Source organism: Ranitomeya imitator, chromosome 5 (assembly GCF_032444005.1).
Source record: "Ranitomeya imitator isolate aRanImi1 chromosome 5, aRanImi1.pri, whole genome shotgun sequence".
In the NCBI taxonomy this organism is placed as follows: domain Eukaryota; kingdom Metazoa; phylum Chordata; class Amphibia; order Anura; family Dendrobatidae; genus Ranitomeya; species Ranitomeya imitator.
In genome coordinates, this window is record NC_091286.1 from 21,630,485 (window position 1) to 21,774,663 (window position 144,179).

The 144,179-nt window shown below is 44.9% G+C and overlaps 2 protein-coding genes across 2 annotated transcripts; both read left to right on the top strand.

Annotated features, from left to right (window-relative positions):
- Positions 1-21,632: 21,632 nt before the first annotated feature.
- EHD3 (EH domain containing 3) lies at positions 21,633-70,081 on the top strand. The gene is made up of 6 exons (XM_069768382.1): positions 21,633-22,247; positions 28,981-29,157; positions 34,933-35,030; positions 63,545-63,957; positions 66,518-66,682; positions 67,579-70,081. The coding sequence occupies exons 1-6, from the start codon at positions 22,021-22,023 to the stop codon at positions 68,104-68,106; spliced, it is 1,608 nt and encodes a 535-aa protein (XP_069624483.1). The 5' UTR covers positions 21,633-22,020; the 3' UTR covers positions 68,107-70,081.
- Positions 70,082-121,548: 51,467 nt separating this feature from the next.
- Positions 121,549-131,962, top strand: LOC138680512 (carbohydrate sulfotransferase 8-like). Its single transcript, XM_069767888.1, has 2 exons — positions 121,549-121,660; positions 131,163-131,962. The coding sequence occupies exons 1-2, from the start codon at positions 121,549-121,551 to the stop codon at positions 131,960-131,962; spliced, it is 912 nt and encodes a 303-aa protein (XP_069623989.1).
- Positions 131,963-144,179: the final 12,217 nt, after the last annotated feature.

A 144,179-nucleotide genomic window follows, 5' to 3' on the forward strand; every position in this document is an offset into this window, starting at 1 on the left:
AACACTCACTAGGAGTATCAGTCTAAGCGTCACACTTATGATGTCACTCTGCTCCTCATTATCCCCTGGCCATAGACTTCAATAGGCAGCAGTAATATGATCCCTCAGTGGTTTGTCAGTCCATTGTCTTTTAAGCAGATAGAGTTAAGCTGTTTTTCAGACTGAATCTGAGATCAGGAGGCAGGCGGGAAGGAGAAATGGCTCATAAGTGGAGAAAGAAGCCGATTTCTCTGATAAGATCTTATACTCACTTGTACTATGGCTTTATGCAGTTTGTTAAAATACATTGGCCATTTAAAGCGTCATTCCAGAAATAAGCAAATTGGTCTGCTGATCGATTTTTATCCCTCCCTAGAAAATAAATGTGCATGCTCAATGTGTACCATTAGCAAAAAAAAAAACAGTGCGCACCAAACTTGATATCTCACGGGTCTTCAATCTGGTCTTCTGGCCTAATTCTGAGCCTATACGAGCTTTCCCATACAGAGGGCGAGATGGATAAACCCAAACTGTCCTTCACAAACAGTGTGACCAGAAACATAAAATGATCTCCACTAAGGTACTTGATATAAAATAGCAATTTTATTAAGGTCAGATAAAAAAAAACATGTAAAAATACATTTAACTACGTGTGAACGCCTCCAGAAGAAGCGAACGCGAAACGCGTGTCGGGGCAGAGGGATGCCGGGGCACAGTCCCTTTTTTGTGGATTTTTGCACCTTTCTTGGCATATTTTTACATGTTTTTTATCTGACCTTAATAAAATTGCTATTTTATATCAAGTACCTTAGTGGAGATCATTTTATGTTTCTGGTCACACTGTTTGTGAAGGATATATTGTCAGTTGGTGCTTCACCCTCTGTTTGGGAGGGATGTGTATAGTATTTTGTGAGCAACCATTTGTGAATATAAACCCAAACTGTGCAGTGATGAGCCGCAGAGACAACCTTAGAGGGGCGGTAACGTCACTGAGGAGGAAGGTCCTGGCAGGGCACTACATAGTAACATAGTAACATAGTTAGTAAGGCCGAAAAAAGACATTTGTCCATCCAGTTCAGCCTATATTCCATCATAATAAATCCCCAGATCTACGTCCTTCTACAGAACCTAATTGTATGATACAATATTGTTCTGCTCCAGGAAGACATCCAGGCCTCTCTTGAACCCCTCGACTGAGTTCGCCATCACCACCTCCTCAGGCAATCAATTCCAGATTCTCACTGCCCTAACAGTAAAGAATCCTCTTCTATGTTGGTGGAAAAACCTTCTCTCCTCCAGACGCAAAGAATGCACCCTTGTGCCCGTCACCTTCCTTGGTATAAACAGATCCTCAGCGAGATATTTGTATTGTCCCCTTATATACTTATACATGGTTATTAGATCGCCCCTCAGTCGTCTTTTTTCTAGACTAAATAATCCTAATTTCGCTAATCTATCTGGGTATTGTAGTTCTCCCATCCCCTTTATTAATTTTGTTGCCCTCCTTTGTACTCTCTCTAGTTCCATTATATCCTTCCTGAGCACCGGTGACCAAAACTGGACACAGTACTCCATGAGCGGTCTAACTAGGGATTTGTACAGAGGCAGTATAATGCTCTCATCATGTGTATCCAGACCTCTTTTAATGCACCCCATGATCCTGTTTGCCTTGGCAGCTGCTGCCTGGCACTGGCTGCTCCAGGTAAGTTTATCATTAACTAGGATCCCCAAGTCCTTCTCCCTGTCAGATTTACCCAGTGGTTTCCCATTCAGTGTGTAATGGTGATATTGATTCCTTCTTCCCATGTGTATAACCTTACATTTATCATTGTTAAACCTCATCTGCCACCTTTCAGCCCAAGTTTCCAACTTATCCAGATCCATCCAGAATACTATCTTCTCTTGTATTAACTGCTTTACATAGTTTTGTATCATCTGCAAATATCGATATTTTACTGTGTAAACCTTCTACCAGATCATTAATGAATATGTTGAAGAGAACAGGTCCCAATACCGACCCCTGCGGTCCCCACTGGTCACAGCGACCCAGTTAGAGACTATACCATTTATAACCACCCTCTGCTTTCTATCACTTAGCCAGTTACTAACCCATTTACACACATTTTCCCCCAGACCAAGCATTCTCATTTTGTGTACCAACCTCTTGTGCGGCACGGTATCAAACGCTTTGGAAAAATCGAGATATACCACGTCCAATGACTCACCGTGGTCCAGCCTATAGCTTACCTCTTCATAAAAACTGATTAGATTGGTTTGACAGGAGCGATTTCTCATAAACCCATGCTGATATGGAGTTAAACAGTTATTCTCATTGAGATAATCCAGAATAACATCCCTCAGAAACCCTTCAAATATTTTACCAACAATAGAGGTTAGACTTACTGGCCTATAATTTCCAGGTTCACTTTTAGAGCCCTTTTTGAATATTGGCACCACATTTGCTATGCGCCAATCCTGCGCAATAGGTACTTATTACTATAACAACGTCCATAGAAATTAATGCAACGTAAAACCCTATGTATGGAAAACAATACCAGTATATAAAAATATGTAGATGAAGAAAAATAAAAATATAAAATGTATATATATATATATGTATATGTATATATGTATATAAATATAAGATAGTAAAAAATATATGAAGACCAAAGTATAATATAGTAAAATGCCTTTATTAAAATAATGTAATTTTTATTTTTTTTTTTATTTATATACTTATTTACATCTATTTTATATTATACTTTAGGCAATTATTTTACATTATTTTAATAAAGGCATTTTACTATATTATACTTTGGTCTTCATATATTTTTTACTATCTTATATTTATATACATATATATATATATATATATACACATTTTATATTTTTATTTTTCTTCATCTACATATTTTTATATACTGGTATTGTTTTCCATACATAGGGTTTTACGTTGCATTAATTTACCGAATGGTCTGCCATTCACCCGTTAAGTAGTGGCCCCCTTTTTTTCACGGATCTTAATTGGACACATATATGAGTTATTGGGCTTATTCCACTTATTTGATTTATTTATTGTCCGCTACTTCTTCCTGTCCATAGAAATTAGTAGATGACAATATGGAAGAAAAGGACTTAAAAAGTTTTTTGAAATCTCAAACAATGCAGCAAGCATGAGGCTGCCGATCACGATTATGTTCTTGAGGGTTTTTGAAGGACCTGCTAACTATACAGTAATATAAAAGCACACAACTAAGGATAACAATAAGGTCAGTCCTATGTGAGTATGCCAGTTGACTACTTCATTCATGGTCCATGCTTTATTAGTATGTGTGGGAACAGTCAATACATCTGCAGAGATTAGAATACATTTTTGGAAAATCAAAATCATTCAGACTCCTAAGTTTTCCCTGCGCCGACACATTGTGACGAGCCCGGCATCCCGGCTGCCACAGGATCCAAGCCCTTATTCATCATATTCATGTGTGCTTTGTTTTTGTTTTTTGTCACTTTTCTTTTCTATCTTGTAATATTCATTGCTAAATATTTCAAAATAACACACGTGGTTCATGAGTTTTGTGCAAATTCAAAAATTATTTTTGTCTTTCACCTTTTTTTTTTTTTCAACTTTTAACTGCAAGTCACATTATGCAAAATGTCCCAAAAAATTACACAACAAAAACTCACTCCAGGAGGGAAGATGGGAGCACATTTAATTTTCGAAAAGTCACAAATGATGGCTCAGCCATAAATATCTGGAAAACCCTAAACTCAGCTTACAAAAGCAAACATAAAAAAAAAACCAAGTGAACACATAGAAAATAGACTTTAAAAAGACTCAAATAAAAAAGAAATAAAAGAAAAACGCAAAAAATAGACAAATAAAAGCACAAATGCAGTAATGTATTGGGATCTCCGGCTCTGGATTGTGAAGAATGATGTTTCTATTCATTGGGGAGATCCTGGGAGGGTGAGGAACTGAGGCGTGACGCTGTAGAAAGTGACCATTGAGCAATAATGTTATAATCCGGCGTTCTGACAGATCGGACTTTTACAGATGCAGCAATACTAAATAAGATTTTTTTTTGTATTGAGAATAATGAAAAACATAAAAGTATAAAGATAGTAGAGATCTGATACTGAAGCATAGGAGATCAATGTAAAAAGTTACATAGAGAGCAGTGAAAGTCAATGGAGTTTAAGGCCGGCCTCACACTAGTGAGGACATATGAGAGGTGCAGAAAATACGGATTACATACGGAGGATGACATGCGCAAAATACGCTGACACACCCTGCCTACGGAGGAGATACGTACCACTATTTTGGGGACTTTTCTGCGTACATACAATGGATCCATGGGCTCAAATATATATATCAACATATATACAGTATATATATATATATATATATATATATATATATATGTGTGTGTCAGTGAGACACATATATATATTTATATTTAATACAGCGCTAAATAGCTTAAAAGCCGGTAATTAAATTGCCGGCTTTTGCTATCTCCTTCCCAAACCCGACAAGATATGAGACATCGTTTACATACAGTAAACCATCTCATATCCCTTATTTGTTAACATATTCCTCACTAATAATGTTCCAAGTGTCTGTGTGCAAAATTTGGGGGCATAATCTCAGATGAACTCGAGCGTGGGAATTTTTCTGAATATTTTCTCACGCTCGAATTCATCTGAGGTTATACCAGCAGGGGGCGCAGCACCGCAAGTCTAGGTAGCTACGTTCCCCTGCTTTCCATTCATTCCCCAGTTTTTACAGGCAGGGGCGGCTGCATTAGCAGGCTCCTGCTTGTAAAATTATATAAACCCCTTCAGATGGATTTACAGCGTGGGACAAGACTGAACAACGGAAGGCATGGGATATTGTTGATTTTTATTTTAACTTTGTTTCAGGTGACAAGGGTCTTCAATTGGATTGAGAGTATAATAAACTATTACAACACCCTGTGTCTTTATTTCAATAAAATACTTTGTTCCTAATGTGTGTGTGTTTTATTAACCATTTACTACTATTGGATTAATAACGGATAGGTGTCTTATTAACGCCTCTCCATTATTAACCTGGCTTAATGTCATTGCTCGATATTCCACCGCTACTCGGGAGTGGGAAGAGAGTGGCCAAGTGCCAGAATAGGCGCATCTTCCAGATGTGCCTTTTCTGGGGTGGCTGGGGGCAGGTGTTTTTAGCCAGGCGGGGGCCAATAACCATGGACCCTCTCCAGGCTATTAATATCTGCCCTCAGTCACTGGCTTTCCCACTCTGGCGGAGAAAATTGCGCGGGAGCCCACGCCAATTTTTTCCGTGATTTAACCCTTTATTTTAACAGCTAGAGCCCCCAAATTTTGCACACAGACACTTGGAACATTATTAGTGAGGAATATGTTAAAAAATAAGGGATATGAAAAGGTTTACTGTATATAAACCAGGTCTCATATCCTGTCGGGTTTGGGAAGGAGATAGCAAAAGCCGGCAATTGAATCACCGGCTTTTCTGCTATCTAGCGCTATATGAAATATAAATACATATATATATATATATATATATATATATATATATATATATACCTATTCTATGTGTAGACATTTATTTTAGCTATTCTATTCTAACCTGTCAGTGTGATTTTACTGTACACCGCACTGAATTGCCGGCTTTTCTATAGAACACCGCTGCGTATTTCTCGCAAGTCACACTGTTGGTCCGTGTGTAATCCGTATTTTTCTCGCCCCCATTGACGTTCATTGGTGGATTTCTTGTGCAATACGCTGACAAACGCAGCATGCTGCAATTTTCTACGCCTGTAAAATACGGCAGAGAAATATACGGCAGATAGGAGCTGCCCCATAGAGAATCATTGGTCCGTGTGCAATACGTGGTTTCTGCGCCTCTCATACGTCCGTAAAACTCTCTAGTGTGACCCTGGCCTAAAACTCAGGGAGCAATGGGAATAAACATAAGGGCAAAAACTGGACACTTCTGACAGGTCCCCTTTATGGCTTGTTCACAGGTTGCATTTTTGCCACTTTTTTTACGTTACTTTTTAAGGATAAAAAACGTTGCAGTTGGGGGGCGTGGTTTGCACGGGAGCAGGAGCAGACCTACTTTACAGGAGCTCCTGTAATTTCCCAGATCCAAGCTACTAAAAAGCTACAAAAAGTGGATTATTTGGGTCCTAAAGCTCTATCAACATGCCTGGAACTGACTCCAAGAAGAATGGACCCAGTCCTGTGAAGAGAAAACCTTCTCCAGGACAGAAATATAGCCGTGGCTCTGGAGGAGTGCTGTCCCTGCAAGGAGGAAAGCATGGAGGATCTGCACAGCTGAAGCCGACACCCTGTCAGACCCCAGCTAAACCAAGGACTCCTGCAGTAAAGCTGATCTCTGGGGTGCAGACCAGCAAGAAAGCTCCCCTTCCAGCTGTGCTGTCACTGGTGAGTGGCAGCAGAAAGAAGCAAGGAGCTGTGGTGGAACTGGGCGCCGGGATGAAGCAAGCAGCAGCTGAGAACAAAGAGATGACTCATCCTTTGAGCCCAGCAAGCTGCAGCTGCCCAGCCAAGCACGGAGGAGCAGCCTAAACCACAGGGCACAGGAGTTTGTGCCGAAGACACTGACAGCTGCCGGGACCCGGAGTGAGACCGCGACTCTGACCGCTGAACAGGGGTCACAGAAAGGAATGCCGCTCTATGCAGAGAAATCAGTAACGGGATCGCCCCAGGGAAGTTTCACACTGGAATTACAAGAGGGAGCGCTGCTGCATATGGAAAGGAGCGACTGGTTGCTGAACCAAGGGAACCTGGATAAAGAAGAATGCGCTACTACTACAGGAGTGGATTATAAAACAAACGGATTTGAGAATGGAGAGGATCAAGGGACTTCTGCGTGGGTAAGCAATGTGCTGCACTACCCCATTTTAAATGAACAGTCATCTCCTTACAATAGCACCGCAGGGGGCTTAGCTGGGTTTACCAGCATTAAGAGGAAACATGACACTACTGAAGTACAATTACAGCACAGCCCTACTGTTGTAAGCCCCCCCTGCCATAACATCTTAGAGCTGCAGAGAGAGAATCCCAGTGAAACACCACTAGGGGAAATATCTAGGAGTCAAAAAATGATAATGGATGATCTTGGGTTTAATTCTGAGTTTTATGAGTCCCTAATTACTTACTTTAATAGAAACAGAGCTACAGGAAGAAAGCAGGAGGGGGAAGGGGAAGAAGTAGAAGATGTAATGACTAATATATCTAACAGCTGTAATGGATCCTTAGAGGGATCAGAGCGTTCAATATCAAACGAGTCATCTGTGAATAGTGAGGGCTTTAATTTCTCTGACTATGAAACGGATAATTATTCCAGATATTCTACATCAAGTGAGGCTCCCTGTGAGTCATCTAAATTGCCTAAAAAGCGCAGCTTTAAAAACTCTTCCCCTGCTTTATTAACATTGGAAGGGATCCCAGCATCTGATGACTATCCAACTGAGGGTTTTATGGTGTATCTCCTCAAATCATTTTTGACCACTATGAATATTTGTGGTAAAGATGTCATCCCTGATCCTAAACAATCATTTAATTCAAAGGCTTCCCAAGCTTTTATAAAAAAGCTTTTCCAAGAGATAATAAAATCTGTAAACTCTGTCACTGAGTCAATCCCCCCTAGCATAGCTACTGGAACTTCACTTGCTCAAGAATCATTTGCATATAAAAACAAACTTGAAAAAAACAAACAAAACTTATCTCAAGCAATCTCTAAGCCTTCAGAATTATTGGAGGGGATTCAGAAAAAAATGGATCTTCTAAAGGCAAATTTAAACAACTTTGAGGATTTTAGAAGGAAGAATAACGTTAAGATCAGGGGTATACCAGACTCAATTCAGGCCTCCCAGTTGGAGAGTTATGTATCATCAATGATCTCTAACTTATTTCCTAACTCTACCGAAGGCCCTCTGATAGAAAAGGTTGTCAGAATACGCAGACCACCCAGGGATTTATCATGTGACGTCATTGTTACTTTTTACCCAAATTGGGTCAGGAACGCGATCTTAGGTATCTCAAAAAATCCGAGATTTCTCTCTTCCCCTTACAAGCAACTGGTTTTTTTATAAGGATTTGTCTAAAGTCACTCTCCAAAACAGGAGAGTTTTTTTCGCATACCACAAGAGAACTACTGCTTGCAGGCCTCTCTTACTCCTGGACAAGATCATCAACCCTCCGGGTGAGACTTCCGTCAGGTTTATTTCATGTTGCCTCTCCGGATGGGGGTATTGAATTTTTAAAACGCATTGGAATCAACTCCTCTGAAGCCACATCCAGTTCCCTACCAACAACTTGAAGGGTAACTGTTCTGGTTGAACAATCTACAAAGATCTGTTATTTGACTAGCTGTAACAACTTAATTCCACTTTAAAAGTTTTTTTTAAATTTTTTTTCGTTACTTGATTGTTTCTTGGATCAAAACCGAACTTTCCTCCACTAGGTCTTAGGGGTGCCATGTGCACTCTGGGACTTGGGCAGGCATTATTTCACACATTATGCAACCTTTAATCTACTTTTATCTCACAGGCTATAAAAAACGTGTATACTAATATTACTGAGCATCATATAATATTGACTTTTCAGCGATGTTATTTGATATTCCACTTATTGTGTTTATAAGTAGGCATCATATTCATACAGTATATCTCTATACTTAGGCTACTTTGAATCCGACATGTATATGGTTGTTTTCTCTTTTAGGCCCAGCTATTAAGCAACATTTTTCCTTACTGTAAATGCTTATTATTATTCTACTTCATCGCACAGGCTACTTTAATTCTGACTTGTATACTTTTGTCTATTCTATTGGGCCTAGTTATTAAGCAACATTTTTCTTTACTGCTAATGCTTATTTTTACTATACTGCATCGCAAGACTAATTTAATTTTCGTCCCTTTGTTAGTGACATATATATGTAGTATATTTAAGCTACCAATTTATGGTCTGTTTTCTAATGCCTGATATTTCATTCCCCATTTCACTTGAGGATTCCTTTCGTTTTCCCTACCCTATGTTTATTTCCTTCCCCTTTCTCTCATTTCTACCTGTTTAAAATTGAGAATACCAATAAAAACGTTTGAAAAACAAAAAAAAAAAACGTTGCAGTTTACAGAACCAGTAAGGTATCTGAGATTACTAAATTCTCATGCTGCTTGTTTTTTCTTGCGCATTTTAGCCATCAAAGCGTTTTTTCGAATCTGCAACACGTCAATTATTTGTGAAAATGCACACAAAAAACATTAAAAAAACCACGCTCATTGTGCGTCAGTTGTTTTTCTGACAACACCCTGGTTTTTGGTGCAGAAAATCCACTGCAAATACTCAAAGTGTGCACATAGCCTTAGGCTATGTTCACACTTTGCAGATTCCACTGCGGATTTTTCCGCAGCGGAATTGCAAAATCCGCAGTGAAAACCCATCGCGGTTTTTACTGCGGATTTATCGCGGTTTTTACTGCGTTTTCTTCTGCGGATTTTCAACTGCAGTTTTCTATTGGAGCAGCTGAAAATCCGCAGAAAAGAAGTGACATGCTGCGGAATGTAATCCGCAGCGTTTCCGCGCGGATTTTTCTGCAGCATGTGCACAGCGTTTTTTGTTTCCCATAGGTTTACATTGAAATGTAAACTCATGGGAAACTGCTGCGGATCCGCAGCGGTCAAATCCGCTGCGGATCCGCAGCAAAATCCGCAAAGTGTGAATATAGCCTTATGGATGAGAGAGGACCTGGAGCTCTGTCTCACTGATTGAGTTGATTTGTTCACATAGTGTTCTGTTGCCTTTTCCTTCTGCATGAAAAAAAACACAATTCTCTTTATTTCTGCTTCGAAGTATCTTTGAACTCAGTGGTAAAATTGTTGACAGAATTGAAATGGGAAAAAATTGTCATTAAATTTGCTTTTTCTGTATCGAGCTGATTTTTTTCTTCATTTTTTTTTACAGCCAAAAAAACTTGCAACAAGTTTGCAACGTGTGAACAAGTCCATAGGAAAAGACAACAAATCTGGATTAATTTGCAAGAAATGTGGTTTGTTCAGTATTATTCATCATTACCAGAGGTTTAACCCCTGGGATGTCAATCATGAGAGCGCAATTTAAGAGGCTGAAACTGTGGCAACGTGTCCCTTCCGATGCCCATGGAGCACTCGCACCACGATTCTGGGGTGATGATGGTATTATCATGGGAGCTCTGAACCATCAGATTTTTCCGTATTATTGGACAGTCATTGAACATTGGACAGTCATAGTCTTCCTTCTAAGGTTGCAGCTTATTGGTGACCTCTGGTTCCAAGTAAAAAACTGCAGCGTTGACATAACTCAGACTGTACATTGTTTCCCGATGTGAGAGATTGGTGGAAACAACCTTGCAAAAATTGAAAAAAAAAAAAATCCAACCGTAGGGAAAAAAAAAGCTAAAATAATCTGCAGATATTACTTTTTTTTTTAAAAGGGATATTCCCAATTGTTATGCAATGGTGTAAATACACTCAGTTATGGGGTCAATTCTCCTTCATCATTTTTACTATCAATGTGGCACTGTTGTACAGGGAGCTGCTCCGTTCACATACATAGGGCTGTGTTGCACTTCCCTACACTGCAGATAGATGGCAGTGCTGCCGTGGAGGGGAAAAATGCTGCTGCCCCTGTTCTTTTGCAAGGTCCTGACAATCAGACCCCTTCTGATCAATAAGTAAAATACCATTATGTTTAATGTTGGGGGATCTCCTTCAGGCTGGAGTCACACACAACGTATAAAAAATCTGTCTGTTTTACAGGGACGAGAATCGCAGAAATGTTCCCTGAACAGTGATCTGTATGTCATCCGTGTGCAGTGCGAGGAGGCGATTTTCTGGCATCTAAGCATCCACGTGACATCCGTATGGCAAGATTTTCTCCCCAGCTCGCAAAATGGACATAATGGATCCATGGGCTCAAATATTCGTGAAAACATATATATATATATATATATATATATATATATATATATATATATATATATATATATATAATATATATATACAGTATATGTCAGTGAGACACATACCTCTCTGTGTTCATCATCTCATTAAATACGTTTACATTTCACCAGCTTGATTTTCCTGAAATTGCCTGCGCCCCCGACAACCAATGTGCGAAAATTTTGCACGGACCAACTAGTTAATTTTATGTTTTGATAGATCAGACTTTTACAGATGCAGTAATGCAGATTTTGCTTCTTTTTTTCAGGCCATGTGAACACTGCGGATTTTTCTGGACTGATTTTGGTAAATCCGTGGATTTCCTGCGGATTTACCTTGTTTTTTTTGAGGATTTTGTGCGGATTTCACATGCGGTTTTCCACCTGCGAATTCTTATTGTGGAGCAGTGTTTCCGCGCGGTATTTTCCGCAGCATGTGCACTGCGGATTTTATTTTCCATAGGTTTACATGGTACTGTAAACTCAGGGAAAACTGCTGCAAATCCGCAGCAGCCAATCCGGTGGATTCGCAGCAATATCCGCAACGTGCGCACATACATTCAATGTCTTTGTTACAGCTCATTCACACATCAGTTTTTATTCTAAAAAAAATAAAGTTTGCATGGACAGAGCTCGCACTCATTATGGTCTATGGGGTCATTGCTCATGTGTCCATGCAATCTTGTGGACCGAGTGATCCACACAAAATCACGGAGACTTGATCTGAGTTTTGGATTATTCTGACGACTGCGAGTCTATGGGGCAGTGAAAATATCGGACGGCTCTTGGATGCCATCTGTGCGAAACGCTGATGAAAATAGTGAAAAACACTAATAAAACTCAGAATATTTTTTTTTTGCATTTCAGGAAAAGTCCTGATGTCTGAATGAGACATGAAGGGGGAATAGAAAGGTGATTTGAATGTTTGTTTTTTTAGATTTTGATGATTTATTTTTTACTTTTTATTGTATTTGTAATCCCCCTAAGGGGCTGCAATTTTCTAGTAGCTTGTTCTATATACTGCAATACTGATATACTGTAGTATATTTCAAAATATCTTGTCTTTTATGAAGGGAGTTAACCCTTATACTTTAACGGCAGAGATTGGCGCTCAGCTTTGTACAGAGGTTAAACCTTATTGCAAAAATACTATTTAGGCAAAAATATATTAATGTATGCACGTAAGCCCTGCTAAAGTTTTCACAACTATTAAGGGTTTGCTTAATGATTTTCCCTAATTACATATTTTTCAGAAGATAAAACTTCACCACCACTTTCACAATGCTGCCTCTTTAAGGCTATGTTAACACGTTGCATTTTTGCTGTGGGTTTTTTTTTTTTAATTAAAAGTTTAAGCTGCATATAAAAAGCAGGTTTAGCTTAGATTTTGCTGCGTTTTTATTGTCAGCGTACATTTGTCTCTTGTGAATGCTGATAAAGTTTAGTGCTTAAAAAAAAAATCTGATTCAGCTTCATCAGGTTTTGCCACCAAAAACGCAGCAAACCTGATATCTGTGTTTTTTTTGCACTACTCATTGCTTTCAATGGGTGAAAAACACTACAAAACACTGAAAGAAGTGACGTGATGCATTTTGCAAAAACTCAGCTCTTTGACAAGTTTCCAGACTCTGTCACGTCTGTCACATGTGCTCAGTGTGAACCTGCTCTCATCCGTGAAGAGCACAGGGCGCTAATGTCGAATCTGTGCAATCTTTCTGTTCTCTGGCATATGCCAATCGTCTTGCACAGTGCAGAGCTGTAAGCACAACCCCCACTTGTGGACGTCAGGCCCTCATACCACCCTCATGGAGTCTGTTTCCGACAGATTGAACAGACACACGGATGTTAGTGGCCTGCTGGGCTCTGGCACTGCTCCGCCTTGCACAAACAAGGAGGTAGCGGTTCTGCTGCTGGGTTGTTGCCCTCCTACGGCTCCCTCCACGTCTCCTGTTGTACTGGCCTGTCTCCTGTTATCTGCTCCATGCTCTGGACACTACGGACAGACACAGCTACATTTCTTTCCACAGCTCGCATTGATGTGCCATCCTGGATGAGCTGTACCACTTGAGCAACTTCTGTGGGTTGTAGACACCACCTCACGGTACTGTACTGTACCTCTAGGGGTGAGAGCAATGATAAAATGCAAAAGTGACCAAAACAACAGCCAAAAAGGATGAGAACAGAGAAATGGTCTGTGGTCATCCCCTACAGAATAGCTCCTTTATAGGGGTTGTCTTGCTAATTGCCGATCATTTCTACCTGTTGTCTGTTCCATTTTCACAACAGCAGGAGAAATTGATTCCCCATCAGAGTTGCTTCATAACTGGACAGATTGATTCCACAGAAGTGTGACAGACTTGGAGTTTCATTGTGTTGTTTAAGTGTTCTCTTTATTTTTTTGAACAGTGTATATATTGAAGCATCTAATCAGCGTGTGCAAAGGTCATTGCGTAGGGAAGGGTCAGATGTGATATCTCCTCTTGTCATTGGTGGATCCTGTGTTATCAATAGTGTATATAAATATTACTGGTAATCCTGCCTCTGCTGATAATGAGCCAGCTGAAAACTCTTCTTGCAAGGAGTGGCAGTAAAAATGCAGTGGCCAGTGTGAAAATTACACATTTATTTTTTTTAATGTCTTTATTAATAGATATTGGGGTATAAAAAATCTTTGGTAGTTTTTTTTTTTAAATACATGTAAAATAAAAACCTAATTTAAAAATAGGTCATTTTCTGATTAAATTTTCACGACGCTCAAGTTAAAGCTATTGAAGCTCCACCATTAAAAGGTTCTGGATGGGTCCAATTATGCAAGATGATGGCTCCAACATGCCAGGGATGACAGGCGCTACCAATACCTGCAGTTCTTAGATCAGTATAGGCTAAAATCGTTATGTTATTATCATCACTGTCGTCGCTTTTGCACCATGTAATGTATGAAGTTCCCAGGAATGCCGGGTAGATAGATCCTGTAATCTCCGGCTTATTGTGACTCACAACGCAGTTACGCTCCCGTGTGCTCACGTTAAAATCATAGGGACAGACCATGAAGAAGCATATGTTCTCCATAACTCACATACGGCACGGGTGACTTATCACAGGACGAAAAGTGAAATCCAAGCAAACAGCCCGGACATGTGTTAATTATTTGTCTGCTGACAGCTAGATCTGCATTAATTACCTTGGAGCGTAGCCAGAAAGCTGACATAACTCGTTATTATCTGTGCATTGTCAGGTTGGACACATTGTATTCACTACTGTACTCAAATAACTTCATTTAATAAAACAAGTGATCAGACTTTTGCTCTGTGATTTACTAAAACTGCCTACTATTGTTTAGCATTGTATGGCAGTATTAATTAGGGCTTGTAGTATAAGTAGTATTATCTTGGCCCTATATGGCGGTATTATATAGGCTAAAATAAAAAAAGTTTTTAAAAAATGGCAAACGTGGGTAAGGGGAGAAAACCACTTTGTTTTCTGCCCAGAGCCTCAGCTAGAAGATGATAGAAAACATTCAGACAGATCAGCGGCGAGATCATAGAAAACATTCAGACAGATCAGCGGCGCTTCTGCCATAGATACAGTATACGCTAGTCTAGTAATATAAGAGCTCTGGAGGCAAGAAGGACAATTATTGTTTATGCTCAGAAATTAAATGTGTAATACAAAAAAGGAGCTAATGATTAACCCCTTCACCCCGAAGCCTGTTTTTACCTTCCTGACCGGACCAATTTTTTTCAATTTATGACCACTGTCATAACTCTGGAACGCTTCAACGGATCCCACTGATTCTGAGACTGTTTTCTCGTGACATATTGTACTACATGATAGTGATCATTTCTTTGATATGACTTATGTATATTTGTGAAAAAATCAGAAATTGGGCAAAAAGTTTGAAAACTTTGTAATTTTCAAACTTTCATTTTTATCCCCTTAAATCAGAGAGATATGTCAGACAAAGTAATTAATAAATAACATTTCCCATATGTTTACTTTACAGCAGAACAATTTTGGAAACATATTTTTTTTTTTGTTAGGAAGTTATAAGGGTTAAAAGTTGATCAGTGATTTTTTTTTTTTTTTAAGGGACCACATCACATTTGAAGTGACTTTGGGGGCCTATATGACAGAAAATACCAAAAAGTGACATAATTCTAAAACCTGCACCCCTCAACGTGCTCATAACCACATTCAAGAACTTTATTAACCTTTTAGGTGCCTCAGAGGAATTAATGGAATGTGGAAGGAAAAAATAAACATTTAACTTTTTTTTTCCTTTAGACACAATTTTTTATAATTTTCATAGGGGTAACTGGAGAAAATGCACCATACAATTTGTTGTGCAATTTCTGAGCATGCCGATACCCCATAATTGTAGGAAAACCACTGTTTGGGTACACGGCAGGGCTCGGAAGGGAAAAAGCGCCATCTAACTTTTTCAGTGTTAAATTTGCTGGAATAATGTCACGTTTGGAGAGCCCCTGATGTGCCTGAACACTGGAAACCCCCAACAAGTGACACCATTTTGGAAACTAGACCTCTTAGGGAACTTATCTAGATGTGTGGTGAGCACCTTGAAACCCCATATACTTCTCTTTGCGGGACCCAGAGAAGTATATGTACGGCGCATGTTGGAAGGGGTTAAATCAGGTTTTTGTTTTAAATGTTTGTTTTTTTTTTGCAATAATTTTATTTCCATATCACATTATGTATTAAGAAAAAAAATTGAAATCTTGCCATTTTTACACCGGTCATTGGGGCTTTTTTAGACTTTAATCTCCTGTAGTTTCAGGAAATAACAAATGTACATTAGCCACAATGAACAGACTTTAACCCTATTGTCACGAGGGTATCACGTCCCCCTAGAAGACCTGAAGTCAGACTGTCACGTCAGGTAATGCAGGTCTTCTTAAGAGATGATGTGATTTATGTTCCATATTAAATGGATTTAGTTTCCTTTGGTGCTGAAGAGGTTAACAACCCGTTGTATGCTGGTCAGAAACATGCAGCTCCATTTCAGTTGCTTCTTATCTGGCTATTATACCTCTTCTTATAAAAACTGATCAGACCTTCTTGTCTCTGCTGGTGAAAGATTTGTCTTCCTGTGCTGTGTGATAAAGGAAAGTGGTAGTGGTAGTATTCTGTGGTTTGCTGTAGTACATGAGTGTTTATCTCCTGGTCCCTGGTCCCATTTAGTTTATAACTCCCTGGCCCTATCCTCCTCCCTATTGTTGGTTGGTGCTTTTGTATAGAGGTTTTCTGTTATCCCTGTTTTGTCTTTGTCTTATATTTCTGTCCCATGCTTCATGTGGTGGGGGAGGGGACAGATGGGGGTTTAACAGAAGCATAGTAAGGTCAAAGACTCGGGCCTTTCTACCTTCAAGAGTACCCCTGGGAAAGTGATAGTCAGGGTACCAGTTCCAGGGACAGTTCAAGGCACCCCTTCCTTACCAAAGATTGTCACAGAGTAAAACCTATATTTTATATTGAAGCATCTATCGAGACTATAAAAATGTTATTGTGAGCGGACGGGGAGCAGGAGTGTGGACTATGGATCTTGTGCTATCACCTGTATATGTTATCGGTCATTGTAATCCTGCCTATGATGATAAAGAAACTGCTGAAAACTCTTCCTGAAAGGACAGGAAGTACGAGTCTACAATAGCTCCAGTGACCATTGTGAAAATTGCAAGATTAGTAATTTTGTCTTTTTAAAAAATAAAATAAAAATAATGATATAAAAAAAGCATTAACAATTTTTCATGGGGCTCACACTCCACATTGTGTCTGTCTACGGTACATGTCCATAAGGGCTATAGGAAAGTAAGATCACACAGAGCAGCGGTCCTAAACCTCTGTCTTCTCCAGTTGTTGCTTAAACACAACCCCCATCATGCCCTGATAGGCTGATGAAAATATTTCCAGAGATCAGCGGCGCCAAGATTCTGATAAAAGTCCATTTTAGACATTAAAAGAGGATTATCGGCGGCCATTGTCTTCCTCCCACATTACAGGCAGCTCAGCTACAGTGTAAGGGACCTGCAAACAGCACCTCATATCTCAGCTCCCTGGACCACTGTAAGGATGACATGGAGGGAGCAGGATATTCAAGTTACCTGAAGTCACGACTGATTTTTTTTTTTCTGTACATTTTCCTTGTAAATTGTGCCACATTTGTGGTGTAAATTATGATGAATTTGTCAGGCGTGCTTGATCACACTCCTTACAACCCAAGTTATGACCACTTTTAAAAAATTTGTGAGAGCTGGACAAGACTGGTGTAAAAATACCAAAAATCACAACATTTTTGCGCAACTTCGAGCTGCAGCATTTAAAGCAGAATGACGCTAAAATTATAGTGAAAACTGCTTGATGAATCGGCTCACGGACTTTTTTTTATATAATTTTTGCCATACTTAGTTTAGGTGCTTTCTTTTTACATATCAGCCTTTTTTAGCGTGTATTCACATTAGAGCAGTGGTTTTTTTTGCATCCAGTCTTCTGAACGCGCTTGCAGAAATCCACATGTTTGCCGCTAAAACACGTCCATTCGTGTAAATAAAAACTGATCTTTTTTTTTTTTTTAAATCATAGACGTTTCTGTAACAAATCTGTGCAAACAATTAGTTCATCTCCGACAGTTTCTGATGATTATTTTGGTATAGAAAATTATTTAGGTGGAATGATTTTGTGTTCAATATCATTTTTGGTGTTATTTTTTAAATAATTATTATTGTTAATTAGCTTTTTTTTTTTCTTTTTTTGTAGGACTTGCCCTCAGAAATGAGAAGGGGGAGGGGGCCGCTATGGCCAAATACAACTCATGTAAAAATAGAGTAAGTGGCAGTCAAGAAGACAGACAGAGCAAAGTACCATCTCTGCCTTCTCTCATATCCAAGCCCGACCCATGGATGCATGATCATCCACTGAGGTAAAAACTCTGTGCCTTTGAGGTATGACCTAAATAAAAAGTGGCATGTCGCCGTAAATACATAATTCAAAATACTGCCAACCACCCTTCCCAAAAAATTTGACAGTCATCTACAAGATATGAAGAAATCTTCTACTAGGCCTCATTCATATCTAACAGTCAGATTTTCTTTGTTGCCCCTAGCGACCAATCACAGCACAACGTTCATTTTTAAAACTGCTCTGGAGAAATGAAAGCTGGTCTCTGATTGGTTGCTATGGGCAACACAAGCACTTTGGGCCTAGTGTATCTAATTTAGCTGTAAATGACAGTTTTCAATGGTTGTGAACACCGCAGCTGCCGGTTGTAGACCCACTGCAGGTTAGACAACAGTTCTCCATGTGAAGCCGTTCCGAGGCCTCGATCACAGATAGCAAAGTAAGTAATTTATGTAACTGCAGAGTAATGGTGGCTGCTGACTCCCAAAACAGGAATGTCCCCTGCACGACTGATGGAAAGATTCACAACGGTCACCGTCCATGACTAGCAGACGTCTGTCCGTAACACGCGGATCCTCACAACAGTGAAAGTTTATGTAATCTGATTTTTTTTCCAGAAGGGGGCACCAAAATCCCATTGTTTTTACCTCAATGTTCAAAATCGCTGTAAAATTGCATCGTTTTTTTGCCATAAAATGGAGCCGTAATTAATAATAATAATAATAATAATAATTTTATTTATATAGCGCCAACATATTCCACAGCGCTTTACAAATTAAATTATGAATATTGTAGAAAAAAATAAGTGCACCATGGCCGAAATGTGCCAAAAGATGTGAACTGGGGTCTGATATTAATATAGGGGTCTGGAGTGGGGTCTAATATTAATTTTGCAGGTCTGTTGTGGGGTCTGATAGAAATATAATGGTCTGGTGCAGGGTCTGATATTAATATAGGGGTCTGGTCTGAATTCTGATATTAATATAGGGGTCTGATGTGGGGTCTAATATTAATATGGGGGTCTCAACTGGGGTCTAATATTAATATAGGTGTCGGGTGGGGTCTGAAATTAATATAGGGGTCTGATCTGAGGTTTGATATTAATATAGTGGTCTAGTGTGAGGTCTGATATTAATATAGGGGTCAGATGTGGGGTCTAATATCAATAGAGTAGCAGAATGAGGGGTCTGATATCAATATAGGGGTATGGTCTATAGTCTGATAATATAGGGGTTTGGTGTGGGGTCTGATATTAATTTAGGGGTCTGGTATTGAGTCTGATATTAATTTAGGGGTCTAGTGTGAGGTCTGATATTAATATAGGGGTCAGATGTGGGGTCTAACTTCAATATAGCATCACAGTGGGGGGGTCTGCTTTTAATATAGGGGTCTAGTGTGGTGTCTGAGTGTCTGACAGTAGTATAGCAGGTTTAGTATGCAGTGTGATACCAATATAGGGGGCTAGCTTGGGGTCTAGCGTGTGATTTAATATTAACATGGGGTCCTGTGTTGGATCTGATAATAAATTGATTTGTTCTGGGGTTGAATATTGAGATATGGCTCTAGTGTGAGATTTGAAATTGATAAAAAGGTCTGGGGTCTGATTTTAACATGGACATTTGGTTGTGGTCTAATATTAAAGGGAACCTGTCACCCCATTTTTTGAGATTGAGCTATAAATACTGTTAAATAGGGCCTGTGCTGTGCGTTACTATAGTGTATGTAGTGTACCCTGATTCCCCATGTATGCCGAGAAATACATTACCAAAGTCGGCGTTTTCGCCTGTCAATCAGGCTGGTCTGGTCAGGTGGGCGTGTTCACAGCGTTCTTTTCTTCCCCAGGTTTCCGTTGGTGGCGTAGTGGTGTGCGCATGTCCAAGGTCCGGATTCCCTGTGCCCACGTGAAGACACAGCGCGCGATCTGCGCTGTCATTCCTTTCATCGGTGCGGGCGGCCATCTTCCTGGGGCCGCGCGTGCGCAGATGTAGTGCTCTGCTGCACGGGGCTTCAGGAAAATGGCCGCGGGATGCCGCGCGTGCGCAGAAGAGATCGCGGCGGCCATTTTCCCAAAGCCGAGATGCAAACTCGGCTTTGGGAAAATGGCCGCCGCGATCTCTTCTGCGCACGCGCGGCATCCCGCGGCCATTTTCCTGAAGCCCCGTGCAGCAGAGCACTACATCTGCGCACGCGCGGCCCCAGGAAGATGGCCGCCCGCACCGATGAAAGGAATGACAGCGCAGATCGCGCGCTGTGTCTTCACGTGGGCACAGGGAATCCGGACCTTGGACATGCGCACACCACTACGCCACCAACGGAAACCTGGGGAAGAAAAGAACGCTGTGAACACGCCCACCTGACCAGACCAGCCTGATTGACAGGCGAAAACGCCGACTTTGGTAATGTATTTCTCGGCATACATGGGGAATCAGGGTACACTACATACACCATAGTAACGCACAGCACAGGCCCTATTTAACAGTATTTATATCTCAATCTCAAAAAACGGGGTGACAGGTTCCCTTTAATATAAGGGTCTAACATGAGGTCTGATAAAATAGGGGTCTGGGGTGGAGTCTGATATTAATATATAGCATGTGGCATGGCACTGGCAGGCTTTCTAATATTAATATAGGTGTGGGGTGTGATAATATTGGGGTCTGTTATGGGGTTTGACATTGACATAGGGGGGTCTGGTGCAGGGTCTGACAATATAGGGGGTCTAGTGTTGGATCTCGTCTGGGATCTTATAGTATAAGGGTTTGGTGTGGGGTCTGATAATATAGGGGTCTGACAGTATAGGGGTCTGGTGGGTGGTTTGACATTATTAGAAGGGGTTTGTTGCAGGGTCTGCCAATATAGGGGGTCTAGTGTGGGGTCCGATATTAACATAGGAGTTTTGTCTGGGATCTTGTAGTATAAGGGTCTGTTGTGTGGTCTAATAATATACTGTAGTGGTCTGTTGTGGGGTGTAATAATATAGATTTTTTTGGGAAGGGTATGATGTTATTATATGGTCTGGTGTGGGGTCTAATATGAATGTAGATAATATAGTGATCTGGTATGCGGTCTTATAATAACATAGGGGATCCGGTATGGGGTCTTATAATAATATAGGGGTTCTGGCGTGGGGTCTTATAATAATAAAGTGGGTCTGATAATAATATAGGAGTCTGGTTTGGGTGTTTTTCACTAGTTTCCCTCCTAATGGGTCATCTGAGCCATAGCCTGACCCCTACAATGTCAGGAAAAAAAGCAGAGCCTCCACCAGAGGGCGCTGGAGAAATGTAGAAATCCTGCTACATTGGAATGAATTGTATCATCACATCGCGCTTCATCTCCTGAAAAAAAACAAACCGGCTCCTTTAAATGCCTTACTGTCAGCACTGTCATAAACTGGGATGATATAATTGCACAGTACACACAGGCTCCTAATGGTTAATAAGACAGCCGTAATTATACTGCTTAGTAATGATTACGTCGTTAATTGATCTTATGGCCGCTGTTAAGTGTTAATTGAGAGAATCAGTCATGAAATAATCACTTATTTATAGCGCTGAGCTAAATTTAGTCTATAAAAGGTGACCTGTCTTACCGCTTTCCACCACTAGATGGCGGCAGAGCACACGCAGGTAATCACTGCATTGCACAGGAGCTGGTGTGCCGCACCCACCAGCATGGCCCCGCCCTTTCCGGCTTCATCCATAGATGTAACATGGGATGCTTTGCCCGGAGATGGGAACTTCCGGTGTACACCAGTTTCCTGGGCTGCTGACATTTAAATCCAGCTGGGAAAGGCAGATGTGCATCTGTGGGTCCAGTCCCGTTTCATTCAGCACTGGAGAGCAGAATCCTGCAGATTGCATTGAAGGGGGCTTATATTTTTGCTTCTGACCACCGATTGTATTCATTTGCATTGACAGTGCTGAGCAGATCACAGCAGAATCTGCCTCCTGTTCTGTTCTGTTTTTTTTTTTTTTTTGCCTCGCTGGATGCAGTGGTCCATATATTTCCAATAAATCCGGAAATATTTTGCAAATTTTTTTTTTTATTTCTATTTTGCAAAATATTGACCTTGTTAATTCCCTAAACTGTCCCCACTTCTGCCTCCAGACATGTTCAGCTGGCTGGGGAACGACGACCGGAGGAAAAAGGATCCTGAAGTTTTCCAGACGGTCAGTGATGGGCTGAAGAAACTGTACAAGACCAAACTGCTGCCCCTGGAAGAATATTACAAATTCCACGAGTTTCATTCTCCGGCCCTGGAAGATGCCGACTTTGATAACAAGCCGATGATCCTGCTGGTGGGACAGTACTCTACTGGGAAGACCACCTTCATCCGGTAGGTGCTCCATAGTGAGGAGGACAGGCTTTATAGGGGGCTCTGACACTACTCTACTGGGAAGACCACCTTCATCCGGTAGGTGCTCCATAGTGAGGAGGACAGGCTTTATAGGGGGATCTGACTGTACTCTACTGGGAAGACCACCTTCATCCGGTAGGTGCTCCATAGTGAGGAGGACAGGCTTTATAGGGGGATCTGACTGTACTCTACTGGGAAGACCACCTTCATCCGGTAGGTGCTCCATAGTGAGGAGGACAGGCTTTATAGGGGGATCTGACTGTACTCTTCTGGGAAGACCACCTTCATCCGGTAGGTGCTCCATAGTGAGGAGGACAGGCTTTATAGGGGGATCTGACTGTACTCTACTGGGAAGACCATCTTCATCCGGTAGGTGCTCCATAGTGAGGAGGACAGGCTTTATAGGGGGATCTGACTGTACTCTACTGGGAAGACCATCTTCATCCGGTAGGTGCTCCATAGTGAGGAGGACAGGCTTTATAGGGGGCTCTGACTGTACTCTACTGGGAAGACCACCTTCATCCGGTAGGTGCTCCATAGTGAGGAGGACAGGCTTTATAGGGGGCTCTGACAGTACTCTACTGGGAAGACCACCTTCATCCGGTAGGTGCTCCATAGTGAGGAGGACAGGCTTTATAGGGGGATCTGACTGTACTCTACTGGGAAGACCATCTTCATCCGGTAGGTGCTCCATAGTGAGGCACAGGCTTTATAGGGGGATCTGACTGTACTCTACTGGGAAGACCATCTTCATCCGGTAGGTGCTCCATAGTGAGGAGGACAGGCTTTATAGGGGGATCTGACTGTACTCTACTGGGAAGACCACCTTCATCCGGTAGGTGCTCCATAGTGAGGAGGACAGGCTTTATGGGGGGCTCTGACACTACTCTACTGGGAAGACCACCTTCATCCGATAGGTGCTCCATAGTGAGGAGGACAGGCTTTATGGGGGGCTCTGACACTACTCTACTGGGAAGACCACCTTCATCTGGTAGATGCTCCATAGTGAGGAGGACAGGCTTTATGGGGGGCTCTGACACTACTCTACTGGGAAGACCACCTTCATCTGGTAGGTGCTCCATAGTGAGGAGGACAGGCTTTATAGGGGGCTCTGACACTACTCTACTGGGAAGACCACCTTCATCTGGTAGGTGCTCCATAGTGAGGAGGACAGGCTTTATAGGGGGCTCTGACAGTACTCTACTGGGAAGACCACCTTCATCCGGTAGGTGCTCCATAGTGAGGAGGACAGGCTTTATAGGGGGCTCTGACAGTACTCTACTGGGAAGACCACCTTCATCTGGTAGGTGCTCCATAGTGAGGAGGACAGGCTTTATAGGGGGCTCTGACAGTACTCTACTGGGAAGACCACCTTCATCCGGTAGGTGCTCCATGGTGAGGAGGACAGGCTTTATGGGGGGCTCTGACAGTACTCTACTGGGAGACCACCTTCATCCGGTAGGTGCTCCATAGTGAGGAGGGCAGGCTTTATCGGGGGCTCTGACTGTGCTAGTCTTGGGTATGCAATATCCATCCATCCTACTGAGGGGTCCTATAATCTCCGCAGACCACAACATTTAAAAGGGGGCTTAATCATTACATAATGTAAAATTCAGCAATCTTCTATTATACTTTGTGCTTCAATTCCTCACCAGTTACAATATCTCTGCTTGCTGTAGATACATAGGATTGTTCTTGCTTACATCTCGTACTTCTCACAGCTGAGAGTTTGCTAAAATTGCATCCATTCTAGATAAACAGCCTGGACTCCGCTCAGAGAATTATTAGGTCAGGATTGGGGTCTGTACTTTTGAGTGTTTCCATTCACTGACAGCAAGCGGAGATGTTTAAAACCATGATGCATTAAGTGCACTAGAAAGTCCCAGATCTTTTCTTTATACAATGATTTTGCTTTGGAAACCCCCTTGAGCTGCTTTTATCTGCTTCCCCCAGCTAGGGCAGCGGCCTTTTAGAGGCTCTCAACTAAAAGTGGGCGCCTGTCATAAATGATGCATGAAACTTCAAAAGAGAAAGTAAAACTAAACATATGCTCCAAAGTGTGTTTATATAATATCACACAAATGAAGATCTAAATGGCTGCTGTCTTTTCAATGAACTTTGCATAGATCAATAGTGCGTGCAAATATAAGAAGCCTTGCAATGTACCTTAGGCCGGCGTCACACTCGGCGTAAGACAATACGGTCCGTATTTTATGGCCGTAATACGCAGAAATGTTCCCAAAATAGTGATCCGTATGTAATCCGTAGGCAGGGTGTGCATGGCATCCTCCGTATGTAATCCGTATGGCATCCGTATTGCGAGATTTTCTCGCAGGCTTGCAAAACTGACATCTAATGGATTTATGGGCTCAAATGTTCGTTAAAATATATATATATATATATATATATATATATTTCATTCAGCGCGAGATATGTGAAAAGCCGGTAATTCAGTTACCGGCTTTTGCTCTCTCCTTCCTAAACCCGACATGATATGAGACATGATTACATACAGTAAACCATCTCATATCCCCATATATTTATTTTTTTTTTGCATATTCCACACTACTAATGTTAGTAGTGTGTATGTGCAAAATTTGTGCGCTCTAGCTATTAAATTTAAGGGTTAAATGGCGGAAAAAATTGGCGTGGGCTCCTGCGCAATTTTCTCCGCCAGAGTAGTAAAGCCAGTGACTGAGGGCAGCTATTAATAGCCTGGAGAGGGTCCATGATTATTGGGCCCCCCCCCCTGGCTAAAAACATCTGCCCCCAGCCACCCCAGAAAAGGCACATCTGGAAGATGCGCCTATTCTGGCACTTGGCCACTCTCTTCCCATTCCCGTGTAGCGGTGGGATATGGGGTAATGAAGGGTTAATGTCACCTTGCTATTGTAAGGTGACATTAAGCCAGATTAATAATGGAGAGGCGTCAATTATGACACCTATCCATTATTAATCCAATAGTCTTCACAGTGGATTCACAGTGCATAATCTAGTACTGCTATGTGAATGCTGCCACTTTCTAGAAAGGCTGTTTCCACGATTACTTGTTTTTAAAGTATTTTTGAAAAAAAATGTAAGTAATGTATTTTACTTAATGGGTGCAGAAATAGTGTGTGTGTGGGGGGAAATCTGTAACATCCAAAAATTTACCTTGCCTGAGCGCTGGATTCACAGCTTCACTGCTTAGTAGTGCTGCGTACTATCCTCCATGCTGCTTCTACTTTCTAGTAAGTGGTTTCTCACCCTAGCGCTGAATTCACTGCTCAGTACTCCAGTATAATATCACCGATGCATCTACTTTTTAGTAAGTGTTTATCTTGCTTCAATGTTTGGATTCACAGCTACACTGGTCAGTACTCCTGTATAATGTCCTCCGGGCTGCTGCTTTTGAGCATGTGCTACATAGATACTGGAGAGCAGTAATCCCTCATTGTCTCTGTGTGCTGGATACCAGAGCAGATACTCACCAGCTCAGAAACAACTGGAAATTTGAGATGGAGACTGCAGAGGGGAAAACTGATGCAAAATGCAGGATACAAGTCATATAATGGAGAGAAATGTTGTTATTCCTCATGTTCACACAGTACTGAAGCCTCGTGAAATGACAGGTACACTTTATATATTAGGTGTGAATTGGAGGAGTAATAACCAGCATTGCATCACCTCTAGTGATTGTCACTAGTGATGAGCGAACGTGCTGGGATAAGGTGTTATCTTAGCATGCTCATGTGCTAGCACAGTGACTTCGGCGTGCTTGAATATGTTTGAGATCCCGCGGCTGCATGTCTCGCAGCTGATAGACACGCAGGTAATCCCTGCCTGTGTTGTGGCTGATTAACAGGTGTGGAGCATGCAGCCGCAGGTTTTCAAACATTTTACGTGCACGCCGAAGTCACTCAGCACATCGGCATGCTCAGATAACACCTTTTCCCGGCATGTTCACTCATCACCCAACTTTCTTAGACCCCCTGATTTATTGTAGGATCAGCACTGATGGACACAATGATCCCATGGGTAAGAGCAATATATGCGCCCTTTTGCAGTCCAGTCACTCATAATTCTACCTCCTTTGGATCTGGTAGTGCCCCCCTGACTTCTTGGGGCCCCTATACAGTTGCACCAATGGTATGTCTGCCCCTGACTGTCGGCCATATTGCTTGTCACTCTATTTTCCCAGAAAGGGAAACTTTTCCAAATGATCTTTCGCTCCCATCTGTGCCCAATATTCCTATTTTTAGCCTCTAATCTCCTCCGCAGGATAGTCTAGACCCCGCAGCAGGATTCCATATAATGACTTTCTCACTCCATCATCTTCATTTAATTAACCCTTTCTGGGTAACTCGTCCCATATTTAGGTCTAATGTTGTTTTTATGCATCCGGAGCTTCGTTCTGTAAGATGTCATTGAAAGGTCGTTATACCCAAAATGTCTATTGGTCTCTTTCATTTGTTGCACAGTGGGATTCGTTCTACTGCTTTCTGTTATTAGGGGGCTTTAGTGTTCGTCATTGGGGAACAGTCCGCACCCCCGTGACCACTACCTAATGTCACATGACTCCGGAGAGACCTTTTACATGATATGTGACTGATGGCAGGCGCTCCTATAATTCTGTCGCACCATTATAATCTGCTGATTATAGGACGTGGTAAATTATACATGTGGGTTAATGGGGTCCGGAGCTTCAGAGGACATTTCTGCTCTTCAATGATTGATGAGGGGCGCAGTGTAGATGTATGGGTGAGCCACGGAGGCAAAGGGGAGATTTTTCGGGGGAGTATGAGGAACGTAGGAGTAATGCCTATAAATAACGGTCGTCGGCAGCTTGGTGACGCCCCCCCTTCTTTTTTTTTTTTTTAAATAAGGTAAATACCCCAATACCTTCAGGCTGGTGCATTTTATCTGCACTGATACATTGTAACCAATAGGAGGAAAGAAACAAAAGAGCAATTTGCAGAGAATTGTTTAGCCTACATATCATTGCAGCAAACCCTCAGCCTCCAGGTGTAAACAGGATGTTTCTTCACTGACAGTAAGCAGAGGTTTTGAAAAATGGTAACAAATTGATACACAAAGACTCAAATTCATTAAAGGGGTTGTCCAGGCTTGGGGCTATGTGACCTCAGACTTGTGAATCCTCACGGCGCGCACAGTGTACGCTGTCAGGATTCTCCGGGGCACACTTCCCGCTGTGAGGATTCACAAGTCTGCAGTCACATAAAGTGACCCTTCAAGGCCATTATTAATGAATGGGGTCACTGGAGTAAGATGGCACCTTACAGCTGCAGTGCCGGCAGAAATATTACTCCGGTCATGGACATCAGAAAACCGTCAAATTCACAAAGGAGATTTCACCAGTTATCAGTTTATGAAATCCTCCATAAAGCTCAAAGTCCTTTACCACTGCGCACAGATTTCTGTTAATGGAAACCTGACGCGATCGCCTAGGGCCGTGTTCCCACGCAGCGTGTTTAATTTACTTTTCAGAATGTCCGATGTGTTTAACACCATGGTGCGGAGGAGACTGAGAATGTAATTTCTCTGTCTCCTCCATTGCCAGCGTCTGCAGGAATCGCACTGCACTCGGGTGACATCAGAGTGCAGCCCGATGTTTCACACGCACCCATAGACTTGTATGGGTGCGTACAATCCAATTCTTGCTGAATCCACATGAGAAAATAATGGCAGATGTGCACTGGCCCGTAGTTATTTATAAATTAAATTAAAAAAATTCTGGATTGCACTCGTCTGCTTTATTCGCTGATGTGCGTGAGCCCTAATGGTGCAGTCAGGCGGAATAGCTGACGGCCAGGTAATCGGCTAGTAGTCCTCTCGTGTTTGGTCAGGTCGAGCTACAGAAGTCTGAGTGCAAAAGGGGTCTTGTCCCCTATAGAGCTTTATGGGAAATCGGTCCAGGTGGTCCTGTCTTCTGTCCTCTAAGAAACCAGAATCTCCACTTTAAGAGGCCATTAAGCCTGTAACAATACTACGGTATTAAAAAGGGTATATATTAATGCATGGCTGTCAAATCTTATATTTTTTATTGGTGCAGAAGGGGACTTTTACATTTTTGTTGCACATGCTCTTGGAGAACTGTACTCTGCACAGGCAGAATATAATGCACTGTCCCTTTAAATTTTTGGCTTCTCAGATGTGTGTAAGAGGGTGAATGGGCCTTATTGATGGCTCTGAGTTTACCTGGCGGGGTATTAAATAAACCTATATTATTCCCACGGTAGAGAGATTGCGCACAATGGCACATTCACAATCTCGCTCGTCATGTAAAATGGTGTCCGTGGAGCCAAATGGCGTAATTACGACAACGGACATGGCAGCGGCCGGCGGCAATTGTTCTTGTTTATGAGAAATTGCATTCTGTAAACTCCATGACTCGGACTTTACCTTTTAGGGCCTGTGCACACATTACGTATGTGGTGCAGGAATGTCTGCATGTCTTGGTAGGAAAAATGCCGCGTACAATATGGCCGTAACTGCAGAACCTCTTCCTGCTGTCAGTGAATGGGAACATGCTTGTGAAAACGTATGTAGATGGCGTACGTGTCATAGCTGAGGGTTTGTTACAGTAGCATCCAGTGTAGACAATCCTCGGTAGACGCAGAATATTCTGGTGATTCTTATCCAGATAATTTACTGTTCTCCGCAGGAACTTGTGTGACATCCGCCATTTCTTTATTTATTTTTCCCTCCTCAGGTATCTCCTAGAACAGGACTTCCCTGGGATGAGGATCGGGCCGGAGCCCACCACCGACTCCTTCATCGCGGTGATGCAGGGGGATGTTGAAGGTGTTATTCCCGGCAATGCCCTAGTGGTGGACCCCAAAAAACCCTTCCGGAAACTGAATGCCTTTGGAAATGCTTTTCTGAACAGGTCAGTACTTGATCAGCTTGAGTGTCGTTAATAATCTACAGATGTAGCAGAGCTGACTGTGTCCTTGAATCTTTTTTTTTTGTATTGTGTTATGTCTGTTACAATAATGCTGGCAGTTTAGCTGCAGTCTCATGGAGTTCAGAGGGGACACATTATGCCGTTGCACCAGATAACAATCTCAGCACTGCTACATCTGTGTTGGCCACGAGGAAGGTGACGTTGTGCCAATTAAATTAGCAACCAGTCTGACCTAATTCCTTATCTGCTGCTCCTCCTCCCCTCTCACACACAGGCGGAGACAGACTGCAGCTTCATCTCCCTCCTCACCCTCTCCTCCTCTTCTGTTCAGTTACTGTGTGAAGCCCCTATTGATATAAGCCAGTTACGGATCCCCCAGTTCTCGGACTGGACGTCTGAGCATCCGCTGTTATCTGCTAAACACTGGAATTAGGCTAAGTTCACACTTTGCGGATTTTTCCGCAGCAGAATTCCAAAATCCGCAGTGAAAACCCGTCGCGGTTTTTACTGCGGTTTCTTCTGTGGATTTTCATCTGCAGTTTCCTATTGGAGCAGGTGAAAATCAGCAGAAAAGAAGTGACATGCTGCGGAATGTAATCCGCTGCGTTTCCGTGCGTTTTTTTTCCGCAGCATGTGCACAGCGTTTTTTGTTTCCCATAGGTTTACATTATACTGTAAACTCATGGGAAACTGCTGCAGATCCGCAGCGGTCAAATCCGCTGCGGATCCGCAGCAAAATCCGCAAAGTGTGAACATAGCCTTAGGTGACGGCCCGCGTCTGTTCTCTGCATCCAGCAGTGTTTACACTCCACAGTTATGCAGAGCCAGGAGCTCCGCGCTGTGTCCAATGACTTGCTAAAAGCTTAACAGCAAAATCTGTGCTCCCCCGAGACCGCTTGTACTGTAAGCGAGCCCAGCAAGATATGTTGTACGGCATGATGGAGATTACAGGGCGAAGGAAGCGATGCCCCAGAGATGGCGGAGTGAAGGCACATCCGCCTTAGCTTGCTGAAATGTTATGAAAAGCCTCATATGGTATTTCGGCACATTGCGGGGCCGGCGTGGTGTGAGAATTGCACAGTGTAGAGCCGGAGTGGTGTGACATTTACATGGTGCGTGGTGTGAGATTTGCACGGTGCGGAGCCGGCGTAGTGTGAGATTTGCAGGGTGCAGAGCCAACAACCAGCTCTGGTTCCAGACATGATTTTGTTAATTCCTGGCAGAGCTTGATGTTTCCACATTTCCGGTGACTTATTAATCCGATTTTCCTCTGCCCGGAGAATCTCTTTAAGGGCGCAGTCAGACGGCCGTATAAACCGGACCGAGACTGGAAGGCAGCGCACGGACTGGCCGCGAATCTCCCGACCCAAGTGTGACAGCAGCATAGAAATACATGGACTGTCACACTCGGGAGATCCGCGGCCAGTCCGTGCACTGCTGTCCGGTCATCTGACTGCACCCTTAGGCCAGGTAACGCCCTGTACGTTGTGGTGGGATCTGTCCGTCCTCTGGGTCTTGGTAGGAATATCAGGAATGTGCGCCGTGACCGAGGTGTGAATAGTCGCGTACCCCTACTGATAAGGTGTGAGGTCGGGATCACACGAGACCATCTCTGTGACGCCGCAGGAATGTTTGTCCTCTAAGCTCTAATTAAATGCCTGGCGGAGCGGGTCTGCTGGGAGTAGTGGTTATTACAGGGTGGGTCACTTATAATGCCTCGTGAGTTGTCTTGACCCTTTTATGTGGATGTGTGTCTTATATTAGATCTCCATTTACCATTTTGTTGCAGATTTTTGTTCTCTTTATTTAAAATAAAATGATCTCCAAAAATGTTTCGGTCTGAAGTCTGTCAGCAGGCAGGTTGGCTGTTGATGGATCTCGTTTTTATTTTTCCCTGATCCTCAATTGCTCACTAACATCAAAATAATTCTTTTAGGAATACTGAACCGCTGCCTTGGTCTATCCCGCACTAATGAGTCACAAAACGCCCCATAAGTGGACGCTGTCAGGATTTTACTATGTAATCTGAGAACCGCATGATGTAGGGACAGAAACCCTGACTCCAACCACGTCACTTAGTGAGCTGCCCGCTGTAGTTTTGATCTGCTAAAACTGATTTTATAACTAGAGGACTAGCAGTGCTCTGCATAGCCTCACGTTCCCCACTGATTGGCAGCTTTCTGCCTATGCACAGGGTACACAGAAAGATGCCAATTGAAGAAGAGCAAATGTTCTCTGACAATGTGTTATATGAGCATGCTCGGATGCTATCTATTTTTTAAATCCATAGTCTTGGGTTAAGCTATTTTACCGTTTTGTGTATACAGCTCCTATGCGGACCTTTGTGCTATAATGTAGCAGACTACATACAGGGTTAGATGGTTGTCTGTAGCTATGGAGACGCATAGATAAATATTGGGATTTTTTTTTTTTGTGATTGAGGCGTTATAAAGTTGCTGCATTCTTTAGTCTCATCACATTAGAGCTGTAGAAAACCCTCTTGTGCAGAGCTATTTTCTAGTTATTTGTTTCGTTCCTCTGTAGAAGTGACGGCTCTGATGGGGGTAGTTGTCACTGGGGTTTCCCGGAGTAGCGTTATACAGGTCGTTACATAGATGTGCAGATCTGGAGCCTGGGAAAGCTGAGTGATTAACTCTCTAGATCCCATAGTACAGTTGATTATTGCAGGCAGATTCTACAAGGTCTTGTAATTGCTGTGGATATTTGGTGGAGTTTTCTGTCCCCGGTCCTGATGGTGAGGTCAGGCCGGGCTCCGCTTCTTCTGTCCTCACACTGGAGCCCTGTGACCGCGGCTCTGCCCGGTGCGGAGCGGACATGTGACACATTGTGTGACGGCAGCGGACAGAGCGGCTTCTTATGTAACGGGGCCGCTCTATTCATGCAGGGTCCATAACCGGCCAGGGCATTTTCCAGTTCATTGGAGCGGTGCACAACGTGTCCAGCACCAGAACTGTGCAAATTATAGAGGCCGATAACACTAATATCACAGGAGCGGCCTCGCCTGCCCCCGGCACACTGCTGAAATACTCTGTGCTGCTGGGGTGGCCGCTACTTCCAGTATGTGAGCTCTCACAAATGCTTCATGCTGCTGGTGATCCTGTGTGTGTGTTTTTTTTTTTTTTTTTTTTTTTCCCTTTTTCCTCCCCTGTCTGTGACCTCCTATAAGACCAGCACGTGCCTCTCATTAAATACTCTGTGCTGCTGTGCGACTCTGGTCCATCTGCTATTTAACACTCCGTTTGCATTCTATTACTAGATCAGCACATTGCTGTACCGAAATACTCTGTGCTGCTGTAATATTCCCCCCTGAAATACTCTGTGCTGCTGTAATATTCCCCCCTGAAATACTCTGTGCTGCTGTAATATTCCCCCCTGAAATACTGTGCTGCTGTAATATTCCCTCCTGAAATACTCTGTGCTGCTGTAATATTCCCTCCTGAAATACTGTGCTACTGTAATATTCCCTCCTGAAATACTCTGTGCTGCTGTAATATTCCCTCCTGAAATACTGTGCTGCTGTAATATTCCCTCCTGAAATACTCTGTGCTGCTGTAATATTCCCTCCTGAAATATCCTGTGCTGCTGTAATATTCCCTCCTGAAATACTGTGCTGCTGTAATATTCCCTCCTGAAATACTCTGTGCTGCTGTAATATTCCCTCCTGAAATATCCTGTGCTGCTGTAATATTCCCCCCTGAAATACTCTGTGCTGCTGTAATATTCCCCCCTGAAATACTCTGTGCTGCTGTAATATTCCCTCCTGAAATATCCTGTGCTGCTGTAATATTCCCTCCTGAAATACTGTGCTGCTGTAATATTCCCTCCTGAAATACTCTGTGCTGCTGTAATATTCCCTCCTGAAATATCCTGTGCTGCTGTAATATTCCCCCCTGAAATACTCTGTGCTGCTGTAATATTCCCCCCTGAAATACTCTGTGCTGCTGTAATATTCCCCCCTGAAATACTGTGCTGCTGTAATATTCCCTCCTGAAATACTCTGTGCTGCTGTAATATTCCCTCCTGAAATACTCTGTGCTGCTGTAATATTCCCTCCTGAAATACTGTGCTGCTGTAATATTCCCTCCTGAAATACTCTGTGCTGCTGTAATATTCCCTCCTGAAATATCCTGTGCTGCTGTAATATTCCCTCCTGAAATACTCTGTGCTGCTGTAATATTCCCTCCTGAAATACCCTGTGCTGCTGTAATATTCCCTCCTGAAATACTCTGTGCTGCTGTAATATTCCCTCCTGAAATACCCTGTGCTGCTGTAATATTCCCTCCTGAAATACCCTGTGCTGCTGTAATATTCCCTCCTGAAATACTCTGTGCTGCTGTAATATTCCCTCCTGAAATACTCTGTGCTGCTGTAATATTCGCTCCTGAAATATCCTGTGCTGCTGTAATATTCCCTCCTGAAATACTGTGCTGCTGTAATATTCCCTCCTGAAATACCCTGTGCTGCTGTAATATTCCCTCCTGAAATACTCTGTGCTGCTGTAATATTCCCTCCTGAAATATCCTGTGCTGCTGTAATATTCCCTCCTGAAATACCCTGTGCTGCTGTAATATTCCCTCCTGAAATACTCTGTGCTGCTGTAATATTCCCTCCTGAAATACTGTGCTGCTGTAATATTCCCTCCTGAAATACCCTGTGCTGCTGTAATATTCCCTCCTGAAATACTCTGTGCTGCTGTAATATTCCCTCCTGAAATACTCTGTGCTGCTGTAATATTCCCTCCTGAAATACTCTGTGCTGCTGTAATATTCCCTCCTGAAATACCCTGTGCTGCTGTAATATTCCCTCCTGAAATATCCTGTGCTGCTGTAATATTCCCTCCTGAAATACCCTGTGCTGCTGTAATATTCCCTCCTGAAATACTCTGTGCTGCTGTAATATTCCCTCCTGAAATATCCTGTGCTGCTGTAATATTCCCTCCTGAAATACCCTGTGCTGCTGTAATATTCCCTCCTGAAACTCTGTGCTGCTGTAATATTCCCTCCTGAAATACTGTGCTGCTGTAATATTCGCTCCTGAAATACCCTGTGCTGCTGTAATATTCCCTCCTGAAATACTGTGCTGCTGTAATATTCCCTCCTGAAATACCCTGTGCTGCTGTAATATTCCCTCCTGAAATACTCTGTGCTGCTGTAATATTCCCTCCTGAAATACCCTGTGCTGCTGTAATATTCCCTCCTGAAATACTGTGCTGCTGTAATATTCCCTCCTGAAATACTCTGTGCTGCTGTAATATTCCCTCCTGAAATACCCTGTGCTGCTGTAATATTCCCTCCTGAAATACTCTGTGCTGCTGTAATATTCCCTCCTGAAATATCCTGTGCTGCTGTAATGTTCCCTCCTGAAATACCCTGTGCTGCTGTAATATTCCCTCCTGAAATACTCTGTGCTGCTGTAATATTCCCTCCTGAAATATCCTGTGCTGCTGTAATATTCCCTCCTGAAATACCCTGTGCTGCTGTAATATTCCCTCCTGAAATACCCTGTGCTGCTGTAATATTCCCTCCTGAAATACTCTGTGCTGCTGTAATATTCCCTCCTGAAATACCCTGTGCTGCTGTAATATTCCCTCCTGAAATACTGTGCTGCTGTAATATTCCCTCCTGAAATACTCTGTGCTGCTGTGGTCCAGGTATTAACTCGTCTAACCATTCTCGGAGCCCACGTAGAAACGTCTACAGTAAATCTTCTCATACTGGTTTGTTCTCTGTTCTGCAGGTTTGTCTGTGCCCAGTTGCCCAACCCCGTCCTGGAGAGCATCAGCGTCATTGACACCCCCGGGATCCTGTCTGGAGAGAAGCAGCGGATAAGTCGAGGTGAGGGTCCCTGCGTCTGTGCTGGTGCCGATGGTATAACATGGGTGCTGCACAGATTACATGTCCGCTCCTTAGATTTCTTGATTCCGTATCACTGGGATTCTAAGCGTCAGCTCTCCAGATGGGTCATAATAAGACGTTGCCGCTTTGTAATCTGCATTATGTCTGGATTGTTTAGGATCGCTGCCTGCTCTCGGAGAGTGAAAGCCTCCTCCTTCACACTGTGCAAGCAATCCTGTTCATAGTAACTAGTGATGAGCGATCGTCCTCGAATAAGGTGTTATCTGAGCATGCTTGGATGCTAACCGCGTGACTTCAGCGTACTCGAACAATATGTTCGAGTCCCCGCAGCTGCATGTCTCACCGATGTTTGACAGCTGCAACACATGCAGGGATTGCTTAACAAACAGGTAATCCCTGCATGTGCTGTGGCTGTTAGGGACACACAGGCGTAGAGACTTGAACGTATTATTCGAGCACGCCGAAGACTCTGTTAGCACCCGAGCATGCTCAGATAACACCTTACCCCAGCATGGTCGCTCATCACGAATAGTGACCCATCTCCTCCTCGAATGTTGCCAGTGATTCCTGTTACGTAGCTTTATAATTCTGTCTCTGGCCTGACCCAATCGTTATGGGTTTGTGACAATGTGTTGGTAATAGCAGTGAGATCGGCCTGGGCTCCAGGACAGACACTTGGGCTACATTCCTATAATGAGCTTTTGGTGTTTTTTGTTTTTTTGCTGTGGCAAAAACGCAGCGTCTTTATAAGTCTGGCAATGTGGATGGGATTCATAGATATACAGGTCCTTCTCAAAAAATTAGCATATAGTGTTAAATTTCATTATTTACCATAATGTAATGATTACAATTAAACTTTCATATATTATAGATTCATTATCCACCAACTGAAATTTGTCAGGTCTTTTATTGTTTTAATACTGATGATTTTGGCATACAACTCCTGATAACCCAAAAAACCTGTCTCAATAAATTAGCATATTTCACCCATCCAATCAAATAAAAGTGTTTTTTAATAACAAACAAAAAAACCATCAAATAATAATGTTCAGTTATGCACTCAATACTTGGTCGGGAATCCTTTGGCAGAAATGACTGCTTCAATGCGGCGTGGCATGGAGGCAATCAGCCTGTGACACTGCTGAGATGTTATGGAGGCCCAGGATGCTTCAATAGCGGCCTTAAGCTCATCCAGAGTGTTGGGTCTTGCGTCTCTCAACTTTCTCTTCACAATATCCCACAGATTCTCTATGGGGTTCAGGTCAGGAGAGTTGGCAGGCCAATTGAGCACAGTAATACCATGGTCAGTAAACCATTTACCAGTGGTTTTGGCACTGTGAGCAGGTGCCAGGTCGTGCTGAAAAATGAAATCTTCATCTCCATAAAGCATTTCAGCCGATGGAAGCATGAAGTGCTCCAAAATCTCCTGATAGCTAGCTGCATTGACCCTGCCCTTGATGAAACACAGTGGACCAACACCAGCAGCTGACATGGCACCCCACACCATCACTGACTGTGGGTACTTGACACTGGACTTCAGGCATTTTGGCATTTCCTTCTCCCCAGTCTTCCTCCAGACTCTGGCACTTGATTTCCGAATGACATGCAAAATTTGCTTTCATCAGAAAAAAGTACTTGGGACCACTTAGCAACAGTCCAGTGCTGCTTCTCTGTAGCCCAGGTCAGGCGCCTCTGCCGCTGTTTATGGTTCAAAAGTGGCTTTACCTGGGGAATGCGGCACCTGTAGCCCATTTCCTGCACACGCCTGTGCACGGTGGCTCTGGATGTTTCCACACCAGACTCAGTCCACTGCTTCCTCAGGTTCCCCAAGGTCTGGAATCGGTCCTTCTCCACAATCTTCCTCAGGGTCCGGTCTCCTCTTCTCGTTGTACAGCGTTTTCTGCCACATTGTTTCCTTCCAACAGACTTACCATTGAGGTGCCTTGATACAGCACTCTGGGAACAGCCTATTTGTTGAGAAATTTCTTTCTGGGTCTTACCCTCTTGCTTGAGGGTGTCAATGATGGCCTTCTTGACATCTGTCAGGTCGCTAGTCTTAGGCTACGTTCACATTTTTTTTTTTTTTTTTTTTTTTTTTTAGGGGAGACAAGCAGACATTACTTCAGTAGAATTAAACATGGTAGCTGTATCATAAGAGAACCACTTAAGAGTAGGTTAGATGAAATATGCATAGACAAGAATAGTATATGTATCTCTCTAAACTATGTAATAACAGATGAATATATCAACTTTAAAGGAGCAGTAGGATACGGGTTAACTAAAAAATAGTGTAGGCCAGCGGCTGAGATTATGTATAAAGCTGCATAATAAAATAAGTAGCCTCACTTAATCAATATTGCAAAAATTTAGTAACCAGAATTAGCGTAACTGATGGGAAAAAATGACAGCCTGTCAAGGTAGGACCATCAATAATGGTCCAATACTAATTGGGCAACAAGATCGGTTCAATCACATGTTGTGACCTGGACTATACAAAGAGAAGAGAAACATTCAGGAGTTAATTTTGGTTTTGGAAGTAGGGTCAGAAGAAGATCCGGGATGTCCTATACCCGCACGATCTAGGAAGTTCATCGCCTCTGCTGGAGAAGTAAAAGTACGCCATTTTGCCGCGAAGAGGAATCTCAGGTTAGCGAACTGGTGCCAGTTATATTGCATTCCAGCCTGGTGCAGTCTATTGGTGGCGAGCTGAAACATTTTACGTTTTTGCATAGTGTCCTTGCACAGATCCCTGTACAATGTCAAGTGTCCATAGTGAGACGAGAGGAACCTTGGCTCCCTTGCGGCGACGAGCAACGAGTCTCTAAGCCAATTGGGGTATAGTGAGACGATAACATCCGCGGCAGTATTAGGCGGGAGAAAGGGAGGTCTCCGTATCCTGAATGCTTTTACTATTAGGTTTTTACCTTTAGTTTCGGGGAGCATGTAAGATATCATAGAGGAAATATATTTTTCTAGCTGGGATTTCCCCACCGATTCCGGGATACCGCGGACTTTCAAGTTGTTTTTTCTTTTGTAATTTTCAAAATCAGTTAATTTGGCTCTGAAGGAGTCTATATCGTTTTTTAGATTGACCAGGGGATCTGGACGTGCAGGCTCGCCCTCCGCATTATTGCAAGACGCCAACCCTTGGTGTTTGCTTGGAGAGTAGGATTTATTCGGGATGTTAGGGGAATCATCAGAGGTCGTGTTGGCGATAGAGAATGGGGCACCGCCAAAATGCGAGAAAACTTCTCTGAATAGTTTTTTGAATATTTTTTTCAGATAACCTAGTTCCTTTTAGCTCCATAGATGACAAAAGAGCCCTACACAGGTTGACCATGAATTTCATAGAGGGATACTCGTCAGAGGCCACAATTTTATCAATTGGGGAATAATTAGGGACCTCAGTACAAGGCTGCTCCTGCTCCATGTCGCTCACATATGAGGTTTTTGATGTGTCATCTGAGCCACTTAAGTCCTCCATATCGCTGGACTCCTCTGAGCACCCCTCTAAATCTGTTAACCCCTCATTGTCACAGTCATCCATAAGATCTTTATAATCACGTTCGGAGGAAGCTGAAGACGCTGTGTGACTGATTGATTGCGCCTCCCTCCCCACCAAAGATGTCATAGAGAGGTCAGGGGTCAAGTAAGGGTTATGAAAAATAGACTGTTCTTTAAGTTTTTCTTCAATCCCAATGGCGAAAGATTTAATAAGTGATTTGGGCAGCAAAGCAGCATGTTCAGCCATTTTACCAAATGAGGTGTATTCCTTATCATATAGGCACTCATTGGTGGTGTTCATTTGGTTACTCGATTTTATTTCTAATGCCTCCTTCCTATCAAAAGTCCGTAGTGGGGGTGAGAGGGAGCCACAACCAAGGCTGAGTCCCTGCTGTGAATATGGCTCCGCCCCAACTCTCACAAACCTGCCCCCTCTTTGATTATCTCTCTCAGTCTCACCTTTAATAGCGTTGCTTTTATTGGGGATCAACCTCCCCCCCCTACTCTGGGGGGGCGATCGCTTCCCCAAGCACTCTCCCTCGAAAGCCAATGCAGCAGGCGAGACCCGCCGCTTCTCTGTATATTCGCTGTCCCCTGCTGCAGCTCCCGGCGTCTGGCATCTCCTGTCACTTCCGGGTACGAACTCCTTCGCATCGTACCTCAATGAGCTGCGCTGCATCGGCGGGATCACTCCGCCGCCGGTCTGTCGCTCCGTCCCGTTCTCCGCTCCTGGCTCCCATAGCGACGCGGTGGCTTGCGTCGCTGATATGGATCCACGGCTCCCTCTCCTCACCGCCCGGCGTCTCTGATTTGCCCGGCGCCGCTGGTTTGACAGGCGTCGGGATCCCCGAAGCCGGCACCTCTGCGCCGTCCAGCGTATCCCTCCGCCGCGTCGCTGCATTGTAAATCTCAGCGGTCCCTCTGCCTCCCACCGATGTACCTGCAGTCTTTGTCAGAGTTGGGGCAGGGGAGCTCGGAGCTGCAGTCTGGGTGATTTTCTGTGCACTTTGGTGCCGCAGGACCGCTGGTTTTCGGCTGTTAGTTCCACTGCTTAGGCTCCCGGGACTTCTTTCTTTCCCACCAGGGGGAAGCCTGCTGCTGCCGCCATTGTTTTTCTCCCGGGTACTTCTCTGCCCAAATGAGGGAGAATTCTTAGGTGTGCCAGCGATTTTCCTCTTCCCTCTTGATCCTGGCATGTTTATAGGTGTTGAGGAATAGAATAGTCCAGATATATGTAGGCTAAATTAGTAGCAATTAAGGGATTAGCAGGAGCCCTGCACAGGCACGTCCACTCCTGTCCCTTGGCAAACCACGCCCCCCGACACGTGCGTCGTTTTAGATGCTAGCGTCGGACGCAAGAAAACGCTACAAGTTGCATTTTTCTTGCGTCCGATTTCGTCAAAAAACGACGCGCGCGTTTTTCCGTGCGTTGCGTCGCCGACGCAGGGCGGCGCAACGCTAGTGTGAACGTAGACTTACCCATGATGGGGGTTTTGAGTAATGAACCAGGCAGGGAGTTTATAAAAGCCTCAGGTATCTTTTGCATGTGTTTAGAGTTAATTAGTTGATTCAGAAGATTAGGGTAATAGGTCGTTTAGAGAACCTTTTCTTGATATGCTAATTTATTGAGACAGGTTTTTTGGGTTATCAGGAGTTGTATGCCAAAATCATCAGTATTAAAACAATAAAAGACCTGACAAATTTCAGTTGGTGGATAATGAATCTATAATATATGAAAGTTTAATTGTAATCATTACATTATGGTAAATAATTAAATTTAACACTATATGCTAATTTTTTGAGAAGGACGTGTATGTGCTTTTTTTTTTTTTTTTTTTTTTTATACACTGCGTAAACTGATCTGCAGTTCGAGTTTCCAGTCCGCAGCATGTCCATTTCCTTATACATACGATGAGTTTTTCTGTTCAGATTTTCCCCAAACACTTTCCACATCGGAGATGGAAATTCCACAGGTAAAGAACACACTTGTGTTTTTAGTGCGGTTCCAGAATAGAAACACCTCGAATCCGCACCTAAAGTCTATCAATAAAGTTGTCAAAGCCAAATACTATGAAGTATCAAAAACTAAAACCACAGCGTCAGAAAACTCAATGAAAAGCGTAAAATAAAGAGGTGCAGAAATACTGCGGCATTAAACGCTCCTCTCCGGAACATAGCCGTATGATGCTGCAGCGTTTCACGCTGCCCCCGCTGATACATTGTAACAAAACATTGCCCATGGTAAAACAACAAACAAATGCTGGCTATTAATGACTTTTGTTCAGAATTTTCTTGAGAGATATATATATATATATATAAATTTGCGTGGCCACTGTTATATATCGCGTATTCTAGAATATGTATGTATGTATATAGCAGCCACATAGTATATAGCACAGGCCGCGTAGTATATAGGAGCCAAATACTACGTGGCCTTTGCTATATACTATGTGGATACATACATACTTACATACATGTGTGTAACCGGTTAAAAAAGAAAAAATAAACATACTCACCTTCCGAGGGCCCCTTGTAGTCCTGTCGCCTGTGCTCGCGGCAGGTTCCAGTCCCAGGGTTGGTATGAGCGCAGGACCTGTGATGACGTCGCTGTCACATGACCGTGACGTCATGGCAGGTCCTTTTCCCATAACGTCCTTGGCACCGGAACCTGCCGCTTGCACTGCCGAGGACAGCGCGCCACGTCGGAGGGTGAGAATAACTTTTTTTTATTATTATTTTTAACATTAGCTCGTTTTACTATTGCATACACAGCATCAGTAGTAAAGAGTTGGTCACACTTGCAAAAATGTCTAAGTGCACTCTGAAGCTGACCACACCACTAAGAAAAAATTCCTATATAACAAGACCAATATTAATAAAGACCTATGATAGTTGGGGCCCCTGTTGACCATTTTTTATTGGGCCCAAAAGCTTCAAGCTTCACCAATGGGATTCACCAAGTGTGTAATAGACTGTCTCTTCCTCTATTGGACCTGATTAACCATTTCATGTGAAAACCTTTACTAAGAGAAGTTTCTAAGATTAGAAGAAAGAGGGGGGGGAAAAAAAAACAGCGCCACCCTTTCCCATAGGCTGCAGCTAGTATTGCAGTTCACCCTTATCCATGTGAGTGAGGAGCAGCTGTAATGCCAGAAAACCCTGAGACTTGGCATCACACAGTCTTCACAAGGAGGGCAGCAACCTGGCACAATGGTGGCACTGTGCTAGGAGAAACATGCTGCTCTTATTCCAAAATCTGGGAGGATTCTTTCCTTCCGGGTGGGATCTCTATGGCCGGAGGTGTTGCTGGCTCCAGACCATAGGTTTAGGTGTCCACACAGCTGTGATTTCTTATTGCGCCAATGCTCGGCTGTCGCATCACAGGAAATCCTAGTGTGCGGTAATGTCACGGTCGGAACGTCGCGTTTTGTACAACCTTTCATGCCTAGAAAGAGGCGATGGCGATGGCCAGCCTCTCAGATAAAACTACCATCCCCACCCTCCCTTCCTGAGGACATGGCTAGCCTGACCTGCACAGTGAGGATGTGGAGGGCCCTTCTAGGGGTCATCATCATTGTGGCCCCTGCTTCCTCATAATCAAGTGGGACAACTTCCTGACGCTGCAGAAAACGTGTGCGTCATTACTCTAAGTCTAAGGTTTTATCCCTCAGACAGCAGAGGGGACACATGTAAGCGGGCATCTTAGTGTCTAATGGTAAGTTGGCAGTGTGCACCGTACAGACCACTGGGCACCGTATATACCCTGTGACGAGGCATTAGTCACCGTACAGACCACTGGGCACTATATATCCCTGTGACGAGGCATTGTGCACGTGCAGACCACTGGGTACCGTGTATACCCTGTGACGAGGCATTGTGCACGTACAGACCACTGGGCACTGTGTATACCCCTGTGATGAGGCATTGTGCACTGTACAGGCCACTTGGCACTGTGTATACCCCCTGTGACGAGGCATTGGTCACCGTACAGACTACTGGGCACTGTGTATACCCCTGTGATGAGGCATTGTGCACTGTACAGGCCACTTGGCACTGTGTATACCCCCTGTGACGAGGCATTGGTCACCGTACAGACCACTGGGCACTGTGTATACCCCTGTGACGAGGCATTGTGCACGTACAGACCACTAGGCACTGTGTATACCCCTGTGATGAGGCATTGTGCACTGTACAGACCACTGGGCACTGTGTATACCCCCTGTGATGAGGCATTGTGCACTGTACAGACCACTGGGCACTGTGTATACCCCTGTGATGAGGCATTGTGCACTGTACAGACCACTGGGCACTGTGTATACCCCCTGTGATGAGGCATTGTGCACTGTACAGACCACTGGGCACTGTGTATACCCCCTGTGATGAGGCATTGTGCACTGTACAGACCACTGGGCACTGTGTATACCCCTGTGATGAGGCATTGTGCACTGTACAGACCACTGGGCACTGTGTATACCCCCTGTGATGAGGCATTGTGCACTGTACAGACCACTGGGCACTGTGTATACCCCCTGTGACGAGGCATTGGTCACCGTACAGACCACTGGGCACTGTGTATACCCCTGTGACGAGGCATTGGTCACCGTACAGACCACTGGGCATTGTGTATACCCCTGTGATGAGGCGTTGTGCACTGTACAGACCACTGGGCACTGTGTATACCCCTGTGACGAGGCATTGTGCACGTAGAGACCACTGGGCACCGTGTATATCCTTTGTACACATGGCCTATCTGGTGCTTGTTTTCATCACAGAAGTGCAGTGTTATTGAAAATTTACCAAGGAAGCCAGCAGATCATATAAACATTTATCTAAGCAGCAAAAAAAAAAATTAAACTAAAAAAAAAAATTGTAAACTGGAATAGAAATAAATCATCCGCTGAGTAAGCTTCAGATATCTGGCAGGCGGACATGGAGCCCCAGCTGCGGTTCACTGCCACCTGCTGCCATGAGCCCTACGGGACCGCTCTGCTGCGAGCATTATCACAGTGTGGGTGCGGACCCCCGGGCGCTGCTGACGCTGCTTGTTGGCTCCGCAGATCACTATTACCGTCACCTAATTAGTCTAAATATATATATATATATAATGAGAAGAAAGCAAATCCCGTAAGTCTGAACTCGCAGGAACCGACAGGCACAGACCTCAGCGCCGATGGTTCCTTTATATCAGACTGAACAGATAATATCCATGTTTACTTAAAGGGGCGTTCCACTGGGTATTGGGCTACACAGAACTAGTAGTCACACTCTTAAAAATGTAAATTAAAGGAATTGTACAGGATGCAATAAAGGATCGCTCTTCCTCCAGAAAGCCTGCCATGTCTTCCACGGGCTTTGCTTGGCTTTCACAACCAGACTTGGGCTGAGTTGCAATACCATACACAGCCTGTGGTCAAGAGTGGCGCTGTTTCCTAGGGAAAGGATGGACAAAGGAAAAACAAAGAACTTCTGACACCCTGTTTAAGATGTGAGTGTAGGGCTGAAGGCACAGTCATCTGTAGTGAGTGTAGACTATGGGAAGGGATGTCTCACTTTATGGCTGTCCCATATCTAACAGTGGAGCCGCACCATCCAGTCTTCCATCTTCTTTCCTTGCTCTTCTCCCTGGTGTGCTCCTGTCTATCTTGGCTCCAGCAGTACAGTATATTTCTCCAGATCCAGTGCGTATAATTTATGACTTCCCCCTGGCCTTTAATTAGGACGGCAGTGCCATTCAGCATCTGTATGTGATTATTTACAGCAGGACCCATTACTGTCCGTTCATACCTCAATGCTAGTGACCCGGTCATACACACCCCTCGCCCCACCACTTAGCGGGGTCATGTTTGAGGCCCACCGATAAATATTTTCAGGAGTGTTAACTGATTAACCATTTATTCTCTGCCTAGCGCTCCTTTATACCTGGGCAGGGCAGCTGTGGAGCCTTATGTAAACTGGCATCTGATAGTCCAGAAAGTCTGATAATCCGTCACAGAACTGTAGACTATAATGTATGTGAAATCTCTGGATCCTGAGCAGATTTTTACTATCCGCTTCATTACATGTATGGAGCAAGCACAGGAGCTGCAGCCTGGCCGCTGGTGGAGGTCGGGGCACAGGAAACCTCCTGTTAATGCTGTGGGTTGTTTTTTTTTTTTTTTTTTTTTTTTTTTTTTTTTTTTGGGGGGGGGGGGGGGTTTAGCAGATTCCAGGAGACGTGCTGCCCTTCTTATGACTAGCCTATAATTCAGATTATCAGATAATCCAGCAACTTTCATGTCACGTCAATTACCGTATTAGGGGTGGGGGGGATTTATTTTTATAATTACGGCATATTAATAGGAATTATTGTGAAGTGCAGGTAATCCCGGTCAGGATTCGTCACCAGTAGGACTCCTCTGTGCGTCGCTTTCTCTGGATAATCCATGTTCTTATCTCTGGAAATATCACTTTCCTGTTACACCTTCTCCATCCCTGATGCCACACATGTGGCGGGATTAGAGCCCTGAGCCGGTAATTGGGGTAGATTGTTGAACCCTGCATTACAGGTACTGGTAATCTGCAGCACTACAGCTCCCAGCATGCCCAAGCAGCCTAAGATGGTTATCTGCATCTAACACCATATTCCCTCCAGCCAGAGACAAAGCATGGGGAACACGGGACTCCAAAGTCTATGGTGGCACAAAGTATTGCCCCCATCCTACCTTGTTTCTTCTTGGCCTTGGTGCAGTGAGCGCCCGCCAGGCCGATGGCAAAGCTATCAGGATAAATTGAGTTTTGTCATGTAAGTAACTGCCTATGCAGAGCGCAACAGCAAATGACTAACTCATCTTTACCGCTGCTATCTGCATAGGCAGTAAGAGTATTGAGTCACTTGTGCTGTACTGTGCTCTCCACATCTCCACTCACTTCTAGTTTTGTGAGGAGCAGAGATGGGAACCGCCTTGGAAAGCTGTCACAATTAAACACTAACATAATAGATATTAAAGAGAACACATCATTCGATTTATGGCGCCCAAACCAAATCTGAAACACCGAAGAGCCGACTGGGGACCATAGGGAGATAGGAGCTTCTGCTGCGGTCGCCGACTGGATTCCCCGCCTCGCTCTAGTTGATTGACAGGTCTTTCCCATGTGTACGTACATAGGGGGAGACCTGTCAGTCACCTGGAGTGGTGCAGGGAGAATCTGGCCAGGAACCTTACCGAACTTGTCTGGTCTCTCTATGGTCCCTGGCTGCAATCCTGTCTCCAGGCTCATGATTTTGAATAGTTCTTGTCAGATTTCAACAAAAAGCAGAAACGGGCAGCACGGTGGCTCAGTGGTTAGCACACTTTCCGCACTGGAGTCCTGGGTTCAAATGTCTCCTTTGCAGGGAGTTTTTGCGAGGGTTTCCTCCCACAATCCAAAGATTTACATGTTTAATGTTCACAACCACTCGCACAATGAACAGCACATCGTATCCTCCAGCAGTGATCGCTGCTCTTGGCGCTGTGTTGCCTTACACAAGCTGGACACTGCAGAGCCACCTGCTCTGCTAATTGCAAACAAACACTGACACCCCAAACCCTTTACTGCAGGGTTTTTACCTGGAATCTGTGGCCATGGGTCACTTGTAAGACCCGGCTTGGAGAGAGTGAACTGCCCCACTACCATCCTGTAGTCCGCTCCAAAGATAAAAGCCCTTAGTGGGTTTTCCTGAACATTTGCCTTGGCCAAATGGCTTGACCAGGTCCACACTATAATTTTATTTTGCCTTGTGACTCGCAGGTGTCCTGCTGTGGACTCGCGTCGCTCCAGTGGGTCCAATAGAACTCCGTCCACATCCTGGGGGACACAGATCGACCCTCGCATATAATCCCCCTCACTGCCTCACATCGTGCGCACTCGTCCTTCTTTTGGCTGCTCGCTACGCTGATACATGGAAGTGTAGGGAGCAACCGCTGAAAACTGGAGAGAGGAAGGCGTGCACGTCCACACTGACACCGTGTGTGTGGTGTGGTGTTTTTTTATTTTTTGTGAAGTACATGTGCTTGGGAGATCAATACCGGACTGGTGGAAGGGACTTGGAATTCTAATTGCCCACAGGTTAGGGGTGCAAAATACTTCCTTGCCCTGGACGCTAGCAGCCCACACTACACCATTGCCTCCAGCTCCTACTACTACAGGAAGCTGAGGTCTGGGAACCTGAATCCTCCCTGCACCGCAGACACTAGTCATTAATGTATGGTCGTCAGTGGCCGCCACTAGAAATGTTTAAGCACTGACCACTTCAACGAGGGCCTGTGGTACAGTGCACTGCATTGTTGTAGATGTAGTGTACAGCATACCCCAACAGGGGGCAGCAGAGGAGAGAAAGATCCTGCAGCCAGAAAGAGAACCTGGCTCCAGAGCTGCACTCAAAAATTCTGCTGAAATTTTAATTATTTTAGCAAAACTGTGGTGTGAAGCATAATGAAGAAAAGTTCTTGAACTTTCATTTTTGACCCCTCAATATCTGGCAGGAGCTCTACTGGAGCTGGGCTGGGACCTAAGTGCTTTGGCAAACGTCTGTGTTTCCACTGGTTCCTGGTGACTTCGCTCCACGTCATTTCTCCCCGGGTAGAAATGGAATGAGAACATGATGAATTATGGATGAGCGTTCAGTCCGCGCTCCACCAGCTGTGTTTACCTTCTCCAGCCTCTAGCTCTGAAGTCCTCGCTCCTGCTGAGCCCGCGAGCTGTATGTAAAGGCTAGAGTTGGCATTGTACAGCGCCCCCTACTGGCAGGGCAGATACAATATCATGGCATTGCTCCAGTAATCACAGAGATCTGTCTCTGGGTGCAAAGCTGGAATAAAAGGGCTCGCTGTGAAGCAAACGCCGGCCCCATACGCGGGGGGAAAGGGGCGCTCTCTCTGTGCAAACAATGATACCAGTGGTTCTCCATACAACTCTATAGAAAGTGATGCAGAACGCGCCAGATGGGGTTTTTGCAAATAAAGTTTGTGTCCTGCATATTGTCAATGACGAGGGACTTGTGGATAAATGTTTTAAAATGGGGGTAAAAAATTGTAGTAATTGTAAGCCTGGTATGAGACCCCCCCCCCCCCCCTCGACTACCAGAATGGTCAACTTTTGTCCCCGTTCCCCTCCCCCCTGGCTGCAAAAAAAAAAAAAGTCCTATTCTCTAGAATTGGGTTTTGGCACAAAAAAACGCTGCAAAACCTGAAACCTGTGTTTCTTTGCCGCAGATTTTCAGCGGGTTTTTTTTTTTTTTTCTCCACTACCCATTCATGTCAGTGTGAAGTGCTGAAAAATATGAAAAGTAACATGCTCTATTGTGCAAACAAAAAATGCAAGGCGCAAGATACTGATGACAAAGAAACCAAGGTGTGTGCATGAGATTTCTGAAGTCTCATAGACTTGAACTGTGAACTTACCCTAACACTTATCACCTTTGCACAGAAGTTAATACTTTTTCTAGGCAGCAATGCCCCTTCCAGTATGTCTGCTGGTCGTGCCATTATGTAGCTTGTCATTATTCACCTTGATACCGAAGAGCCTTGATCACACACAGATTTCCTGACATCTTTGTTCCATTCACCTGATCTCCTCCCTGTATTTCTTTTGTTTGTTTTTTTTTACCGGTAACCCAACTCCCAATGCATTATTTTTTGCTTATTGTCCAAAATGGAAACAAATTGTGATAATTCTTAACCTAAGCCAAAGCTTTCAGATTTTCTTCATCCTTCATTTACAGCTCTTTGCAGTTCTGGGCTTACGTGGGGGGTTCACATTTATCGGCCCCATTATAAATCGATCAGGCACTTTGTCATGGCTTCCATTCATCTCAACCTTACCAGAGCCTTAAAGAAAATGAGTGAACTTTTTGGCAATTTTACATTTTTTTTTAAAACTATATATTTATATATAAATGTTTGTAATATGTTTTTTTCTTTGTAAATAGTTTTCCCTTTTCCTTGTCAGCCTGAGTCCGGATGGAGCACGGAGTCCATGTTTGCCTTTATTCTGCATGCTTCATTTATTTTATTTTTTTTTTTCTCTTGTGTGTTTTATTCTCTCATCCAGCACAAGAGGAAAAAGGTTATAGCGGTCTGAGCAGATGCCTTTACGGAGGTATTAAAATGCACAAATGCTTTGGCACTAAAAAAAAAAACAAAGAAACAGAACGTATTTTGGCTTCGTCCTGCATGAATAATGAATTCTCTTAACCGCTCTGACAAAGTAACATTCACAGTAACCGCTGCTGAGCATTTGCTACAATGTAAAAGTGCCACGGTGCATTTTTTGCATTGAAACCGTAACTAATTTACAAATTTGTGATTTATATGTTAGTCTGTTTTCTGTACTGTATGTAATATGTGATGATTGAAATTAACTACTTTAGTGTAAGGAGTCTACTGGATGCTGCCCTAGGTAATGGGCATGTTAAAGGGGTTTCCTGACAATGGAAGGAGGGGAAGGACCTCCTTGGTCACAACTTTCTGATAAATGTAAGACTTAAATATGGCCTCCTTCACAATTCTTGCAGATACCCAAATTTTGCCAAACAGGAGCTCCTCGTTGTATATAAAAAAAATTCACCCTTCAAGCTGAGATATGGGATTCTTCTTCATGGGGTCTTCGCCCTGTAGGACCCAATGTCTGTCTTTCTTAGTCCATGACTACATTGCAGGGTCCTTATGCGGCTTTAACAACAAACAGTTCCCTGTATCTCATCTCCCTAGAACCCTGTGAGCGTAATAAAGGAAAAAGTTCTAATCAAGGTGTTACATTTTCGAGGAAGTTGCTCCTCAGCCCAGTTGATTAACTTGCAGCTGGTGCCTGTGAGCAGTGAGACCATAAAAGAATGCGCCCCCCCCCCCAGTACCTGTAACACTGAACTCAAAGCCTGGTCTCTACCCGTACTGTCAGGAAGTCACCGACTCCATTATTTTTGCAAAAGTAAGGAAGGAAATGCCAACACCACCATCCTAAGTACAAGGAAAGAGGGAAAAGTTTATTTATTTTTATGCTCTGATTGTATATTTCTGTCTTTTTATTGCCTTAGTTGACCATTCTTCAATATTAACCAGAAAATTGAACTAATGAAACCTCATTAAAAATACAAAAATGATGACTGAGATAGAAATTCTCTTGATACATTTTGCTACTTTTCAAAGTTACGCAACTGTTTAGCCACAAAGGGAAAGCATATTTTTTAAAAAAAGTGTTGTGATGTAATTTCTTGGTTGAACACCACCTTTTTCATGCTGATGCAGTAGCATCAGGGTAATGGGATTAGGGCTTGGTGTCAGCTGCTGTCAATGACACCTAGGCTTATAATGAATAGGTGTCAGCCCGACACCTTCATGACTAAAGGTACCGTCACACTAGACGATATCGCTAGCGATCCGTGACGTTGCAGCGTCCTCGCTAGCGATTATCGTCCAGTGTGACAGGCAGCAGCGATCAGGCCCCTGCTGTGCTGTCGCTGGTCGGGGAAGAAAGTCCAGAACTTTATTTGGTCGCTGGACTCCCCGCAGACATCGCTGAATCGGCGTGTGTGACACCGATTCAGCGATGTCTTCACTGGTAACCAGGGTAAACATCGGGTTACTAAGCGCAGGGCCGCGCTTAGTAACCCGATGTTTACCCTGGTTACCATCCTAAAAGTAAAAAAAATAAACAGTACATACTTACCTACAGCCGTCTGTCCTCCAGCGCTGTGCTCTGCACTCCTCCTGCACTGACTGTGAGCGTCGGTCAGCCGGAAAGCAGAGCGGTGACGTCACCGCTCTGCTTTCCGGCCGCTGTGCTCACACAGACAGTACAGGAGGAGTGCAGAGCACAGCGCTGGAGGACAGACGGCTGTAGGTAAGTATGTAGTGTTTGTTTTTTTTACTTTTAGGATGGTAACCAGGGTAAACATCGGGTTACTAAGCGCGGCCCTGCGCTTAGTTACCCGATGTTTACCCTGGTTACCGGCATCGTTGGTCGCTGGAGAGCGGTCTGTGTGACAGCTCTCCAGCGACCAAACAGCGACGCTGCAGCGATCCGGATCGTTGTCGGTATCGCTGCAGCGTCGCTAAGTGTGACGGTACCTTAAGTCTTTAAGTAAACACACACACACCTACACACACTTTGTCACCAGTCTATGTAGGAGCATTAACAGAACGAATGTACATAAACTGTAACCAGACAGCAACTGTTAACTTTTTTTTTTTTTTTTAAGAAAAAAAAAATGGAAAAAAATTGTATTGGCTCCCGCTTAAGGCCGGGATCACATATACGCGAGATACGGCCGAGTCTCGCAGGTGAAAACCCAGCTCTGGCGCCGGCACTCCTGAGCGGAGTGTGCAGCTCCATGTATTGGCGTGCCGCTGCACGCTTCACTCTGGAGTGCCAGCGCCAGAGCTGGGTTTTCACCTGCTAGACTCGGCCGTATATCACGTATGTGTGATCCCGGCCTAATTTTCATAACCAGCAGACAGCTCAGGGCTGATAATATTCTGGGAAGGAGCCAATAGCCATAAAGGTTCCCAGGCTATTAATATCAGCTCACAGCTGTTTGCTTAGCCTTTACTGGCTAGTTTACAGGGGGACACCAGAAAGTTAGCATAGTGTCTTCCTATAAAATCTAACCAGCAAAGGCTAGGCAGACAGCTGTGGACTGATATTTTTAGCATAGGAAGGGCCATTGATATTGCCCCCCCCCCCCTCCCAGGCTAAAACTATCAGCTCTCAGCCGCCCCAGAAAAGGTGCAGCTATAAGATGTGCCAAATCTGTCGCTTAGGCTGTGTCCACACTTTGCTGATTTTTCGTGTTTTTTTTGTGATAAAAATGCTATAAAACCGCAAAAAAAAAAACAGTATACGATATGCATCCCATCATTTAGAATGAATTCCGCATGTTTTGTGCACATGATGAGTTTTTTTTCCGTGAAAAAAACGCATCGCGGTAAAAAACGGAGCATGTTCATTAATTTTGCGGATTTCCCACTCTAAAATGCATTGGGAAATGTCCGGAAAAAAACGCATCAAAAACGCGCAAAAAACGCATGCAGATTTCTTGCAGAAAATTTCAGGTTTTTCTCAGGAATTTTCTGCAAGAAATCCTGAACGTGTGCACATAGCCTTAGCCACGCTCTTCCCAATTGCCCTGTAGAGGTGGCAAGTGGAGTTCATATTTGTTGGGTTGATCTCACCTTTGTATTGTCAGGTGACATCAAGCCCACAGGTTAGTAATGGAGAGAAGTCTATAAGAAGCTCCTATTAGTAACCCCATAGTGATATTGTATAAAAACAGATACCCAGAATAAAGTTCCTTATTTAAAATAGTGACACAGACTCCTTTTAATAAATCTTAATTAATTAAACCATACTCCCTGACCGTCTAATCCACATGACACCAACTTCTCCTGCAACAAAAATAAAATACTAAACCACAATATTCCTCACCTGTCCGCAGAGAAGATAATTCGTAATGTCCCACAACGATCCTGATGACTTTGAGAGCTGTCACTAATAAATCTCAAAGACAGCCTGCGATACACTGACAGGAGGTAATCGTTCCCGCAGTGTATCACTGAGCTGCCGTGAGAAAGTTCTCAATGCAGCTGTGCCGTAAGTGAGAGCCCCAGAGCTGATCAGCTGATGAACTCCGGTGAACTCCCACAGCAGCTCAGTGATACACTCGGGAGAATTACCTCCTATCGCCAGCGGTCGCCTCTCCCGATGTGACTGTTCTACATGTGAGGGCAGTCTCACACGTCAAGATAATTCCGGTACCGGAATTATCCGTGCCCGTGCGTTTCTGTGGTACATAAGTGTGGCACACATGTGCCGCCCGTGTGCCCACTGGGTACCACACGCACCGTGCAGGAGACAGCGCTAAAGTTTAGCGCTGTCCCCTGCATCTGGTGCTGAAGCCACCATTGATATCTTCTCTGCAGCAGCGTTTGCTGTAGAGAAGATATGAATAATCGTGTTTAAAATAAAGATCTATGATAGCATGTAGTCTATGGTCTATCATAGACTTTACAGCTCCAAAATGAGAACAACCTTCCTTCATTCTCAATTCTGTTAATAGATTATAGATCCTGGACTGGGTCATAGGATCGAATATACACTGCTCAAAAAAAATAAATAAATGGAACACTTAAACAACAGAATCTAACTCCAAGTAAATCAAACTTCTGTGAAATCAAACTGTCCACTTAGGAAGCAACACTGATTGACAATCAATTTCACACGCTGTTGTCCAAATGGAATAGACAACAGATGGAAATTATCGGCAATTATCAAGACACATTCAATAAAGGAGGGGTTCTGCAGGTGGGGACCACAGACCACATCTCGGTACCAATGCTTTCTGGCTGTTTTGGTCACTTTTGAATGTTGGTTGTGCTTTCACACTCGTGGTAGCATAAGACGGACTCTACAACCCACACAAGTGGCTCAGGTAGTGCAGCTCATCCAAGATGGCACATCAGTGCGAGCTGTGACAAAAAGGTTTGCTGTGTCTGTCAGCATCGTGTCCAGAGGCTGGAGGCGCTACCAGGAGACAGGCCAGGAGACGTGGAGGGGGTCGTAGGAGGGCAACAACCCAGCAGAACCGCTACCTCCACCTTTGTGCAAGGAGGAGCACTGCCAGAGCCCTGCAAAATGATCTCCAGCAGGCCAAAAATGTGCATGTGTCTGCACAAACGGTTAGAAACCGACTTCATGAGGATGGTCTGAGTGCCCGACATCCACAGATGGCGGCTGTGCACACAGTGCAGGACGCTTAGCATTTGCCACAGAACACCAGGATTGGCAAATTCGCCACTAGCGCCCTATGCTCTTCACAGATGAGAGCAGGTTCACACTGAGCACATGTGACAGACGTGACAGAGTCTGGAGACGCCGTGGAGAGCGATCTGCTGACTGCAACATCCTTCAGCATGACAGGTTTGGAAGTGGGTCAGTAATGGTGTGGGGTGGCATTTCTTAGGAGGGCCGCACAGACAGAGGTAGCCTGACTACCATTAGGTTCCGAGATGAGATCCTCAGACCCCTTGTGAGACCATATGCTGGTGCGGTTGGCCCTGGGTTCCTCTTAATGCAGGACAATGCCAGACCTCATGTGGCTGGAGTGTGTCAGCAGTTCCTGCAAGATGAAGGCATTGAAGCTATGGACTGGCCCGCCCGTTCCCCAGACCTGAATCCGATTGAGCACATCTGGGACATCATGTCTCGCACCATCCACCAACGTCACGTTGCACCACAGACTGTCCAGGAGTTGGCGGATGCTTTAGTCCAGGTCTGGGAGGAGATCCCTCAGGCGACCATCCGCCGCCTCCTCAGGAGCATGCCCAGGCGTTGTACAGTAGGGAGGTCATACAGGCACGTGGAGGCCACACACACTACTGAGCATCTTTTCCTTGTCATGAGGCATTTCCACTGAAGTTGGATTAGCCTGTAACTTAATTTTCCACTTTGATTTTGGAGCATCATTTCAACTCCAGACCTCCATGAGATATTTATTTTTATTTACATTGAGATATATATAATATATATTCTCACAGACAGCAGGCAGAGATGGTAACAATGGTTAGGAACTAAAACCTAAAGAGCCCGAATTCATTAGCAGTTTTTGCTATAAATGTAATAATGAATCGGGCTCCATGTTTATTAGAGAGTTTGCAGGACTTTTCATTATCCTATTTGACCCATTAGGGCAATTGTTTTGCTTGTGGCCTTTTAGGGCAAATGGACATGATAGAGGCGGTCCAGTTCCCTCCATCAGAGTATTGGATTTTAATCTAGGGAATTTTAGACCTTCGTTTATGGAATAACCACTAAATAATTACGGATGTACCTTTTTCCTGGGAAAAACAGCTGTTTGTGGTCTCAGAAGCGGGATGCGCAGCTGATCTTTGTGACCGCTGTCTGCAGTGATAATCTGAACCTTTACTTCTAGAAGCCTGAGAAATCTTTCAGCTAATATACTAAAGACCCAATGATTCATGTGACCTCCAAACCTAGAACATTTACAACTATAGTGATAGATACGTTACCCATTGCCCAGTCCAAACTGTTTACACGCATTTTCCAGGAATTTGCTCCAAAATCGCTATCAAAGGGTCACTTGCGTGCATAGAGACTTCTTCCTGAGCATGGTGACCGCTCCACATAGGATGTCAATTACTGCAGAGCACACTTCCTAAATGTGATAAATATGATGTACTGAACTCTGTTCTGATTCCCCTCCGAGGGGTTAATTGTATTAGGCCGCAGTGCAGCAGGAGGCGAGCGCTGCTGGAGAGGAAGCTGCGTCCGGTGACTCCGTACAATGTATGGAAAAGTGGCCTAATACGAGTGTGAGTGATAATCCTTCCCTGTCCTGCTGTAAATCTGGCGCTCTGCGTGTCCTACTATTACAATAAGGCCGGAGTCACACTAGAGAGGAATACGGACGAGTGCGGTGTGATAAAACATCGCATGGCACTCGGACCAGTATTCTTCTATGGGGCAGCTCACTTCACCATTTTTATTTTCCTCGGCCATATAGTACATTGACGAGTCTCGGCTCCCTCGCACCCATATAAGCCTATGGGTGCGAGTGAGACAACGCACATCACTCGGATATCATATCGGTACTTAACTACCAATTCCAGCATCGTCTGAAATAAACAAAAGTATAAAACTGCTATAATACTTCTCCTATGTACAAGAATATAACTACTATAATACTGCCCCTATGTACAAGAATATAACTACTATAATACTGCTCCTATGTACAAGAATATAACTACTATAATACTGTCCCTATGTACAAGAATAGAACTACTATAATACTGCCCCTATGTACAAGAATAGAACTACTATAATACTGCCCCTATGTACAAGAATAGAACTACTATAATACTGCCCCTATGTACAAGAATAGAACTACTATAATACTGCTCCTATGTACAAGAATAGAACTACTATAATACTGCTCCTATGTACAAGAACATAACTACTATAATACTGCTCCTATGTACTAGAATATAACTACTATAATACTGCCCTTATGTACTAGAATATAACTACTATAATACTGCTCCTATGTACTAGAATATAACTACTATAATACTGCTCCTATGTACTAGAATATAACTACTATAATACTGCTCCTATGTACTAGAATATAACTACTATAATACTGCCCCCTTACTTCTTTGTAATGAGACAGAGCTCAGTTTTGCTCCTCGGTGTTGGTTACATGTGTCACTCTGGTAAAGCCCCTTTCATTTATAATAAGCTCTGGAGGCAGATTCTCGGGGAGATCTCTGTCTGGCCCATAGATCTTTACAGCTCATTTTACATATTAAAGGGAACCTGTCACCCCGTTTTTTGAGATTGAGCTATAAATACTGTTAAATAGGGCCTGCGCTGTGTGTTCCTATAGTGTATGTAGTGTACCCCGATTCCCCACCTATGCTGAGATATAACTTACCAAAGTCGCCGTTTTCGCCTGTCAATCAGGCTGGTCAGGTCGGGAGGGCGTGGTGACATCGCTGGTTCTTCCTCAGCTTTACGTTGGTGGCGTAGTGGTGAACAAGCAGCGCGCGATCTGCGCTGTAATCCCTTGCATCGGTGGGGGCGGCCATCTTCCTGGGGCCGCGCGTGCGCAGATCGAGTGCTCTGCTGCACGGGGCTTCAGGAAAATGGCCGCGGGATGCCGCGCGTGCGCATTAGAGATCGCGGCGGCCATTTTCCCAAAGCCGAGATGCAAACTCGGCTTTGGGAAAATGGCCGCCGCGATCTCTAATGCGCACGCGCGGCATCCCGCGGCCATTTTCCTGAAGCCCCGTGCAGCAGAGCACTCGATCTGCGCACGCGCGGCCCCAGGAAGATGGCCGCCCCCACCGATGCAAGGGATTACAGCGCAGATCGCGCGCTGCTTGTTCACCACTACGCCACTACGCCACCAACGTAAAGCTGAGGAAGAACCAGCGATGTCACCACGCCCTCCCGACCTGACCAGCCTGATTGACAGGCGAAAACGGCGACTTTGGTAAGTTATATCTCAGCATAGGTGGGGAATCGGGGTACACTACATACACTATAGGAACACACAGCGCAGGCCCTATTTAACAGTATTTATAGCTCAATCTCAAAAAACGGGGGTGACAGGTTCCCTTTAAGAAAATGTGTGTTTCTCCGGGATTAGCTATTGGATTGCAGATATAAAGCTATAATTTGGGCAAATAACCTTTAATATTCTGCTCTTCCTGCGTAGTGCGATGACAGATCACATGACGCTACATCCAGTTCACGGCGAGGTGTGAACACTATGTAGAGAGAGTGGAAAACACCTTGAAGTCCCATTATTCACACTTTCCATGCCAGGAACAAAGCGCTCTGGAAAGAATAATGGAGACACCTGAGTGGCGGTCACTTCCTCATGAGCTCCTTGAGTTGATTCTGGTAGTTAACACTCGCTGATCGTATCTTCCCCCGGGATCCCCTGTGAGCAATCACATCCACTAATGCCGTAATCCCAGACACAAATAAATGTTCTCGCAACAATACGGCTTCCGCTATCAGCAGAAAATTACTAACGCTGCTCAGAAAAGGCTGAATAAAAAAAAAAAAAAATATCCCACTAGAAGTGCAAAATATTTCCTAGAAAAAACACATTTTTGCATTTTCGCATAATTTGTCAGGGTGCCTTCAGTTTTTTGGCGGTGTCTACAACTTGGCAGTCAGTCTCTAATTTTGCAAAAATCCCAGGGCCCTCATAGAGCAATGTGCTTAGATTTTTCTGACCTGATTTAGCCTACAATAAAACATAAAATGAAATTCATGCCACAGACGTGGTGTTAATCAAAGGGATCCTTATAACAGTGTCAACCATAGGACCCCCATGAGAGTGAGGCTGTGTGCACACGTTGCATTTTTTTTTCGCAATAAAAACTCCTTAAAAAACGCATACATATGCATCCTATCATTTAGAATGCATTCTGCAATTTTTGTGCACATGATGCGTTTTTATTCCGGGTGAAAAACGCATCGCGGTAAATGCAGCATGTTCATTAATTTTGCATTGTTTTCGCGTTTTTTCCCGCTATATAATGCATTGGGAAAGTTCTGGAAAAAAACACACAAACGTGGTAAAAACGCATGCGGGTTTTCTTGCAGAAAATGTCCAGTTTTCTTCAGGAATTTTCTGCAAGAAATTCTTACGTGTGCACATACCCTGAAAGATGGAGGATCTTCATAATAGCGGCAGCCGTAGGATCCGGATAAGGGCCCAGTCAGACGACCGTATAAATTGGACCGTAGTGTGCACGGACTGGCTGGCGGGTCTCCCGACCCGAGTGTGACAGCTTCATATATTTCTGTGCAGCTGTCGTGTCGGGAGATCCACCATCCAGTCCGTGCCTTGTGGTTCAATGTCTGTTCAATTTATACTGTCATTTGACTGCGCCCTTAGTGACACAGTAGATCCTCATAGCAGTGTTAGCCATGGGGTACCCATACTAATGCCCGCCATGGAATCCCTATAAAAGTGATGGACGGAGGATCCTCAGTGTCAGCCATAGGGTACCCATAATAATACCCACCATGGAATCCCTATAAAAGTGATGGACGGAGGATCCTCAGTGTCAGCCATAGGGTACCCATAATAATGCCCGCCATGGAATCCCTATGCGTACATTGCGGATTTGCCTTTGTAAAAATTTGCATAGATTCTGCCTCTCTTGGCAGAAAATGCAGTTGATGCAGCTTTTCATGCGGTTTTCTCTGCGAATTTGCATGCTAAATAAAGATATATTATTTAACAAAAAAAAAAAACTTCTGATGTCATTTCCTTGTCCAACCTCTTTTTACATTTTCCATTGAAGATCATAATATCATTACATACCATGTTCACATATAATGTTTACACACACAAAACAAATGAAAGTGGATATACTGTATGTGTCAGTCAGATACCCTCATTAATAAAATAGTACATAAAGTTAAATAAAAGACACACACACACACTTTGCGTGAAACGCAATATCTGTTCAAAAAAAAAAAAGTGTGGGCTCCTGTGTAATTTCCATAACCAGCAGAGGGAAAGCTGAGGGCTGAAGTTAATATTCTTGGATGGAGCCAATGGCCATAATGGTTCCCAGGCTATTAATATCAGCTCACAGATGTTTGCTTAGCCCTTACTAGCTAATTTACAGGGGAACCCCAGAAAAAAATTGACATGGGGTCCTCCTATAAAATCAAACCAAGAAAGGCTATGCATACAGCTGCAGGCTGATATTAATAGCCTGGGAAGGGTACATGGATATTGCCCCCCCCCCCCCCGGCTAATGACATCAGCTCTCAGCTGCCCCAGAAATGGCGCATCTTATTGATGCACCAATTCTGGCATTTAGCCTCACTCTTCCCATTTGCCCTGTAGCAGTGGCAAGTGGGGTAATATTTGTGGGGTTGATGTCACCTGTGTATTGTCCGGTGACATCAAGCCCACGGCTTAGTAATTGAGAAGCATCAATAAGATTTCTATCCATTACTAATCCGATAGTTACATGGTAAATAAAGACACAGCCAGAATAAAGTCCTTTATTTGAAGAAATGACACTCATTTATTAATTTTAATTTACCATACTTACTGCGTCACCTCATCCCCTGAATCCCTCGATCTCCTGCAACAAAAATAAAATAAACCAACACAAATACTCCCTGTCCGCCGTAGTCCATTTACTGAGTGTCCTACAACAATCTCACGTGTAGAGCAGTCACATCTGGAGATGTGACTGCTCTACCCAGCCTCTGGCGATACTGACAGGAGGTAATCCCTCCAGCAGTGTATCACAGAGTTCACCGGAATTCGAGTTCCCTTGTGGCACTGAGAATTTTCTCACGCAGTGGTGCCGCAAGTGACAGCACAAACTCCGGTGACCGCTGACAACGGTGCAGTGATACTCTGCGGGAGGATAGCTACTGTCACTGCATCACCGGAGCCATGTAGGGGGGTCACATCTCCCGATGTGACTGTTCTACATGGGAGATCGCCGTGGGACACTCGTTCTTAAATGGACTACGGCGGAAAGATGAGTAAATGCTGGTTTATTTTATTTTTATTGCAGGAGATCAAGGGCGTCAGGGAATTAAGTGTTAGAGTATGAATGTGTTTTTCTTTTTTTTTAGTTTTACAGTTTAACACAGTCGCCGGATGATGGGACTACTGACCCATCATCGGCTCATGCTGTCACTGTTATGTGACCCCAGATAGAGCCGGATGGGAGTAGTAGTCCCATCAGATGATGCCTGGCCACACGCACACACTTCCACAGACAGATGCCCCTGCACTCTTCCTCCTTCCTTTCTGCAGTGTTTTTGGCACGCTAATCCACAGACCTTGTTACAGCTCCGGTTTTGCTGCGGATTTGACTGACTCAGTGTAAGTCAATGGGTGCGAAAACGCTGCCGATCCGCAAAAAGAATTGATATGCTGCAGAAAATAAAACGCTGCGAATCAGTGTGGAATTTTCTGCAGCATGTGCACACCAATTCTGGATTCCCATTGATCCATTGATTAACATTGCCTGAGCTACCCCTTGCAGATTTGGTGCAAATCCGCGCGGAGAAAACGCTGCGGATCCGCAACAAAATCTGCAACATGTGCACATAGCCTAAAAGTGATGGACGGTGCATCCTCAGAACAGTGTCAGCCAAAAGCCTAAATATGAATACAATAGAATAAAATGACATGTTTTCTAGAAAACAAATACAGTATTTCATACAGAACCCCCATGATGGTGACAGTCAAAGGATCCCCATAACCGTGTTAGTGAAATTATGTCCCATAACGATGTCAGCCATAGGATCCCCATAAAGATGGCAGCCATTGGATAATCATAGTGGTGACCCCCCCCCCCCCCCCCCCCAGGACTCTCATAACAAGAATAGCCAAAATATTCCCATAACCTCTTCAATCATAGGTTCCACATAAATCTGGAAACCACAGCGTATTCAGAACAGTGATGGTTCCCCATAACAGGAACAGCAAGATGATTCCTATACAACGTGCCCCCATAAGTATCATGCACGTGACCACCATAATTATAGTAACGTTCACCACTTGTAGACAGCAGCAGTCTATTACAGGACCTGTCCTCAGATATAAAGGCTGTCCGGGCAAAACTGTGTGATTTTCGAAAGGTGGTCCGATTCATTACTCCGGGTTCTCCTAACACGCCATAGAACATACTGAGTGTCCTCGGCACGAGCCCTAGCTTCAGGACCAACAAACCTACTGGGATGTGACAGGTTAACATGCCTGTAAACGACATCACCTAAGAAGTAATACATCAGACGTGTGAATATTAGGGCAACTTAGAATTTCATGGGGTTCAAAGTTAAGCAAAAGTTTGTTCTCCAGAGCTGCAGTTCATACTGTAAACTGCGAGGGGGAAAAAAGCAATGTGAGCAACCACGTCCATATACATCATAAAGAGAGCGCCCTCTAGTGGTGGCTGCAGGCAGCTGATAGTTTATTACTTACCTCTGTGTATGGAGGAGATGTGTCCAGCTGTATGTTACAATCCCATCATGGACATACAGTGACGTTTTGTAGATTGACGTAACATTTTTGGACAGCAGTAACCCTTTTAAGATATACGATTTAAAATGCATTAAAACTTTAATTTATACCTTCAAGTATTTTTCTACACATATTAAATCAATTTACCGTGGGCTCTATGCTGCAAATATAGAATGCATCATCTGCATCTTCAGTAGGTTTTTTCAATTGATTTTTTTGTTTGTTTGTTTTTTTATTTTAGAGTAGAATTTTTTTATATATATATTTTTTTTTGGGGGGGGGGCTGAAAACCATCAGTAAGCAGGCGAACTGCTGATGACGGACCTCTTTATGGCTTTTCTGTATTCTTAATATCTACAATGGCTTAGTTAATAACACATGAGCGTGCAAGTGGTCTGGCTCACGTATTAATAAAGTAAACTGTACGTATATGGGGGGTGGGGGGCGTATTAGAGAGGTGTTTGCAATTTCAGAGCAGAAGACATGCCGTAAATGTCTGAAGGTTTACCATATCTGAGACCATAAGGAAGAGGTATTAGAGGGGGGATGCCTAAAGTAGTGGACAGCAGGCACAGATAAAGGACCCAATGCACAGGTGGCCTCACATACTCTGCTGTCTCCATTGAAACCTATGAAACTGCTCAACTATCCCTAGAAGTTATAATAAGCCCACCAGACCTACACAGCAGGACACCAGAATGTGCTAGGGATACATAATAACAGTAAAAGGTCCACCAACAGCAGCTTGCTGATGGCTTCCAAATAGCAAAACTATCTGACTGACTTACCCCAAATTAACCTGCTATCCTCTACTTCTTACTACCTGGGTGTTAGTGTTGGTCTCACATTAAAGTGGTTTCTTAGAACATCGGTCAGACCCACACTATACCCAGCAGAACCGGACATTATAATGTGCCATAGGCGCCTAATAAGAATACAAGATCCATCAACAGCAGCTTGTTAATGGTTTACAGGTAGCAAAAGTCTCTCAATTACCGTACTTAAGCAATATTTATTTCTAATCCTCGTAACAACAAGGAAACTACTTAAGAAACCACTTTAAACCTTAACAACACAGGAAGTTTTTATTTTTGCTCTTTGTTTTTACTCCCCTTGTTCCAAGAGCCATCAGGGTTTGTTTTTGTTTTAAGTCCATTTTGGTGGGTTGAACTTTGTCGGACGATCGCTTACTGCATTATATATATATATATAATGTCACAATATTGCTATATATTTGGAAATCGCAGTTCTCCTATGGAGGAGCTCAGCCTGAGGCTCCAGTCGCTGCGGTGCCAGATTTGGCTCCGGATCTATTCTGCAGCAGGACGAAAACCCCAAACATCCAGCCAACGAGGAGCCCTGGGGGTGATGATCCGGCCCCCACAGATCCCTGCTCTCCCATCATCCCGTCTGTCTGGGATCACATGAAGGATCCGCACAAACCTCATACACAGAAGATCTGGGGCCGGGTCTCCAAGATGTTTAGAGCAGCCTCATTGCAGAGTTCCTTCAAAATCTATATAAAGTATCTAGAGGACGTGATGGAGGCGACGGGCGCTCCCCAAATATTCATTGCTCTTTTGTTCATTCATTTTGCATTCAGTTAATTGATAAAAATAAACTATTAGTACTTTTATTTATTTTTTAACCATTCTTACTTTGCAGCATTCTTTCATTCTTTCCACACCTGACTAAAAGTTTTGCACAGTTCTCTACATAAGAATACAAGATCCATCATCCGCAGCTTGCTGATGGTTTCCGTGTAGCAAAACGATCAGAATCACTTAACCAATATTTATTCCTTACCCTCATAACAACAATAATAATAATAAAATATAACTAACTATTAATTTTAGATAGAGGATCTCTTTAAAGGGAATCTGTCAGCAAGATTTTTACACCCCAAACTATGTATTTAGTCATGTAGTTCTTTCAAAGGCAAGTCCGGCAATACCTTTACAGGGCGGGTCCTCCGTTACTGAGAAATCTGCATTTGAAAATGCATGCAAATGAGGCTGAAGAGCTATGGTAGATCTCAAGCCTCTGCCACTCCAGCTCTATTCCTTGACCAGCGCTGCCTCCTCCTTCTTTTTGATTGACGGCTCTTCTGCTTAAACTCACACAGTATAGAGGCTGTCGGTGAAGCTGGCGGAGGCGGCATTGGGTGGGGAATAGAGGTGGAGTGACGGAAGTTTCAGATCTGCCATAGCTCTCCAGCCTTATTTGCATATCAATTAAAAGACTAGTTTCTCAGTAACGGAGAAACGGACCGGCCATGTAAAGGTATTGCTGGACAGGTCTAGGTAAGGGCTACATGCACATATAGTTTGGGGGTGAAATCCTGCTGACAGATTCCCTTTAAGAGATGACACCACAGCCCTCGGTTGACCAGCTCCTTGTATAACGATGTAATTTACCTCTGTCGTTCCAGGTTATGATTTTGCCGCGGTGTTAGAATGGTTTGCCGAAAGGGTTGACCGCATCATACTGCTTTTCGACGCCCACAAGCTGGACATCTCCGATGAGTTCTCAGAAGTCATCAAAGCCTTGAAGAACCACGAGGACAAAATGCGCGTGGTCCTAAACAAGGCGGATCAAATAGAGACCCAGCAGCTGATGAGGGTTTACGGCGCCCTCATGTGGTCCTTGGGCAAAATTGTCAACACTCCGGAGGTGATCAGGGTCTACATCGGGTCTTTCTGGTCGCACCCGTTGCTCATTCCTGACAACCGCAAACTGTTTGAAGCGGAGGAGCAAGACCTGTTCAGAGACATTCAGAGCCTTCCACGTAACGCAGCCCTCAGAAAACTCAATGACCTGATCAAACGAGCGCGACTGGCAAAGGTGACGTTTTCAGCTTTCACTTCTCTGTATTTATTTTGAGTTTTCTACTCTTGTCACATCCAACATGGCTTTTCATGGGAGCTGTATACACAAAAGGATAACCACTGTGAAATTGAGATTAATTTTTCATTATACAGGGGGGGAAGAAAACTAAATTTGACTGTAAAAGTGTTCATACCCTTTTAGTTAGTTACACATTATATTGGTATTGATGGGACAACGGGGTTGCACCTTTCTTCCACAATATACTCAGATAATTTGTGATCCTCCACTCGCGCTAATCTCTGCTCAGGGCGATGTACCTTGAAAGAAGACCCAATTCTATAGTTTTGTGTCCTGGAATGCATAAAGGGTTAATCCCATTCCATTGTTCTCCTTTCTAGAAAGTGATTTTCTTTGTGTTTGGAGTTTTGTCTTTTAATAGTAACAAGCTGGAGCTGCTCTATTTTAACGCTGCAGTTTGTATACTCGGAGCGGGGTCCATTGAGATGTAATTCATGTCTGGTATTTCCTGCACCCGCCGCTGTGGATTTCTGCCCTATTAGTGCAGTGACCTCATCATGGGCTTAAAAAGTCAGAGGAAATAGCGTGATGGTTTACTGGTGCGAAGTGCGGAATAGAACATTGCTAATAAATCCAAAATGGGCTTTTAATGTGTCCTGGTGCTGGAAAATCAGAAATATATATGTTAATGGTCTTTGTAGTGTGGAGCCCCCTATAACAGCAGTGTGGGTGTGTAGTCTGGAGCCCCCCTATAACAGCAGTCTGCATGTGTAGTCTGGAGCCCCCTATAACAGCAGTCTGGATGTGTATTCTGGAACCTCCTATAACAGCAGTCTGGATGTGTAGTCTGGAGCCCCCCTATAACAGTAGTCTGGATGTGTAATCTGGAGCCTCCTATAACAGCAGTCTGGATGTGTATTCTGGAACCTCCTATAACAGCAGTCTGGATGTGTAGTCTGGAGCCCCCCTATAACAGTAGTCTGGATGTGTAATCTGGAGCCCCCCTATAACAGTAGTCTGGATGTGTATTCTGGAACCTCCTATAACAGCAGTCTGGATGTGTAATCTGGAGCCCCCTATAACAGCAGTCTGGATGTGTAGTATGGAGCCCCCCTATAACAGCAGTCTGGATGTGTAGTATGGAGCCCCCTATAACAGCAGTCTGGATGTGTAGTCTGGAGCCCCCTATAACAGCAGTCTGGATGTGTAGTATGGAGCCCCCCTATAACAGCAGTCTAGATGTGTAGTCTGGAGCCCCCCTATAACAGCAGTCTGGATGTGTAGTCTGGAGCCCCCCTATAACAGCAGTCTGGATGTGTATTCTGGAACCTCCTATAACAGCAGTCTGGATGTGTAGTCTGGAGCCCCCTATAACAGCAGTCTGGATGTGTAGTCTGGAGCCCCCTATAACAGCAGTCTGGATGTGTATTCTGGAACCTCCTATAACAGCAGTCTGGATGTGTAGTCTGGAGCCCCCCTATAACAGCAGTCTGGATGTGTAGTCTGGAGCCCCCTATAACAGCAGTCTGGATGTGTATTCTGGAACCTCCTATAACAGCAGTCTGGATGTGTAGTCTGGAGCCCCCTATAACAGCAGTCTGGATGTGTAGTCTGGAGCCCCCTATAACAGCAGTCTGGATGTGTATTCTGGAACCTCCTATAACAGCAGTCTGGATGTGTAGTCTGGAGCCCCCCTATAACAGCAGTCTGGATGTGTAATCTGGAGCCTCCTATAACAGCAGTCTGGATGTGTAGTCTGGAGCCCCCCTATAACAGCAGTCTGGATGTGTATTCTGGAACCTCCTATAACAGCAGTCTGGATGTGTAGTCTGGAGCCCCCTATAACAGCAGTCTGGATGTGTATTCTGGAGCCCCCTATAACAGCAGTCTGGATGTGTAATCTGGAGCCCCCTATAACAGCAGTCTGGATGTGTAGTCTGGAGCCCCCCTATAACAGCAGTCTGGATGTGTAGTCTGGAGCCCCCCTATAACAGCAGTCTGGATGTGTAGTCTGGAGCCCCCCTATAACAGCAATCTGGATGTGTAGTCTGGAGCCCCCCTATAACAGCAGTCTGGATGTGTAGTCTGGAGCCCCCTATAACAGCAGTCTGGATGTGTAGTCTGGAGCCCCCCTATAACAGCAGTCTGGATGTGTAGTCTGGAGCCCCCCTATAACAGCAGTCTGGATGTGTAGTCTGGAGCCCCCCTATAACAGCAGTCTGGATGTGTAGTCTGGAGCCCCCCTATAACAGCAGTCTGGATGTGTAGTCTGGAGCCCCCCTATAACAGCAGTCTGGATGTGTAGTCTGGAGCCCCCCTATAACAGCAGTCTGGATGTGTAGTCTGGAGCCCCCCTATAACAGCAGTCTGGATGTGTAGTATGGAGCCCCCCTATAACAGCAGTCTGGAGCCCCCCTATAACACTGTCTGGTTGATCACTAGGTGTTCTGGACCATCACATGCCCAATGACTGGAGTTTTTGTTGTTAGACCTAAGTTACAAAGATAATTACACGTCACATTATTCAAGTTTTATCTCCTTTTTTTTTTACCCTCAGGTCCACGCGTACATCATCAGTTCCTTGAAGAAGGAGATGCCTGCCGTCTTTGGAAAGGACAATAAAAAGAAAGAGTTAATAGGCACTTTAGCGGAGATTTACGGTCGAATTGAACGAGAACATCAGATCTCTCCAGGAGACTTCCCCAACCTGAAGAAGATGCAGGTACAAGTGGACTTTTCTGCCCGGCCATACAGTCATCTATAGAGTCACCCCAATAATCCAGTACTGGAGGACTTGTGTAGAGTAATGTACCACTAGAAAGATGATGGCTCTGGTTTAAAACTTGGTATTGTTTAGTTCAGTGGCTTGTTCCATGTGGGTTTTTCAAAAAAAATTTTATCTTGAGAAAGTTGGGATGCTTGGGGGCCCTTCAGTGAGCTGTTCGGCAAAGGGTCTAGGAGCCTTACTCCCAACAATTTATTTATCTTGACCGCCCTTCTTTTTTAGTTCCAAACCCAACCACTGATGAAATCTCTTTACGTGTGGTTAAGTCTAACCCTCTGTACCAAGGACATTACCCCAATGACCCCTCTAGACTTTTACTCTTTGGGTTGTTGAGGCTCATGATGGTGGACCACCATGTTGCACAACCTCCACCCTCCACTAGTCTTCACCCCCTGTATTATTTTAGTCACGTCTTTACCTTCTTGCCCTAAGAGTTTGGCTTATGATTCTGCCCTTCTTTGGCATTGTCTTCATCAACCTCTCATCCTTTCTTGGTTCTCCCTTGTCTACACATGATTATCTATGGTTTGACTGATAACCCAAGTAACGTGTGACAGTTTTATAATGGGTTGGACTATGGCTTACAAAATAGGTACCTAGAGGTGGCACTAGTGAGTTAGTTTTCGTCCTTCTGGAGGAGAGCTAATTTGCATACTTTTTCCCAGCTAGCATTGCCTGTAACACCCTAGACACCAGTTAGATCTCCATAAGGACAACCAGGACCTCCTGAGAGCGTTGTCTTTTACAAAAGCAGATTAAGCTGTAACATTGATTAGTGAAGAATAATTGGTGGAATATTGAGATTGTCTTTTTTCTGCATTTTTCTTACATAGGATCTCTTACAATCCCAAGATTTTAACAAATTCCAGCCCCTGAAGAACAAGCTTCTGGAGACGGTAGATGAGATGCTGGCTCATGACATTGCCCACTTAATGGTTCTGGTTAGACAAGAGGAAACTCAAAAACCAGTCCAGATGGTGAAAGGAGGTGCCTTTGAAGGTACTCAGAATGGTCCCTTTGGACACGGTTACGGAGAAGGGGCAGGAGAAGGCATTGACGACGCAGACTGGGTAGTGGCCAGAGATAAGCCCATGTATGACGAGATCTTCTACACTTTGTCTCCCGTCAATGGCAAAATCACCGGTGCCAATGCCAAGAAGGAGATGGTCAAGTCCAAGCTGCCTAACACTGTTCTTGGAAAGATCTGGAAGCTTGCTGACATAGATAAAGATGGCCTGCTGGACGATGAGGAGTTTGCCTTAGCCAACCACCTAATTAAGGTGAAATTAGAAGGCCACGAGCTTCCAAATGACCTTCCTTGCCATCTAATTCCACCCTCCAAGCGGAAGGTGATCGAGTGAAGCAGGAGAACATTGAAAGTGTTGGCGAGCCGAGACGTAACAGAGTTTCCCTCAAGTTGATACGATTTAATGTGAAGTGAGCCTGCTGAGGCATTTTGATTTAACACGATATATCCTATCAAAATGCTGATTGAGCTTTTATTAACCGTTAACCAGAAGCTAATCCTCGTTCCTTTCTGCTGACCTTTACTTACAGAAGACAAACAATTAAAAAAAATTAAAGGGAAGAAAGACCCTGAGGACGTAACATGCTCTCGGACCTATGTTGCGTTGCATAATGCTTCCTCAATTCTCTTCACTTTCCAGATACCTCGTTGTATTGTTCTCCAGCCTTGTGTTCTGCAAATCGGTTTCAGTTGTTTTTATGTCTTGTATGCGTCTATTTTACTGATTTGTGATGCTTCATTGTGAGTTCTTTTAAAGGATGTCTACGCTTTATTCTTCTGGTCTAGAAGGTTGCAGCTTATCATTGCGTCTCCACCAGACACGTTCTCCACAGGTTGATTCATCATATGTAGACCTACCAGATGGTTCCTGTTCATTGTAGACCTACTTTGGTCTTGGTTTTGAGGTGACATTAATGGAGAACATTTTGATGTTCCCGTTTAGTGTAGACATACTTCGGTCTTGGGCCAGTTGGGGCAATAGTCTAGAACGTTTTGATGGTTCCTGTACGTTGCAGACCTGCTTTAATCTTGGGTTGGAGAGGGCAATAGTGGAGAACCTTTTGATGTTATTTTTATAGTCTTAGGATGGAACGGTTAATAGAGGGGAAATTCCTGATATTTTTTGAACCTACGGTATTTAACTATTTGCATCATGGAAAGCTTGGTGCCCAACATCACTTGACTTTCACCCATTGTTAGGGGAGCCCAATATCCATTGAAATAGCTGAAAAACTGGACGCCGAAGGAAAGTGGGAGCGAAGTTTGACGTGAATTTTAACCTTTTGTGATTCCTTTGGAATCTTTGTAAGGACCTTTGTTAGTCGTTTGGACACAGTGTTATGACAGGTCCAATTCTGTACCAGCTCATGGCAATAGTTGTGTAGCCCTCACATTAACCCTTTAGGATATTGTATTGATGATTGTGTAGTATTGGTTCTCCTGTGAAGACGGTAAATGGATGAGAAAACAAAACTTTTGAAGACAGATGCTCTAAGTAGTCTTACTGTTTTTTTAGTGGACCATGAATTTGGGTGTGGATTGGTAAGGTGTAGATGCAGTTATGTTATGTTGTTAGACTCTACGAAGAATTAGTTAGTGACATTCCCAAGGCACATGCCTCTCATATTGACACTTAGTGGTTCATGCAAAAACTGTCTGCCTTCAGTATAAAGCCCCCTATACCCAATAGATAGCCGTCAGCCAAATGATTTTCCCGACTCCCATATACCCAGGAGCTAAAATGCTCTAACATTTAAGTATTAGAGGAGATCATAAGAAATAATTCACGGGGCAAGAAATCCGTATGTCGCTCTGTTGAGCGTATGACTTGTTTTATAGATATAAGCTTCAATCTCTCGGTTCCGTTCGTTTTCCTGGAAGCTTTGTTATATCCCTCACCATATGCATTAGCTTTTACTTAGAATAATTATATATTTATAATAGAATTGTCACAGTTTCAGAATTCTGCAACCCCAGAAATAGCGCCCCTTCTTGTCCATGGCCTTGTCAGCTATTGCAGCTCATCTCTATCCACATGAATATAAATGGGCTGTAATACTGGGCACAACCATAGAAGAGCGGTGCCATTTCTGGGAAGTTACATAAAAAAATATATACATGCCTATTGAAAGAAAAAAATATAATATATATATATATATACACACATGCCTCACCTGCGTATTGGAAGAGGACCCACGCTGCTACGTAAATGAACCTGGTTGTGCACATTGAACTCTATATGATTTAAAGGGGGATACGTCTTAATATGCAGTTTGGGTTCTGTAAGAATAAACTAAACTTAAAATCTGCTTCTCTCTACTTTTCTCTTATTGGTCTCACTATAAGGCCTTGTTCACACAGTCAGTATTTGGTCAGTATTTTACATCCGTATTTGTAAGCGAAAACCAGGAGTGGGTGATAAATACAGAAGTGGGGACGTGTTTCTATTATATTTTTCCTCTGATTGTTCATCTCATGGTTTTGGCTACAAATACTGATGTAAAATACTGACCAGTAGCGTAGCTACCGGAGGGGCAGAGGGGGCCATCGCTCCGGGCCCCGCGCTCTGAGGGGGCCACCCGGAGCTACGCTACTGTAACTGTACTGGCGTGTGCACAGCGCGCCTATACAGTTACATTCTGCGGCGCAGCAGGGAGAATCAATCTCCCTACACTGCCGCCGGCCGCTCTGGGACCCTTTAACAGGCAGGGGAGGCCCGGTGCCAGCAGTGAGCCCCCCGCCTGTCATCGCAGGTTCAGCTGTATCGGCTGTATGCCGATACAGCTGACCGCATTAATGAGAGAAGGAGCGTTACGCTCTCTGTCTGACCTCACCGATGCCGACACTGACAGGGGTCATGATGACATCACTGTGTACGGGTGCTCGTAGCAGCGGAGGAGCCAGGAAGAAGAGAGGTGAGTATTTATTTTTGTGGGGGCGGCTTTATACTACGGAGTCTGCCTGTGGGGGGGTCTGCCTTATACTACAATCTGCCTATGGGGGGGCTATCATATTACAGAGTCTGCCTGTGGGGGGCTGCCTTACACTACAGTCTGCCTATGGGGGGCTGCCTTATTACAGAGTCTGCCTATGGGGGGCTGCCTTATGACAGTGCCTATGTGGGGTCTGCCTTATACTACAGAGACTGCCTATGGGTGCTGTCTTGTGCTATTGAGTCTGCCTATGGGGGTGTATTATACAATATAGAGTAGGCTTATGGGGAGGGCATTATACTATATGGAGTCCTATGGGGAGTGCATTATACTATATTGAGGACTATGGTGCATTATACTATATGGAGGCTATCTAGGGGGCATCACAAAGTATGGGGATTACAGTGTTGGAGCCATCAAACAGTTTGGGGGTTACTAAGGCGTTAGTATACTGTGTGGTTGGTAATATACAGTGAGGTGGAATTATACTGTGTATAAGAGCATCATACTGTGTATAGGGGAGCTGTACAGGGGTAGACTCAGGACATTATTAAATGTAAAGTGGGCACTTATTGTTATATGGGAACTCAGGTTACTGTGACTATCAAAGGGGCACACAGAGGGCATTATAACTTTCTAGGGGACAAAATATGGGCACTGTTTCCTTAGGCACTTGCACCCGGCATTACTATATTATAGAGGGGTGCTTTAGAATTTAGATGGCACAGAGAACCACACAGCAGGTGCAGTAATAGGGACACATACGGCAGCAGCGGCTCAGTATTGGGGTATCAGGGGGCAGTAATAGGGATACATACGGCAGCAGTGGCTCAGTATTGGGGTATCAGGTGCAGTAATGGGGACACATGCAGCGGCTCAGTATTGGGTAACAGGTGCAGTAATAGGGATACATACGGCAGCAGCGGCTCAGTATTGGGTATCAGGTGCAGTAATAGGGACACATACGGCAGCAGCGGCTCAGTTTTGGGGTATCAGGTGCAGTAATAGGGACACATACGGCAGCAGCGGCTCAGTTTTGGGTATCAGGTGCAGTAATAGGGACACATACGGCGGCAGCGGCTCAGTATTGGGTATCAGGTGCAGTAATAGGGACACATACGGCGGCAGCGGCTCAGTTTTGGGTATCAGGTGCAGTAATAGGGATACATACGGCAGCAGCTGCTCAGTATTGTGTAACAGGTGCAGTAATAGGGACACATACGGCAGCAGCGGCTCAGTTTTGGGGTATCAGGTGCAGTAATAGGGACACATACGGCAGCAGCGGCTCAGTCAGTATTGGGGTATCAGGTGTAGTAACAGGGACACATATGGTAGCAGCGGCTCAGTATTGGGGTATCAGGTGCATTAATAGGGACACATGCGGCTCAGTATTGGGGTATCAGGGGCAGTAATAGGGACACATACGGCAGCAGCGGCTCAGTATTGGGGTATCAGGTGCAGTAATAGGGACACATACGGCAGCAGCGGCTCAGTATTGGGGTATCAGGTGCAGTAATAGGGACACATACAGCAGCAGCGGCTCAGTATTGGGGTATCAGGTGCAGTAATAGGGACACATACGGCAGCAGTGGCTCAGTATTGGGGTATCAGCAGGATGAGGAGTTTGTGCAGGTTGGGAATAGATGGTGATGGGGCTGGAATATGAGAAGTGAAATGTGTCTTTGTTGTTTTCTCTGCAGCCGAGTCGTGGCTGGAAGAAGTTGTCATGACGGTCTGGGCCAGGTGGAAAAGACGGGAAAAGTGAACGATTCCATCAGAAAGAACGCCAGCGGTAAGTCACCATCTGTAACTGTGCTGTGATCTCTTATATGTTCTGTAGGATCGGTATCCACCACTTAATGTGAAGTATCGCGTGGCACTACCGTGAGGTGCTCAAGTAGGTTACCAAAACCAATGTGCAGTAAAATAAAGAACTTGGCACTCAACTTAGTGTGTCACTGCAAAAGGATTTTTTTTATTATTTTTGCAGTCTGTAAACGTTTCGGTCTTATCTAGACCTTCATCAGTCTGACTGCTTGTCACAGAAAGATTATACGTTTACAGACTGCAAAAAAAATAAAAAATCCTTTTGCGATGACTAAGTTGAGTGCCAAGTTCTTTTATTGGTATCTACCCCTGACCATATGGCGGTAATATCAATATTGGTCGTTATATAGAGATTATTTTCAGTAACAGCGCGGTCATCTGCTGAGGTCCTCCACTATTAGGGTGCGTCACCGAGTTGTAATCAAGGTTACCTGGTTAGTGGCCACTCAGAAGCTTCTCCCCCCCCACCCCCCCAGACCAAAACCCTAGATACGCCTCTGATACTGACCCCAAATACAGACCTTGTGAACGTGGCCTCAAAGTAATAGGTCGTGGTTACAAACTAAACAGGATTTTATGGTTTTTAAAGAATTAAAGGGGTTGTCTAGGCAAAATTAAAATTTTCCGTGTGGCCTTGGCATGTTAAAAAAAATAAGATAAGCCATGCGACTCCCCCAGTGATGTCACCGATGATGTGCTGTGGAGATCATTTCACCGCTGCGGTCAATCACAGACTGCTGCTGCCGGAGTGGGGGTCGCAGTGAGCTTACGTCTGTCCGGTGATGGTCACAGCTCACCGTGATAAATCCTGCAATTAGAAGATCGATTCAAGAACGTACAAGAAGTGACCAGAAGAATGGGAGATGGAATAAGTGACAAGAGGTCAGCGTGGACTGTTCCTTGATGAAACCAGCAGAATTTTGAATGCTGCTCTGGATATCACTATAATATAGAACTGAGAAGTGTTTGTTGCTTCTCCAATAAAAAAAAACATTTGTTATAGGACGTACAGTATGCGGTTTGCCTCTTCTGCTATTGTTTTTTTTTTTTTTTGTATTTGTGTGTAATTAAGTGTAAATGTAACTAATACAATCTTATAAAGTGTCAGTTGTGAATTACCATATATTTTAATGTTTAATATGTCCAAAATGGAAAAAATATGGCGTATTTCCGAAAACAGCTCCACATCGGTCTACAGGTTGTGTGTGGTACTGCAACTCAGCCCCATTCACTTCAGTAGAGAGTAGCGGAATGCTCCGCCCTGGACAGTGGTCGCAGTGTTTCTCTACTCTCTGATATCATCTCCTACATTAGTCTATTCGGACCCATGTAACAAAAGAGTCTTTACACTTTCATCAGGAGGCTTAAATTTTAGGGTATGTGCACACGTTGCCGAATGGTGTATGGATTTTTCCGTACTGATTTTGGGAAATCCGCACTGCGGAATTACCGCCGATTTAACACGTTTTTGTGTGCGGATTTCACCTGCAGTTTTACACCTGCGGATTCCATTAAGGAGTGAAGAATAGTGAGTGCAGCTCTGGGGTATAATACAGGATGTAACTCGGGATCAGTAATGTAATGTATGTACACAGTGACTGCACCAGCAGAATAGTGAGTGCAGCTCTGGAGTATAATACAGGATGTAACTCAGGATCAGTAATGTATGTACACAGCGACTGCACCAGCAGAATAGTGAGTGCAGCTCTGGGGTATAATACAGGATGTAACTCAGGATCAGTAATGTAATGTACGTACACAGTGATTGCACCAGCAGAATAGTGAGTGCAGCTCTGGGGTATAATACAGGATGTAACTCAGGATCAGTAATGTATGCACACAGTGATTGCACCAGCAGAATAGTAAGCGCAGCTCTGGGGTATAACACAGGTTGTAACTCGGGATCAGTAATGTATGTGCACAGTGACTGCACCAACAGAATAGTAAGCGCAGCTCTGGGGTATAACACAGGTTGTAACTCAGGATCAGTAATGTAATGTATGTACACAGTGACTGCACCAGCAGAATAGTGAGCGCAGCTCTGGGGTATAACACAGGTTGTAACTCAGGATCATTAAGGTAATGTATGTACACAGTGACTGCACCAGCAGAATAGTGAGCGCAGCTCTGGGGTATAATACAGGATGTAACTCAGGATCAGTAATGTAATGTATGTACACAGTGACTGCACCAGCAGAATAGTGAGTGCAGCTCTGGGGTATAATACAGGATGTAACTCAGGATCAGTAATGTAATGTATGTGCACAGTGACTGCACCAGCAGAATAGTGAGTGCAGCTCTGGGGTATAATACAGGATGTAACTCAGGATCAGTAATGCAATGTATGTACACAGTGACTGCACCAGCAGAATAGTGAGTGCAGCTCTGGGGTATAATACAGGATGTAACTCAGGATCAGTAATGTATGCACACAGTGACTGCACCAGCAGAATAGTGAGTGCAGCTCTGGAGTATAATACAGGAGGTAACTCAGGATCAGTAATGTAATGTATGTGCACAGTGACTGCACCAGCAGACTAGTGAGTGCAGCTCTGGGGTATAACACAGGATGTAACTCAGGATCAGTAATGTAATGTATGTACACAGTGATTGCACCAGCAGAATAGTGAGCGCAGCTCTGGGGTATAACACAGGTTGTAACTCGGGATCAGTAATGTATGTGCACAGTGACTGCACCAGCAGAATAGTGAGTGCAGCTCTGGAGTATAATACAGGATGTAACTCAGGATCAGTAATGTAATGTATGTACACAGTGATTGCACCAGCAGAATAGTAAGCGCAGCTCTGGGGTATAACACAGGTTGTAACTCAGGATCAGTAATGTAATGTATGTACACAGTGACTGCACCAGCAGAATAGTGAGCGCAGCTCTGGGGTATAACACAGGTTGTAACTCAGGATCAGTAATGTAATGTATGTACACAGTGACTGCACCAGCAGAATAGTGAGCGCAGCTCTGGGGTATAATACAGGATGTAACTCAGGATCAGTAATGTAATGTATGTACACAGTGACTGCACCAGCAGAATAGTGAGTGCAGCTCTGGGGTATAATACAGGATGTAACTCAGGATCAGTAATGTAATGTATGTGCACAGTGACTGCACCAGCAGAATAGTGAGTGCAGTTCTGGGGTATAATACAGGAGGTAACTCAGGATCAGTAATGTAATGTATGTACACAGTGACTCCACCAGCAGAATAGTGAGTGCAGCTCTGGAGTATAATACAGGATGTAACTCAGGATCAGTAATGTAATGTATGTACATAGTGACTGCACCAGCAGAATAGTGAGTGCAGTTCTGGGGTATAATACAGGATGTAACTCAGGATCAGTAATGTAATGTATGTACACAGTGACTGCACCAGCAGAATAGTGAGCGCAGCTCTGGGGTATAATACAGGAGGTAACTCAGGATCAGTAATGTAATGTATGTACACAGTGACTGCACCAGCAGAACGTATTTGTCCCCCTGGAACTTTTCAACCTTTTCCCACATATCAGGCTTCAAACATAAAGATACCAAATGTAAATTTTTGGTGAAGAATCAACAACAAGTGGAACACAATTGTGAAGTTGAACGAAATTTATTGGTTATTTTAAATTTTCGAGGAAATTTAAAAACTGAAAAGTGGGGCGTGCAATATTATTCGGCCCTTTTAACTTAATACTTTGTTGCGCCGCCTTTTGCTGCGATTACAGCTGCAAGTCACTTGGGGTATGTCTCTATCAGTTTTGTACATCGAGAGACTGTGAGCCGACTAACCATGTTTTAGGCTATGTGCACACGTTGCCGATTTCCTGCAGATCCGCAGCGTTTTTTGAGGTGCAGAAACGCTGCAGATCCGCAACTGATTTACAGTACAATGTAAATCAATGAGAAAAAAAAATGCTGTGCACACTTTGCTGCGGAAACGCTGCGGTTTAAAAGAAGTAGCATGTTACTTTTTTTTTGTGAATCTGCAGCGTTTTTGTACCCATTCCATTATAGAAAACCGCAGGGGTAAGAAACGCAGCAAATCCGCAAGAAAATTGCAGCAAAAAACGCTGCGGAACCGCACAAAAAACGCGACAAATCCACAGGTGTGTTTTCTGCCAGGAGAGGCAGAATCCGCACCAGAAATTCCTAAAGGTACCGTCACACATAACGATTTCTTTAACGATATCGTTGCTTTTTGTGACGTAGCAACGATATCGTTAACGAAATCGTTATGTGTGACAGCGACCAACGATCAGGTCCCTGCTGGGAGATCGTTGGTCGTTGGGGAATGATCAGGACCTTTTTTTTGGTCGCTGATCTCCCGCTGTCATCGCTGGATCGGCGTGTGTGACGCCGATCCAGCGATGTGTTCACTGGTAACGAGGGTAAATATTGGGTTACTAAGCGCAGGGCCGCGCTAAGGCTACGTTCACATTAGCGTTTTGCGTGTTTGCGTCGGGCGACGCAGCGGCGACGTATGCGTCATGCGCCCCTATATTTAACATGGGGGACGCATGGACATGCGTTGTGCTGCGTTGTGCGATGCATGCTTTTTTTTGCCGCAAGGGTCGGGCGCAGAAAACGCAACAAGTTGCATTTTTCTTGCGTCCAAATTTTGGCAAAAAACGACGCATGCGTCGCAAAATGCAGCGTTTTTGCGTGCGTTTTGGTGCGTTTTTATTTGCGTTGTGCGCAGCGGCGCACAACGCAAATGTGAATGTAGCCTTAGTAACCCGATATTTACCCTGGTTACCATTGTAAATGTAAAAAAACAAACACTACATACTCACATTCCGGTGTCTGTCACGTCCCCCGCCTTCAGCTTCCCGCACTGACTGTGAGGGCCAGCCGTAAAGCACAGCGGTGACATCACCGCTGTGCTCTGCTTTACGGCCGGCGCTGACAGTCAGTGCGGGAAGCTGACGCCGGGGGACGCGACAGACACCGGAATGTGAGTATGTAGTGTTTTTTTATTTTTACATTTACAATGGTAACCAGGGTAAATATCGGGTTACTAAGCGCGGCCCTGCACTTAGTAACCCGATGTTTACCCTGGTTACCCGGGGACTTTGGCATCGTTGGTCGCTGGAGAGCTGTCTGTGTGACAGCTCTCCAGCAACCACACAGCGACTTACCAACGATCACGGCCAGGTCGTATCGCTGGTCGTGATCGTTGGTAAATCGTTTAGTGTAACGGTACCTTTAACCTAATCCGCAACGTGTGCACATAGCCTAAAACTCTGTTTATCTGCAGATTGACCCTACATCTACATATAACTTGTCACCTTGAGAAACATTGATTATCTTTAAAGAGGTGTCTAGAACATTTGTAGAACTTCACACTCTTACCATTGTGTAATGTACTGTTAGGATTCGTTTGCTTTTACGCTCTCTGCGCTCGTTACATCGGAGCTCCATATGCAATTTTTATAGAGATAAACACTTTCTCTTCTGCTTCTCTCATTGTTTCAGTTGGGTTTAACAGAAAAGAAAGAGGTTGGCATGCGATTGTCTCTCTGCATACTGAATATGGAGCAGTGATGGGACGAGCGCAGAGAGTATGTAAACAGCCATATCCTTAGACAGAATTGGAGGGTGAAAATACATTTCCAAAAGGTATTTTTTTTCAAGATGGTGTTCATAAGGCCCTCACTAGGAAACTTTTGTATATATAGTGATCTGGGTTATGGTTCTGTATCTATGTAGTAAGCTTGGTTTTGCTCCTGTATCTATGTTTAATTCGATTTTAGTATTTTTTATTACGTTCTTTATGTGCCCTAAAAAGATCAGAAATTTAGATGGGAGGTGGCGGGAGGAATTTATTAATTTTATAGCTTTTCTTATCCTGTGACTGGAGCCGCCATCAGCCCTGATCATGTGACTAGATCTCTCCCGACCTAATGGTCACATATCCGTCCTATCGGTGACCACGCTTCACCTGAACCAATGGCGGCTCAGTGCTATTGGACGTTGTGTGTTTTTTTTCTTCACTGCACAGATTTTACTGGTCAAACAAATTAAAAAGCACAGGAGAAAAAAAGCACTGCAAAACTACCACACTTCATAAGAAAATCACAGGCAACAAAGACAATTTTAAAATATGTGATCAAGAGCAGGGGCGGGTTGGGCCGGAGGGCAAAGGCCCCCCAGGACACTACTCCAGCTGCGTGATGTCAATATAACAGACATGGCCACGCACAGCCAACCGCAAAGTATCTGCTGTACTGTGACACGGCCGGACCGGCACACTGACACGTTTACAGGCTCAGTGCCGCATCACAGTACAGCAGGCACGTCCCTGGGCGAATGGGGGTCCACTCGACATCGGGGACATTGGCACGCTATGGGGTCCGTGAGTGGGAAGCTGCTCCCCCTCTCTCAAATACTTACCTCTCCTCCTTCCCCGCAGCTCCATTGTCTTCAGTGTCTTCTGCCTCTCTGTGTTGTCTTAGGGCAGAGGGCGCGATGATATCACTACAGCGCACACCATGTGCTGAGTCGGAAGAGACCGGACCTGCGGGGAACAGGAGAGGTGGATATTTGATTCTTTTTTTCATGTGTGGAGCATTATGTGGGGTACATTATACTGTGTGAAGCAATGTATGGGGCTCATTATACTGTATGGAGCAATGTATGGAGCTCATTATACTGTATGGACAATGTATGGAGCTCATTATACTGTATGGACAATGTATGGGGCTCATTATACTGTATGGAGCAATGTATGGAGCTCATTATACTGTATGGACAATGTATGGAGCTCATTATACTGTATGGACAATGTATGGGGCTCATTATACTGTATGGACAATGTATGGGGCTCATTATTCTGTATGGAGCAATGTATGGATCTCATTATACTGTATGGACAATGTATGGGGCTCATTATACTGTATGAAGGAATGTATGGAGCTCATTATACTGTATGGAGCAATGTATGGAGCTCATTATACTATATGGAGCAATGTATGGAGCTCATTATACTGTATGGAGCAATGTATGGAGCTCATTATACTGTATGGAGCAATGTATGGAGCTCATTATACTGTATGGACAATGGGGCTCATTATACTATATGGAGCAATGTATGGAGCTCATTATACTGTATGGAGCAATGTATGGAGCTCATTATACTGTATGGAAATGTATGGGGCTCATTATACTGTATGGAGCAATGTATACGAGAACTCCGCTTATCAATGTCTCTCCACGTAAGCTAACACTAGGAGGTCAAGTGGACGACCCCCTGTATAACATCCATATGACCCAGTGGGGCATACAGACAGGGCTTCTCTTCATGGGGTAACCCTGTATAATGCATTAGGAAAATATTACCTGCGAATTAGACCAGCCATAAAAGTATGACTGGTGGACGCCCAACATCCCCATCCCCACCATTGCTGAGAATAAGAGGCCCACAAAATCTCTTGCCGTTCCTATCTATTCCTGTACACACTTGCTGAACCCCATCAGCTCTCAGGCTGAGAATGAAGACTTTATCCTTATGATCAAAAGCTTCCGGCTCCAATCATTGCAATAGTCAACAAACTAATTGGGCTGGAGGAGAATATTCTATGTAGGATGGTAGCTAACCCAAGTGTGGGTTGTGTGTTACATTTCACAGTCTATATGTTCCGCATGGTGTAAATCCACTCCAAAACTCTCCTTCGGTAATCTACACACTGTACATGGCGAAAAGTTAGTCAACCCTTCCCAAGAGCAGGTGGCCAGGGGAAAACTCTCTTGGTTTTCAGAGTCTGGAGATGACGTGGTGAACGGTGGTTGCACTCTCATCCAGAAGGACTGGTGGTTGTGGGTCAGGGATGGTCCAGGAATGCATATCCTCAGAAGGTCTCACAAGCCTCCATATGATAGCCAACAGCACCCTGACAGAACCGGGATGAATTCCTCACAGCAATTGTCCCAAGACCTTATGCTGGTGCAGTGAGCTCTGGGTTCTTCCTGGCATAGGACAATGCCTGCTCTCATGTGGCCAGAATATGCAGGCAGCTCCTTGATGACAAAGACATCACTATCGTTGACCGGCCCTCATGATCCCCATACCTGAACCCAAGTGTGAACCTCTGGGACATTGTGTATCAATAGTGACACCAGGTCTCCATCCACCGTCTCATCAGGACTATGCCCAGATGTTGTCAGCAGGCACATGGGGTCATGCACACTATGGGGTCACATTATGAGTTGTCGTGATGAAGTTCACACAAATTAGAACTGTTTGTGATTATAGAGGTTCACTTTGATTTTTGGGGTGATGAGAAAACCACCTCTTGGGAAAAAGATGAGCTCAAATGGCCATTTGGAAATCCTGCCCAACAGGTGGTCTTCATCTTGATGATTAGGGAGTCACGAGCTGACACCCCCATCGCCTTCACGAAACATCTCAGCAAAGATCTCATTTTTACAATATTCAGGTTTTCCGCTCGTATTCAATTAATTGATAACACTAGATTCAGACGAAATGCGACTTTGTGTGATTACTTCCCACAGAGGACAATTTATTTCCTTGCGCTCAGAGGCCAGAATAACACGAGGATCTTCTCTGGGGTCCCATTTACCGGTGTTTGGCCCTATGTGCATCGTCCTCTTGGTGTAGAGCTGGGCTGATGCATACGTTGGGATGGCATCGGCCCCTTTCACCTCATTGTCCCCACGCCTCACAATCTATGTGTCTCCACAAGGTTATTTTAAGTCTCTTCCTTTCCTTCCGTGGTTCTCCAACCCTTCCCCTGACACAGCGCAGCCCACAGAGCGAAGGTCCAGGACAAGGGAGCGGGTTCAAGGTGAGTTCAGTCCCAAATACAAAGTTCATGTTTTCCATGACTGACTGCAATCAACGGCCATTCATATCACCGAGGCCTGTTCACACATGAGAGACGGCGCAGAGATAAGAATCACAGGAATGTCCATGATCAAACGAGGAACAATGAGTCATATCAGTGCAAATATGTGTATTCATACATAGCCAAAATACCCGAGTTATACCAATCATATACAACTTGTACCAGCTGTATAATATACTGTATATACATATATCATTATATACAGAAGATGCCCAGATTATACCAGCTGTATATATAATTATATACAGGCGATACCCAGGTTATATCGGCTGTACATGTATAATTATATACAGGAGATGCCCAGGTTATACCAACTGTACATATATAGTTATATACAGGAGATACCCAGGTTATAACAGCTGTAAATATATAATTATATACAGGAGATGCCCAGGTTATACCAGCTGTACATATCACAAAGGGTGGTTGTTAATGGAGCACACTCGGACTGGGTCGCGTTAGCAGTGGGGTACCACAGGGGTCAGTATTGGGCCCTCTTCTTTTTAATATATTTATTAATACCCTTGTAGGGGGCATACAGAGTAGAATTTAATTATTTGCCGATGACACTAAACTCTGCAGGGTAATCAATACAGAGGAGGACAATTTTATATTACAGGATGATTTATGTAAACTAGAAGCTTGGGCCCTTTAATGGGGATAAATGTAAGGTCATGCACTTGGGTAGAGCAAATAAGATGTATAATTATGCGCTTAATTCTAAAACACTGGGCAAAACCGTCAATGAAAAAGACCTGGGAGTATGGGTGGATGACAAACTCATGTTCAGTGGCCAGTGTCAGGCAGCTGCTACAAAGGCAAATAAAATAATGGGATGCATTAAAAGAGGCATAGATGCTCATCAGGAAAACATAATTTTACCTCTATACAAGTCACTAGTGTGATCACACTTAGAATACTGTGCACAGTTCTGGTCTCCGGTGTATAAGAAAGACATACCTGAACTAGAGCGGGTGCAGAGAAGAGCGACCAAGGTTATTAAAGGACTGGGGGGTCTGCAATACCAAGATACCGTATTTTTCTAACTATAAGACGCACCGGACCATAAGACGCCCCCCAAATTTGGGGTGAAAATTGCAGAAAAAAAGATTTTTTTATAAGATGGGAGTCCGTCTTATTGTCCAAATTTACAGTATCTTACCTGAGGGCTGGCGGTGGCAGAGCAGGGTCACAGGAGGCAAGGTGTCGGCAGAGGTGGGGTGATGCGGTACGGCGTGCACCTGAGCAGGGTCCCTTCCTGCTTAGGTGGGCGACGCCACAACCTGGTGTCCATGGGGGGGTTGCAGCAGTGGTGTGGCAACGGCAGAGGTGCGGGGATAATGAGCGGTATGGCGTGAGCAGGGTCCCTTCCAGAGGTGAGTTAAATAAATAAGGCAGCACACTGCAGCGCTAGAACATACGAACTTGAAATACGAAATTTGAACTGCATTACTGCACTAGAAATATGAAAAATGAGAGCGTTTAGCGCATAAAAATGGCCAATTTTATGTGTACCTGGTAGCCACTTTACGGCATCTCTCTTATACCAGGTCCTACGCTTGCCTTACCTCACTGAGAATAAACGTCTCCATCTGAATGGGTACATGTGAAACCTCTTCCTAGACTAAAATTCTCTCTCTCTATGGAGGGGTATTGGACCTGCTGTAATTAAAACACCTGTGGCTAGAAGGCGGAGTGCACGATCAGAAGGCTAGAGAATACATTTCAAAAACCTGACCTGCACATCCAAACATAGACTAAGTGTGAACAGGTGCTGAACCTAGAGTCGCCAACTCGTATATAGTTAAATAAATAAGGCAGCACACTGCAGCGCTAGAACATACAAACTTGAAATACGAAATTTGAACTGCATTACTGCACTAGAAATAAGAAAAATGAGAGCGTTTAGCGCATAAAAATGGCCAATTTTATGTGTACCTGGTAGCCACTTTACGGCATCTCTCTTATACCAGGTCCTACGCTTGCCTTACCTCGCTGAGAATAAACGTCTCCATCTGAATGGGTACATGTGAAACCTCTTCCTAGACTAAAATTCTCTCTCTCTATGGAGGGGTATTGGACCTGCTGTAATTAAAACACCTGTGGCTAGAAGGCGGAGTGCACGATCAGAAGGCTAGAGAATACATTTCAAAAACCTGACCTGCACATCCAAACATAGACTAAGTGTGAGCAGGTGCTGAACCTAGAGTCGCCAACTCGTATATAGTTAAATAAATAAGGCAGCACACTGCAGCGCTAGAACATACAAACTTGAAATACGAAATTTGAACTGCATTACTGCACTAGAAATAAGAAAAATTAGAGCGTTTAGCGCATAAAAATGGCCAATTTTATGTGTACCTGGTAGCCACTTTACGGCATCTCTCTTATACCAGGTCCTACGCTTGCCTTAAAGTGGCTACCAGGTACACATAAAATTGGCCATTTTTATGCGCTAAACGCTCTCATTTTTCTTATTTCTAGTGCAGTAATGCAGTTCAAATTTCGTATTTCAAGTTTGTATGTTCTAGCGCTGCAGTGGGCTGCCTTATTTATTTAACTATATACGAGTTGGCGACTCTAGGTTCAGCGCCTGTTCACACTTAGTCTATGTTTGGATGTGCAGGTCAGGTTTTTGAAATGTATTCTCTAGCCTTCTGATCGTGCACTCCGCCTTCTAGCCACAGGTGTTTTAATTACAGCAGGTCCAATACCCCTCCATAGAGAGAGAGAATTTTAGTCTAGGAAGAGGTTTCACATGTACCCATTCAGATGGAGACGTTTATTCTCAGCGAGGTAAGGCAAGCGTAGGACCTGGTATAAGAGAGATGCTGTAAAGTGGCTACCAGGTACACATAAAATTGGCCATTTTTATGCGCTAAACGCTCTCATTTTTCTTATTTCTAGTGCAGTAATGCAGTTCAAATTTCGTATTTCAAGTTTGTATGTTCTAGCGCTGCAGTGTGCTGCCTTATTTATTTAACTATATACGAGTTGGCGACTCTAGGTTCAGCACCTGTTCACACTTAGTCTATGTTTGGATGTGCAGGTCAGGTTTTTGAAATGTATTCTCTAGCCTTCTGATCGTGCACTCCGCCTTCTAGCCACAGGTGTTTAAATTACAGCAGGTCCAATACCCCTCCATAGAGAGAGAGAATTTTAGTCTAGGAAGAGGTTTCACATGTACCCATTCAGATGGAGACGTTTATTCTCAGCGAGGTAAGGCAAGCGTAGGACCTGGTATAAGAGAGATGCCGTAAAGTGGCTACCAGGTACACATAAAATTGGCCATTTTTATGCGCTAAACGCTCTCATTTTTCTTATTTCTAGTGCAGTAATGCAGTTCAAATTTCGTATTTCAAGTTTGTATGTTCTAGCGCTGCAGTGTGCTGCCTTATTTATTTAACTATATACGAGTTGGCGACTCTAGGTTCAGCACCTGTTCACACTTAGTCTATGTTTGGATGTGCAGGTCAGGTTTTTGAAATGTACCTTCCAGAGGTGAGGTGATGCAGCGGCCCGGTATCCATTCCAATGTGAGCAGCACAGCGTGAGCAGGGTCCCTTCCAGAGGTGAGGTGACGCAGCGGCCCAGTATCCATTCCAATGTGAGCAACACAGATGGGTTAATTACCGGTTTATCGGTGGTGGCGGCTATCTTCCTGAGGCCGCGCGTGCGCAGATGGAGTGCTCTGCTTCCCGGGGCTCCAGGAAAATGGCCGCGGGAGGCCGCACGTGCGCAGATGGAGATCGCGGCAGCCATTTTCCTGAAGCCGAGATCTAAATCTGCGAACTACTACTAAAATTTAAGAGGGGACTGGATACCTTTCTTGAAAAGTATAATGTTACAGGTTATATACACTGTGTGCAGAATTATTAGGCAAGTTGTATTTTAGAGGATTATTTCCCTCCCGCTCCCTCCCTCCCTCTATCCCTCCCGCCCCCTCCCTGAAGACTTCATACTCACCCTCCTTCAGCGGTGCCTGCTACAACTCCGTCTCAGCGCCGGCAGCTCGTCCTGTCCTCAGCGGTCACGTGGTACCGCTCATTAAGGTGATGAATATGGACGCATATTCATCACCTTAATGAGCAGTACCACGTGACCGCTCATACAGGAAGGAAGACGCTGCGGGGACAGAGATGCCGGGAAGTTCAGCGCCACATGGTGAGAGAAAGGTGAGTATGACAGGGAGGGGAGGACAGAGGAGGACGGGGGGAGGATGGAGGAAGACGGAAGAGGACAGGGGAGGATGATGGAAGAGTCATGTTTACAGGGTGGGAGGATGGGGAAGCCATGCATACAGGGTGGGAGGATGGGAGAGCCATGCATACAGGAGGGGGTGGGGAATATGAGCCATGCATACAGGAGGGGGGCGAATATGAGCCATGCATACAGGAGGGGGGAATATGAGCCATGCATACAGGAGGTGGGGGGAATATGAGCCATGCATACAGGAGGGGGGGAATATGAGCCATGCATACAGGAGGGGGGGAATATGAGCCATGCATACAGGAGGGGGGATATGAGCCATGCATACAAGATGGGAGAGGGGCATTATACAGTATTGAGCATCATGTGGGGTCATTATACACGATTGAGCATCATTTGTGGCCATTATACAGTATTGAGCATCATGTGGGATCATTATACAGTATGGAGCATCATGTGTGGCCGTTATACACTATGGAGCATCATGTGTGGCCGTTATACAGTATTGAGCATCATGTGTGGCCATTATACAGTACTAGATGGTGGCCCGATTCTAACACATCCGGTATTCTAGAATATGCATGTCCACGTAGTATATTGCCCAGCCACGTAGTATATTTCCCAGCCACGTAGTATATTTCCCAGCCACGTAGTATATTGCCCAGCCACGTAGTATATTGCCCAGCCACGTAGTATATTTCCTAGCCACGTAGTATATTGCCCCGTCACGTAGTATATTGCACAGTCACATAGTATATTGCCCAGCCACGTAGTATATTGCCCAGCCACGTAGTATATTGCCAAGTGACGTAGTATATTGCTGAGTCACGTAGTATACAGCACAGAGCTATGTAGTATATTGTTCAGCCACGTAGTATATTGCCCAGTGACGTAGTATATTGCCAAGTGACGTAGTATATTGCCGAGTCACGTAGTATACAGCACAGAGCTATGTAGTATATTGTTCAGCCACGTAGTATATTGGCCAGTCACGTAGTATATTGCCCAGCCAGGTTTGTCACAGGTTAAAAAATAAACATATACTCACCATTTCTGAGGGCCCCTTGTAGTCCACGGCAGCTTCCAGTCCCAGGATTGGTATGAGTACAGGACCTGTGATGACGTCGCGGTCACATGACCGTGACGTCATGGCAGGTCCTTCTGCCATCGGAACCTGCAACGGAAGATGGCGGCCGGCGCGAGCTGCTATGTAGGGTGAGTATAGCAGTTTTTTTTTATTTTTTATTATTTTTAATCTTACATTTTTTACTATTGATGCCGCATAGGCAGCGTCAATAGTAAAAAGTTGGGGCCACACAGGGTTAATAGCAGCGGTAATGGAGTGCGTTACCCGCGGCATCACGCGGTCCGTTACTTCCGGCATTAACCCTGTGTTAGCGATGACCGGAGGGGAGTATGCGGGCGACAGGCACTGACTGCGGGGAATAGGAGGCGGCCATTTTCTTCCGGACTGTGCCCGTCGCTGATTGGTCGCGACAGCCATGACAGGCAGCTGGCAAGACCAATCAGCGAATGAATAACCGTGAAAGAAAGAAATAAAGAAAGAAAGGACAGACGGAAGTGACCCTTAGACAATTATATAGTAGATTGAGCATCATGTGTGGCCATTATACAGTATGGAGCATCATGTGGAGCCATTATACAGTATAGAACACTGTGTGGCCATTATACAGTATGGAGCATCATGTGGAGCCATTATACAGTATGGAATACTGTGTGGCCATTATACAGTATGGAGCATCATGTGTTGCCATTATACAGTATTGAGCATCATGTGAGGCCATTATACAGTATGGAGCACTGTGTGGCCATTATACAGTATGGAGCACTGTGGGGCCATTATACAGTATGGAGCATCATGTGTTGCCATTATACAGTATTGAGCATCATGTGAGGCCATTATACAGTATGGAGCACTGTGTGGCCATTATACAGTATGGAGCATCATGTGTTGCCATTATACAGTATGGAGCATCATGTGTTGCCATTATACAGTATTGAGCATCATGTGAGGCCATTATACAGTATGGAGCACTGTGTGGCCATTATACAGTATGGAGCATCATGTGTTGCCATTATACAGTATTGAGCATCATGTGAGGCCATTATACAGTATGGAACACTGTGGGGCCATTATACAGTATGGAGCATCATGTGTGGCCATTATACAGTATTGAGCATTATGTGTGGCCATTATACAGTATTGAGCATCATGTGTGGCCACTATACAGTATGGAGCATCATGTGCGGTCATTATACAGTATGGAGCATCATGAGTGGCCATTATACAGTATGGAGCACTGTGTGGCCATATTTGTTTTTGGTTATAATTATTGTATGTGAAACAGTGTGATCAGCAGTACTTAATGAGTGTGGTTGGGATGTGGATATGGGTGTGACTAGTTGTGAAATGGGTGTGGTCAGAGGCGTGGCCTAAAAGTTGCCGTGGCGCACTATGCGCGCCGCAAACTTTATACCTCTTTCCCTTGAAGAAATATAACATACATCTGTCAGGACATCAGGTTTACAGGAGGGTGCGGTGTTGGAGTACGGACGACGGCCGTTTTGCACACTAAGTGCTTTGAGGGGTCCAGATGCACCCGGCGAAGCACTTAGTGTGCGAAATGTCCGTACTCCAACACCGCACCCTCCTGTAAACCTGATGTCCTGACAGATGTATGTTATATTTCTTCTCCAATAAAGTTCACGAATTTCACAGCTATCCTTGGGTGAGTGCCGCATACTTTTCTGTTTGTTTATTACATATAGAATTATATACAGGAGATACCCAGGTTATACCAGCATTCTCCATATAACCCTGGTGTTATGGGATGTACCCCCTGCGGTGACACACACGATTACATTTGTGTATTATTATTATACTATCTGACATCCGGCCCCCCGTGGTGACTTCTGTATACACAGCACGTTACTTCGTAGGTTCTTTCGCTGTAGGATGTTCATGTGTCAGGAGCAATGACCTGAGGAAGTGCGGCACTACACCCTGCCACCCTGTGTCTTCTCTCCTGTCACTCGGGGCCACGGTGACGTCTTAGGACAGTATATTTATATACAGAGCGGTGCTGTCCTTGGTCGGCTGCCAAAGAAGAACAAGTCATAAAAATAGTATTTCACCTTATGTAAAGTCCAGGATCCTTATAGATGAGGCTGTGACCACCTAAAGCGGGGCAGTGGTGTCTGAGCGAGACCTTGTGTAATGTGGATGGTGACACTGAGAATGGGTCTATGTGGCTTGTAATTATGTTGCGCACACTACCCCTATATGCCGTGACACCTCCCAGATAATAAAAACAAGAGAGAGCGGCATGTGTAGTGGTAATTTTCATATGCTCCCCTGGTGAATACAGACACAGCTCCGCTATATCATTACACACACATACATAACAGCTCTGCTATATCATTACACACACAGCTCTGCTACATCCATACAAACACATGCACATATAGCTCTAGTTCTGCTACATTAATACACACCCATGCGCACACAGCTCTGCTATATCAATACACACAGCTCTGCTACATAATACACACACGTGCACATTGCTACATCAATACACACATCTGTTCTACACCAATGCACAAACATACAAAGTTCTGCTACATCAATACACACACACACATGCACACAGCTCTGCTACATCAATACACACGTCTGTTCGACACCAATGCAGTCACATACAAAGTTCTGCTACATCAATAATAATAATAATAATTTTTATTTATATAGCGCCAACATATTCCGCAGCACTTTACAATTAAGCGGGGGCATGTACAAACAATAAATTCGGTACAAGTTAAGACAATTTAAACAGTGACATTAGGAGTGAGGTCTCTGTTCGCAAGCTTACAATCATCAATACCCACACACATGCACACAGCTCTGCTACATCAATACACACATCTGTTCGACACCAATGCACACACACATACAAAGTTCTGCTATATCAATACACACACACATGCACACAGCTCTGCTACATCAATACACACACATACACACAGCTCTGCTACATCAATTCCTGCACATACACACACTGCTTTTCTACCTCAATATACAAACATGCACACACAGTTCTGCTACATCAATAAACACACAGCTCTGCTACACAATACACACACACTCAGCTCTGCTACATCAATAAATAGGCACACATGCTGCTCTTCCCTTTTCTTCACTGCCAATCACATGAACAGACAGGACCTTCAGTCTTTACAAAGAATGACCTTAAAGATGTCGGAACACGTCACCAACCGTAAGGGACAACTCCTAAGCGCCCCCCAGTGGTGATTATTGGCAGCCACACTTTTATCATGTATAAGCTATAAACTCTGATACTTTTTTCCCCTTAGCTGAATACAGGTCACCATTTTCCAGAATCCTGTTTGCCTGCGCGCTCAGCACATGAGACAAATGACCCTGTATGAGGCTACTTCAGTTCTGGAGGAGGATGAAAGATATTTCCAGGACCAGAATATCTGGAGAGTCAGAAAAAGGTTTTTGTTTTGCAGTATTGGTAATTTGGCACCGACGTGTCCTTACATGTGATGTATGCTGCGATGGGTCAGAATTTAAGGATTTAATTGAAGCCAAAATGTAAGATTTGTTTTATTAAAATATTTAGTATTAAAGGGATCATCCAAATGGATGGGACAAATGTAGGTAAAGAAAGCAAAAACATTACACAATGAAAAGTTCTGCAAGTTTCCTACAGACTTGTTTCACTTCCATGTTGTTATAAAGATCTCTGCTTGTTGTCAGTGCATAGAAACAGCATCATAGCCTGAAATCGAGTGTAATGATGCTCACAACTGAGTGTTTGGTACAATTGTATCCAATCTGCACCCTGAACCAGAGGCCGATACCTGCAGGGATGCAGTGTAACAAGTGTCGGGTTGAACGGGAGATTGAACTGTCCTGAGTTTGTAGGTTTTTCAGGCTCTAGGTTCTGTCCACTAACAGCAAGCAATGTTCTATTGTTTCCTGTCTGATGTGCAATGTGGGGCTCATGAAGTCTGGGTTCACATTTAACTTTTGTGGTTACTTTGGGGTCTCCGCCTACATCCAAAAAAATGGGATTCGGATGGAACCCCAGAGAGAGCCAGATGGAGTAACGTTGGACTCCGTTTGGTCTTTGTTCCCAGGGTGCGCCAACTATTTTAGGCGAACACAAGTCTCGTTTGTATCCTAAAATCATGTCCACCACCAGAACGGAGGCTAAACGGAGTCCAAAGTAACTATCAGCCTCATTATAGTAAATAGATACAGAAAAGACAGGCTAACAGAGCGCCAGGCTGGCGGTCAGGGGAGATGTTGATTGAGAAAGGTCCGATGCAGCTCCTGCCGGGTGCCTCAGGAGAGGAATAAGCAGTGAGTTGCAAAATACTCCGGTCACATGGAAGCGCACAGGACACAGATGAAAGGATTAAAAGTTTCTTTGTTTATTGAAATCCACAACGCGTTTCGACGGAACAGCTCCGTCTTCATCAGGTGACTCCTCTCATTTAATTGACCATCTTTTATCTCTACCCAATGTCCCCTGTTGCTTTTTACTAACCATGGATGTACAGGCCCTTTATTCAAATATCCCTCATGATTTAGGCCTTGAAGCGGTAACTCAATTTTTGCTGACTGATGGCCAATTACCTCCTATGCAAATTGAGTTTCTTAAAAAAGCGGTAATGTTTGTCCTTAGCAATAACGTTTTTTCTTTTGAAAGGGCCTTCTACCGCCAGGTGAGGGGCTGCGCGATGGGGACGAGATTTGCCCCCAGTTACGCTAATTTGTTCATGGGGGCATTTGAGTCCGTCTTCATCACGCAGTCCCCACTGGCGGTGGGCAAAATTGCCCTCTACCGCCGTTTTATTGATGATCTTTTTGACTTAAGACAGAAACCCCAATGCAGTATTCAACCAAGGAATATGCGCATTTATCTGAATGTGTGAGTAATAATTACTTGAGGTGTGCCGAAGTCATCATTAAAACCAGCAGCTACCCTACTTGTTGATGGTTTCCTGGTAGCAACCGGACTTTTACTCCATGAAAAAAAAGCTAAAATCAAATTATAAAGTGCATGAAGCAAATAAATATATAAATAACGAGCGGTGGCTGTATAAATCTGAATGCAGTGAGCTCCCTCTAGTGGTGGCTGTATAAATCTGAATGCAGTGAGCTCCCTCTAGTGGTGGCTGTATAATCTGTATGTAGTGAGCTCTCCTAGTGGTGGCTGTATAAATCTGTATGTAGTGAGCTCCCCCTAGTGGTGGCTGTATAAATCGGTATGTAGTGAGCTCCCCTAGTGGTGGCTGTATAAATCTGTATGTAGTGAGCTCCCCCTAGTGGTGGCTGTATAAATCTGTATGTAGTGAGCTCCCCCTAGTGGTGGCTGCATAAATCTGTATGTAGTGAGCTCCCTCTAGTAGTGGCTGTATAAATCTGTATGTAGTGAGCTCCCCTAGTGGTGGCTGCATAAATCTGTATGTAGTGAGCTCCCTCTAGTAGTGGCTGTATAAATCTGTATGTAGTGAGCTCCCCCTAGTGGTGGCTGTATAAATCTGTATGTAGTGAGCTCCCTCTAGTGGTGGCTGTATAAATCTATGTAGTGAGCTCCCCTAGTGGTGGCTGTATAAATCTGTATGTAGTGAGCTCCCTCTAGTGGCGACTGTATAAATCTGTATGTAGTGAGCTCCCTCTAGTGGTGAATGTATAAATCTGTATGTAGTGAGCTCCCTCTAGTGGTGAATGTATAAATCTGTATGTAGTGAGCTCCCTCTAGTGGCGACTGTATAAATCTGTATGTAGTGAGCTCCTTCTAGTGGTGACTGTATAAATCTGTATGTAGTCAGCTCCCCCTAGTGGTGGCTGTATAAATCTGTATGCAGTCTTCTACCCCTAGTGGTGGCTGCATAAATCTGTATGTAGTGAGCTCCCCCTAGTGGTAGCTGTATAAATCTGTATGTAGTGAGCTCCCTCTAGTGGTGGCTGTATAAATCTGTATGTAGTGAGCTCCCCCTAGTGGTAGCTGTATAAATCTGTATGTAGTGAGCTCCTCCTAGTGGTGGCTGTATAAATCTGTATGTAGTGAGCTCCTTCTAGTGGTGACTGTATAAATCTGTATGTAGTCAGCTCCCCCTAGTGGTAGCTGTATAAATCTGTATGTAGTGAGCTCCCTCTAGTGGTGGCTGTATTAATCTGTATGTAGTCAGCTCCTCCTAGTGGTGGCTGTATAATCTGTATGTAGTGAGCTCCCTCTAGTGGTGGCTGTATTAATCTGTATGTAGTCAGCTCCTCCTAGTGGTGGCTGTATAATCTGTATGTAGTGAGCTCCCTCTAGTGGTGACTGTATAAACCTGTATGTAGTGAGCTCCTCCTAGTGGAGGCTGTCTAATCTGTATGTAGTGAGCTCCCTCTAGTAGTGGCTGTATTAATCTGTATGCAGTTAGCTCCCTCTAGTGGTGGCTGTATAATCTGTATGCAGTTAGCTCCCTCTAGTGGTGACTGTATAAATCTGTATGTAGTGAGCTTCCCCTAGTGGTGGCTGTATAAATCTGTATGTAGTGAGCTCCCCCTAGTGGTGGCTGTATATATCTGTAAGTAGTGAGCTTCCCCTAGTGGTGGCTGTATAAATCTGTATGCAGTTAGCTCCCTCTAGTGGTGACTGTATAAATCTGTATATAGTGAGACCCTCCTAGTGGTGGCTGTATAAATCTGTATGTAGTGAGCTTCCCCTAGTGGTGGCTGTATAAATCTGTATGTAGTGAGCTCCCCCTAGTGGTGGCTGTATAAATCTGTATGTAGTGAGCTCCCTCTAGTGGTGACTGTATAAATCTGTATATAGTGAGACCCTCCTAGTGGTGGCTGTATAAATCTGTATGTAGTGAGCTTCCCCTAGTGGTGGCTGTATAAATCTGTATGCAGTTAGCTCCCTCTAGTGGTGACTGTATAAATCTGTATATAGTGAGACCCTCCTAGTGGTGGCTGTATAAATCTGTATGTAGTGAGCTCCCCCTAGTGGTGGCTGTATAAATCTGTATGTAGTGAGCTCCCCCTAGTGGTGGCTGTATAAATCTGTATGTAGTGAGCTCCCTCTAGTGGTGACTGTATAAATCTGTATATAGTGAGACCCTCCTAGTGGTGGCTGTATAAATCTGTATGTAGTGAGCTTCCCCTAGTGGTGGCTGTATAAATCTGTATGCAGTTAGCTCCCTCTAGTGGTGGCTGTATAAATCTGTATATAGTGAGACCATCCTAGTGGTGGCTGTATAAATCTGTATGTAGTGAGCTCCCCCTAGTGGTGGCTGTATAAATCTGTATTGTAACGTGGCTGCTGGACACATAGAGTATGTGAGATATGTATCACAGACGTTGTTTTCTGTGATATAAACTTAATATAGTTTATATCACAGAAGTAGTACTTAGTACTTCAAGCTCTATGTCCCAACCCCTGATGATGCGGCTATTGCAATGAAACATGAAACATGTTGTGGGGACGCTGGTGATAACATTTGTTTTCCTATTCTGCCATTATGTATTAGCATAGCGGGTGCTATACACTTTCTAAACATAAATTAGCAGAAATGTTATGGTCTTCTAGTGAGGGTTTATTTGGGGTTCTCCCCAATTTGGACATAATTAGCCCCCCCAGTGGTGACTGTATAAATTTATATATACTAGATGGCAGCCCGATTCTAAAGAATCGGGAGTCTAGAATCCATATATACTTTATTTATTCAAATGTAAGAATAATACAATTAATAAATAATAGTAAGAAAGAACAAAAATAATAGGCAGTATATGGAGAAAACACCAAACAAAAGTTCAAAATTGGTGTGAAAATGTCACTGAACCACTTCACAACTAAATATATATAGTTTTGGTAAATGGTATTATCATTTTTTTGACGAAATTCGGCAGGAGCTTGAAGAGCAACGTCACTGGGCCGCCTCCACGCAGTAGAAACTTGCTGTGAGGTAAAAATTCAAAAATCACACCAAAATGGCGGGCGGAGTGTGTCACAGTACGGCACGTTTCTGATTGGTCGCTCGCAGCAGGCGGCAACCAATCAGACACTGGACACTGTTGACGTCACTTATCTCCGGACATTAGCTCCGGACATTAGCTCCGGACATTATCTCCGGACATTAGCTCCGGACATTAGCTCCGGACATTATCTCCGGACATTAGCTCCGGACATTAGCTCCGCACATTAGCTCCGGACATTAGCTCCGGACATTAGCTCCGCACATTAGCTCCGGACATTAGCTCCGCACATTAGCTCCGGACATTAGCTCCGGACATTAGCTCCGCACATTAGCTCCGGACATTAGCTCCGCACATTAGCTCCGGACATTAGCTCCGGACATTAGCTCCGCACATTAGCTCCGGACATTAGCTCCGCACATTAGCTCCGGACATTAGCTCCGGACAAAGCCACGGAAGTTGGCACAAATTGCAGGAAGTAGTATTCTAGGCAATTATATATTAGATGGAGCTCAACCTAATGGTGACTGGAGACAAAAAAGAAAAGAGTAAAGTTTAGCATTTTAGAAAAAGACATATCTGTGGAGGCATTGTGAGTTTTGTGATGGGACCCTGCGGTATGTCTGAACACAACATAAAATCATCACGATGACAAGTTGTGGAAAAAGAATTTCTAAAATGCAAAACAGGAATATGTGGTTTATAAATAGGGTAAGTCCTCGGCCTTTTTTTAGCCCATTTGGGTGTAAATTGGTCACAAAAAGGAAAAGCAGAATAATTCACACATTGTACAGTGAAATCCTTATCTCGGGGAGGGACAGGACTGAGATAGCAATGATTTGGACCCACTTGTTTTTTCCCGTGTTGGTCACCCCTCCCAGACCCGGGCCCTGGGCTTCACGCCCGACAAGACTCATGAATTATTCCTGAGGAGCCCATGACAGCATCAGGAACTCTAAACTAACACTTCCACTTAGCAATTGGGCTTCCTGAGCAGCTGATAAGAAATTCCTGTTATTTTATGTACTACAAGCCTGGACTCCGACCCCGAGTGGCAGCCATAGACCAGGCTGATGTATGGCCGTGAGGTTCTGGATATAGGATCCTTCCATCTTTTGGGTCCAGAATGCAGCGACACCTGATAACCTCCTCCACCCTCCCCAGGGTTACATTTTTGGACAGTATTTCCATAATTTTAAACCATAAAATATAAAGATAATACTGTCATTTGCAGTGCACATAATACCATCAACAACAAAGCAATACCACAAGGACCAAAAGAAGAAAAATTTATACAAGGCGTAGGAATATAAAAATATGGCTTTATTAAAAGAAATGCCAATGATTACATAATCAAAAAGAAAATATTAAAAACATAAACACTTCCGCGCAACAACAGGATTTCGGGGCTGTATATATTCACCAGCAACATGACCTCCACAATACCAGGATTTAAATAGAAGGCTGTACAAGAAGCAAGTGCAAAAAAACAAACAAAGGGGAGGCGAAAATACAAAATTATCTTTATATAAAAAATATATATAAATAATGATGTGCAAATCTGCTCACATAGCAATATAAAGTGAATTGGTGTTTACAAGACTAATAAAATTAGCATATATAACGTGCATAAAAAAATAATAAAAAATATATTGCACAAGTAAAACCATAAAACATCAACCAATGTGTAAAAAGGAGGGTGGAGGGGGGGGGGGTTATTATAACCCTATAATGTAAACCTCAATTTCTTAAACAAAGTGCAATAAGAGAAAAAGTGATAATGTGCCAAAACCTAGCTAAGATCAAGTAAAGTGCACACTTGCAGACAGCTACCACACGTAAAGAGTGATGGCGTCTGCCCGGATTTGCATATCTCAGTGTGCAACTGTACAGCCAAAGTTATAAATGTTGCCTATACCTGGGGGGGCTCTCTCCTGTGCCAGCGCGTACCCGACGCGCGTTTCGGAATTATCCTTCGTCAGGGGGTGATGCTGGGCAGACGCCATCACTCTTTACGTGTGGTAGCTGTCTGCAAGTGTGCACTTTACTTGATCTTAGCTAGGTTTTGGCACATGATCACTTTTTCTCTTATTGCACTTTATTTATGAAATTGAGGTTTACATTATAGGGTTATAATACCCCCCCCCCTCCTTTTTACACATTGGTTGATGTTTTATGGTTTTACTTGTGCAATATATTTTTTATTATTTTTTATGCACGTTATATATGCTAATTTTATTAGTCTTGTAAACACCAATTCACTTTATATTGCTATGTGAGCAGATTTGCACATCATTATTTATATATATTTTTTATATAAAGATAATTTTGTATTTTCGCCTCCCCCTTTTTTTTTTTTTTTTTTTGCACTTTATAGTGCTTCTTGTACAGCCTTCTATTTAAATCCTGGTACTGTGGAGGTCATATTGCTGGTGAATATATACAGCCCCGAAATCCTGTTGTTGCGCGGAATTGTTTATGTTTTTAATATTTTCTTTTTGATTAGGTAATCATTGGCATTTCTTTTAATAAAGCCATATTTTAATATTCCTACGCCTTGTATAAATTTTTCTTCTTTTGGTCCTTGTGGTATTGCTTTGTTCTTGGTATCTCTTGTGCAGTGGTTTTTCACTGCAATCGGGCACAGCGCACCCTGGTGGTTGACTATATTCCTAGTCTTATTAATCTATGCACCTCTTTTATATTGAGAGATAATATGATGGTAAAATCTCCTTAAACCAACTGTGGGTACACTGTGTGTTATTTATTTTATAATACCATCAAAAAGAGCTAAGATAATACTGCCATATATAGTCCACATAATACCATCATATAGAGTGTTATGACCTGGTGGTTAGGAGCACCCGGAACGACCTGATGGTTAAACTAACACAGGACAAGCTCTGGGAAGTGGGAGCTCTGCTGACCGCAACCCCTAATCCTATCAACACACACTAGAAATAGCCGTGGAGCGTACCTAACTCTGCCTAGACGCCTCTTCACAGCCTAAGAGCTAGCTAGCCCTAGAGATAGAAAATAAAGCCTACCTTGCCTCAGAGAAATTTCCCAAAAGAAAAGGCAGCCCCCCACATATATTGACTGTGAGTTAAGATGAAAGTCACAAACACAGAAATGAAACAGGTTTAAGCAAAGGAGGCCAGACTAACTAAACAGACTGAGGATAGGAAAGGTATCTATGCGGTCAGCACAAAAAACTACAAAAAGACCACGCAGAGTGTGCAAGAAGACCTCCGCACCGACTCACGGTGCGGAGGTGCCACTCTGCATCCCAGAGCTTCCAGCTAGCAAGGCAAAATCATGATAGCAAGCTGGACAAGAAAACAATGAACAAATAATCAACTAGCAGGGACTTAGCTTCTGCTGGAGTAGACAGGTCACCAGAAAGATCCAAGAGCGAACTGAACCAGTACAAGAACATTGACAGCTGGCATGCAGTAACGATCTGAGTGGAGTTAAATAGAGCAGCCAGCCAAAGAATAAACTAAGTCACCTGTGGAAGGAACCTCAGAAGCAGCAGCTCTACTCACAGCCACCAGAGGGAGTCCATGGACAGAACTCGCCGAAGTACCATTCATGACCACAGGAGGGAGTTCGATAATAGAATTCACAACAGTACCCCCCCCCCCCTTGAGGAGGGGTCACCGAACCCTCACCAGAGCCCCCAGGCTGATTAGGGCGAGCCAAATGAAAGGCACGAACTAGATCAGCAGCATGAACATCAGAGGCAAAAACCCAGGAATTATCTTCCTGACCATAACCCTTCCACTTGACCAGGTACTGGAGTTTCCGTCTCGAAATACGAGAATCCAAACCACAAAATCTTCTCCACCACATACTCCAACTCCCCCTCGACCAACACCGGGGCAGGAGGATCAACGGAGGGAACCATAGGCGTCACGTATCTCCGCAATAACGACCTATGGAACACATTATGGATGGCCAAATAAGCTGGAAGGGCCAAACGAAATGACACAGGATTGAGAACTTCAGAAATCTTATACTGACCAATGAAACGAGGCTTAAACTTAGGAGAGGAAACCTTCATAGGAACATAACGAGACGACAACCAAACCAAATCCCCAACACGAAGTCGGGGACCAACACAGCGCCGGCGGTTAGCGAAACGTTGAGCCTTCTCCTGGGACAATGTCAAATTGTCCACCACATGAGTCCAAATCTGCTGCAACCTGTCCACCACAGTATCCACACCAGGACAATCCGAAGGCTCAACCTGCCCTGAAGAGAAACGAGGATGAAAACCAGAATTACAGAAAAAATGCGAAACCAAAGTAGCCGAGCTGGCCCGATTATTAAGGGCGAACTCAGCCAAAGGCAAGAAGGACACCCAATCATCCTGATCAGCAGAAACAAAGCATCTCAGATATGTTTCCAAAGTCTGATTAGTTCGTTCGGTTTGGCCATTTGTCTGAGGATGGAAAGCCGAAGAAAAAGACAAATCAATGCCCATCTTAGCACAAAAGGACCGCCAAAACCTCGAAACAAACTGGGAACCTCTGTCCGAGACGATGTTCTCCGGAATGCCAAGCAAATGAACCACATGCTGGAAAAACAATGGCACCAAATCAGAGGAGGAAGGCAATTTAGACAAGGGTACCAAATGGACCATCTTAGGGAAGCGATCACAAACCACCCAAATGACCGACATCCTTTGAGAGACAGGGAGATCTGAAATAAAATCCATGGAAATATGCATCCAGGGCCTCTTCGGGACCGGCAAGGGCAACAGCAACCCACTGGCACGAGAACAGCAGGGCTTAGCCCGAGCACAAGTCCCACAGGACTGCAGAAAAGAACGCACATCCCGTGACAAAGAAGGCCACCAAAAGGATCTAGCCACCAAATCTCTGGTACCAAAGATTCCAGGATGACCAGCCAACACCGAACAATGAACCTCAGAGATAACTCTACTCGTCCATCTATCAGGGACAAACAGTTTCTCCGCTGGACAACGGTCAGGTCTATCAGCCTGAAACTTCTGCAGCACCCGCCGCAAATCAGGGGAGATGGCAGACAAAATTACCCCCTCTTTGAGAATACCCGCCGGCTCAGGAACACCCGGAGAGTCAGGCACAAAACTCCTTGACAGGGCATCAGCCTTCACATTCTTAGAGCCCGGAAGGTACGAAACCACAAAATCAAAACGGGAGAAAAACAGCGACCATCGAGCCTGTCTAGGATTCAACCGTTTGGCAGACTCGAGATAAGTCAAATTCTTGTGATCCGTCAAAACCACCACGCGATGCTTGGCTCCTTCAAGCCAATGTCGCCACTCCTCGAATGCCCACTTCATGGCCAACAACTCTCGATTGCCAACATCATAATTGCGCTCAGCAGGCGAGAACTTTCTAGAAAAGAAGGCACATGGTTTCATCACCGAGCCATCAGAACTTCTTTGCGACAAAACAGCCCCTGCTCCAATCTCAGAAGCATCAACCTCGACCTGAAACGTGAGCGAAACATCTGGCTGGCACAACACAGGTGCAGAAGAAAAACGACGCTTCAACTCCTGAAAAGCCTCAACGGCCGCAGAGGACCAATTGACCACATCAGCACCTTTCTTGGTCAAATCAGTCAACGGTTTAGCAACACTAGAAAAATTAGCGATGAAGCAACGGTAAAAATTAGCAAAGCCCAGGAACTTCTGCAGGCTCTTCACAGATGTCGGCTGAGTCCAATCATAAATGGCCTGAACTTTAACAGGGTCCATCTCGATAGTAGAAGGGGAAAAAATGAAACCCAAAAATGAAATCTTCTGAACTCCAAAGAGACATTTTGACCCCTTCACAAACAAGGAATTCGCACGAAGGACCTGGAACACCATTCTGACCTGCTTTACATGAGACTCCCAATCATCCGAAAAGACCAAAATATCATCCAAATATACAATCATGAATCTATCCAGGTACTTTCGGAAGATGTCATGCATAAAGGACTGAAATACAGATGGAGCATTAGAAAGCCCGAATGACATAACCAGGTACTCAAAATGGCCCTCGGGCGTATTAAATGCTGTTTTCCATTCATCGCCCTGTTTAATACGCACAAGATTATACGCCCCTCGAAGATCTATCTTGGTGAACCAACTAGCCCCCTTAATTCGAGCAAACAAATCAGACAGCAGCGGCAAAGGGTACTGAAATTTGACTGTGATCTTATTAAGAAGGCGGTAATCAATACAAGGTCTCAAAGAACCATCCTTCTTGGCCACAAAAAAGAACCCTGCTCCCAACGGTGATGACGACGGGCGAATATGACCTTTCTCCAAGGATTCCTTTATATAACTCCGCATAGCGGCGTGCTCTGGCACAGATAAATTGAACAGTCGGCCCTTAGGAAACTTACTACCAGGAATCAAATTAATAGCACAATCGCAATCCCTATGAGGAGGTAGGGCACTGGATTTGGGCTCATCAAATACATCCCGGTAATCCGACAAAAATTCAGGGACTTCAGAAGGAGTGGAAGGCGAAATTGACAGCAATGGAACATCACCATGTACCCCTTGACAACCCCAGCTGGACACAGACATTGATTTCCAATCCAACACTGGATTATGGACCTGTAGCCATGGCAACCCCAAAACGACCACATCATGCAGATTATGCAACACCAAAAAGCGAATATCCTCCTGATGTGCAGGAGCCATGCCCATGGTCAATTGAGTCCAGTACTGAGGCTTATTCTTGGCCAAAGGCGTAGCATCAATTCCTCTCAATGGAATAGGATACTGCAAGGGCTCCAAGAAAAAACCACAGCGCCTGGCAAACTCCAAGTCCATCAAATTCAGGGCAGCGCCTGAATCCACAAATGCCATAACAGAATAGGACGACAAAGAGCAAATCAGAGTAACGGACAAAAGAAATTTAGACTGTACCGTACCAATGGTGGCAGACCTAGCGAACCGCTTAGTGCGCTTAGGACAATCGGAGATAGCATGAGTGGAATCACCACAGTAAAAACACAGCCCATTCCGACGTCTGTGTTCTTGCCGTTCAGCTCTGGTCAAAGTCCTATCACATTGCACAGGCTCAGGCCTATGCTCAGAGAATACCGCCAAATGGTGCACAGCTTTGCGCTCACGCAAGCGCCGATCGATCTGAATGGCCAAGGACATAGACTTATTCAGACCAGCAGGCGTGGGAAATCCCACCATGACATCCTTAAGGGTTTCAGAAAGACAGCCAGCACACTCATTCCACTGAGTAAGCACAGACCACTTTCTAAACTTCTGACAATATACCTCCGCTTCATCCTGACCCTGACACAAAGCCAGCAAGATTTTCTCTGCCTGATCCACTGAATTTGGTTCATCATAAAGCAATCCAAGCGCCAGAAAAAACGCATCTACATCACGCAATGCAGGATCTCCTGGCGCAAGGGAAAATGCCCAGTCTTGAGGGTCACCACGCAACAAAGAAATAATGATTTTTACTTGTTGAACGGGGTCACCAGAGGAGCGGGGTTTCAAAGCAAGAAACAGTTTCCAATTATTTTTGAAATTCAGGAACTTAGATATATCCCCAGAAAACAAATCAGGAATTGGAATTCTAGGCTCTAACATCGGCTTCTGAACCACAAAATCTTGAATGTTTTGTACCCTTGCAGTGAGATTATCCACACAAGAGGACAGACCTTGAATGTCCATATCTACACCTGTGTCCTGAACCACCCAGAGGTTAAGGGGAAAAGAAAGACAAAACACACTGCAGAGAAAAAAAATGGTCTCAGAACTTCTCTTATCCCTCTATTGAGATGCATTAACACTTTGGGCCAGCTGTACTGTTATGGACCTGGTGGTTAGGAGCACCCGGAACGACCTGATGGTTAAACTCACACAGGACAAGCTCTGGGAAGTGGGAGCTCTGCTGACCGCAACCCCTAATCCTATCAACACACACTAGAAATAGCCGTGGAGCGTACCTAACTCTGCCTAGACGCCTCTTCACAGCCTAAGAGCTAACTAGCCCTAGAGATAGAAAATAAAGCCTACCTTGCCTCAGAGAAATTTCCCAAAAGAAAAGGCAGCCCCCCACATATATTGACTGTGAGTTAAGATGAAAGTCACAAACACAGAAATGAAACAGGTTTCAGCAAAGGAGGCAAGACTAACTAAACAGACTGAGGATAGGAAAGGTATCTATGCGGTCAGCACAAAAAACTACAAAAAGACCACGCAGAGTGTGCAAGAAGACCTCCGCACCGACTCACGGTGCGGAGGTACCACTCTGCATCCCAGAGCTTCCAGCTAGCAAGGCAAAATCATGATAGCAAGCTGGACAAGAAAACAATGAACAAATAATCAACTAGCAGGGACTTAGCTTCTGCTGGAGTAGACAGGTCACCAGAAAGATCCAAGAGCGAACTGAACCAGTACAAGAACATTGACAGCTGGCATGGAGTAACGATCTGACTGGAGTTAAATAGAGCAGCCAGCCAAAGAATAAACTAAGTCACCTGTGGAAGGAACCTCAGAAGCAGCAGCTCCATGCACAGCCACCAGAGGGAGTCCATGGACAGAACTCGCCGAAGTACCATTTATGACCACAGGAGGGAGTTCGATAACAGAATTCACAACAATAGAGCTAAGATAATACTGCCATGTACAGTCCATATATTACCACCATACAGAGCCAGGATAATACTGCCATATTCAGTCCACATAATACCATCATACAGGGCCAAGATAATACTGCCATAAACAGTCCACATAATAGATGCCATTATTTGGTAATGTGGTGGGGGGTGGGATTATGTGTGGTGATGTGTTGGGGGGTGGGATTGTGTGTGGTAATGTGGTGGGGGGTGGCATTGTGTGTGGTAATGTGGTGGGGGGCGGGATTGTGTGTGGTAATGTGGTGGGGGGCCGGATTGTGTGTGGTGATGTGGTGGGGGGTGGGATTATGTGTGGTGATGGGGTGGGGGGCCAGATTATGTGTGGTAATGTGGTGGGCGGGCGGGATTGTGTGTTGTGATGTGGTGGGCGGGCGGGATTATGTGTGGTGATGTGGTAGGGGGCGGGATTATGTGTGGTGATGGGGTGAGCGGGCAGGATTATGTGTGGTGATGTGGTAGGGAGCGGGATTATGTGTGGTGATGGGGTGGGACGGAGCTACTATGCAGGGGGCGGGATTAGCGAGTAATCACGATGCCTCTTATATATATAGATTATTATTCCACTGGATTACTACCCCTAATATCCCACATCATCCCGTCAGTCAGAGCCACAGACTACTACCCCTAATATCCCACATCATCCTGTCAGCCAGAGCCACCAGACTACTATCACTAATATCCCATATCATCCCGTCAGCCAGAGCCACCGGACTACTACTCCTAATATCCCACATCATCCCCTCAGCCAGAGCCACTGGACTACTACCCCTAATATCCCACATCATCCCATCAGAGCCATCAGACTACTACCCCTAATATCCCACATCATCCCATCAGAGCCACCGGACTACTGCCCCTAATATCTCACATCATCCCATCAGCCAGAGCCACTGGACTACTACCCCTAATATCCCACATCATCCCGTCAGAGTCACTGGATTACTACCCCTAATATTTCACATCATCTCGTCAGAGCCACGGACTACTACCCCTGGTATCCCACATCATCCAATCAGAGCCAATGGACTACTACCCCTAATATCCCACATTATCCCATCAGAGCCACCGGACTACTACCCCTAATATCCCACATTATCCCGTCAGAGCCACGGACTACTACACCTAATATCCCACATCATCCCATCAGCCAGAGCCACTAGACTACTATGCTCAATATCCCACATCATCCCGTCAGTCAGAGCCACCGGACTACTACCCCTAATATCCCACATCATCCCGTCAGAGCCACCGGACTACTACCCCTAATATCTGACATCATCCCGTCAGCCAGAGCCACTGGACTACTACCCCTAATATCCCACATCATCCCGTCAGAGCCATCGGACTACTACCCCTAATATCCCACATCCTCCCGTCAGAGCCAACATTGTCAGGTGTTCTGTCCCCACATCAGACGAGTGGAGGTGTGGTTGACTATTAAGGGTTGTGAGAGAGAATCATACCTTCAGTATTTCCTCGACGTGAGCCAGACAGGACCAATGCTGTTCAGTGTCCAGAGAGATGATGCACACCAGGAATTGTGCAATCCAGACTTGTTTATTTGGAAATCTGGACATACAGCGTATAACTGGTAATACAGTACTTTCTCCAAAAATGCAGGTGTAGACAAGGTACAGTAAGATGTAGCACGAAGTATGACTGCAAGTGTGAGCAGCAATAGGTCGAAAGACTGATGCCTTCCTAAGCCCGATTCAAGCATGTCCTCTCACAACAGCAAGTAAACTGAAAATAAAATGGCTGCCAGAGGAAGAGAAGACTTGACCCCTGAACTGGAAGAGAAAGACATGCCCACAAGAATTAATGAATGACAAGCTGCCATACGGAAAAAGGCCACTGGGTGGCAGCAGAGTAAAATATAACAACATACATGGAACAGCACACTCCCCTTCTGAAATTCCGTAAGGGATTTCACTATATTAATGTCCTTGAAATAAAGTCCAACAACCTAGAAAATGAAACCAAACATGTATGCAATGCAATAGCAACAACTTTAAACAAGATAAGACATTAATTTAAGTCAGTTCCTGAAATAATCCAAAGGAAAACCCATCTTCGGATGGGAGAAGCCACACTAGGCCAAACTATCTCCGACCCAACTGTAATCCAATGGGCAAGTACTATAGCAGAGTTCTGTTCATGGTTTATCCTACCGGAATGTTCTCGATTGGTAGTACCAATACGAGCTCGTGGATTGGCCTCTGAAATATCTTAGGTTCACCTTTCCTAAGGACTTTTAGCTCCACCTTACGGACCTTACCGTCTTCCCGAGGGAAAGTCTTTGTAATGATTCCCATAGGCCAGTAAATCCTCTGAGCTTGTTGTTCGTTCATTAACACAACGTCTCCTTCTTTCAAGTTCGGTTTACTCTGTCGCCATTTTCTTCTTCCTTGCAGAACCACAAGATACTCCTTTCTCCACCGGTTCCAGAAGTAATTGGCGAGGTACTGTACGCGTTTCCACTGCTTCTGGTAGGAGTTTGCGTGAGTAAACTCTCCACTGACTGTTAGCGGGTTCCCAATCTTTTGGGTAAGAAGAGTAGCTGGCGTAAGAATAGTTGGCATTTCAGGATCCATTGACACTGGGACAAGGGGTCTTGAGTTGATTATGGCCGAAACTTCAGCCAGAAGAGTAACCAAGGTCTCATGCGTAAGTCTTGAAGAGTTCATGTCCATAAGCATAGTTCAAGATGTTGCGTGAGATCCCGATCATCCTTTCCCAGGAACCCCCCATGTGAGAACTATGCGGAGGATTGAAGATCCAGGTGCAACCTCTCTCTGCCAGTTGATCCTAAATTGGCTTGATGTCAATATCCAGCTCTCGACATGCACCGATGAAGTTGCTTCCGCGGTCGGACCTTAATTGTTTCGCTGGTCCTCTGATCACTAGAAACCGCCAAAGAGCGTTAATCAGGCTGGATGTGTCCATAGAGTCTATCACTTCTATGTGAACGGCATGGACACTCATTGCAAGTGAATAGTACAGCCCAACGTTTGCTGTTGGCATGACCTCCTCGACTCCTGCGTGCAGATACCATTAATGGCCCGAAGACGTCTAGGCCAACGTAGGTTAAAGGCGGTTCGGCACTCAGTCTGTCGAAGGGTAGGCATTTGTTGATGCATCTGTTTTCCTCTAGTTTTGCGACATTGCACACTGCAATGTATTGATCCCGCTACACGTCTTTTCATGCCTATGATCCAAAGTTCTGCAGACTGTAACTTGCCCTCTGTGATCTGCCTGCCTTGGTGTTCGGTTTTTTCAAAAAGTGCCGAATCAGTAGATGGGTGATGTGATGTCTACTGGGAATGATACAAGGATGTTGCTCTGAAAACTCTACCTTGGCTCGATTTAATCGACCACCGACTCTCAGCAAAAAGAAGCTGTCCATTAGTGGATTCAAATGGGCAATGGGGCTTTTCAGAGGGATCTGCTGTTTGTGGTATAGGCATTCCCATTCGGTACTGAATACACTCTGCTGGACATAAAGTATTATAAGGGACTCGCAGTGAGAAATGTCCTCAGCAGAGAGTGGTTTTTGGCAGACGTGCCAACCATGACAGTCTTTGTCTCCATGTGAATTGTGATGAGATCTCGCAATGTGGACTAACCTTGCCATAGTCTTAACGAGCTTCATCCAATTGGAGAAGCATTCGAAACGCTGGCAACCGAGGGTGGAGGTTGGTTTAGCGTTCGTGGCCAGAGCACTGACCTCGGAGAGGACTTCTGGATCATCATCCGGAGTCTGGATGCTGAAGACTTCCTGGACAAATTCACTTTCCTTCTGTTCCAGCAGAAACTTTGGACATGAAAGCCAAGAAGAGTTAGCAAAAGAATTTATAGACATAGGTCTAGTGGCATGGTCAGCTGGATTGAGTTCAGATGGGATATAGTGCCACTGTTCAGGTTTGGAAGACCTTCTTATTCTCTCAATACAGTTACTGACGTACACGTAGAAGCGCCTTGTTTGGTTGTAGATGCAACCTAAGACAACTTTGCTGTCACTGTAGTATTGTACGTCATCTCTGTGAGTGTTCAGCTCATCTATATACATAATTGTCTAAGGGGTACTTCTGTCTGTCCTTCTGTCTGTCACGGATATTCATTGGTCGTGGCCTCTGTCTATCATGGAAATCCAAGTCGCTGATTGGTCGCCGCAAAACAGCCACGACCAATCAGCGACGGGCACAGTCTGGAAGAAAATGGCCGCTCCTTACTCCCCGCAGTCAGTGGCCGGCACCCGCTCCATACTCCCCGCTCCCCGCAGTGTCCCCAGCACTCCGCTCCATACTCCCCGCAGTCAGTGTCCCCGGCGCTCCGCTCCATACTCCCCGCAGTCAGTGTCCCCGCTCCCTGCAGTCAGTGTCTCCGGTGCTCCACTCCATACTACCCGCAGTCAGTGTCCCCGGTGCCCGCTCCATACTCCCCTCCGGTCATCGCTAACACAGGGTTAATGAAGGCAGTAACGCACTCCGTTACCGCCGCTATTAACCCTGTGTGTCCCCAACCTTTTACTATTGATGCTGCCTATGCGGCATCAATAGTAAAAAAAGTAATGTTAAAAATAGTAAAAAAACAAAAAACCTGCTATACTCACCCTCCGTTGTCCGCTGAGGTGCGAGTGCCTGCCGCCATCTTCCTTTCCCAGCGATGCTTTGCGAAATTACCCAGAAGACCTAGCGGTCTCGCGAGACCGCTAAGTCATCTGGGTAATTTCGCAATGCACCCTGGGAACGCAAGATGGCGGCAGCCGCGTGCCCTTCGGCACAGCGCCGTTGGATCCCAGGAGGCGGAGAGACGGGACGCTGAGGAGCAGTGACGAGAATGGTGAGTATGTTAGACTACAAGGGGCCCTCGGATCGTTAGGTGAGTATGTTTATTTTTTAACCTGTGACATACATTGCTGGCCAATATACTACGTCACTGGGCAATATACTACGTGGCTCTGTGCTGTATACTATGTCGCTGTGCAATATACTATGTGGCTCTGTGCTGTATACTACGTCGCTGTGCAATATACTACGTGGCTCTGTGCTGTATACTACGTGGCTGGACAATATACTATGTCACTGGGCAATATACTATGTCACTGCGCAATATACTACGTGGCTCTGTGCTGTATACTACGTCGCTGTGCAATATACTACATGGCTCTGTGCTGTATATTACGTAACTGGGCAATATACTACGTGGCTGGACAATATACTACGTTGCTGGGCAATATACTACGTGACTGGGCAATATACTACGTGGCTCTGTGTTGTATACTACGTGACTGGGCAATATACTACGTGGCTGGACAATATACTACGTTGCTGGGCAATATACTACGTGGCTGGGCAATATACTATGTGGCTCTGTGTTGTATACTACGTCACTGGACAATATACTACGTGGCTGGGCAATATACTACGTCGCTGTGCATTATACTACGTGGCTCTGTGCTGTATACTACGTCGCTGTGCAATATACTATGTGGCTCTGTGCTATATACTACGTCGCTGTGCAATATACTACGTGGCTCTGTGCTGTATACTACGTCACTGGACAATATACTACGTGGCTGGACAATATACGTGTCTGGGCAATATACTACATGTCTGGGCAATATACTACGTGGCTGGGCAATATAATACGTGGCTGGGCAATATACTACATCACTGGACAATATACTACGTGGCTGGACAATATGCTACGTGGCTGGGCAATATACTATGTGTCTGGGCAATATACTACGTGGCTGGGCAATATACTGCATGGCTGGGCAATATACTGCGTGGCTGAGCAATATACTACGTGGCTGGGCAATATACTACGTGGGCTGGGCAATATACTACGTGGACATGCATATTCTAGAATACCCGATGCCTTAGAATCGGGCCACCATCTAGTGCTGTATAAAGTCTGCAAGTTCTACTGCAAGCACAGTCCCACAGAGTTCAAGCCTGGGAATAGTGTGGTCAGGCTTGGGAGCCAACTTAGTGCTAGCAGCAAGTGAGATTCCGGCGTAGCATCTCGGTATATGGATTTCATCCAAAGCACACAAAGACTGCTTCCAGGTTTCCCATTTTGGTTCCTAATCGGGAGGTAGTGGGGCATCCCAGTCTTTAACGGTTTTGGAGAGCTGTCTCAGAAGGGATTTACCTTGTATGGTAATTGGTTCTACGAATCCCAGTGGGTCATATAAGCTATTTACCACTGACAGGACACCACGTTTAGTGAATGGTTTGTCTGCACAGTTGATTTACAAACCGAAGGCGTCAGCTGACAGGTTCCACCTCAGGCCTAAGCTTCTCTGCACAGGCGGACGGTCTGGTCCCAGGTCTATGTCCTTGAATTCTGGTGCGTGGTCACTTGACTCAAAAGCTCTCATAACATCCAAGCAGTTTGAAGCAATTTTGTGCAGTCTAAGCTTAGCTCGGTACAGCATATGTTGGGTCCTTTTGAGTAGGTCGATTGCAGCTTCTTCTGTGGGTAGAGATTTTAGTCCATCATCTACGTAGAAGTCTTTCTCTACAAAGTCTCTGGCGTCTGTTCCATACTCGGACTTTCCTTCTAGTGCGGTTCTCCGCAGGCCATATGTTGCCACTGTGGGTGAAGGGCTGTTCCCGAATACATGCACCCGCATGCGATACTCCACCATCTCTTTGCTGGAGTCATTGTCCTTGTACCACAGGAACCTGAGGAAATTCCTGTGGTCCTCTCTGAATATGAAACAGTGGAACATCTGTTCAATGTCGGCGGTGAAGGCAATGGGCTCTTTCCTGAACCTCATCAACACTCCTACTAGGTTGTTTGTCAGATTAGGACCTGTGAGGAGGACATCATTGAGAGATACGCCTTGATGTTTGGCGCTTGAATCAAAGACAACTCTAATTTGCTTAGGTTTCCTTGGGTGATAGACTCCAAATGAGGGTAGGTACCAGCACTCCTCGTTTTCCTTTAAGGGAGGCACTGGCTCCGCATGGTTGTTATGGAATATTTTGCCCATAAAGGTGATGATGTGTTCTTTCATCTCCGGTTTATTGCTTAGTGTGCGCTGGAGAGAGTTGAATCTGGACAAGGCTTTTTCACGATTGTTCGGGAGCTTTACCCTGGTAGCTCGGAAGGGAAAAAAAACAGTGATTAGTCTTGTCCTTAAGGAACTCATTGTCCATTATCCTGACAAATTCCTTGTCTTCCATAGACGGGGCTACTTTGTTGTCATCCTTAGTGGTACGAAACACCGATCTTCCCAAGTCGTCTGCATAGGGAGAAGGGATAACATCAGGCAGCTGTACAGGATCTGGAAGCTTTTCCTTCACCTCATAGTGATGAGGACATGGTTTGCAGAAAGTCGTGCGCCCGTCTCGATGTACGTAGGTCTTAAAGGAATGGACTCCTGTTCGGTCCAAGCATACATTTACTATGACTACCCACCCCAAGTCAAGTCTCTGGGCGTAGGGGGCATAGTCAGGACCATTACACTGTTGACGGACCTTATGTATCCTTAAATTATCTCTGCCGAGCAGAAGTAGGATTTCCGCATCTGTGTCCAAAGGTGGGATAATGCTGGCTAGGTGCCTTAAGTGTGGTTGGTGGAAAGCAGCTTCCTGGGCCCTACATCTCATCGCTTTGGTCTGGTATTTAGCGTAGGTAGGGGTATTTCTACATCTCCATTGATAGGAAAAGCAATGAAACCTTGTGCTCTTCTGCCACTAGTCTCTATGCGCCCCGAGCAAGTATTCAGAGTGTAGGGTGTTGCTGGTCCCTTGATTCTAAAGACTTCAAAGAACTTAGGTCCAGCTAGGGATTGATTGCTCTGATCATCAATGATGGCATACATTTTTACTGCCTTCTCTGGTTGCCCTTCTAGATAAACTCTGATTAGGCATATCCTGGCACAGCATTTAGCACTTTGATTCTCCCCACATACCTCTGAGCATGAGCAGGAAACAGCTGTGGTGGACTTGGCGTGATTCTGTGGCTCCCCGCCATGGTTTGTAGCGGGACCAGAGGTAACTGCAACTGCTGGATCGCCGGTGGCTGAGGCTGGGTGCAAGGCTGATGGGTGTCTATCGCTGTGACACTCTTCACACTTAAAGGGACACTGTCACCTGAATTTGGAGGGAACAATCTTCAGCCATGAAGGCGAGGTTTTTGATTCACCCTTTCCTTACCCGCTGGCTGCATGCTGGCTGCAATATTGGATTGAAGTTCATTCTCTGTCCTCCGTAGTACATGCCTGCATAAGGCAATCTTGCCTTGCGCAGGAGTGTACTATGGAGGACAGAGAATTAACTTCAATCCAATATTGCAGCCAGCATGCAGTCAGCGGGTAAGGAAAGGGTGAATCAAACACCCGAAAACCCCGCCTCCATGGCTGAAGATTGTTCCCTCCAAATTCAGGTGACAGTGTCCCTTTAAGGTTGATCCTTGGAACATTCTGCAGTCTCTTGAATAGGGACTTTTCTATGGCTTTAGCGCTGCCGTAGGTTCTTTCAAGTCTCTGCAAGGCCGCAGCGAGACCTGCTTCAGCTTGCCCCACATAGACAGTCCTAAGACTCTGGATACACTTTGTAGATTCAGGACCCAACCATTTTACCATGATGTCGAGCTCCTGCTCCGCGAATAGGTTGAGATCAGCAATGGCGGCCTTGAAGGTTGCTTTCCAGGCTCTGTAGTTCTCTGCACGGTTCTTCGAATTTTGAGAGGCTAGTGCTGATTAGCTCCCTGCTCACCATGAACCTGGCAAACTCGGACGTGTCTGATCCTTCACTCCTTGTTACCGTAGTAGCTTGTGGTGCCCCTCGGGTGTATAAGCTGTGTGGCGTGGAAGGGTGAATTGTTCCCGGGTAGAATGATGTCGCTGCAGGGTTGAGCTGTGGTTTAACCTCTGGAGATTCTGATGACTGCTGCTTGAACTGTGGAGGCAGGCTGGAGTGTGCCTTGCGGTCATGTTGCGGTGATGACTGCTCCTGAGGGGGTGCATCACGGCGTTGGTCTTGGGTCTCTGTAGGGGTTGTGGGCGATACTGGCACCATAGGTTGGGCTGACTTGGACGCTTCTGCAATGTTGGGTTGAACGTTGCTGGGGAATGTGTGCGCTGCAGGTATCTGTTTCTGCACGTAGTCGCTGGTATGAACAACTAGGTCGTCTTCTTCCTGTGGTGGCTGGCAAATCGGGTCGAGGTTTTGCTTCAATGCTTGCTCGAGTATTTTTACTTCGGCTAATGCGATTTCTTCCTCCATTTCTGTTTGAAGAATCTTTGATCGAGCCTCTGCTTCTGCTTTCTTTGCTTCTGCCTTCCTGGCTTCTGCTTCTGCCTCTACTTTCTTGACTTCTGCCTCTGCTTCTGCTTTCTTTTCTGTGTATGAATGTCTTAGTTTGGACCGCTCTGTGTTTAAACGGGCCTCTAGAATTCTGTCGCTGAGGGCTGAAGTTCTTGAGCAGGATAATTTGTATTACCGAACAGAGTGTCTAGGCGAGGCTGACCTGTGCGATCTAGTTTCTTGCAGATGGGCAATACGAAGCTCCGCTTTATCTTTGGTGTCTTGCACGGCGGCGGCCCTTTCTCTGTCTGTGGAATCTGCCTTGCTTAACTCTGATAGGGCTTCGTCTATTTTAGAGTCTTTTAGGAAGGCAGCATACTTTGCGGACAGTCTCTTGTATCTGCCGTGGGCCATGTCTGTCCTATAGTGTCCTGTAAACTCGCTGCATCAACTGTGTGGCGTTGGACGCTTGACATGAGGGAGGCAACTCGTTCCCATAGGTCATCCAGGTTGTCATTGAACTCATCCCTTGTGGAACAGTAATTCTCAAGGACCTTTAGTGTTGGCTTGAGGGAGTGTACTGGTCGTGCATCTGGGTCTGCTGCGGAAGCGGGCTCTGCTTCCTGGTCTTCATAATGGACCGTATCAGGTTGTATTTGCTCTGTTTCAGCATTAGGGAACTGCGTAAGGTCCTTTTCGGCCATTTTGATTTAAGGTGCGCTGTCTCTTTAAGAAACTGAACTTTTGAATTGGGAGCTGGAAATTGTGGTGCAGCTTTGTTGCGACCCCCTGATAAGATTCCCAAGGTGTTTTTGGAGAATTGTGGGGTTCTGCAGTTTGACAATCTACAGCAATGTGGTATAATATACAGAGAGTCTTTATGCACGATGCGGTAAGAGGTGACGCTGCAGGAGATTTCTTAGCAGAGCAGGGCTGCAGTATGTGAGCAGGCAGAGCGTGGGCACATGGATAGGGATATAAGGATGATTCTGGTCAGTCTTCAAGGCAGTCTTTCAACTGCTCTGTCCCCACATGAGGTGAGTGGAGGTGTGGTTGACTATTAAGGGTTGTGAGAGAGAACCGTACCTTCAGTATTTCCTCGACGTGAGGCAGACAGGACCAATGCTGTTCAGTGTCCGGAGAGATGATGCACATCAGGAATTGTGCAATCCAGACTTGTTTATTTGGAAATCTGGACATACAGCGTATAACTGGTAATACAGTACTTTCTCCAAAAATGCAGGTGTAGACAAGGTACAGTAAGATGTAGCACCAAGTATGACTGCAAGTGTCAGCAGCAATAGGTCGAAAGAATGATGCCTTCCTAAGCCCGGTTCAAGCATGTCCTCTCACAACAGCAAGAAAAACTGAAAATGAAATGGCTGCCAGAGGAAGAGAAGACTTGACCCCTGAACCGGAAGTGAAAGACATTCCCACAAGAATTAATAACAAACTGCCATACGGAAAAAGGCCATTGGGTGGCAGCAGAGTAAAATATAACAACATACATGGAACAGCACATCAGGTTGGCGCTGTAAGGGTATGTGTCCACGTTCAGGCTTGCTTCAAGCTTTGGTCAGGATTTTATGCAGGTAAAATCCTGACCAAAACTGCACGTGAGGTCACTGGCAGGTCACCTGCGGTGTTCTGGCGTTTTTTGCTCATTGTAGCAACATGCTGCGTTCTGAAAAAACGCGACGCATGTGCGTTTTCGCGGCAAAAACGCATGCGTTTTTTCCTGCATAGTGGAGACGGGATTTCATTAAATCCCCTCCACTATGCTGTAACATCTGGACGCTGCGTTTTTGAAAACAGGAAAACAGTTGCTCATAGCAACCAATCACAGCTCAGATTTCATCTTTTAAACAGCTCTGGTGAAATGAAAGATGCCTAGTGATTGGTTGGGGCTATGTGGAGTGGGTGTGGCTGATACATACATACACACACACACACACACACACACACACACTCAGCTTTATATATAGATATACAGTTAGGGCCAGAAATATTTGGACAGTGACACAAGTTTTGTTATTTTAGCTGTTTACAAAAACATGTTCAGAAATACAATTATATATATAATATGAGCTGAAAGTGCACACTCCCAGCTGCAATATGATAGTTTCCACATCCAAATCGGAGAAAGGGTTTAGGAATCATAGCTCTGTAATTCATAGCGTCCTCTTTTTCAAGGGACCAAAAGTAATTGGACAATGGACTCTAAGGGCTGCAATTAACTCTGAAGGCGTCTCCCTCGTTAACCTGTAATCAATGAAGTAGTTAAAAGGTCAGGGGTGGATTCCAGGTGTGTGGTTTTGCATTTGGAAGCTGTTGCTGTGAGCAGACAACATGCGGTCAAAGGAACTCTCAATTGAGGTGAAGCAGAACATCCTGAGGCTGAAAAAAAAAGAAAAAATCCATCAGAGAGATAGCAGACATGCTTGGAGTAGCAAAATCAACAGTTGGGTACATTCTGAGAAAAAAGGAATTGACTGGTGAGCTTGGGAACTCAAAAAGGCCTGGGCGTCCACGGATGACAACAGTGGTGGATGATCGCCGCATACTTAATTTGGTGAAGAAGAACCCGTTCACAACATCAACTGAAGTCCAGAACACTCTCAGTGAAGTAGGTGTATCTGTCTCTAAGTCAACAGTAAAGAGAAGACTCCATGACAGTAAATACAAAGGGTTCACATCTAGATGCAAACCATTCATCAATACCAAAATAGACAGAAAAACACCTCAAGAAGCCAGCTCAGTTCTGGAAAAGTATTCTATGGACAGATGAGACAAAGATCAACCTGTACCAGAATGATGGGAAGAAAAAAGTTTGGAGAAGAAAGGGAACGGCACATGATCCAAGGCACACCACATCCTCTGTAAAACATGGTGGAGGCAACGTGATGGCATGGGCATGCATGGCTTTCAATGGCACTGGGTCACTTGTGTTTATTGATGACATAAGAGCAGACAAGAGTAGCCGGATGAATTCTGAAGTGTACCGGGATATACTTTCAGCCCAGATTCAGCCAAATGCTGCAAAGTTGATTGGACGGCGCTTCATAGTACAGATGGACAATGACCCCAAGCATACATCCAAAGCTACCCAGGAGTTCATGAGTGCCAAAAAGTGGAACATTCTGCAATGGCCAAGTCAATCTCCAGATCTAAACCCAATTGAGCATGCATTTCACTTGCTCAAATCCAGACTTAAGACGGAAAGACCCACAAACAAGCAAGACCTGAAGGCTGCGGCTGTAAATGCCTGGCAAAGCATTAAGAAGGAGGAAACCCAGCGTTTGGTGATGTCCATGGGTTCCAGACTTAAGGCAGTGATTGCCTCCAAAGGATTTGCAACAAAATATTGAAAATAAAAATATTTTGTTTGGGTTATGTTTATTTGTCCAATTACTTTTGACCTCCTAAAATGTGGAGTGTTTGTAAAGAAATGTGTACAATTCCTACATTTTCTATCAGATATTTTTGTTCAACCCTTCAAATTAAACGTTACAATCTGCACTTGAATTCTGTTGTAGAGGTTTCATTTCAAATCCAATGTGGTGGCATGCAGAGCCCAACTCGCGAAAATTGTGTCACTGTCCAAATATTTCTGGCCCTAACTGTATAATACTGAGTAGATATTGCTCTATGGCGTCCTGTCCTCCTCAGATCCTTAGCTTGTTGAGAAACTGGGAAATTGTCCAATTTTCCACCCCCTAAAGCTATGGCACTGTGGTGGGCTCTGCTATATTGTGGCACTAAGGTGACAGCGGTTATTGAGGAAGAGTGATGGCCATTGTTACGGGGGCAGCGTTGGTCCTGTTACTGGAGGGCTTGTTGAGGCTGTGACTGACTCTGCTATAAGGCGCCTTGTCTGGCTCTGCTACAACGACAGTGTGTATGGTTCTGTTGTGCACCCACCGTAGCTGCCACTGTCCAGGAGGGCATTATTATGGCGGCACTGTGAATGGTTCTGCTATGGCGGCACTACACCCATCCTAGGAGGGCACTGCTATAGAGTGAATGTATCCAATGTTGTATCCCGGGACACGTTTGACACTTGTGAGATCAGCACCAAGATCCATAAAGCCGGAGTCCGTACAATTTGCCTGAAATCCCACATCTCTTTATATACAGACCAAAATTAGCCGCCCCCCCAGCCCCCCGGCCAGCAGGGACGAGCCGCACACTTAATTATAGCAGGAATTCTGTGTATTTTGATGGAATTTTCTGTATAAATAGAGTTTCCTGTGTGCGGGGGACATATTCCTGTTATGGTTTCTGCAGTCCCAGCTCCGCTCATGTTGATGGATGTTGGAGGGTTTTATATTGGGGCAAATTCTTCTCCTTCCAGGATGGATATTTCTGTGTCAACCTGCGGACATTTATAGAGTCGTTTATTTTCTTTGGACAGAAAACTTTTCAAGGCTTCTGGAAATCAGAACTAAGATAATCTGTATTGTATCCGAAGGTCTGTACATACGGTGGTGCTTCCTGGACCCCCGCCCTGACAATGCACATGCAACCCAGTGACTCCAGATCCAGGGGGTCTGTCCAGCCCTATGGACCGCACCAATATATGTAATCCAGATTCAGGGGGTCTGTCCAGCTCTATAGACCCCTCCAATAAATGTAATCCAGATTCAGGGGGTCTGTCCAGCTCTATAGACCCCTCCAATAAATGTAATCCAGATTCAGGGGGTCTGTCCGGCCCTATAGATCCCACCAATATATGTAATCCAGATCCAGGGGGTCTGTCCGGCCCTATAGACCCCACCAGTATATGTAATCCAGATCCAGGGGTCTATCCTTCCCTATAGACACCACCAATATATCTAATCCAGATCCAGGGGGTCTATCCGGCCCTATAGACCCCACCAATATATGTAATCCAGATCCAGGGGGTCTATCCTGCCCTATAGACCCCACCAATATATGTAATCCAGATCCAGGGGGTCTATCCTGCCCTATAGACCCCACCAATATATGTAATCCAGATCCAGGGGGTCTATCCGGCCCTATAGACCCCACCAATATATGTAATCCAGATCCAGGGGTCTATCCTTCCCTATAGACACCACCAATATATCTAATCCAGATCCAGGGGGTCTATCCTGCCCTATAGACCCCACCAATATATGTAATCCAGATCCAGGGGGTCTATCCGGCCCTATAGACCCCACCAATATATGTAATCCAGATCGAGGGGGTCTATCCTGCCCTATAGACCCCACCAATATATGTAATCCAGATCCAGGGGGTCTATCCTGCCCTATAGACCCCACCAATATATGTAATCCAGATCCAGGGGGTCTATCCGGCCCTATAGACCCCACCAATATATGTAATCCAGATCCAGGGGTCTATCCGGCCCTATAGGCCACTCCAATAAATGTAATCCAGATCGAGGGGGTCTGTCCGGCCCTATAGACCCCACCAATACATATAATCCAGATCCAGGGGTCTATCTGGCCATATAGACCGCACCAATATATGTAATCCCATACTCTAATATCCCTAGATTACAGACTATCTATGTATCTATCTAAACAGAAGAATACAGTCGTCTTTATAAGCGCTACTTCATAAGCGCCACCGAACTACTACCCCTAATATCCCATATCATCCCGTCAGCCAAAGCCACTGGACTACTACCACTAATATCCCACATCATCCCATCAGCCAGAGCCACTGGACTACTACCACTAATATCCCACATCATCCCATCAGCCAGAGCCACCAGACTACTACCCCTAATATCCCACATCATCCCATCAGCCAGAGCCACCAGACTACTACCCCTAATATCGCACATCGTCCCATCAACCAGAGCCACCGGACTACTACCCCAAATATCCGAAACATCCCATATCAACCAGAGCCACCGGACTACTACCCCTAATATCCCATATCATCCCGTCAACCAGAGCCACCGGACTACTACCCCTAATATACCATATCATCCCGTCAACCAGAGCCACCGGACTACTACCCCTAATATCCCACATCATCCCGTCAGAGCCACTGGACTACTACCCCTAATATCCCACATCATCCCATCAGCCAGAGCCACCGGACTACTACTCCTAATATCCCAAACATCCCATATCAGCCAGAGCCACAGGTCTACTACCCCTAATATCCCACATCATCCCGTCAGAGCCACCGGGCTACTACCCCTAATATCCCATATCATCCCGTCAACCAGAGCCACCGGACTACTACCCCTAATATCCCACATCACCCGGTCAGCCAGAGCCACCGGACTACTACCCCTAATATCCCAAACATCCCATATCAGCCAGAGCCACCAGACTACTACCCCTAATATCCCACATCATCCCATCAACCAGAGCCACCGGACTACTACTCCTAATATCCCAAACATCCCATATCAGCCAGAGCCACGGGTCTACTACCCCTAATATCCCACATCATCCCGTCAGAGCCACCGGGCTACTACCCCTAATATCCCACATCATCCTGTCAGCCAGAGCCACCGGGCTACTACCCCTAATATCCCACATCATCCCATCAACCAGAGCCACCGGACTACTACCCCTAATATCCCACATCATCCCGTCAGCCAGAGCCACCGGACTACTACCCCTAATATCCCACATCATCCCGTCAGCCAGAGCCACCGGGCTACTACCCCTAATATCCCACATCATCCCATCAACCAGAGCCACCGGACTACGACCCCTAATATCCCACATCATCCCGTCAGCCAGAGCCACCGGACTACTACCCCTAATATCCCACATCATCCCATCAACCAGAGCCACCCGACTACTACCCCTAATATCCCACATCATCCCGTCAGAGCTACTGTGAGCTCCCCCTAGTGGTGACTACAGACAGCATTTAATTTTATTCTGTGACTGCGCAGAAATTGGGATTTCTGTAGGAAATCAATGTATCGCCCGGAGATAAGGCACAGACCCTCTGCTCGGGGAATGAGATGAGGAACAAGACGGATCCTGCGTTCTGAGTGTGAATGTGGAAGTGATCCGATTTTGGGGTCAGTCGTCCAGAATTAGCCGAACACATGGTCATTGACTAAAGAGTCTTAAAATAAGAAATAAAATAGGAGCGTGAGGAAATTTTTGGCAGCGGGATGTCATCTTGGACTTGGCCTGGATTCTTTGTGTATGAAGCTGCACATCCTGATGCCCCCGTAAAGCGTAATATTATTTTCCTGCCGGGATGAGAAATTTAATAATAAAAGACTTAATCATGAGAAAACAGGATAAAGGGGGTCTCAGGAGTCCGTGGGGGGCTCATCAGAGTCAAGACTAAGAACAGATACCCCCAAAAATAAAAAAATAATTGGGTGACAACCAATATGTCCACCATTATTGTGTCCAGGGGTTGTCACCAAGCTTTTCTAAAGTCCTGAATGGCAACACGCAAGAAATGTTCCACAGCCGTAACGGGGGGGCAAACTACAAAGCAGAGTCCACAGTTTGGCATTTTATAATGATGGGGCGTAATTATTTTCGGGGGGCGCAGTGTGCAGTATACTTGTTATCAGGGGGCCTAGTTTGGGCATCTTGGCGTTTTTTTAATCAGGGGGCATATTTGTGTAAAGGGAGTCGAGTGTTGAATGGGGAATACCTTTATTCATGTCGCACAGTGGGGGCATTTTTTTTTTTTTAAATCAGGGGCTCAGGGTGCAGGAAAATGCAGCAGATTATTTTAAGGACCGTGTCACTTCTTTCTGCGGATCTGCAGCGTTTCTGCACCCATTCCATAATAGAAATCCGCAAGGATAAAAACGGATGAAATCCGCACAGAATCCGCAGAAAAAAAACGCACAAAATCCGCAAAAAAAAAAGTGCAGATTTTGACCTGCAGACTCTGCCAAGAGAGCATGTGTCATTTCTAGGTCACTGTGTCACTTGTCAGCCATAGGAAAGCCTTGCTGTGCAGCGCCATCTGCTGGTCAAACTCACTATTACACAACTAAATAAAGGGGTTCTCAACCTAGGGAGGACTGGATTGATGAAATTGGAGAAACCCTTTAAATGTGACCTTTATATAAATAAAGATTAAATCTTGTATAAAATTTTTTTAGCAACCTTCTAAGTTAATTTGAGTTTCAGTTCTTCCCCATTTTTTAGATCTTTGCTTGCTGTCAGTGAAAAGGAACATTCATGTTTACGTCTAAAGGTTAAAAAAAACATAGCGGCATCACTTTTTCTTCCTGATGAGAGGCTGTTACAATTTTATGTGATTGTGAGGAAGCTAAATCGGCAGCATAATTCTGTTTCTGATGGTTTGTTACAATGTATCAGTGCAGGTGAAATGGATCAGTCTGGAGTCCAAGCTGGTTAGGTGGCAGCAGACTGGTTGGAGTGTATATAACTGTAACAAACCCTCAGCTGTGAGAGGTGTTAGGCCAGGAATGGGTGTAAGGATGTGTCTATTCACTGGCAGCAAGCCGAGATCTTGAAAATGGGGAAAAACTAAAACAGAGATATTTTGTTCTAGAAAGTGGCAGAAAATTGTATCTGCCACTGACTAAAGGATTTGTGCACTTGCTCCAGTGCTTAGAAGAAAAACGCTCAATGGAGTCTGGATTGAAAATCCTCTGCCGTTTTGTGTACGCAGCTCCAATGCGACATTGAAATATATTTTATATTTCATTTCCTGACTGTTTCAAGATTCTTAGTTTTAGGGTGATCGTTTCCCTCTGATTTCATGTCACACACAGTCCTGACCTCGCTAATGTCCTTGTATGACAAAACAAGATCCTCTCCTGAAATACTCTGTGCTGCTGAGAACCTTGTTCCATGTGCAGAAATCCCAAAGGTCCAGGTGATCTGGTACATGGCGGACCCTGCAGACCCTCAGGGCCATGTTACAGGCTGGAAGTGTACAATTTATCTGGGCCGGATACGTGTCAGTAAACTGTACTTTACCCCCAGGTCTGACGGGCACAGGATGGGGGAGGGGAGCGAAATCTGCAACTAAAAGATTCTTCCCTTCCAGAATTGGAAAATGAAGTTTGGGATCAGATTCTTAATCTTACTGGTTGTGTTGGGAATTCTTTACTGGTGGCTGAAGATGGTGACGATGGCGCAACGTCGGCAGGGGAGGACCGAGCAGGCAGGTGAGGATGATAGGGCTCTGTACATCGCTACATATAACAGATCTGCACCGGTGACATCACTGCACTCGGTGACATCATCGGCTGGGATCAATCACAACCTGACACAGATGAGAGACATCACATGTGACCAGGGGCGTACAGAGAAATCATGGGGCCCCATAACAGAAGTTCTAATTGGGCCCTCCCGCAACAACAACAAAAAAAATCTTAATATTCGGTGGGGTCACAGAGGAGCAGATCTCCCAACTTTTCAGCCTTTACAAAGTAATTTTCCTCCTACTGAAGTCCTAGATTCCCCTTTCATTGCACCCATAAGGTATGATACCAGTGAAAGTGCCCCCCAAGCACAGTATGATACCCCCACAGTGAATTCCTCTACAAGCACTGTGTGATGATCCTACTGTACCCCTCAACTCCACCGGAAAAGTATGGTGACCCCAATATATGATGATCTCCGACACAGCCCTCCATGCAGCAATAATGGGCCTACATACAGTATAATAGCCCCCACACCTCCCCACACTGTATAATGGCTCCCACACAGTATGATGGACTCCGCACAAACCTTCACACTGTAGAAATGTTTGGCTATAGTATAATGGCCCCCACTTAGCCCTCCATTAAGTGTAAAGGCTACCACATAGCCCTCCAAATATTATAAAGGCTCCCATATAGCCCTCCAAACATAATAACCCGGATATAGTTCTACATATATTATAATAACCCCCACATAGCCCTCCATATATTATAATAGCCCCCACATAGCCTTCCATATAGTATAATAGCCCCAAATAGCCCTCCATATAGTATAATAGCCCCAAATAGCCATCCATGTAGTATAATAGCCCCCATATAGCCATCTATGTAGTATAATTGGCTGCAGAGTCCTCCATATAGTATACTGCACTCCCCATAGTCCTCCATACAGTATACTGCACTCCCCGTAGTCCTCCATACAGTATACTGCACTCCCCGTAGTCCTCCATACAGTATACTGCACTCCCCATAGTTCTAGTCCTCCATACAGTATAGTGCACTCTCCATAGTCCTAGTCCTCCATACAGTATACTGCACTCCCCATAGTCCTCCATACAGTATACTGCACTCCCCATAGTCCTCCATACAGTATACTGCACCACTCCCCGTAGTCCTCCATACAGTATACTGCACACCCCATAGTCCTCCATACAGTATACTGCACTCCCCATAGTCCTCCATACAGTATACTGCACTCCCCATAGTCCTCCATACAGTATACTGCACTCCCCATAGTCCTCCATACAGTATACTGCACTCCCCAGAGTCCTCCATACAGTATACTGCACTCCCCATAGTCCTCCATACAGTATACTGCACTCCCCGTAGTTTTAGTCCTCCATACAGTATAGTGCACTCTCCATAGTCCTAGTCCTCCATAGAGTATACTGCACTCCCCATAGTCCTAGTCCTCTATACAGTATACTGCACTCCCCATAGTCCTCCATACAGTATACTGCACTCCCCATAGTCCTCCATACAGTATACTGCACTCCCCGCAGTCCTCCATACAGTATACTGCACTCCCTATAGTCCTCCATACAGTATACTGCACTCCCCATAGGCCTAGTCCTCCATACAGTATACTGCACTCCCCATAGGCCTAGTCCTCCATACAGTATACTCCCTATAGTCCTCCATACAGTATACTACACTCCCCATAGTCCTCCATACAGTATACTGCACTCCCCATAGGCCTAGTCCTCCATACAGTATACTCCCTATAGTCCTCCATACAGTAAACTACACTCCCCATAGTCCTCCATACAGTATACTGCACTCCCCATAGGCCTAGTCCTCCATACAGTATACTCCATATAGTCCTCCATACAGTATACTACACTCCCCATAGTCCTCCATACAGTATACTGCACTCCCCATAGGCCTAGTCCTCCATACAGTATACTACACTCCCCATAGTCCTCCATACAGTATACTGCACTCCCCATAGGCCTAGTCTTCCATACAGTATACTGCACTTCCCATAGTCCTCCATACAGTATACTGCACTCCCCGTAGACCTTCATACAGTATACTGCACTCCCCATAGTCCTAGTCCTCCATACAGTATACTGTGCTTCCCATAGTCCTCCATACAGTATACTGCACTGCCCATAGTTCTCTATACAGTATACTGCACTCCCCATAGTCCTCCATACAGTATACTGCACTCCCCATAGTCCTCCATACAGTATACTGCACTCCCCATAGTCCTCCATATAGTATACTGCACTCCCCATAGTCCTCCATATAGTATACTGCACTCCCCATAGTCCTCCATACAGTATACTGCACTCCCCGTAGTCCTAGTCCTCCATACAGTATACTGCACTGCCCATAGTTCTCTATACAGTATACTGCACTCCCCATAGTCCTCCATACAATATACTGCACTCCCCATAGTCCTCCATACAATATACTGCACTCCCCATAGTCCTCCATACAGTATACTGCACTCCCCATAGTCCTCCATATAGTATACTGCACTCCCCATACGTAGTTCTCTATACAGTATACTGCACTCCCCATAGTCCTCCATACAGTATACTGCACTCCCCATAGTCCTCCATATAGTATACTGCACTCCCCATAGTCCTCCATACAGTATACTGCACTCCCCATAGTCCTCCATACAGTATACTGCACTCCCCATAGTCCTCCATACAGTATACTGCACTCCCCATAGTCCTCCATACAGTATACTGCACTCCCCGCAGTCCTCCATACAGTATACTGCACTCCCCATAGTCCTCCATACAGTATACTGCACTCCCCATAGGCCTAGTCCTCCATACAGTATACTGCACTCCCCATAGGCCTAGTCCTCCATACAGTATACTCCCTATAGTCCTCCATACAGTATACTACACTCCCCATAGTCCTCCATACAGTATACTGCACTCCCCATAGGCCTAGTCCTCCATACAGTATACTCCCTATAGTCCTCCATACAGTATACTACACTCCCCATAGTCCTCCATACAGTATACTGCACTCCCCATAGGCCTAGTCCTCCATACAGTATACTCCATATAGTCCTCCATACAGTATACTACACTCCCCATAGTCCTCCATACAGTATACTGCACTCCCCATAGGCCTAGTCCTCCATACAGTATACTACACTCCCCATAGTCCTCCATACAGTATACTGCAATCCCCATAGGCCTAGTCTTCCATACAGTATACTGCACTTCCCATAGTCCTCCATACAGTATACTGCACTCCCCGTAGACCTTCATACAGTATACTGCACTCCCCATAGTCCTAGTCCTCCATACAGTATACTGTGCTTCCCATAGTCCTCCATACAGTATACTGCACTGCCCATAGTTCTCTATACAGTATACTGCACTCCCCATAGTCCTCCATACAGTATACTGCACTCCCCATAGTCCTCCATACAGTATACTGCACTCCCCATAGTCCTCCATATAGTATACTGCACTCCCCATAGTCCTCCATATAGTATACTGCACTCCCCATAGTCCTCCATACAGTATACTGCACTCCCCGTAGTCCTAGTCCTCCATACAGTATACTGCACTGCCCATAGTTCTCTATACAGTATACTGCACTCCCCATAGTCCTCCATACAATATACTGCACTCCCCATAGTCCTCCATACAATATACTGCACTCCCCATAGTCCTCCATACAGTATACTGCACTCCCCATAGTCCTCCATATAGTATACTGCACTCCCCATACGTAGTTCTCTATACAGTATACTGCACTCCCCATAGTCCTCCATACAGTATACTGCACTCCCCATAGTCCTCCATATAGTATACTGCACTCCCCATAGTCCTCCATACAGTATACTGCACTCCCCATAGTCCTCCATACAGTATACTGCACTCCCCATAGTCCTCCATACAGTATACTGCACTCCCCATAGTCCTCCATACAGTATACTGCACTCCCCGTAGTCCTCCATACAGTATACTGCACTCCCCGTAGTCCTCCATACAGTATACTGCACTCCCCGTAGTCCTCTATACAGTATAGTGCACTCCCCATAGTTCTAGTCCTCCATACAGTATAGTGCACTCTCCATAGTCCTAGTGCTCCATAGAGTATACTGCACTCCCCATAGTCCTAGTCCTCTATACAGTATACTGCACTCCCCATAGTCCTCCATACAGTATACTGCACTCCCCATAGTCCTCCATACAGTATACTGCACTCCCCGCAGTCCTCCATACAGTATACTGCACTCCCCATAGTCCTCCATACAGTATACTGCACTCCCCATAGGCCTAGTCCTCCATACAGTATATTACACTCCCCATAGTCCTCCATACAGTATACTGCACTCCCCATAGGCCTAGTCCTCCATACAGTATACTCCCTATAGTCCTCCATACAGTATACCACACTCCCCATAGTCCTCCATACAGTATACTGCACTCCCCATAGGCCTAGTCCTCCATACAGTATACTCCCTATAGTCCTCCATACAGTATACTACACTCCCCATAGTCCTCCATACAGTATACTGCACTCCCCATAGGCCTAGTCCTCCATACAGTATACTCCCTATAGTCCTCCATACAGTATACTACACTCCCCATAGTCCTCCATACAGTATACTGCACTCCCCATAGGCCTAGTCCTCCATACAGTATACTCCCTATAGTCCTCCATACAGTATACTACACTCCCCATAGTCCTCCATACAGTATACTGCACTCCCCATAGGCCTAGTCCTCCATACAGTATACTGCACTCCCCATAGTCCTCCATACAGTATACTGCACTCCCCGTAGACCTTCATACAGTATACTGCACTCCCCATAGTCCTAGTCCATATACAGTATACTGTGCTTCCCATAGTCCTCCATACAGTATACTGCACTGCCCATAGTTCTCTATACAGTATACTGCACTCCCCATAGTCCTCCATACAGTATACTGCACTCCCCATAGTCCTCCATACAGTATACTGCACTCCCCATAGTCCTCCATACAGTATACTGCACTCCCCATAGTCCTCCATATAGTATACTGCACTCCCCATATGTAGTTCTCTATACAGTATACTGCACTCCCCATAGTCCTCCATACAGTATACTGCACTCCCCATAGTCCTCCATACAGTATACTGCACTCCCCATAGTCCTCCATATAGTATACTGCACTCCCCATAGTCCTATATATAGTATACTGCACTCCCCATAGTCCTCCATACAGTATACTGCACTCCCCATAGTCCTCCATATAGTATACTGCACTCCCCATACGTAGTTCTCTATACAGTATGCTGCACTCCCCATAGTCCTCCATATAGTATACTGCACTCCCCATAGTCCTCCATACAGTATACTGCACTCCCCGTAGTCCTAGTCCTCCATACAGTATACTGCACTGCCCATAGTTCTCTATACAGTATACTGCACTCCCCATAGTCCTCCATACAGTATACTGCACTGCCCATAGTTCTCTATACAGTATACTGCACTCCCCATAGTCCTCCATACAGTATACTGCACTCCCCATACGTAGTTCTCTATACATATACTGCACTCCCCATAGTCCTCCATACAGTATACTGCACTCCCCATAGTCCTCCATATAGTATTCTTGCCACCACAGTGTAGTCGCTGATTTAAAAAAAAGAAATACAGTAGTCGCCTCTCCTCCCCATTCCCGCTGTTCCAGTCTCTGCAGTGAGCATTGTGAAGTACCGCACATCTCAGCACAGCGGGCGCCATGTAGTGATGTCATCGCGCCCATTGTGCTGAGACGTTAGACACCGAGGAGGAGATGTCGTCTGACGCTCCCTCATCCATCATTGCTTTAAACTGTACCGGAATCCAGGATGCCGATACAGTTGAACTTGCAGTGAGAGGCAGGGGGTCCGATGCCAGCCGCCATTGGCGGGACGCCACTGCATGTGACATAGAGGGAGGCTGGTAGCTTGTAGGATGAGTCATAGTTTTTGTTTGTAGTATTTTGGGGCACATATGATGGTTTAACCCCTTTAAAGCTCTGCCATTGGTGGACCCCTGCACCGGACCATGATCATCAGGGGGTCTACGGTGCCTCAGGGTCCGCATGCTGCCCACCGGCCGTGTGTTTGAGACCTCTGGTCTAATGGGAGGATAGAAGGGGTCCGCACCCTGTTACTAATCACTGAGATGCCGCAGCCGTGTTTGACCCAGCACAGAATACTTTAGCTGCAGACCCCCACTGATCATGCGGTGTTTCTAATACTGGTATGTGGCAGAGGGTCTCTGATACCTCTACACCCCTATAACTGCCCCCTGGAGGGGACGATCCCTCCACCTTATATTGGGCACCATATATGATCCTGGTTCATGGTGCCCCATCCATGCCCTCATTACTAATCCCCTATGGCCTTACTCCTGAGTCTGATCCTCGATGTTCTGGGTCATGTTCTGACACCCGTGAAGGACAGATGTAATCAGACCGCTTTTTTCACAGTATGGCGGTGACAGATTTCGGCAACTTCCAGCACATGATGGCGACACATCACACACAGACACCAGTCAGAATCGGTGCATTCTGTAGATACCCGCAGACAGATCGGACGGCGCTATTTTTTTAGAGTTTTTCCTAATATCTGAACCCTGATGAGCAGTAGGTGAATAATAAATAGATTTCAGCCACCACTAGGGGGAGCACGAGGCAGCTGTACAATGTCCTATGCTTTGAGCGCCTCCTAGTGGTGGCAATACGTAGCGCTTTATTGTGTATTTCCTGTACTAGCCAACCTTATTAATCATTGCACAATCCCAAATCTCGCCAGGGTTAGCAATTGGGCATAAATTCCTAGGGGTGGTTGAAAAATATTTAGAATTGAGAGTCCTCAGTGGTTGATACCTTTTAATGGCTAACTGAAAAGATGGTAACAAATTGCAGCTTTCGAGACTACACAGGTCTCTTCATCAGGCAAAGACTAAAACAAATTCTGAAGAATCACATATTTATGCACAACATAGTATAGGAAAAAAAAAGAGGGGAAAAAAAACCATGGATAGGGGTGGTTGGACATTTCAAGAGCAAGAACCATGACGCAACTGCTACATCTGAATACCCATTGATCATTTTTTTTTTTGGAAACTGTAAATGCCTACGATTGCTTGTTACTCCTTTAGCCACGGCTTCCTACTCCGCAGAGTGAGTGGCATGTAGTGTAACACTGGAGGCTGCAGCGTCTCGGTTATACACTACCTATATAATGGATGTACAGGAGGACGCGCAGACACTGACATCATGACTCATGATGATGTCACACGTCAGGACTCGGTGCTGATTTCACTGTCGCTCTGCGGGAAGAACTGAAAGCGGGAAATACTGACATGAACACACCTAGAAAGTTACAACACTGCCGAGAAATCAGACATTTACTCATTTCTGGACAGTGACCTGGATTTTCTAGAAAGTTCGACTTCCTTAAGATCATTAGTAATAATAAGTAAATGCCCATTTATCGTTCTGATCATTTCCTTCTATTTACTGTCAGTAATTGTCGTCATAGAGAGGCCGACACTGATAAATCTGTAATTACCTGGTGTAATCGCCGCTCTTCTCCTGATTCTGATGATGTTTTTCTCTTTTTCCTGCTCCTCTCCTTCCTTGAAATACAGGTCCTTCTCAAAAAATTAGCATATAGTGTTAAATTTCATTATTTACCATAATGTAATGATTACAATTAAACTTTCATATATTATAGATTCATTATCCACCAACTGAAATTTGTCAGGTCTTTTATTGTTTTAATACTGATGATTTTGGCATACAACTCCTGATAACCCAAAAAACCTGTCTCAATAAATTAGCATATCAAGAAAAGGTTCTCTAAACGACCTATTACCCTAATCTTCTGAATCAACTAATTAACTCTAAACACATGCAAAAGATACCTGAGGCTTTTATAAACTCCCTGCCTGGTTCATTACTCAAAACCCCCATCATGGGTTAGACTAGCGACCTGACAGATGTCAAGAAGGCCATCATTGACACCCTCAAGCAAGAGGGTAAGACCCAGAAAGAAATTTCTCAACAAATAGGCTGTTCCCAGAGTGCTGTATCAAGGCACCTCAATGGTAAGTCTGTTGGAAGGAAACAATGTGGCAGAAAACGCTGTACAACGAGAAGAGGAGACCGGACCCTGAGGAAGATTGTGGAGAAGGACCGATTCCAGACCTTGGGGAACCTGAGGAAGCAGTGGACTGAGTCTGGTGTGGAAACATCCAGAGCCACCGTGCACAGGCGTGTGCAGGAAATGGGCTACAGGTGCCGCATTCCCCAGGTAAAGCCACTTTTGAGCTACAGAGAAGCAGCACTGGACTGTTGCTAAGTGGTCCCAAGTACTTTTTTCTGATGAAAGCAAATTTTGCATGTCATTCGGAAATCAAGGTGCCAGAGTCTGGAGGAAGACTGGGGAGAAGGAAATGCCAAAATGCCTGAAGTCCAGTGTCAAGTACCCACAGTCAGTGATGGTGTGGGGTGCCATGTCAGCTGCTGGTGTTGGTCCACTGTGTTTCATCAAGGGCAGGGTCAATGTAGCTAGCTATCAGGAGATTTTGGAGCACTTCATGCTTCCATCGGCTGAAATGCTTTATGGAGATGAAGATTTCATTTTTCAGCACGACCTGGCACCTGCTCACAGTGCCAAAACCACTGGTAAATGGTTTACTGACCATGGTGTTACTGTGCTCAATTGGCCTGCCAACTCTCCTGACCTGAACCCCATAGAGAATCTGTGGGATATTGTGAAGAGAAAGTTGAGAGACGCAAGACCCAACACTCTGGATGAGCTTAAGGCCGCTATTGAAGCATCCTGGGCCTCCATAACATCTCAGCAGTGTCACAGGCTGATTGCCTCCATGCCACGCCGCATTGAAGCAGTCATTTCTGCCAAAGGATTCCCGACCAAGTATTGAGTGCATAACTGAACATTATTATTTGTTGGATTTTTTGTTTGTTATTAAAAAACACTTTTATTTGATTGGATGGGTGAAATATGCTAATTTATTGAGACAGGTTTTTTGGGTTATCAGGAGTTGTATGCCAAAATCATCAGTATTAAAACAATAAAAGACCTGACAAATTTCAGTTGGTGGATAATGAATCTATAATATATGAAAGTTTAATTGTAATCATTACATTATGGTAAATAATGAAATTTAACACTATATGCTAATTTTTTGAGAAGGACCTGTATGGTCCCATCTTCCCTTTATATAAATCTAGTCTTGTTATCCAAGGTGGCGCGGACCTTAAGAAGAAACTCGCAAAGCGTTGAGGATCATGGCTACTTGGCTAATGGGACTTGATTTGCAAAAAGGGAAGGAAACCATAACTCAGGACTGGAAAGGCGAAACAACAAGAGAAACCACGCTGGATTCAGGAGAACAAAGGCATCTGAGACATTGTATCTCTAATGTTTATCTGTCTGGGTTTTATCCTCATCGCCTCCATGCTTTGCTTTCAGCAGGAACTGGAGAAGAACCGAGGAGGACATCCATCACCTTAGACTCCTTCTTTCACGTCCAACAACTTCGGAAGAAGCGACTAAGACATTTTTGTAACAGATTTCCACAATTTCGCGGTTTGAACTCATCAGGTTCTGCAGAACATCTTCTGTCCAGCATGACCATAAGCCACAAGTTCATGACGCTTTACTGCAAACCAGCAGATGTGACTATTGATGGTTGGGAAGAGCTGGTACAAGCCATGGAGAGAAGAGCTGATGTTACACTAAGGAACCCTCTTCCTGTAGATGACTCTGTTCCTGACATTTTGGCAAAGTTCAACCCAACCATGTTGGCCCAAGTGCTTCGGACTTACGCCAAGGTTCTCTTTGTTGTGGATCCATTTGAAAGGTTGGTGTCCATGTACATGCAGGGCAACGCCGGGGAGGTCTCCTTCGAAGAGTTCATTGAGGACATCCTCCTGATGGAGACCGGAGAGGGGGGCGTCTCATCCAGCTCCGTCATCAGTTTGTGCTATCCATGTTTTGTCCATTATGACTACATAGTGATGGTCGACTTCCTTCCAGCCGAACTCCCTCATCTGCTAAGAAGAATCGGTTTACCAGAGTCGGTGGTGCCACCGCCATTCATAGATCGGAAGATCAAGGTGACATCACGGTGGCTCTCCGATAACTTGTTCCGTCGGCTAGGCCACAAACTATTTCGGCAGCTTTCTAATCTCTACTCATGGGACTTTACCGCTTTCCCATTACGCAACAGTTTAATTGGAAATAGGACTATGGACGAAAATGTGTCCTGATCATAATCTGGATTATTTTCTCAAATAAATTGTTATTTTTAACAATTTTTTTTTCTTTATAGAGATTATAATAATCTGGAATTGAAAAACCCGGCTGTTTTTTTTTTTTTTCAGAAACAGCGCCATCCCTGACTATGGGTTGTGTCTGGTATTGCAACTCAGCCCCATTAGAAGTGAGCTGCAATACCAGGTTCAACACATGGTTAGGCCTGGCACTGTTTCTCAATTAAACCAGCCATGTTTTTCCAATCTTGGACAATCCCTTTAATGACCTTTAGGCCTCTTTTCCACTTGAGAGAAAAAAAACGGTCCGATTTACGGACCGAAAAAACGGATGTAACGTATGCGAGTGTCATGCGATTTTTTTTTCTTTTATCGCAACATCCGTATGTCATCCGTATTGCTGTCAGATATTTACGCACCGGTCTCCGTTGAAAAGCTGGTAATTCAGCGCAGTGTACAGTAAAATCACACTGACAGGTTAGATTAGAGTAGATATATACACATAGAATAGTTATATATACATATATATACTGTATATATGTCAGGGAGACACCTATATATATATATATATATATATATATATATATATATATATATATATATATATATTTATATTTAATACAGCGCTACATAGCTTAAAAGCCGGTAATTCAATTGCTGGCTTTTGCTATCTCCTTCCTAAACCCGACATGATATGAGACATGATTACATACAGTAAACCATGTCATATCCCCATTTTTTTTGCATATTCCACACTACTAATGTTAGTAGTGTGTATATGCAAAATTTGGGCGCTCTAGCTATTATATTTAAGGGTTAAATCGCGGAAAAAATTGGCGTGGGCTCCCGCGCAATTTTCTCTGCCAGAGCGGTAAAGCCAGTGACTGAGGGCAGATATTAATAGCCTGGAGAGGGTCCACGGTTATTGCCCCCCCCCCCCCCCCCCCCCCGCCGGCTAAAAACATCTGCCCCCAGCCATATGAACTCGAGCCTGGGAACTTTTCAGAATATTTTCCCAGGCTCGAGGTCATATGAGGACATCCAGCACAGGGCACATCACCGCAACTGAAGGTAACTACAGGTCATTGACCTACATTCTATTCATTCCCTGGGGTTTTACAGGCAGGAGCACAGCTGCATTAGCAGAGCTCCTGCTTGTAAAATTAGTTAACCCCTTCAGATGGATTTACAGCATGGGACGAGACTGATAATCGGAAGGTATGGGATATTGTAGTTTTTTTATTTTACCTCTTTTACAGAACGAGGGTCTTCAGGTGGATTACCAGGATATTAAAATATTACAAAAACCTGTGTCTTTATTTCATTAAAATACTTTGTAATAATGTGTGTGTGTTTTTTAACCATTTCATACAATTGGATTAATAATGGATAGGTGTCATAATTGACGCCTCTCCATTATTAATCTGGCTTAATGTCACCTTACAATAGCACGGTGACATTAACCCTTCATTACCCCATATCCCACCGCTACATGGGAATGGGAAGAGAGTGGCCAAGTGCCAGAATAGGCGCATCTTCCAGATGTGCCTTTTCTGGGGTGGCTGGGGGCAGATGTTTTTAGCCAGGGGGGGCAATAACCATGGACCCTCTCCAGGCTATTAATATCTGCCCTCAGTCACTGGCTTTACCACTCTGGCGGAGAAAATTGCGCAGGAGCCCACGCCAATTTTTTCTGCGATTTAACCCTTAAATATAACAGTTAGAGCGCCCAAATTTTGCACATACACACTACTAACAGTAGTGTGGAATATGCAAAAAAAAAGGGGGTATGACATGGTTTACTGTATGTAACCATGTCTCATATCATGTCGGGTTTGTGAAGGAGAAAGCAAAAACCGGCAATTAAATTATATATATACTGTATATAGGTGTCTCCCTGACATATATATATATATATATATATATATATATATATATATATATATATACCTATTCTATGTGTATATATCTACTCTAATCTAACCTGTCAGTGTGATTTTACTGTACTCCGCGCTGAATTGCCGGCTTTTCAAAGGACACAGGTGCGTAAAAATTGGACAGCGTTCGCATGGTGCGAGTGCTGTGCGTTTTTTTTCTCGCACCCATTGACTTGCATTGGTGAGTCTCGTCCGAGAATCGCAGCAATATGCAGCAATACGCAGCATGCTGTGATTTTTTTTCTCAGTCCGATTTCGGCTGAGAAAAAAAATCGCAAATTGAATAACATTGGTCCGAGTGCAATCCGATTTTTTTATCGGATTGCACTCGTCCGTTTTCCTCACAAGTGGAAAAGAGGCCTTAGACTATTCCTACCAATTTCTAACTCAACCACCTAAAATCATTCATTGACTTCCAAAGAAAACAGCCACACAAGTGTTTTAATAGATAATGATATAACTGAGGAAGGGGGGTCTATTTTAACAACCCATATTTATTGCCCCGGTGCATTTCAAATGAAAAGTGACCACATCTTGCAAACTAGTCACGATTTAAAAAATAATAATATATAAATTATATATATACTAGATGGTGGCCCGATTTTAACGCATGGGGTATTCTAGAATATGCATGTCCACGTAGTATATTGCCCAGTGATGTAGTATATTGCCCAGTCACATAGCATATTGCACAGCCACGTAGTATATTGCCCAGCCACATAGTATATTGTCCAGCCACATAGTATATTGCCCAGTCACATAGTATATTGCCCAGTCACGTAGTATATTGCCCAGTCACGTAGTATATTGCCCAGTCACGTACTATATTGCCCAGCCACGTAGTATATTGCCCAGTCACGTAGTATATTGCCCAGCCACGTAGTATATTGCCCAGCCACGTAGTATATTGCACAGCGACGTACTATATTGCCCAGTCACGTAGTATATTGTCCAGCCACGTAGTATATTGCCCAGTCACGTAGTATATTGCCCAGCCACGTAGTATATTGCCCAGTGACGTAGTATATTGCCCAGCTACGTAGTATATTGCCCAGTCACGTAGTATATTGCCCAGTCACATAGTATATTGCACAGCCACGTAGTATATTGCCCAGCCACATAGTATATTGTCCAGCCACGTAGTATATTGCCCAGCCACGTAGTATATTGCCCAGTGATGTAGTATATTGCCCAGCTACGTAGTATATTGCCCAGTCACGTAGTATATTGCCCAGTGACGTAGTATATTGCCCAGTCACGTAGTATATTGCCCAGTCACGTAGTATATTGCCCAGTCACGTACTATATTGCCCAGTCACGTAGTATAATGCCCAGTCACGTAGTATATTGCCCAGTCACGTAGTATATTGCCCAGCCACGTAGTATATTGCACAGCGACGTACTATATTGCCCAGTCACGTATTATATTGCCCAGTCACGTAGTATATTGCCCAGTCACGTAGTATATTGCCCAGTCACGTAGTATATTGCCCAGCCACGTAGTATATTGCCCAGCCACGTAGTATATTGTCCAGCCATGTAGTATATTGCCCAGTCACGTAGTATATTGCCCAGTCACGTAGTATATTGCCCAGTCACGTAGTGTATTGCCCAGCCACGTAGTGTATTGCCCAGCCACGTAGTATATTGCCCAGTCACTTAGTATATTGCCCAGTGATGTAGTATATTGCCTAGTGACGTAGTATATTGCACAGCGACGTAGTATATTCCCGAGTGACGTAGTATACAGCACATAGCCACGTAGTATATTGCCCAGCCACGTAGTATATTGCCCATTCACGTAGTATATTGCCCAGCCACGTAGAATATTGCCCAGTCACGTAGTATATTGCCCAGTCACGTAGTATATTGCCCAGTTACGTAGTATATTGCCCAGTTACGTAGTATGTTGCCCAGTCACGTAGTATATTGCCCAGTTACGTAGTATGTTGCCTAGTCACGTAGTATATTGCCCAGCCACGTAGTATATTGCCCAGTGATGTAGTATATTGCACAGCGACGTAGTATATTGCCGAGTGACGTAGTATACAGCACAGAGCCACATAGTATATTGCCCAGCTACGTAGTATATTGCCCAGCCAGGTTTGTCACAGGTGAAAAAATAAAAAATAAACATATACTCACCTTTCCGAAGGCCCCTTGTAGTCCACGGCAGCTTCCGGTCCCAGCGTTGGTATGGGTGCAGGGCCTGTCATGACATCGCGGCAGGGCCGGCTCCAGGTTTTTGAGGGCCCCGGGCAAAAGAGTCTCAGTGGGCCCCCCCTTTAACACATACCACGATTCATGATCGCATATAAACACAGCCATGTAGTATATAACACAGCCCACGTAGTATATAACACAGCCATGTAGTATATAACAGCCCACGTAACATATAACACAGCCACGTATCATATAACAGCCCATATAGTATATAGCACAGCCACATAGTATATAACACGGCCCACGTAGTTTATAGAACAGCCATGTAGTATACAGCACAGCCCACACAGTAGTATACAGCACAGCCCACACAGTAGTATATAGCACAGCCAGGGGCGGATTATCAGAGGGTCAATATGGGCGGTAGCCCGGGGCCCAGTGGTCTGGGGGGGCCCTGGGCTACCGCACAGATTTACCCTCTGATGATCATCTGTGAATGCCGCCGCCGCCGGCATTTATGTGCCCCTGCCGTAACCGGTGGGCAGAGAGAGGGGGCCCGCATCGGGCCCCGTCTCATCTGCTCACCGGGCCCCTTCCGGCGCTGCGGCGGTTTCCTATTGATGTGCGGGCGCGCGCCCGCACGTCAATAGTTAACAACAGCCGCCAGCCAATTGGAGGCTGGCGGCTGATGTCGGCCGCAGGCGCACACGTCGCCGGCGTCTGACGTCATTGTCAGTCGCCGGCGAGTGTGCTCTGTTGGAGGGAGCTCGTCGCTGGAGCGAGGACAGGTGAGGAGTTTTTTTTTTTTTTTTATAACGGTGGACACACACTGAGGGCAATGCTGGAGGACACTGGGGCAGATTGCTGGAGGACACTGGGGCAGATTGCTGGAGGACACTGGGGCAATGCTGGAGGACACTGGGGCAATGCTGGAGGACACTGGGGCAATGCTGGAGGACACTGGGGCAGATGGCTGGAGGACACTGGGGCAGATGGCTGGAGGACACTGGGGCAGATGGCTGGAGGAACTGGGGCAATGCTGGAGGACACTGGGGCAATGCTGGAGGACACTGGGGCAGATTGCTGGAGGACACTGGGGCAGATTGCTGGAGGACACTGGGGCAGATTGCTGGAGGACACTGGGGCAATGCTGGAGGACACTGGGGCAATGCTGGAGGACACGGGCAATGCTGGAGGACACTGGGGCAGATTGCTGGAGGACACTGGGGCAATGCTGGAGGACACTGGGGCAATGCTGGAGGACACTGGGGCAATGCTGGAGGACACTGGGGCAGATTGCTGGAGGACACTGGGGCAGATTGCTGGAGGACACTGGGGCAATGCTGGAGGACACTGGGGCAATGCTGGAGGACACGGGCAATGCTGGAGGACACTGGGGCAGATTGCTGGAGGACACTGGGGCAATGCTGGAGGACACTGGGGCAATGCTGGAGGACACTGGGGCAGATTGCTGGAGGACACTGGGGCAATGCTGGAGGACACTGGGGCAGATTGCTGGAGGACACTGGGGCAGATTGCTGGAGGACACTGGGGCAATGCTGGAGGACACTGGGGCAATGCTGGAGGACACTGGGGCAGATGGCTGGAGGACACTGGGGCAGATGGCTGGAGGACACTGGGGCAGATTGCTGGAGGACACTGGGGCAATGCTGGAGGACACTGGGGCAATGCTGGAGGACACGGGCAATGCTGGAGGACACTGGGGCAGATTGCTGGAGGACACTGGGGCAGATTGCTGGAGGACACTGGGGCAATGCTGGAGGACACTGGGGCAATGCTGGAGGACACTGGGGCAGATTGCTGGAGGACACTGGGGCAATGCTGGAGGACACTGGGGCAGATTGCTGGAGGACACTGGGGCAGATTGCTGGAGGACACTGGGGCAATGCTGGAGGACACTGGGGCAATGCTGGAGGACACTGGGGCAGATGGCTGGAGGACACTGGGGCAGATGGCTGGAGGACACTGGGGCAGATGGCTGGAGGACACTGGGGCAATGCTGGAGGACACTGGGGCAATGCTGGAGGACACTGGGGCAATGCTGGAGGACACTGGCAGATGGCTGGAGGACACTGGGGCAGATGGCTGGAGGACACTGGGGCAGATGGCTGGAGGACACTGGGGCAGATGGCTGGAGGACACTGGGGCAGATGGCTGGAGGACACTGGGGCAGATGGCTGGAGGACACTGGGGCAGATGGCTGGAGGACACTGGGGCAATGCTGGAGGACACTGAGGCAGATTGCTGGAGACACTGGGGCAATGCTGGATGACACTGGGGCAGATTGCTGGAGGACACTGGGGCAATGCTGGAGGACACTGGGGCAATGCTGGAGGACACTGGGGCAGATTGCTGGAGGACACTGGGGCAATGCTGGAGACACTGGGGGAAATGCTGGACATACTGGGGGAAATGCTGGACATACTGGGGCAGATTGCTGGACACACTGGTGGTAATATTCTGGACACACTGTCTGGGGGCAATGCTGGACGCACTGGGGCAGATTGCTGGACACACTGGGGGCAATATGCTGGACACACTGGGGGTAATATGCTGGACACACTGGGGCAGATTGCTGGACACACTGGGGCAGATTGCTGGACACACTGTCTGGGGGCAATGCTGGACACACTGGGGGCAATATGCTGGAGACACTGGGGCAGATTGCTGGACACTGGGGCAGAATTAAAGACATGGGGCAGGATTGGATCATGGGGCAGGATGGATACGATGGAGACATATGGGGCAGGATGTGGAGATCATATGGGGTAGAATGGATACTCATGAGGGCAGGATGCGAGAGCATATGGCTGGAGCCAGGAATGAGACACACAGGGCTAGGATGTGGAATATTATTACCATAGGGGCTAATTAAGGGATATTATTACTGCAGTGATGTATTTATTTTATTTTTTGAGTATACTGTTTTAAATGGGGGTCGGTCCTGTTACTGTGCAGAGTGACACTATATCGCCTTTTTTTCTTCATGTGGTGTAATGTAGAAGTTGTGAAAAATTAAGTAATGTGTTCTGCAAGCGGAGCTCGAGATAACTGTGTTATTTCCTGCAGAAACGAGTCCTGGCTGGAAGAAATGATGGCGGTCTGTGCTGGCTGAAAGATGAAGGACTTCACCTAGAGACGTCACTGGTGAGTCAGTGTTACCTATACACTGACACTATACACTGTATACTATATAGAGCTCCTGTGTATAATGTCACCAGTGATCTCTGTATTACCTCTACACAGACACTGCATACTAAGTACAGATCTCCTGTGAATACTGGCACTTATGGTGATATTATTGTGTTGTTGTTTTTTACTGATCAGTATTGTAGTATTCAGTCACTATGTGGTGGTAATATGTGGTCTGGAAATGGTGTTGTGGTATTTGTCCCTTGTATGTGCTATTTGGTCACCAAGTGGTGGTAATATGTGGTCTTGACATGGTGCGGTGGTATTTGTTCCTTGTATGTGATATTATTCGATCACTGTGGTTGTAATTTGTGGTCTGGTCATGGCGCGGTGGTATTTGTTCCTTGTATGTGATATTATTCGATCACTGTGGTTGTAATTTGTGGTCTGGTCATGGTGCGGTGGTATTTGTTCCTTGTATGTGATATTATTGGTCAAAATATACCTAAATTGTATTGCAGATTCTAACAAATATTTAATAGGTTACAGTAGAGTAGGGCCCGGCCATTTTTCTGGAATAATCTGGTTCGGGTATATCATGACCCCCGTCACATGACCCCCGTCACATGACCCCCGTCACATGACCCGGGGGGGCCCACAGTGTCTGAACAGCCCAGGGCCCTGGCTACCCTTAATCCACCCCTGAGCACAGCCCACACAGTAGTATATACCACAGCCCACACAGTAGTATACAGCACTGCCCACATAGTAGTATACAGCACTGCCCACATAGTAGTATACAGGTCCTTCTCAAAAAATTAGCATATAGTGTTAAATTTCATTATTTACCATAATGTAATGATTACAATTAAACTTTCATATATTATAGATTCATTATCCACCAACTGAAATTTGTCAGGTCTTTTATTGTTTTAATACTGATGATTTTGGCATACAACTCCTGATAACCCAAAAAACCTGTCTCAATAAATTAGCATATCAAGAAAAGGTTCTCTAAACGACCTATTACCCTAATCTTCTGAATCAACTAATTAACTCTAAACACATGCAAAAGATACCTGAGGCTTTTATAAACTCCCTGCCTGGTTCATTACTCAAAACCCCCATCATGGGTAAGGGTACCGTCACACTATACGATTTACCTACGATCACGACCAGCGATATGAGCTGGCCGTGATCGTAGGTAAATCGTAGTGTGGTCGCTGGGGAGCTGTCACACAGACAGCTCTCCAGCGACCAACGATGCCGAGGTCCCTGGGTAACCAGGGTAAACATCGGGTAACTAAGCGCAGGACCGCGCTTAGTTACCCGATGTTTACCCTGGTTACAAGCGTTAAACTAAAAAAAAACAAACAGCACATACTTACATTCTGGTGTCCGTCAGGTCCCTTGCCGTCTGCTTCCCGCACTCAGCTCAGTGACTGCCGGCCGTAAAGTGAAAGTGAAAGCACAGCCGCTGTGCTCTGCTTTCACTTTACGGCCGGCAGTCACAGTGCGGGAAGCAGAGACTGCAAGGGACCTGACGGACACCAGAATGTAAGTATGTGCTGTTTTTTTTTTTTTAGTTTAACGCTTGTAACCAGGGTAAACATCGGGCAACTAAGCGCGGTCCTGCGCTTAGTTACCCGATGTTTACCCTGGTTACAAGCGAACGCATCGCTGGATCGCATCGCTAGATCGCTAGATCGGTGTCACACACACCGATCTAGCGATGACAGCGGGAGATCCAGCGATGAAAGAAAGTTCTAAACGATCTGCTACGACGTACGATTCTCAGCAGGATCCCTGATCGCTGCTGCGTGTCAGACACAGCGATATCGTAACGATATCGCTGGAACGTCACGAATCGTACCGTCGTAGCGATCGAAATGTTATAGTGTGACGGTACCCTAAGACTAGCGACCTGACAGATGTCAAGAAGGCCATCATTGACACCCTCAAGCAAGAGGGTAAGACCCAGAAAGAAATTTCTCAACAAATAGGCTGTTCCCAGAGTGCTGTATCAAGGCACCTCAATGGTAAGTCTGTTGGAAGGAAACAATGTGGCAGAAAACGCTGTACAACGAGAAGAGGAGACCGGACCCTGAGGAAGATTGTGGAGAAGGACCGATTCCAGACCTTGGGGAACCTGAGGAAGCAGTGGACTGAGTCTGGTGTGGAAACATCCAGAGCCACCGTGCACAGGCGTGTGCAGGAAATGGGCTACAGGTGCCGCATTCCCCAGGTAAAGCCACTTTTGAACCATAAACAGCGGCAGAGGCGCCTGACCTGGGCTACAGAGAAGCAGCACTGGACTGTTGCTAAGTGGTCCCAAGTACTTTTTTCTGATGAAAGCAAATTTTGCATGTCATTCGGAAATCAAGGTGCCAGAGTCTGGAGGAAGACTGGGGAGAAGGAAATGCCAAAATGCTTGAAGTCCAGTGTCAAGTACCCACAGTCAGTGATGGTGTGGGGTGCCATGTCAGCTGCTGGCAGGGCTGCCACTAGAAATTTCGGGGCCCCATACTGGCAAAATTTTCGGGGCCCCCTTGAAACTCCGCCCAGGCTCCACCCCAGCCCCGCCTCCAGGCTCCACCCCACGAACTGTCCACAGTCCCACCACTCTCTCTTGGAAAATCTCCACTTCTCACCTATCACACATTAACAGTTCCCATCACCAGATCACACATATAGCCGGCAGCTTTTGTTTTGGCCAAAAGATTTTTTAAGCCGCCACCACAACAAGGTAGACACTTTTGGCCGGGCCCTACTCTACTGTAACCTACTAAATATTTGTTAAAATATGCAATACAATTTAGGTATATTTTTATTTATTTTTCAATTTTTAAAATGACCTATAATACTACATACAAGGAACAAATACCACAGCACTATGACCAGATGACATATTACCACCACAGTGATCGAATAATATAAAATACAAGGAACAAATACCGCTACACCATGACCAGACCACATATTACCTCCACATCATGACCAGACCACATATTACCAACAATGACTGAATACTACAATACTGATCAGTAATACAAAAAAAAACCACAATACTATCACCATCAGTGCCATTATGCACAGGAGATCTGTAATTAGTAAGCAGTGTCTGTGTACAGGTAATACAGTGATCACTGGTGACATTACACACAGGAGCTCTGTATATAATGTATAGATACAGTGGGGCAAAAAAGTATTTAGTCAGTCAGCAATAGTGCAAGTTCCACCACTTAAAAAGATGAGAGGCGCCTGTAATTTACATCATAGGTAGACCTCAACTATGGGAGACAAACTGAGAAAAAAAAATCCAGAAAATCACATTGTCTGTTTTTTTATCATTTTATTTGCATATTATGGTGGAAAATAAGTATTTGGTCAGAAACAAACAATCAAGATTTCTGGCTCTCATAGACCTGTAACTTCTTCTTTAACCCCTTCATGACCCAGCCTATTTTGACCTTAAAGACCTTGCCGTTTTTTGCAATTCTGACCAGTGTCCCTTTATGAGGTAATAACTCAGGAACGCTTCAACGGATCCTAGCGGTTCTGAGATTGTTTTTTCGTGACATATTGGGCTTCATGTTAGTGGTAAATTTAGGTCAATAAATTCTGCATTTATTTGTGATAAACACGGAAATTTGGCGAAAATTTTGAAAATTTCGCAATTTTCACATTTTGAATTTTTATTCTGTTAAACCAGAGAGATATGTGACACAAAATAGTTAATAAATAACATTTCCCACATGTTTACTTTACATCAGCACAATTTTGGAAACAAAATTTTTTTTTGTTAGGAAGTTATAAGGGTTAAAATTTGACCAGCGATTTGTCATTTTTACAACGAAATTTACAAAACCATTTTTTTTAGGGACCACCTCACATTTGAAGTCAGTTTGAGGGGTCTATATGGCTGAAAATACCCAAAAGTGACACCATTCTAAAAACTGCACCCCTCAAGGTACTCAAAACCACATTCAAGAAGTTTATTAACCCTTCAGGTGCTTCACAGCAGCAGAAGCAACATGGAAGGAAAAAATGAACATTTAACTTTTTAGTCACAAAAATTATCTTTTAGCAACAATTTTTTTATTTTCCCAATGGTAAAAGGAGAAACTGAACCACGAAAGTTGTTGTCCAATTTGTCCTGAGTACGCTGATACCTCATATGTGGGGGTAAACCACTGTTTGGGCGCACGGCAGGGCTTGGAAGGGAAGGAGCGCCATTTGACTTTTTGAATCAAAAATTGGCTCCACTCTTTAGCGGACACCATGTCACGTTTGGAGAGCCCCCGTGTGCCTAAAAATTGGAGCTCCCCCACAAATGACCCCATTTTGGAAACTAGACGCCCCAAGGAACTTATCTAGATGCATAGTGAGCACTTTGAACCCCCAGGTGCTTCACAAATTGATCCGTAAAAATGAAAAAGTACTTTTTTTTCACAAAAAAATTCTTTTAGCCTCAATTTTTTCATTTTCACATGGGCAACAGGATAAAATGGATCCTAAAATGTGTTGGGCAATTTCTCCTGAGTACACCAATACCTCACATGTGGGGGTAAACCACTGTTTGGGCACATGGTAAGGCTCGGAAGGGAAGGAGCGCCATTTGACTTTTTGAATGAAAAATTATTTCCATCGTTAGCGGACACCATGTCGCGTTTGGATAGCTCCTGTGTGCCTAAACATTGGCGCTCCCCCACAAGTGACCCCATTTTGGAAACTAGACCCCCCAAGGAACTTATTTAGATGCCTAGTGAGCACTTTAAACCCTCAGGTGCTTCACAAATTGATCTGTAAAAATGAAAAAGTACTTTTTTTTCACAAAAAAATTATTTTCGCCTCAATTTTTTCATTTTCACATGGGCAGTAGGATAAAATGGATCATAAAATTTGTTGGGCAATTTCTCCCGAGTACGCCGATACCTCATATGTGGGGGTAAACCACTGTT

Coding starts and splice junctions, on each gene's coding strand:
- EHD3 (XM_069768382.1), top strand. CDS start 22,021: ATGTTCAGCTGGCTGGGGAACGACGACCGGAGGAAAAAGGATCCTGAA. Junction 22,248..28,980: donor GGGAAGACCACCTTCATCCG/GTAGGTGCTCCA, acceptor TTCCCTCCTCAG/GTATCTCCTAGAACAGGACT. Junction 66,683..67,578: donor CCAACCTGAAGAAGATGCAG/GTACAAGTGGAC, acceptor TTTCTTACATAG/GATCTCTTACAATCCCAAGA.
- LOC138680512 (XM_069767888.1), top strand. CDS start 121,549: ATGAAGTTTGGGATCAGATTCTTAATCTTACTGGTTGTGTTGGGAATT. Junction 121,661..131,162: donor GGGGAGGACCGAGCAGGCAG/GTGAGGATGATA, acceptor CTTTGCTTTCAG/CAGGAACTGGAGAAGAACCG.